Raw genomic sequence first — 125,404 nt, 5'->3', positions numbered from 1 at the left:
GAAAGTGCAAAAGCAGGATTACAGCTGAACATCAAGAAGACAAATGTAATGATTACTGAGGAATTACACAACTTTAAGGGTAATGATGAAGAAACTGAAATTGTTAATAGTTTCCAATTTCTTGGCTAAATCGCTAACCAAAAGGAGGCTGCAACCAGGAAATTAGGAGGAGAATAGATACCAGGAAGCGCAGCCATAGAAAAGGACTAGAAAAAATCCATTCTCTGTTACTATATATGGGTGTAAAAACTGAAGAAAGTTGACAGGATGAAAATCAATTCATTTGAAATGTGGTGTTGAAGGAGGGTTTCACAGTAGGGCTGCCAATCCCCAGGTGGGGGCAGGGGATCCTCCAGTTTGGAGGCCCTCCCCCCACTTCCCGGTCATCAGAAAGTGGGGAGAGGAAGGGAAATGTCTGCTTGGCACTCCATTATTTCCTATGGAAACCAATTCCCATAGAGTATAATGCAGAATTGATCTGTGGGTATCTGGGGTTTTGGAGGGGCTGATTTCTGAGGCAGAGGCACCAAATTTGCAGAATAGCATCCAGTGCCTCTCCTCAAAACACCCTCCAATGTGATGGCCAGAACTCCATTTGGAGTTCAATTATGCTTGTCACAACCAGGGCTTGAATTCAGCAGTTCACAGGAACACAACTCCTGAACCTCCAGCCAGGGTCTGCATGCAGTGGAAAGTTCTCTCTCTGCTGCACACAGATCCTGGGACATATGCAAATGAGATATACTACTGAGCTCCTGCACCTTTTTTTCCATACAAAATGACCCCTGGTCACAATCTTGCTCCTGCCCCCACCCAATGTCTCCTGGTCCCACCCCAAGTCTCTTGGCTTCACTCCCAAAGTCCCCAGATATTTCTTGAATTGGACTTCGCAACCCTATTTTACAGATACCATTGACCATCAAAAAGACAAAAAAGTGGGTTCCAGATCCAATCAAGCCTGAACTCCCCTAACAACTACAATGACTAAACTGAGGCTATCATACTTCGGTCCCATTATGAGAAGAATGGAAAAGACAATCATGCTAGGAAAAGTTCAAAGTAATAGGAAAAGAGGAAGACCCAACATGACATGGATTGACTCAGTAAAGGAAGCCTCAGTTCACAAGACAGTTGATAGGATGTTTGGAAGTCATTAATTCATAGGGTCGCCATCAGTCCGAAGTGATTTGACCAGCACTTAACACACACAACAAAACATTCTGAGCCATTCACCTAACAAAGGAATGGTCAATTACCACCAGCAGAAGTATTATACTGCTATACAGAGGAAGACTGTTGGTCCCTTCAGTCCAGAAATTCTCACCACCAGCAGGTCTCAGATCTGTTATGCAAGGTCTACATTTGCTTCTAGTTGCCCCCCACTGCTCACACCTTGGCAAGTGATAGTTCCTCTTTCCCTGCTATGAAAGGTTTCTAGGGCTGATTTCCACAAATGTAACTGCTGTTAAAAGGAAAAGGAACAGGCCAGGCCTATTTTTTCCTGACCACCTGTCAATCCTTCCTAACATCCCAGGACTTGATCTCTATTATGACTACCAGCTGATCCAAGCCATAATTCATATTCATGAAAAAGAAGTCAGCTCAACTAAGGTACAAGCAGGAATTCTGAATTTTCTTCTAGGCAAGAAGGGATGGGGTGCGAAGGGAGACAAGTGGAAACAATGATATTAATATCAATCTGAATTTTTACCACATAAAGCTAAGTATTAAACTAGTGTGTGTTTTTAGGGAATGCAAATAAATCCTTATACAACAAACATTTTTGCATGGAATTTTCTATTTGGAATGCCAGTTGTGTAAACAAGCAATTGAAAATAACAGATTTCATCATCTTCATCATTATAACACAGGTCAGCTTGGTTAACGGCAAATGCCTGTTTCCAAAATACACACAATTCAAATCAGCTCTCTCCATAGCATACCTCCTTCCCTACTGCTTTCACCACTTTGTTCCTTCTCATTTATTCCTGGAATCGTTTGTTGTCATTCTTTACCAGGCTAGATTAATGCTTACAATCAGCTGGTTCACAACTGATGTCACTGAAATCTAAAGTTGACCCATTACAAAAGAATCTTCAGACTCTCAGCACAGCTTGGAACTGTTCTTGTAGACACTGGCAACCTTTGTATAATAGGTCTCAACTTTTAATAACTGCACAGAAGAGAAAACTTCAGCATGCCCGCTTTGTCATTTCATAAGGCTACAAGTGTTTGATGTTCTCTTATCTGTGCAAGTAGCACCATGCGTTCTATATATACAAGTAAGGCATCCTTGCCTGAAGTGAGATTTGCCAATTTCCGCTTTATATTGGGAAAGTTCTGGTGACCACAGGTTGTGGCCCTGAGACTCAAGTGTCAGACTTCTGGTCCTTAGATCCAAGTTTCAGGGCTCATTCTCAGTACTATCAGCCAGGCCACACACACATGAAGCATTCTTTCTCCGCATGTACATTTGAGTCAACATGTACATCTGACTTGAAAATGGGAGGTAATCATCTGGCACAAACTACATTTTGCATTTATTTATTTATGGGTTTCCTCCCCCCCACACACCCGGGGCCATGGTATTCTCATGTCTCCTTTTTCTTGACCTGGCTTTAGCTGAGCCTCAGATAGTGAGAAGAGGGGGTGCCTTCTCTCTCCTTCAGCCAGCTTCCTCTGCCCACACCTTGCAGAATCAGTCTGGCTCTGCCTTGGTTGACCTATTAAAGGGCTGTCTGGGGGTGGGCTGACCCCAGTGCCCTTTCTTCAGGGACAGGCCCATAGTGAATGAAGGGAATCTGGGTCAACGGCTGCTCTCGCTGGGCCCTCCTTTCACCTGCCCCACCCTCTTCAGAGACTGCTCTGCTGGCCTGCTGAGGCCTCAGGAGGCCCAAACCACTGCTGGTCTCCTTCTCCTGCTTGATTATTGAAGGCACGTGTGAAACTGACTTCATAACTGTGAATATGCAGAGGGAGGATAGAAATGCAGAAAAACTTGTCCCAAACCAATTCCAACACTTGTGGATCAACTGCCAAGAAAATTAGGAGTAAGTCAAGCTTGTGAAAAAGCCCTCTCTGTCCAACTGTCTCTCCAACAGCGTTTCCTCCAAGGATCTCCAAATAGTTTACATAATTCTTCTGACCTCCATTTTTCCCTCACAACAACCCTGTAGGTGGCTTAGTCTGAGACAGTGTGTATGAATAACCAAAAGCCAGCCAGTGAGTTTGAGTAGGGATTTTAAACAGATCCCCAGGTACTAACTAGACTGAAACTGTAATGTATAAACAGCATATTACACTGGGTCTCCTCCAGTGACATCTTGCCTGATGACTCTCAAGGCCTCCAAAATTTTCTTCTTCAAGTCCCTCCCTCACACAGCATCCCAGTTATAGGCACCCTAACATTTAGAAGTTAGTCAGCCCCAAGTTCTTATAACAGGAAGGGCTACCTCAGTTCAGTGATGGAGGCTATCTTTCATGTGTATGAAACAAAGACAATTTTTTAATTTTAAAGACATATTTAACAATGAAATAAAAAGTTCTCCCCCAAGTTCTTTATGTTCCATTTGCACTTCAGTACCCAAACTGAGACAGCAAAATGTGTGTGTAAGACATCATCACATACATAATATAACTAAATTATGTATTTTAACCTAACTAACTGGTTTTTATATGTTTAATTTTAATTGTTAAATTCAATGTTTTATCATCTATGTTAATGTATGAATTGTTGTGAGCCGCCCTGAGCCGCCCAGGCGGGGAGGGTGGGATAGAAATAAAATCTATTATTATTATTATTATCAAGGGTCCTGGGGGTTTTTGCCACTGTGTGACACATAGTGTTGGACTGGATGGGGCATTGGCCTGATCCAACATGGCTTCTCTCATGTTCTTATGTCCTGTTTTCCTAGTTGCTGCATTCCACAGGCAGGAAAGTATAGCTGGTTAATAATGCAAAATATGCCATTCACAGTTGGCACAGAGCATGTGTTTTGCCTCTGGAAAGTCAAAATACCAATTCAGCCCAAGTCTTAAAAGCGAAGTACAAACCACCCCTAGAATGGAGAAAGAGAATCCTTTCGCTAAACCACAAAAAAAGCCTTTGTAACTTCCACTTGGCAGGAGATAGATCAAGATGGGTAGCCCTGTAAGTTTGCCTGTAGTAGTAAGTGCTACTGGACTTTTACTCTATTCTACTTCACCAGTTGGAGGTATAGAGTGACATCTAAGGGTTAGCACAGATATTACACATTACTTTCGGAGAGTTCATCTTGCTCATCTCTTAAACGTCAGCACATTTGATGCTTCTGTGCAATTCACCTCTGTTGGTTCTTTTCAACTTTCATTTCTCTTCCATGAATTCAGTTTGGCCCCTTCCCAGTCAAGCTGTAAGGAAAAAGTACAGAATTACCATTCTGGCATTACCATTTACAGCTAGCCATTTATAGCATAAAAAGGGCTTTTTTTGTAGGAGGAACTCCTTTGCAGATTAGGCCACACACCCTTGATGTAACCAATCCTCCAAGAGTTTACAGGGCTCTTAGTTTAGGGCCTACTGTAAGCTCCAGGAGAATTGGCTATGCCAGGGCTGTGTGGCCTAATATGTAAAGGAGTTCCTCTACAAAAAAAGCTCTGGCATAATAGTTCCTGCATATTCAATGGGATATTTATACCCCACTTTTCTCCCCAATGATTACAATAGCCTCCATTTTCTCCTAGCAGCCACCTTGTGAGGCAGGTTAGGCGGGCAGGAGACTATGTCCATGTCACAAAAATATTTACCTGAAAGTATCTACACTTCAAACTCCTGAAAATAGTGGCTCTGGCCCATGTACATTTTCCACAGTGAACACAGATGCAAAGAAGTCATTCAGTTTCTCTGCCATCCCCCCAATCATTCTTTAGTCATCCTTTATATAGAGAGAAAAAGAGAGAGAGCCATCTAATGACCCAACTGCCTGCCTAGCCAGTTTCCCTGCTTATAATATATTTAAAGAAATTCTTACTGTTCGTCTTGATGTTTTTAGCAATCCATTCCTCAAATTCTCTTCTTACTTATCCACTTGTTAATCTATACTTCTTTTGTATGCAGGAAAAGAAACCCACTTCCCTAAAGCATTGAACCTGGAGCCTACAGCCCGTTTCATCGGATGCATGAAGTGTTATCTTCAGTTGACAGCCGGCTGAGGGGGAGGGGGGACTGAGCAATGGGGCCAAAAGGACATGAAATACAAGATGACTTCTCTATAGAACACTTAGACTTGTGCACCATAAGCCCAGTGCCCTCGGAGGGCTCCAATCACCCCCCCCCCATCCCCAGCAACTGGCTCGTCTGCTTCTTTCTTTCTCTCTCTCTCTCTCTCTCTTTTGCTTCCTTCTGCATCTCAGCTAACTTTGCAAGGCCTGCTCAATCGCACAGGAGCTACAGAGCAAAACCTTCATTTTCTCCATTGGTTGAGGCTCCTCCCCCTCCTGGTCCCCTGGGAAGGGAGGGAAAGAGCCAGAGCTTACTTGGCCCAGTTTCCTGAATCCCATGGGAAAAATACAAAGAAAGCACCTTTAAGACCAATAAGTGCTAATGTTTTAAGCATGTTTTATTTTGAGGGTTTTTTTAAAAAAAAAAATCTTTAGTCATATTTGTCTTCATCCTTTAAAAAGCTTTTATCTCTGTTCTACCGGATCTTAAATAGGTACACACATGGCCCGGCCCGACAAGGTCTCATTTACGTCAGATCCGTCCCTCATAACAAATGAGTTCAACACCTTTGATTTAGGGGAATCCTTTGGGCTGCAATGAAATGGGAGAGGCCCAAAAGCTCCATTCTGCTAAGGGAAATCCCTTCCATGATCCAACCCAGTTTGATGATTGAGACCTAGAAAAACTCAAACTTTCAGGGGGTGGGGGTGAGAATTACTTCAGCCACTTCATGCTGGTAGTTCTAGAACTGTATATTATGTAGCTTGTGTGTCCCAGTAAATCTGTTGGCCTTTCAGGTGCCCCCAAGAACCTGTATGGATTTCTGTAATGAATTAACAGTGCAATCCTTTGCACTTGCATTCTAAGCACAGTGGCCCCACTATAAGCCCACCTGCACAGAACTGCACTGTAAAATAGCTGGTGGAAAGAGATGTCAAGTCACAACTGATTTATGGCCACCCTGTAGGGTTTTCAAGGCAAGGGAAGCCCAGAGGCAGATTGCCACACTGCCTGTCTCTACAAAACAACCCAGGATTTGGTGGTCTCCAACCCAAATACTATCCAGAGTCAACTTCATTTAGCTTTTAAGACCAGACAAGATTGGGCTAGCCTGAGCCATCCAGATTAGGGCAACTAAACAACTACCGCTCATGAACTGTTTCCACCTGGGACAAAATTAACAAGTATTCACTTCCTCCTGCCCCATAAAGTGGATTCTTGCACAATCCAATCAAGAACTTCCCTTTCAGACCCCTCTGGACAGGTCACAATAGTTCCCAGTTCTACTAATCGGACCTTGGAACTGGACCTAGTAGGCAACCATTAACAAAAATAATTACTAAAAACCCTCCAAAGCCCATTAAAGTGCTCAGACAAGTCTCTCCATCTTGCATAACCTCTCACCAGCGATAAAAAAAGTGCCGCTGCTCCGCTCAGCCCCAGCATTCCGGTCACTCACAGAGAGCAGCCAAAAGCTACATTTTAATAGCTTCACAATAATATTAATAATTAGAAATAAATGCCTTCAAAGCACTCTGTAAGCAAAACTTAATCCCTCTGCCAGTCTCTGCAGTATTTTTACAGATGAAGATCTCAGGCGAGTCGCCAACACCTGTTGTTTCCCATCTGCAGCAAAAGTGGTGGAAGGACTCATTTAAGCTCCTGCTTCACAGCTTTCTATTCAAATCATTTTACCAAACCTTCCCTCAAGACTCCCTCAAGGCCTCCTTCCGGCCTCTTTTCCAGTCACGTTGTTTGTCCAAGGATCTTATCAACTTACAGAAAGAGTGCACAAAGGGCTCACCAGGCATCTGCAGGGTGTATGATCTCTCTACATGTTCTCTCAGCGCCCCATGTTCCACCCGGCACGTAAACACAGTCTTTCCCACCCCCTGCATAGGTGTAACTCTCAGAAGACTCCACATGGAATACAATCCCTTGGTGCCAACAACAGAAACTGAGTGATAGATTTCTGTGTGTAGCGGTTCTCCATCTTGGAACCAGTTCACTCTAATCACATTTGGGGAGAAGTTATTGATTCTGCAGCTCAGTCTCAGCTCCTCCCCTGCTACAGGTACTGAGGGATCTGCAGTGATCCAGAGAACTTCTGGAGGGGTTCCTGGTTGGATGAAAAAAGTAATACGATTGGTTATATGAACTATTCATGAAAGAGGCTTGTTGAATACAATGCATCCTGCTTTACAAAGGTCACTTGCAAAGGGGCCATAATGTGTAGAAGCAGCCCTGAAAGCCCAGACTAGTTAAGCAAGGCCCAGATGGTCCAGGCTAGCCTGATCTCATCAGATGTCAGAAGCTAAGTGGGGTCAACCCTGGTTAGAATTTGGGTGGGAGCCCACCAAAGAATTCCAGGGTTGCTATGCAGAGGAAAGCAATGGCAAAGCACTTCTGGTAGTCTCTTGCCTTGAAAACCCTATGGGGGTCACCATAAATTGGCTGTAATTTGACAGCATTTTACACACACACACACACACACACACACACACACAAAGCAAGGTCAGTACTTGGATGATAGACCATTAATGAAGACTGTGGCTGCTATGCAGAGAAAGGCAATGGCAAACCATCTCAGCTTATTTTTTTCCCTTAAAGCCCCATCAGCTGGGACTTCGTGGGATCATCATCAAAGCTTTTTTTGAGCAAGAACGTACAGGAATGCAATTCTGGCTCGCTTGCTATCAAGGGGTGTGGCCTAGTATGTAAATGAGTTCCAGCTGGGCTTTTTTCTACAGAAAAGCCCTGTGTGAAACAATGGTAATATCAGGGGGTGTGGCCTAATATGCAAATTAGTTCCTGCTGGGCTTTTTCTGCCAAAAAAGCTCTGACCATAATGATACTTCACTTACTTACTATAAGGTGTTGCATTTGGGGGGGGGGGGGCAGTCTAGTATTTTCTAGTGCACATTTCTGTAGAGGAAATCTTGTGGTAAGTGGATAGGAACTCTGCCTACCATAAGCATGCATTCAGACTTCAAAAGGCCAGTGAATGAGACAACAAATCAGCAAGCAGATGAACTCCATAGCTTCACAATAGTAATATCCTACCTTGCAAATTGATTTCATAGGAGAGCTCTTCAATATTTCCAAAACTGCTGTGTTTGAGCTGGCAGGTATAAATGGCTCCCTCCTCATCAGTAGTCAAGATAAACTCAATTTGGCTCCACACACTGTAAAAATCACTTTCGCATGGGAAAGGTCCAAATTGTACCACACTTTGCACCGGCTGCCCATTTCGAAACCAATCCAAAGCAATGTCCTTTGGGTAAAATTTCTCCACCACACAGATCAGAATGAGCTTCTCTCCTGGCACAGGCGCTTGAGGCCAGATGAAGATGTAATGACTGGCTGGGCGAGCTGCCAAATGGAGAGCAGAAGTGGATTTTTAGACAGGTCTCTCAGGCACTATATTGAATCTACAGCAATAGCAAAGTAACCCCTTTATTTCCTAGAGATGCAGAGAGAGAGAGAAAAGTCAACATTCAGATACTTGTGCCATTTTTAAAAACCAAGATTATATTATTTAATATCAAATAAGATGTATTAAGAAATCAATTTGATACATGTGCGTGTGCTAAATGCCATCAAGTTGCTTCCAACTTGTAGTGACCCTACGGATTAATATCCTATTGTTAAAGGCCTTGCTCAGGTCTTGCAGTCTGTGACCGCCTTGGTCAAGTAAAACCATTTCAGGCTGGGTCTTCCTCTTTTCCTGCTGCCTCCAACTTTTCCTATCATTATTGTTTTTTCCAGTGACTCTTTTCTTCTCATATGGTGATCAAAGTACACAAGCCTCAGTCATTTTAGCTTCTAGGGAGAGTTCAGGCTTGATTTGATCTAGACACCATTGATTTGTCTTTTTGACAAGCCATGGTATCCAAAAAAACTCTCCTCCAACACCACATTTCAAATGAATAAATTTGATATAGGGTCCTCATCTTTAAAAAGCAAAGGAAATGAGTCTCTTCTTCCCTGTACAATAGAGATGAAATTCTCAGGGACTGTATCCCTCCCCTAAGAGTTCCTCATTACTGCATTTCAAGCAGATAAGAGAAACCATCCCTGTTTTAGAGGCAATTCAGATTCTCACTTGCAGAGCACAGAGAAGCGGTGTATAGGACAGCTTTGCTTCCCTTCTTGGGAGGGTCTTAAGGAGGGTAGTGGCTTTTTCCTTCCTCTCAGACTAGCTGCCTTCCCGTATCAGATCATGACTGAGATAGAATACATATGGCAGGATTGCCAGTCTCTAGATCAAGGGCGGCCAAACTGCAGCTCGGGAGTCACATGTGGCTCTTTCACACATATTGTGTGGCTCTCAAAGCCCCCATTTCCTATTGGCTGGCCTGGAGAAGGCATTTACTCTTTGAATCACTTCTCTAAGCCAAAACCAGCCAGCGGCTTGGAGAATGAATTTAAAGTTAAAGCTGCTTTATTTCCACGTCTTCCTCCCTCTCCCTCTCTCATCTACAGGAAGGGCAGGATATAAATCTAATAAAATAAATAAATATTTGCCTTCCTTTCCTCCTTCCCTCCCTCTTTCATGTCTTGTGGTTCTCAAACATCTGACATTTATTCTATGTGGCTCTTACATTAAGCAAGTTTGGCCAACTCTGATCCATGTGGTTGAAGATCTCTGGGAATTATATCTGATCTCCCAGATACAGAGATCAGTTCCTCTGGCAAAAATTACTGCTTTGGAGACTGAACTTTATGGCATTATGCCCAGGTAAGATCCCTCCCTTGGCTCTGCCGGCCAGATCTCCTGGAATTTCCTAATCTTGAGCTGACAACCTTAGAGTATAGCAAGGCAAGGGGTGGGAAACATGATCTGCTCCCCTTACCCTAGTGTTCCCAACCTCCAGGTGGGGCTACTTCCAACATATGGCATCACCCTTACCAGTAACATGAATAACTGCGCTCTTCCTTTTAGGGGTCTTCAAGGTTCTGTGCTGGATACTGCATTCAAATTCTGCCCCATCATCCTTTATAGTGGGTGTGTAGGTCAGACAAGAGGAAAGGCTATATAATCTGCCACTGGCTTCTAAGGACTGTGTTGTCATATGGGTGACATCTTCTCTGGTCTCAGAAAGGGCCACATCATCCCTGGTAGAGTCTCCTGATGATACCATTGCCTGTGGGTTTCTCAGGTACCATTTCACCTTAATTGTTTTGGGTCGGAATCTATTTACGTTGCATATCAATCTGAATTTTTCATTAGTTGTAATCAGATCAGGCTTGATTATTGCAGAGACATGTGGTTCCACTGAAAAGAAATTAGTAATTGATCATGCTCAAATATGCCCTTGTCTTATCCAGTAATGTCTCTATTTAATAGCTGAGAAGCACTGAAGAAATAACAGAAGAAGACAACAAAGACATTGGATTTATATTCTGCCCTCCACTCAAGAGTCTCAGAGCGGCTCACAATCTCCTTTATCTCCCTCCCCCACAACAGACACCCTGTGAGGTGGATGGGACTGGAGAGGGCTCTCACAGCAGCTGCCCTTTCAAGGACAACCTCTGCCAGAGCTATGGCCATGCCAGCAGGTGCAAGTGGAAGAACGGGGAATCAAACCTGGTTCTCCCAGATAAGAGTCTGCACACTTAACCACTACACCAAACTGGCTCAAAACTGACCTTTTAACATTGTATTGAGGTGTTTCCTCAACCATGATAGCCCTCTGCAAATGTTATGCTGGTGTCCCATTCATGTAGTTTGGGAGCCCACCAGGTGCCCATACAGGGAGTGTAAATTTAAAAATACACTGGGAGGGGGCATCGTGGCATACATAAGCATCACACTGAGGAACACTGCTTTTGAGTTTTTAATGGCATGAGGATAGTAGGAAGATAACACAGTTATCTATATTGGATGCTTGCTATATAACACTGCCATGAGAGGTCTGAGGTCACTCCTGTCCAGATCAGCTATATATTATTACAAGCAAGGCTTTTTTTTGTAGCAGGAACTCCTTTGCATATTAGGCCACACGCTCCTGATGATGTAGCCAATCCTCCAAGAGCTTACAGGGCTCTTAGTACAGAGCCTACTGCAAGCTCCAGGAGGATTGGCTACAGCAGGGGTGTAATATGCAAAGGAATTCCTGCTACAGAAAAAGCCCTGATTACAAGCACAAATGAAATTAATGGATCTTAAGATAGTATATAAAGTCTGAGAAGTAGCTCCTAGACTGGAACCTCAGGGCAGACTGAAACTGCAGAACAGTGCCATATAGCTGGCCGCTTCAAGGGGGCCCCATCTGTTGTCATTCTTCAGGGTTTCCCCAGCAGCCAAAGAGATGCAATCATATTTCCTTAGAGTGATTCTTCTGTAGATGTGATTTTCTTCTGCAGAGTACTTCAGCCATTTAATAAAATCTATTTCCCGTCAACATTTCTGTTTGTTGCCTCCATGTCCCCTGCAGAAAAAGAACTACTGCCCTTTGACAATACCACCATCTTTTTAAAAGTCTATATTACCCTCTTGTGTTGAAGCACACTTGAACTTCATCCCCAATACCCCAAGAAAGAAATGGCTAGTTCTTCGCTAACTTCTTACACACTGACATCCCTGACTCCTATTTACAGAAAATGGTCATGTCTAAAATCAGTGGCCTCTTTGATGCAGCATTTTAGGGTTTTAAAATTTTTACCTTTTGCAAGCCACTGTTGATAACATATGGTAAAGTATATGCTGCATAAGCCTGTCACCACGACGCAAGCGACAGCCACCCCAGTGATAAAGCCTGTGTCCTGATGATAGTGTTTTCCTGCAAGGGGAAAATGTATGTATTAGAGTCTGTTCTCTTTGACATCCACTTCACCACCTCTTTGACTACATCCTCCAAGGCTGATTGTTTGCTTTCTGATTTGAAATTAATTTTATTCAATCTATCCTGTTATTAACTCTACCAAGCAGACATCAAAACCATTTATTTGAACAAAGGGAAGTCAATTTGGCTGTCCTATAAGATTTGGTCTTGATATATGAATCAACAAACAGCCCACTGACTCTGTCTCCAGAAATAGTACTTTAAACATCCTTGGGGCACAGTAGTTAAAAGTGTTGTCTAGTCTCTGGACCCCACCGGGTGTCCTTGGGCCAGTCACACACTCTCAACCTAACCTACCTCAGGGTTTGTTGTGAGGATAAAATGGAAGAGAGGAGAATAATGTAAGCCACTTTGGATCCCCACTGGAGAGAAAAATAGGGGTATTAATAAATAATAATTCCATCTATGTTATCAGCTGCCTTCAGTTCTGCAAGGGAGAGAAGCGTCTAACATATTTAAAATAAATAGTTTATTTGTAAGGCCCCACAGGACTCCTGTGGGATTTTGCAAGTACTTCCGTTGCAGCAGGCACATTTCCATTTCATAGGACAGCAGTCTGAATCCATGCAGCCAATGACACACACAGATTGTAGTACTTGTTCTGTCAGTCAAACAAAACTCAGTGGTGTTGGACTCACCAATGTACAACGTTTCCTGATCCTGCCCTTCCACTGAGATTTAGAATAATAGATTCAACCATCCAGGTACAATTAAGCAGAATGCGTTGGCTTTTGCTCACAGAGAGTAGTTTTGTTAATGGATTTTTCACAGTTTGAAAAAGAATTTAAGGCCTTCCCTCTCAGCCTTTGCCCTCTCCTCAGTGTGAGGCACTGGGTGACAGAATGAGATGGCCAAGACATCTAGAGGAAAGTGTGCTGGTTGTGGGAAGGGGGTGGGAATGCTGTGGCTAGCTTGCTCATTTCCTGGGTGGCCAATGTGGTGAAACTCTCAGGATTTTTTGGGTGGGACTTAAGCTGGTATAAAACCAATATAAGATGTAGGGTACATACACCCTAAGAAGCGGGCACATGGTGCTGTCCAAGCATGATTTACAGTTACGCCATTTGTTCTCATCAAAGAGCAGGACAGAAGTTACAAAAAGCCATATAATTCCATTCCCCTAGCTAGTGGAACTCTTAAACCTATTTAGTCTTCTCTTTGAAGATTAGGCATTCACATACTTTCCAGTTTATCTTTCCAGCCATGAAGGATACAAATTTGATTTTTTAAAAGGATGAGTCATGGAGATCCTCACAACATTAAATGCTGTCCCAACACAATAGTGTGACTTGGATGGATCCCACAAACAAGTTCCATGTATGCTAGATAGTCTCTGTCAGGGAGCACGCTTCCTCTTGGGCTAGTGCTTCCATGGGGCTTATTGAAAACCACTGATCTTGTGCAAACAAAAGTGTCAGTGAAAAAGGAAGTATGCTCCATGGCAGAAGGTATCTGGAGTGCGTGAAACTTAGCTGTACTTCTGTTCCTCATCTTCAGGTAATAACAGTGAGGTATCTCAACCACACCATGTCCTAGAGTTAGATTCAAACTCACATCTCCCATTTCCCTCAAAGGCCAAAATCACTTCAAAGCAACAGATAATATGAGGCTCCTTACTTGTGACCAACAACACTGTATTTCTCTGCAAAGGTTGTGACAGGGACTCATGTTGGACTTGACAGATGTACAAGGAACCATTGTTGGTCTCATTCATCACTTGGGTTATCCGACTCAGCACAGAGAACAAACCATTTTGGCTGCTACGGGATGGGACCCCAGTGCATATATCAGAAGATAATGGAGTCTCATACACACTGCCAGGCTTTCTGACCAGCCAGGAGATATTAATTGCTTGAGGGTAGAAGTTGTGAGCATGACAAGACAAGGTCTTCTCTCCTTCCGCTACAACCTGTAGCCTTTGGGGTGACAGCAACGCTGTAGGTTTAGCTGGGGTGGGAATACAGAAGATTAATTATTATTAGAGAGAAGGAAGAACCCACTGCCCATTATTGACTTCTTTGAAAGCCAGGCTTCCTTCAGCCATTTCAGCAAACACGTTGGACTTTTTTTTTTCCCTCTCCTCCTGTCAACTCCATATCCTCTTTCCTTTACCGGCCTCATTCTTTCCTTCTCAGCCTTTCACTAACCTATATTTTATCTGCCTCCCATCCTCAGCTATGTTTATCATGTATTTACTTTATTTATTCCTCCATCTTTTTCCAGAGGGGGACAAAAGCAACATACATTATTCTGTTCTCCTCTTTATCCTCAGATCAACTTTGTACGCTACATCACATCACTATCCTCACATCAACTTTGTGAGGTGGGTCAAGCTAAAAGTATGTGACTATCCCAAATCACCCAGTGAGCTTCCACGGCAAGATGGGGCTCTGACCTGGGCATCTCAGACTCTATTCTGAAACTCTAACCACTACACCACACTGGTTTTCATACGGTGACTGCTGCTGGAACAGTAGCAAGCAGCCATGTCTAGTTCAGCCATACAAGTTGGATGGTATCAAGTTACCCAGAGGTTGTTGCTGGGCGTAAGGTTGCAAACGTCCAGGAAGAACCTTGAAATCTTCCAGAATTACAACTGAATTCCAGGTGGCAGGGATATGTCCTCCTCGATAAAATGACTGGTTCGGAAGAAAGACCCTGTGGCATGTTATCTGGTTGAGGCTTCTCCCCTCCTCAAACCCTGCCCTCCTCTGACTCTACCACAAAATCTCCAGGAATTTCCCAACCTGGAGCAGGTAACCTTAGTCAGGCCTGGCTCTAGTGAGTTGTCCCTTAAAGGCCAAAAGAGGTCTGGAAAGGCCCCTGCCTCCTCCCCCTGCCTTTTACTGACAGAACCCAGCCTGGAATATAGTGCTTGCCTAGCAACAGCCCCTGACGAAATCTGTTGCATAAGCAGGAGCTCCTTTTCTCATTTTTGGAATTTTTTTTACAAGCTCCCCATGTATTTTTAGATTTCATATTTTTCTGCAAACCTGGGGCCTTTTTCAGATTTGTCTTGTCCCTTCACAGCTCCAGTCACTGGATTCAAGTATCCAAAGACTGGCTGACTTTGCTATTAGAACAGAAGATGTTATGCTGTTTACTATGTCCAATAGCTTGTTATTCAGTTGTTTAAATTGTAAACTAGCTTCAGCACTCTGAAAAGGTGGTGAAGAAATACTTTGAATAAATAATAAATAAATAAATAAATACATGATACCTCTGACTTTGAGCTGGATCTTTCCATGTCCATATTGTGGAGGTACTAAAATAGTACATGTATAAGTCCCTTCATCTCTCAACGTCACATTAGAAAGTGTGAGTGATGCAATGCCAAAAGGGAGCAACTCTGTCTTTACAAGGGACCCACGTCGATGATCTTTGATGAGATTCCCATCAAACTCATAAACTGGGTTCTCTTCTCCAGACACAGTCTTCATGGTCCATTTCACTGCCACATCTTCCTTCTTAACACTCTGCCAGAGTGTAAAGTTACAGTGAAGCACAGCATGAGTCTCAACTAGCCCTAATACCGGAGAAATGTTTGTCTTTACCTCCAAGGCCACTAGAAATAAAACAGAAACAAGTAATGGAATATCTGGTGGCTTTTATGAAGATGTTACACACTGTTGATGATGGATTTCTTTCAGTTGTAGGGTGCTTTAACATGGAGATTTTCCCTGCATGGAAAAGAGGAAGCCCTCGATAAAAGGGGAATGCCCACATTATGCCATGCTCATTCCAAACATGATTCATAGTATTTCTGGGCATTCCCCTCTCATCCAGACAACCCCCACCCCCCAAAAAACCTGCTTTTTCTCATTTAAAGGGACTTTTCAGAGCAGTTGTACAAGGGAAGGTCTGTGTGGACACCTCTTTTCTTCCCACTATGAAGCAGGAGCATAGACCTAACTTCAGCTTTCAAAATGGCACAGAGCACCTTGATGCTTCAATGAAGTTCAAGGAAGTCTGTAACCATTGGGAAGTATACAATGACTTGAGCATTCTAGTAAGGTATAATCAGGGCGCTTTTTTTTTTTTTTTTTAGCAGGAACGCACAGGAACGCAGTTCTGGCTGGCTTGGTGTCAGGGGGTGTGGCCTAATATGCAAATGAGTTCCTATTGGGCTTTTTCTACAAAAAAGCCCTGTGTGGAACAATGGTGATGTCAGGGGGTGTGGTCTAGTATGCAAATGAGTTGTTGCTGGATATAATTCTTGTTCACTGAAAAGTTTCAACTTGGGATAGGGCAATTCAGTAAAATGAATGAATGAATGAATGAATGAATGAATGAATGAATGAATGAATGAATGAATGAATGAATGAATGGTTCTAGTGAAACGAGGTATGGTATACCAGTTTGCACGTTAGCTGAGGCTGAACCCAAGTTAAACTAAAGCCATGTTAAATATTCCAGAACTGAAGGTATCTATCTTAAAGAGAGCTGATTCATAAAAACTTACCTATGTGGAGACTTTTCAGTTCTCTGTTCTGGTCTATGTAATTGTGATTTGTTTCCCTATTTGCACAATTTTTGTATATGGAATGTGTATTGTGGACATAATTTTTGAATACTTTGGAATCATTTGTATAATATAGTATGTAATTTTGTTTACTTTGCGATTGAGGTTTTGTTGACATGGTAGCTGTTTGCTTTTCCATGTTTTCTCACTTGGTTGCTTACCACCTGGAGGTTGCCAACTGTACCCTTGTGGCTGTTTCAGCACTTGAAAAGGTATGAGGAAAAACAAAAGTGCCACAGTCTGCCATGCTGTGCCTTGCAGTGGTGTCCACACGTCAGGCCCACAGATGCCAAGATGTCTACTTTGGCTCTAAGAGACGCTTTCCAAACTTTCATACTTAAGATACAACTTTAACACAAACATTCATCATGAAACCCTCCGACCCTTTTTGCTGTTTTTTTTCCTTTTCTTTGTATTTTTTAATTTCCTTGTACATATGGTCACCTTACACTGGCTTAGTAGTACAAAACCCAGTAACAACTTAAGCAAGAGGATGAAAGATCTCTCCATACCAGCCTATAGTTCCTTTGCTCTCCTCTAGAAAATAACAGTCTAGCATACATTTTATTTCTTCAACAGTTACAAAGTGCCCAGACCTGGATAGCCCAAGCTAGCCAGATTTCATCAGATCTTGGAAAGTAAGCAAAGTAGATCACCAAGGGTAGAACACCAAGAAAGTCCAAGGTGGCGATGCAGGGGCAGGCAATGGCAAACCATCCCTGAACATCTACCTACAGGGCCGCCATAAATCAACTGCTACTTGACAGCAACAAAAGGTACAAAGAAAAATATCGGAGGAAACACCCTTTTTTGCACTTATTCTTAATTACACTCACTAAACCTGTTTAAATGGCACTGCTTAAAACCATATTAAAAAACCAGCATGTGTCATTTATGCTATATGTGACTCTAGTTATGCTTAATTTTGAACTTTAGATTCTAAGGCTGTTGTGTTTGCATACAATAGTGCTATGCTTATCTGATTTTTTTTTTTTAAAGATCATTGCAGTTTATGGATACTTCCAAGCAAACATGTTTAAACCCAGGGTATAAATCTGTTACGGTAAGCATGAGGGCTGGGGTGGTGGTAGAATAAACTCAATTGAAATTGGGGGATATATTTTCAGAGAAACAGAACAATGCACCCTCTGAGGAAACTGTCACCCTGAGTCTCTTTATGAGTCCATGTTCTGGGCTTGCTTCCTTCCATGACAAAAAAACAAACAAAACACACACACACCAGAACTCCAGTGGCACATTAGAGATTAACAACATATACTCCAACATGAGCTCACTTCAGTATGAGCTTTCTGCATCAACTGCATAGTGTGCCCACCCAAACCACCAAAGTTTATGCTTAGAGCTAAAAGCAAAATATGAGTAGGTGTGGGCTACAAGGAGCCACAGGCCTTCTGTTTCATTTTGCCACAACAAATTATTTCCATTGTCCAAAGCGGCACAAGCAAGGAATAGGCTTCTTTGAGGTGTGATAATCCCTACCCATATTCAAGAAGCAAACCTTTCCAAACACACTTCCAGTTTTTTCACTCTGGAATTTTGGGAGAAAATGTCACTAGCAGGCAGGCACTTCTTACCTTGCCCAACGTGCGAAATATACAGCAATGCAAAGCCAAAGGTACCTACCTGCAGCCATCAGGTGTAAGAGAGGGAGCAGCCACAACTCTATGGAACAAGCCATTGGGAAAAGGAAAGGCAGCAGGTGGACTTTGGGCTGCACCTACCCTAGCAGCCAGAATGAAGGCGATAAGCCTCACCCAGAAAGCAGCAGGGAGCCACACCGAAAAGTCGCATTCGTATTGAGCTGTGACATAAAGCTGGAATTAGGAATTGGCGCTTGTTTCTTGGGGAGATAACTCCTAGTGAACTCAGCCCAGGGGGCTAGTTTAGCTTTGCCAGTTTCCAGGTGGAGGCTGGAGATCTCCTGGGATTACAACTGATCTCTGAACAACAGAAATAAACTCCCGTGAAGGAAATGGCTGCTTTGGAAACTGGATTCTATGCCATTATTCCCCCTTTGAAGTCTCTCCCCTCTCCAAACCCCACCGTATCCAGACTTCCCTCCGCCCCCCAAAATATCCAGGTATTTTCAAAGCAGCAGTTGGCAACCATAGGCTAGCTGTGTTAGAGCAGAACTGGCTCTGAATAGAATAAAGGCCCTGGGCAGAGTAAGTGCTTTGTGACAGCACATGAGAAGGAGGTGGGCTTGCAACCTCTGGGGCAGGAGGTGATGAAGACTGAAGAGTAAAACTAGGGAAGGCACACAATAGGGGTGCCAACTCCAGACTGTGAAATTCCTGGAGAATGGGGGAGGTCAGTGGGGTATAAATGCCATAGGGCCCACCCTCCAAAGCAGCCATTTTTCTCCTGGGAAACTGATCTCCGTCCCCTGGAGATTAGTGGTAATTCCAGGAGATCTCCAGGTCTCACCTGAAGGCTGGCAATTTTACATGGCGATTGTACTGAGCTAAAATTATGCCCTGGCCGGTGGAACCCTGGATCCACATGGGAAACGAGCACTTGGCCTGGGAACCGTTTTTTCTAGCAAGTAAGTGAATACGCCTCCGACACAGGCAGCCGCGGGCGCTAGGACGCTTGCATCACGATACATGGCAAACTGCAGTCTCGAACTCCCCCCAACGCGTTTTAACGTTGATACTCGTAAAGTGCTGCGCACTACCGCTAGGCTATTTTGGAAGCAGCTCAAACTGCTCTTCAGGAGAGCGGAAATTCAACAGTATTTTTTGTTTCCCGCAAGGGGCGCAAGGAAGTAACTGCGTGGTTGTCTCTGTTCGTATCGATCGTTTTCTTCTCCGCAGCTCTGTCGCTTGCGAGAGCAAGTAGTTGGGTTGCTTTTCGGATACACTCCACCTGAAGAAGCTGCGCCCGTGACGTGTTCTCATAGAGTTTCATTTCAATGAAGTGTGCGTAGAAGTAACCCTGCGAGAATTTACTCAAAAGTTAATCACATTGGCGCTTGCTTTCGGTAAGGACTGCGTCTGCTGCTACTTCGGGTGCAATCCGCCTCACATTTATGCAGGGCCGTAGCCGGAATTTGGAAGGGGGTGGGATTTACATTTTTCGGGGGGAGGGGCACTGATGCCCTGCCCAGTGCCCCAAACGACCTTCCCTCTAGTGGCTCCCTTCCTGCCTGCCCCTCTCTCTTGCCACCGCCTTCCCTTCCCCCCCCCCCCCAACCAAATTGCTTTCGGGCTGGGGGCAAAATCATAGAGTTGGAAGGGACCTCCAGGGTCATCTAGTCCAACCCCCTGCACAATGCAGGAAACTCACAAACACCTCCCCCTAAGTTCACAGGACCAGCGTTGCTGTCAGATGGCCATCTAGCCTCTGTTTAAAAACCGCCAAGGAAGGAGAGCCCACCACAGCCTGTTCCACTGAGGAATCGCTCTATTGGTCAGGAAGTTCTTCCTTATGTTGAGCCGGAAGGTCTTTTGATTTAATTTCAACCCATTGGTTCTGGTCCTACCTTCTGGGGCATCAGAAAACAATTCCACACCATCCTCTATAAGACAGCCCTTTAAGTACTTGAAGGTGGTGATCATATCACCTCTCAGCCGCCTCCTCTCCAGGCTAAACATCCCCAGCTCCTTCAACCTTTCCTCATAAGACTTGGTCTCCAGACCCCTCACCATCTTCGTTGCCATCCTCTGGACCCGTTCCAGCTTGTCTATACCCTTCTTAAAATGTGGGGCCCAAAAATGAACACAATACTCCAGGTGAGGTCTTACCAGAGCATAGTAAAGCGATACCATCACTTCCCTGGGCGAGTTAAAGGGCCCCAGGGATCAGCTTTATCTTGGGCGGGGGCTGGGGACTGCTTCCAGTGGCTCTAGGGTGAATTGGCCCTAGGCAGGCGACACCCCCCCCCACCCGCCAGCTGCCGCACTCTGCTTGCCCCTACCCCCCACCAAGCTCTGCTCACTCGCACCCTGCCACCGCACTCCGCTTGCTCGCCCCTCACCACTCCTCCTCACCACGACTGCTGCTGGCTCACATGCTGTTTTTGTGGCAGGGAAGGGTGGGCTATGGCGAGCTCACCACTACCCTCGCTTCCCCACCAGTAAAATAACACGCAGGCTGGCAGCAGAAGCAGGCCCCCACGTGAGTTAAGGGCCTGCGAAACAGCTGATCCATGGGCCCTTTAAGTAGCAGGAGGACTGGGGGCTGCTTCTGCTGCCAGGAGCGGCTCTAGGGCGAATAGGCCCTAGGCAGACACCCCCTGGTGCCCCCCAGCAACGCTCCACCCGCCCCAACCCATGGCCGCCGTGAGCACTCGCTCACCCACCGCCGCAGCACTTTCCTGCTCACTGCCCCTCCTCCCCCCACTCGCAACGACTGCCGGCCTGTGCACTATTTTAGTGGCAGGGAAGGGAGGGCTGTGGAAAGTTCACCGCTGCCCTCTCTTCCCCACCAGTAAAATAACATGCAGGCCGGCAGCAGAAGCAGCCCCCACGCCAGTTAAAGGGTCCGCAGATCAGCTGTTTCGTGGGCCCTTAACTCGCGTGGGGCTGGAGCCTGCTTCTGCCGCCAGCCCGTGCATTATTGGTGGGGAAGAGAGGGCGGCAGTGAGCTTGCCACAGCCCTCCCTTCCCTGCCACTAAAACAGCGCGTGCAGCCGGCAGCAGAAGGGGCCCCCAGTCCCCCCTCAAGTTAAAAGACCTGTGAAATAGCTGATCAGTGGGCTCTTTAACTCAGGCCGGAGACTGGGACTGCTTATGTCCCCCGCCCCAGAAGCAACCTCTCTACTGCCCTGGAGCCATAGCAGAGGCCCTAGGGGCTGGTGATCCCCCCAGGGGTCCCCCTTCCTCTTCCAGAAGTCGGGGGGGCTGTGCCCCCACAGGCCCCCTTGTAGCTACAGGCCTGCATTTATGGTGGTGTAAACCCTGCTGGATTAATTGGGACTCATTTCCAAAGAAATGATTTATCTGGACACCATTAACCCCGACACTAGGTTTTGCATAAAATCCTTGTACAGAATCCAGAATGAAAGTCCCCTCTTGAATTTAAAGCTGAAAATATTGAGTAAGGGTAGGGTTACCGTATGCTGAAAAGCAAAAAAAGAGTATGTATTTCCTGACTTTTCGGAATGACAAATCTCATTTTAAATATTACTATTTAAACTGTGATAACTGCTACTAACTAGGAATATTCCTAACCTTTGAACCCAATAAAGTGGATATTTTCATAAGTTTTTTTAAAGAGTCCAAAAGCGGACAGACACCAATAAAAGACATCTGGTAACCCTAGGTAAGAGGGGAAATTGTTTCTTGACCTAGTGTGACACAGTGATCAGTACCTCTCGCACACAAAGTTCACTAACCCTTTACCAGTCCTAGGGCTGCAAACTGCCTAGGGGGGAAATGCCCTATCCTTTTGATTGAGGCTGAATGGGATGTTATTTATCTCCATGCCACAAAAAACTGAAGCTGCTTATCATACATGATGAAGCCTCTTCTTAAAGGGCAGAGCATTTTTCTCCAATTGTGTGGGCCACTCAAGCCAGTCTTGCTTTCATCCTAACCTGCCTCATAAAGATGCTGTAAGGCTAAAATATACAAGCAAAAAAATCCTTGCGAAAATGTTAGGATAAAAATGTAATTTAAATGATTAAATTAATATATTCTCAGAGTAAACCTGGATTTATGAATAAACCTGGATTAGAATGGAAGAGTTTTAAAATAAATTAACACTTAATCCACCATTTGATTGACAATCCCCAATTTCTTCTTGTTTTGTAAAACTAAATCTTTTGAAAATGTCTCTATAGAGGGGCCATAGCTCAGTGGTGATAAATCTGCAGAAATAAATAAATAGATGCAGTTCCCAGCATCCCCACATCTCCATTTGAAAAGACAGGTAGCAGTTGATGTGAAAGACCTCTTCCTAAAACCCTGGAGAGCCACTGCCAGTCTGAATAATAACTCTGATGAATCGATGGTTTGATTCAGAATACAGCAGATTCATGCTGTATTGTTATTGTGTGATGCCTAAACCAGCAGTTTGATTGGCCCACACTGCATTGTTATTGTGTGATGTCTAAACCAGCAGTTTGATTGGCCAGCACTGAATAGGGGAAGATTTTCACATACTGGGATAAACGTGTTGAATCTGTGCCTGTCAAGGAACTGTTAAAAGCAGAGGAAATCTGTCAGTCCACCAATATGGAAACATTAAAGTTGCTAACAGTTTTTGTAGCACATATACTATGCAGATGAAAGACAATGAGGCCACTGTGATATAGGGGCTGAGAGCGGCATACTCTAATCTGAGTTTGATTCCCTGCTTCTCCACCTGTCATATTTCTCTCAGAACTCTCAGCCCCACCTACCTCACAAGGTGCTTGTTGTGGGGAGAGAAAGGGAAGGCAACTGTAAGCTACTTCGAAACTCCTTAGGATAGAGTAAAGCAGAGTATAATAAAACCAGCTCTTCTTACTCCCCCCAAAATGTGCATGTCATCTCAGCTTTAATCCCATTACACACAAATGGATTTTGTTTCTGGCTTTAATGCAGTCAAATTCCCCCCTGTTGGAACTAGTGCATATTGCCACAAAGGTGCTTTCAGCCACTGCTAACACTGGTGGCAAACTAAATGGGTCTTGAACTAAAAGTAATTTTATCAATTGAACCACATAACCCACTGCACAAGCTTCAGGCATTTCAGAAATTTTGAGCAACGGCAGTATACTACTGATCAATTCTATTTTGCACATGAGACAACGGATTTATTTCAAAGCTGTGGTTATTTATCGAAAAGCAAGAGTGATCAGTTACATATTGCCTAGGTTTCCATCCATACTCAAATACTACAGATTTTGGTAAGGAGCTAAGGCTGAGTGGTGGAATGACTGTATATAAGGTCCATGGCATCTCCAGATAGGATTAGGTAGCAGCGGATATGAAAGACTACTATATGAGACTCAAGAGACCAATTGCCAGCCATATTTGAAAATACTGTCTAGATAGACCCAAGTCTGGATAGACTAAGCATAAGGGCACTTTATAACATGAATAAAACTTGATTACCAGTTTTGAGAGAAAGGACGAAGACTAGATTTGTGCTATGAAATAGTTCATCACAAAATATGAGGCCACATGAGCAGCTACTCCCAGCTAAAAAAGGCATTACATCATAGAATTGGTGGGAGTGAAATTGCTAGGGGGGAAATCAAACTCTGTGAGTCATCTCCTCTCAGACCTATAAATGTTTTCTTAAGTCACATTAAACTCACAGTGACTTACTAAAGCATGACAGCCATCCCTGTTATGTTTGACTCTGAGTGGGGCTCATTCCCATGAAAGTAAGCACAGCTTTGTTTTACCAAGACTTGCCTAAATCCAGGTGGGCAGCCGTATTGGTCTGAAGCGATAGAACAAAGTAGGAGTCCATTTAAAACATTTTCACTATTTTGCATACTAAATCACTGCCCACTCCCTATATGTAGGACTGCTAATTCCATCCCATACTCTTGTCTGAAGTGTGTTTTTAGCACACAAAAGCTCACATTTTGAATAAAAGTTTGTTGGTCTTAAAGGTGCCACTGGACAGGCCCCAACTTTGTTCTATCGCCTAAACCCGGTGAGGAACTTCTGTCCTCTGCCTACAATCCAGCTCTTGAGGACATCTCTTTCAAGACCACAATCTTCTCCGCAGCACAAAACACTAAAACCAGCTTAGCCATTTTACTGGTCCCATTGGATTGTGGTGCATCAGAAATCATGTCAAGCATGTTTTAGATTCTTATGAAATGCTTATGTTTTGAATTCCTGGTATAAAGCACTGTTTGATTTAGCGGAGGAAGGAAATGAAGAACTCAAAGCCACAGCTGGAATTATTTGTGCTTCTGTCTTCAAATACTTCAGCTGTGTTTAGGATATGATGACTACCTAGCCACAGAATCACACGCAGTTATGTTGGACAAAGGACAATGAAACCAAACAACTTTATTATAATAGAAAACCTTGCAGACATTCAAGTGTGTACAAGTAAAATCCTTGTTGCTGCTGTGTTCTTCTATCCAACCATGGATCTCTTTCTTCCTCTTAGACGTACTTCATCCAGCTTTTTAATCACAGGGGCTGACCTTTTAGATGCAGCCGAGTACTTCTTCAAGAGTGCTTCAAACAGAGCCTCTGTGTTTGGATGGGTACTCAGAAAAGCTTTCTCCAAGACATACAAATCAACTCCCTTATCCTCAGGAAGGGCAGAAATAAAACTTAGTCCAAAATCTATCAGTACCAGCTCCAATTTTTCTGCTGGTGGTCGCAAAAGCATATTGGAAGTTGTAAGGTCTCCATGTATAAGATCTTCATCATGCATTCGTGCCAAAACCTCACCTATCTTCTCTACTGCCATTATAAGGCTGTTGGAATCCTTTCCGGATTTCTGTATGGAGATGATATGGTCCCGGACAGTAACTGATCCCACAATATCTTCAAGATATATACAGTTGGAAACATAATCCACAAAGTATACCACAGGTGCAGAAATTCCTAAAAAAGAGAGTGTGTAGTATTATTTTGGTCTTAAATAAGTATTACATAGAATCATAGAGTTGGAAGGGAAGCCATCTAATCTAACCCCTTGCTCAATGCAGGATCAGCCTACAGCAGGGGTGGCCAGCGGTAGCTCTCCAGATGTTTTTTGCCTACAACTCCCATCAGCCCCAGCCAGCATGGCCAATGGCTGGGGCTGATGGGAGTTATAGGCAAAAAACATCTGGAGAGCAACCCTGGCCTAGAGCATCCCAGACAAGTGTTTGTCCAGCCGCTGCTTAAAGACTGCCAGTGAGTGGGAGCTCATCACCTCCCTTGATAGCTGATTCCACTGTTGAGCAATTCTTAACTACAAACGTTTTTCCTAATATTCAGTACCTTCTTGCCCTTAATTTAAACCCATTATTGCAAGTCCTGTCCTTTGCTGCCAACAGGAACAGCTCCTTGCCCTCCTCTAAGTGAGAACCCTTCAAATACTTAAAGAGAGCAATCATGTCAGCCCCCTCAGCCCTCAGCCCCCTCTTCTCCAGACTGAACATTCCCAAGTCTCTCAGCCTTTTCTCTTAGGACTTGATCTCCAGGCCCCTGATAATGACCTTTGCTTTAGAGTTTTGCTATGACTCAATACAACTATCCACATCTTTTATTATTAATCATTAGCTTTACACTGTGTGCATGTTGTAAGCTGAACATCTAAAGTATAATTAGTTTTATCAGAAAGACTGCTCCAGATAAGGTTTTTGTGCAGTGAGTACAAATAGTAGTTTGAGTTCATAATGCTCATTTTGGCACCTTCAACTAGCAAAGCTTTAGGGGACTAATGCAAGTCCTTATTTTCCCTTCTAACTAAAATCTCCACTAATTCTTTAATGCCAAGTGCAAAACGCATGGTGGCTCAAACTGAGATCAACAGAAGGATTATCATCATAACTATTAGCTAACCCCCAAAGTCAGCCTGTCACTTCTTCTGACACCTTCCTCTGTAGGGAGGAGTCTGAAACTTTAAAGTCATGGGCCAGAAAAGATGATACAGGAACAACCATATCTTACGTTACATCTGGTATGTAATTTGTGAGCTGTTCCAAGGCTGTCCTTATCAAAGCTGAAAAGTGAGGTACAAATAAAAAGAACAAAACATCAGAATGGAGGCCTGTGTTAAACAGGCCCGCATTAGGGACACTGTGGGTGGGCTCTTCTTTTCTTCAGGGATTCACACTCAGAGCTGAAAGGCAGCCATCCCTAAAGCTGTGCAGTCAAAACCACAATCACCCATCCCGGCTTCATTGGAAAGAGAAGATGGGGACTAGCAGGGGAAAGTAGTCAGGTGAGCTGTAGCACTCTTTAGTGGGAAGCTCATAGGCATAAAACAGCCCTGTGGCATTTTCTAAGGTCAATATTGTTTACCAGCGTTAGCAGAGCAGGCATGTTCAGACTCAGAGCTTTTTGACTCCAGGCAAGTTTAGCAAGAGACTTTAAAGCAGTGGAATGCAGTATGTATTCCTGCAGTACCTGGACTACTCTCAAATATTTGATAATAGAACCAAGAACCTGGCAACCTAGAAATCAGCATCGAACACTGCAAACAAACAGCACGTTGCAATGTAAAGATTCATACAACTGATAACGCGCAGTGCAATCCTCAACAAAATTCCACTCTTCCACTGCAAGCACACCACAGGCGCCCTAAATACAGGCCCCACAGTGCAGAGGTCAGATCGGGAGTGGGGGTATTCGTATGCCTAAGGAAATATTATTTTTGCAATTCCCGGACAGAGGAGAATGGAAATGTACCCTGTGTTCCGCCCCAGGACCCCTGGGAATTTCCATCCTTCGCTTCCTCCCGGGAAAGGGATATTCACGCGACTCTTATTCATTAGACTGAAGAAGGGAGGAGGAAAGCACGTGACACACCCCGCCCCTGCCCCTCCTCTCGTCCAATCCAAGCACAAGCCCCGCCCCCACCTGCCCGTCGGCAACGGAGCAGCGAGCGGGCCTCTTGAGCTGTCCGTTTGCGGCTCAACCGTTCTTCCAGGACTGGATGCCGGTAGCGCTTGGGGAAGCGGAGCTTCATCACTGTCGGCCGGCCCAAGAACAAGCCGCGATAAAGCCTGGCTTCGGCCCCCTGCTGGACCAACTGTAGCCCCGGCATAGGCGCAGGGGCTGCCTCCGGCTCGGCTTCGGCCGCGCTCCCTTCCCCGCCTGGTCCCGCCATGATGGCAAAAAGGCCAAGGTTTTCATTGCGCGTGCGCAAAGTTCATAAGTACGTACGCGCCGTACCGTACGAGAAGGCAGGCGGCGCAGTCCATTTTGGCAATCTTTACGGTTTCCGGAGGGGCGGGGGGTTCGAATCTAGAATATGAGCGGGGGCGGATTCCAGGCATTCTCCCCACCCGCCTGTGGTCTCTTCCGGTGGCGTTTACTTCAAAATAAGCGTGCATTACATTGCAGTCGTGGGAATAACTTAAGCCTCGAATTTACACCCGAGTAATAAATAAGTCTTGTCGTCAGACTCGGCAGGGTTTGGTTTTGGATCCCCTTAGTTAGGATTGCGCTGCTAGTCCTGTGCATTCTTGGGATCAAGCTGGAGTGCGTTCGGTAGCAGGTGCTGTACAGCACGAACAGTCTTGTAGTAGTGACAACAAAGGACATGACTAGCTAGAGGAGATTTTAGTCAAATCTCAACATAGCCTACTTCTACTTTCCCTTGGAGGAGCTATCACTTTTCCATTTTAAATTGTGAGACTACGCACCACTCATTTAAAATGTATAGGAACATGCAGTCCTTCAGATGCCTCCTGAGCCCAGGCAATTTTGTGCTTTAGGTCAAAACCAGGATTTCAGATTCTTCCTAGAAGTGTTGCTAAAGTAGGTTCCCTGTTTTTGAAATTATCAAGTTTTACAGCTCTGTAAGAATACTCTGTTTCCAATCTGCACTTTCAGTCTATAGCACCATCCTATAATGTCCTGAAAATTTACAGCCTTCTTTCTTTCCTTTAGCTATACTTTACAGTTCCCCACTAATTGAACCTATCAGTGGACCCTGATGCTCTTTTGGGGTGTTTTGTTTGGTCATTCACACAGAGTGTAACATGTTCAAAATATTGAAGTCATCTCAAAAGTTAAGGCACTTGAAAACATCTGCAGTAGTTAATGGCCTTTGAATTGAAATGCATGGTCTTAGAATCACAGATGTCCATGTGTAAAACTTACTCTGTGTGCCAAAAACATGGTTGGCACAGTTAGTTTTGACAACACAGGAGTGGATTCAAAACTCTCACCCCTTCCAGATGTTTTCTTGGAAACATCTGACTACCTCAGATATGTTGTTTGGTATGTGTGTAGGCATGTATACCAAATTCTGACAGAATACTCCAGCTAAAGCCACCCAGGAGGTGCTGTAAGTTTGACCATATCCCAGCACCCTTTTAAATGTGCTGCTCCTCCCACTTGCTGGCTTGCAAATAAGGATTTAAGGCATAGCTGCTCTGTGGTTAGCAGCCCAGTGTAAACAAGACTGTGACATCCTGTGTTGGGAGTGTGTTTGTTTTATCACTGTCACATTTCAGTCAAGTCCAGTGGTTGCAGCCAATTTATGGCAACCCCATAGGGTTTTCAAGGCAAGAGATGAGCAGAGATAGTTTCCCATTGCCTGCTTCTGCATAGCAACCCTGGACCTCCTGGGTAGTCTTCCATCCAAGAGCTCATTAGCACAACTCATTTGCATATGCCACAAACCATGACCTCTCTGGTCAACTCAGCATCTGTCTTAAAATGTTTCTTGAATTATAACTCATCATAAAACCTCACTCCCATTTTTAAATTACGTCTCGTATGTGGCCAATGTGGCGTGACGAAGATTTCCATCTGTTTTCTTTGTATGTTTTGATTATTTTCCCATTTTTTGTGGGGAAGAATATTAGAAAGATTGTCAGATCTTAGAATTCAGCAAAATTCTCACAGGGGGGTTGAATAATGGAGCCCAGAAGAAATTCTTTTTTTGTGGGGGAGAGAAAAAAGCACAATAAAATGTAGGGGTTCCGGAGCTCCACTCCTGTGAGCTCCTGCCCAAAAGTGAGGCCTGCTCCCATCCAAGTACTAACCAGGGCAGACCCTGCTTAACTTCTAAGATCTGACAAGATTAAGCTAACTTAATGCCCCTTAATGACTTAATCAGGTCTCAGTCAAACCTACCCTCCAGGGCTTTTTTGGTAGCAGGAACTCCTTTGCATATTAGGCCAAACACCCCTGATGTAGTCAGCCCTCCAAATGTTTACAGGGCTGTTAGTACAGGGCTTACTGTAAGCTCCAGAAAGATTGGTTTCATCAGGAGTCTGTGGCCTAATCTGCAAAGGAGTTCCTGCTACAAAAAAAGCCCTGCTTACCCTCACAAAAATTACTCTCAAAGTCCATCACATGCCTTTATTAATAGTTTTGTAAAAAAAAAAAAGAAAAAAGTAAAAGGTAGTCCCCTGTGCAAGCACCAGTGGTTTTCAACTCTGGGGTGACGTTGCTTTCACAACGTTTTCACGGCAGACTTTTTACGAGATGGTTTGCCATTGCCTTCCCCAGTCATCTACACTTTCCCCCCAGCAAGCTGGGTACTCATTTTACCAACCTCAGAAGGATGGAAAGCGAAGTCAACCTAGAGCCAGCTATCTAAACCAGCTTCCGCTGGGTTCGAACTCAGGTCATCAGCTGAGGGCTGTGACTGCAGTACCACTCTGCGCCCACGGGGCTTTTGTTGCTTACAGTAAAAAGCTGGTAAATTGAAGTCTTGTTACTGTTCTTGCCTGAAACCATGGAAAGACCTTTGCCTGAAACCAGGTAACCAGCTCTACTGTAACAGCTGTTTAGGACTCAGTGCCATGTTATAATAGCACTCTGTCTAACTCCTGGTTTTCCAGTGGCATAAGAACATAAGAGAAGCCATGTTGGATCAGGCCAATGGCCCATCCAGTCCAACACTCTGTGTCACACAGTGGCAAAAAATATATATATACACACACACACACACACTGTGGCTAATAGCCACTGATGGACCTCTGCTCCATATTTTTATCTAGCCCCCTCTTGAAGCTGGCTATGCTTGTAGGTGCCACCGCCTCCTGTGGCAGTGAATTCCACATGTTAATCACCCTTTGGGTGAAGAAGTACTTCCTTTTATCCGTTTTAACCTGACTGCTCAACAATTTCATCGAATGCCCACGAGTTCTTGTATTGTGAGAAAGGGAGAAAAGTACTTCTTTCTCTACTTTCTCCATCCCATGCATTATCTTGTAAACCTCTATCATGTCACTCCGCAGTCGACGTTTCTCCAAGCTAAAGAGCCACAAGTGTTTTAACCTTTCTTCATAGGGAAAGTGTTCCAAACCTTTAATCATTCTAGTTGCCCTTTTCTGGACTTTTTCCAATGCTATAATATCCTTTTTGAGGTGCGGTGACCAGAATTGCAGACAGTATTCCAAATGAGACCGCACCATCGATTTATACAGGGGCATTATAATACTGGCTGATTTGTTTTCAGTTCCCTTCCTAATAATTCCCAGCATGGCGTTGGCCTTTTTTATTGCAATTGCACACTGTCTTGACATTTTCAGTGAGTTATCTACCACGACCCCAAGATCTCTCTCTTGGTCAGTCTCTGCCAGTTCACACCCCATCAACTTGTATTTGTAGCTGGGATTCTTGGCCCCAATGTGCATTACTTTGCACTTGGCCACATTGAACCTCATCTGCCACATTGACGCCCACTCACCCAGCCTCAACAGATCCCTTTGGAGTGCCTCACAATCCTCTCTGGTTCTCACCACCCTGAACAATTTAGTGTCATCTGCAAACTTGGCCACTTCACTGCTCACTCCCAACTCCAAATCATTTATGAACAAGTTAAAGAGCATGGGACCCAATACTGAGCCCTGCAGCACCCCACTGCTTACCATCCTCCACTGCGAAGACTGCCCATTTATACTCACTCTTTGCTTCCTATTAATTAGGCAGGTTTTGATCCACAAGAGGACCTGTCCTTTTACTCCATGACTCTCGAGCTTACTAAGGAGCCTTTGATGAGGAACTTTATCAAAAGCTTTCTGGAAGTCAAGGTAAACAACATCTATCGGGTCTCTTTTGTCCACCTGTTTGTTCACCCCCTCAAAGAACTGTAACAGGTTAGTGAGGCAAGATCTTCCCTTACAGAACCCATGCTGAGTCTTCCTCAATAACCCGTGTTCCTCAATGTGCCTACTCATTCTGTCCTTGATAATGGTTTCTATCAACTTTCCCAGTATAAACATGTCTTGCTCTGTGCTTGATTATAACAAATGTATTTATTTATTTGTGTTTGTGGGCTTTGTGCAGAGAAAGGCGAGAGAAAATTCACCATGAAAATCCATTGTCTTCCCCTCAAATATGAGTAATTATTCCTGTGGGAAATTTAATTATGCCTATTCCCCTATTAAATGTTTTCCTTCAAGAAAATTGTCTTGCCCCAGTTTGTAAACAAACACCACTGCTCTGAGTAGATGCAAGGGTTTGGAGCCCTCTGCTGGTCAGTTTTAAATTTTGAGTCAGCTGAATGTTTCTGCTCTAAATTTTGGGAGGAAGCTTGTCTTAGTTGCTTACAGGTATTGGGCTAATAAAGCTATGAAAAATCTAACGAGGGCTACAAAAAAAAAGTCTTCTGCATGCAGGAGCCCATGATGCATATCTAAAAATAAATGCATTGGCCATGTTTGCTTTCTTTATAATCTTCCAACTACTTTTTATCATGAAGTAATAGTAGCGGTTGAAATCACAAGTCAATCACCAAGTGCTTTTCTAGACTTGGCAAGAGGATAACAATGGGCTTAGCTAATTTCATGCAAAAGACAATTACAGTAAGGAGAAACAACTAAGCAAACTGGCAGATACATTGTGAAAACATGGCAATCTCAATTGCATTATAAAACACTTTGCCAGTTTCTATAATTTAAGGCAGTTTGAATAAAATATATGCATATCTTTTTTACATGTAACCATGGCAGCTATATGTAAAACATAGCTTTCATTTTGAGAAGGGCTGTGGCTCAGTGGCAGAGTGTCTGTTTTCTATGCAGAAGTGCCAAGATTCTGCCTCTGGTTAAAAGCAGCGGGTAATCGGTGATGTGAAAGACCTTTGCCTGAAACCATGGAGAGCCATTGCCAGTCAAAGTGGACAGCACTGGCCATGATACTCCAATGGTCTGACCCAATATAAGGCAGCATCATATGCTCTTAACATGCCCTAGAATACTTAGAAAATTCTTTGGCAAACTTTCAGTTGTTACTTAGCATGCAAGTTGATGTTGAACAAGTTCCTGGAAACAAAGCTGGAAAACTTCTGCATTACTGAATAATACCTAAAGCTGCCAAATCTTGCCACACTCAAATTCCAGCTGTGATGGCTGTTGCTCTGCAACCATTCATCTGGAATAATAACAGGAAGGCTTCGGTTTATCAAAAACAAGTGTGGGATAGGGCTGTATTTTATATCTGAGTCTGAAAAGAGATTCTATGAGACAGCGCTATAGGACTGGGGTGGCCAAACTTGCTTAATGTAAGAGCCACATTGAATAAATGTCAAGATGTTTGAGAGCTACAAGACATGAACGTGAGGGGGAGAAAGCGACAGACAGTACATATGCATACATAAGAAATCATAATTGCTAGTTAATTGCCTTTCTAATAGCCAAGACCCTTCCAAGATGATTGTTGAGATGATTCTGTGATGCTAGATCAGGGGTCCCCAACCATCAGTCTGCTGTCCAGTACTGGTCCGTGGCCTGCTAGCAACCGGGCCGCGGAGTGCGCAGAGATGCCACACCACTCCTGCTTGCCCAGAACCTGGGTGGACGAAAGAGACAGTGCAGCCTTGCTCCAAGGCAGGGAGGCAGCCCCAGCAAGGCAGAGCAGCCCCACTGCCCCTTCCACCTGCCTGAGACCCAATCAGCTGACTGGGAGGAGGAGGCAGACTGGCCTTCTGCTACCTGGCCACCTAGTGGGGAGATAGCAGAAACAGTTCCAGTCTCCCCCCCCCTCCCATTTAAAGACACCCCCATGGGGGCAGGAATGGGGTGTGGGCAAAGGGCAGCTTGGGGCAGCAAAAGCCCTAGTGCCGCTCCCCCCCCCAAAAAAAAAAAACAATTTGTGGAAAAATTGTCTTCCACAAAACTGGTCCCTTGTGCCAAAAAAGTTGGGAGCCACTGTGCTAAGATCATATTTCTCAATAATGCAAAATACACAAGGCATGTTCATGTGCATCAAGTTGATGTGGTCTTCAAAAAATGTTGACTTTCCTTTCCCCTTTGAACACTTTAGTCCTGATAGCACAGTTTGTGGTGAAGCTGGAGAGGGGGAGAGGTGCTCACAGAAAAATTCAACACTCCCTTGCATTCACTAATCAAGTGGAATGGTTTCTTACATTCTGGCCAGTAATAACAATCCCTGGTGCTCAAACCAATAGATCTTCCACGATTTGTTCATGCCAAGTTCCTGTCCTGGGCTTTTCTGTGGTTGTATGACAGGCAAAAATTCATTGGATGCCGTTCAGCCTGCTCCTGCATCTCCCGTGGGCAGGTGTGTGTGTGTGTCCCTGTTGAATTTCTGCTTGTTGTGCAACTAGACACAGCAAGACGACAGCTGTTCATCTTTACTGGGAATGCAACTTACTTAAGGTATTGACTTTCTGTATATACCAGCTTTCTTGCAGACACTCAAAGCACATTACAAAAATTAAAAATGAATACAACGAAAATACATAGAATAACAACTGTCTAGAAAACTTACACAGGCATTAAAACTTCTTGGTCATAAAAATGCCTCCCTAAACAGTTCCATTCCGCTCATATTACAGAGTGATAGCAGCACGGGAACCTTCCTGTTCTCTTTGGGAAGGCCATGCCATCCAGTGGGGGCCAAAACAAAAAGTGCTCAGCTATGGGCAACTGTTGATCGTCTCTGTTTGCTGGATGCCACCTTCAAAAGGTCTCACTAATCTCAGACTTAAAATTCTGTTTGCACTGATAGTTATCTAGGCTGACCAGATTCAAAAGAGGAACTGGCTTTTCTATCTGTGTTAGTTTGAAGAATTTTGGAAAGTGTTACACATGTGACTAGACTCCTTTGACACAAAAACAAACAGGACAGGAGTCCTGTCCTCTTTTGTAAAGTCACTCTTTTCATCTTCGTAGCATGGGATATCAAACCTCTACACTGGGCCCAGGGATGGGTTGAATATTCCTGTATCTGAAAATGGTATATGGCGCTCTTGTACACTCAAAAAGACCCATGGGTTTTATCACACACTCAACATTGTGAATGTTTTGTTCTTGTACTGCTTTCCCCCAAGCTTTTTCTGTATCCTTCCTCACCTGTGGTTCACCACCTCCTCCAGATGTGGGAAGAGCTTGCAAAAGAAGTGATTTCTTTGAACGTCCTTTATTATGTTGGACTGTGGGACAGAAGCTGTGAGGCTTCTGTCTCTGGTATTCCAGTGATCACAATTTTGCCTCATTCTGAAAGTTAAAGGTGTTTAGGTTCATCAATTTTCAGGTGGGTCTGTAACAGTCAAACATAATTTGAGCATTATTCAATAGTACCTTAAATATCAACACATGTTTCCAGGATACAAGCTTTTGTGAGTTAAAGCTTTCTTTGTCAGATATTTATTTAATTCATTTGTAACTCACCTCTCTCCCCAATGGGGATCCAAAGTAGCTTACACTGTTCTCCTTTCCTCCATTTTATTCTCACAACAGCCCTGTGAGGTAGGTTAGGCAGAGAGAGTGTGACTGACCCAAAGTCACCCAGCAAGCTTCCATGGCAAAGTAGGGGTTCAAACCTGGCTCTCCCAGATATTCTTAACTACCACATCACACCGGCTAAGTGTGATTTGATTCACAAAAGCTTACACTCGGGTGGGGGGGGATGTTGTTCTTTAAGGTGCTCCTGGACTCAAACTATGTTAATTGAGTGTTCTAAATTGGGTCAAAATACTGGAAGTGTTCTTGTGTTGCTCCTTGGGAACTATAGCTCAAGCCAGGAAGTTGTGAACACACACCAGCATGGCAAGTGCCACCAACACATGCCATCTAGCATTCAGCACATACAAGACATTGTCTGCCTTGCCCTCACCCATGGCGACTCATAAAGCAACCATAATCTAAGCAAACCAGCAAATAATGGCCATGCACCAACAGTGTGTATGCAGACCTTCCACAATGCTGAATGCTACCAACTGAGGGGGTCATAACCACTTGAAGTTCTGTTTGTATTAAATAAGTTGTTTATGTGATTGCATAGACTGCTTGACTGGAGAGAAAATGGGCTTTGCCAGCAAGGCAACTTTGTGCTCTTAATGTGAACAATCAAATCATCACTAACTCAGTACATTAATCCCAATGTCTGCTCTTGTATATACTAATCAGTCTGTGTCTACATGCAGCTGGAAGACAGAATCCTAGCTGTCTTAAGCGGAAGTCCTAGGAACACACTCTTGGGAGTAAACCCCATTGAATAAAATGATACTTACATCTGAGTAGACTTGCTTGAGATTGTTTTTGCTACAATAGACCAAGGATGCAAACAGGAGTATCGTGCAACATCTTCAAGATTAAGATATATCACAACATAAAAAATCTGTTGTTTTTTAAAATGTCACACAAGACGCTTTTTAAATTTGCTGTAACAGATGAAGGAATGATTTATAAATGCATGGAAATAAAATGATAGAAAGGACTGTGCGATGCCAGACTATAAGGGGAGGATCGCACTTTGAAAGGGTCCGTATGCTGAAAACTTCTTGTAAATAAGGAACTCGTATTGTAAATAAAGTGGGGGTTAGAAGTTTTCTTTGCTGAACTTGCTTTCTATTTGCATGTTTTGTTTTTACATGAAAAAACATAAATTCATTCCATTCTACGGACTCAGCATTCTGCCATCTCCTTTTCCTACATGTGTGTAAGCCAGGCCGAGGACAGTGACCATTCTGGACTTTGTTACCATGGAGGGCACCATATTCAGTGATATGAAGTAGAAACATATATATACTTTACTTATTTTGGAGCAACTAATCTATGCCTAGGAATGCATGGCTCTGGTTTTTTATTAGCTAGGGATGGTGGAGCACCTCTGAGTTTTTACTCTATAAAGCCATGGTAAATGCAAAAAAGGATCAATTTTCTGTTCTTCAGCAATTAAAGTCACTTGCCCCACCCCTTCCTGGAATTTATGGTCACTCCTCAGAGTGCAAATCCAGTTTAAGGTGGCCTTCCCTTCTGAGATTAGACAGGTGGCAACCTGGGATAGGGTCTTCTGAGTCATGGCACCAAAAGTCTGGAACGAACTCTCTAGGGAGATTTATCTGTCCCTTTCTGTTACTGTCTTCTGCCAGGATGAGCACATTTTTGTTCCGTTAGGAACTCCTCCATCCTAAGAACTGTTTTAATTGCTATTTTTATGTCTTGTATGTATTTAACTCTGTTTTTAAAGGTTTTAGTCGCATGTGTTGGCAGGTTAGTTTTTAAAATGTGATTTTATCATGCATATTTTAAATTGTTAAGCCACCTTGGTGGCTCTTGTGTGGGCAGAAAGTCAAGACAGAAGCTTGCAAATAACTCCTGATTAGCACAATGAATGCCACTGCACAAACAGTTGCTATAGTTACCAAGCTCTTCAAATCTCCTCCCATTAACCTTTTGAAAAGCCACTCCCTTGAAGATTACTTAGGGTTGCCAGGTCTGTGTTGGAAAATACCTGGAGACTTTGGGGGCAGATCCAGGAGAGGGCAGGGTTTGAGGAGGGGAAGGGTCTCAGCATGGTACAATGCCATAGAGTCCACCTTTCAAAGCAGCCATTTTCTCCAGGGGAGCTGATCTCCGCCACCTGGAGACCAGTTGTAAAAGCAGGAGATCTCCAGGCCCCAGCTGGAGACTGGCAACTCTAAAATTACTTGTTTTCTATTGGTAATCTGTGTCTAAAAATCATAATGCCACTATAGGGCTGCAATCCTACGAGCACTTTTCTGAGAGTAAACCCCACTGAATAAATTGGAAGTTAGTTCTGAGTAGACCTGCTTAGAGTTACTCTTTAAATCTGTATGCCTTTGTAAACTTATTCAGGATGAGAAATGTGGCGCCATGCTTAATTTGAAATTAAAATGAGAACAGGTGAAGGCCATTTCTTTTTATACTGAAAAACATCTGGCAAGCTTTTAACATATTTAAATACAGTCAGATGATTCTAAAAGAAAACAAAAGGAAGCCTCTGTGGTATAGATTTCAGATCAGAACAGATGGTCTTCAAGCTTCAGTCACCTTTCCAAACGTGCTCCAAGGATATATAATTCTTTTTACTGTCACAACTCAAGGTGTTTAAACGTTCTGAGTTAAGCCCCCTAATAAAAAGCTTTTATAATTAGATTTTTAAAAGTTGGCATTAACAAAAAAAACAACCCACGTCTTCATTTAAGAAGAAAACCATATGAGCAATACCCCCTCTAAGCTAAGTTAGCATGAGCTAGCTCAGTTTTTTAGCCTCCAGCTCATGCATTTTTGCCTTAGCTCAGGAAAAATGGCCTCAGAGCAAACTAATTTATGCAATAGCACACAAAGTAAAAAATTTTCTCACGTAACTCCACAGCTTAGAGGGAGCATTGCTATGAGTTCCTTCTTTACATAGAGGAATCCTATGCATTTAAATACATGAACAGATATCGATAATGTCAGTCAGGGCATTTTTTGTAGAAAAAGTCCATCAGGGACTCATTTGCATATTAGGCCACACCTCCTGACATCACCATTGTTTTGCGCAGGGCTGTTTTGTAGAAAATCCCAACAGGAACTCATTTGCATATTAAGCCACACTCCCTGATGCCCAGCCAGCTGGAACTACATTCCTGTGTGTTCCTGCTCGAAAAAAGCCCTGTTGTCAGTAGACTCTTCACACACTTGAAAAGCAGGTCAAGAAAGCACAGAGGAGAATGGAAATAATTTTGTTCCTCATTCTCACACATCGCCAGTTCTGAACAGGATTGTCAACTGACCAGAGAAACCAGCTTGGCTTGCTCCTGTGCCTTCTGCAATCAGCTTGATGTACAGAAGTCAGGACCTGGACAGAAGTATATCAGTTAAAGTCTGCAGAACAAGCTGTTGTTAAAGGTATAGATGTAGGAGCCCCGTTTTCAATATAAGCTGCTGCTTTTTTATATTGCACAAACACATAAACAGCTTTAAGTTCTTTATCTTTTAAAAGGGTGTTCAAGATTCCTTTTAAGCTGTACAAAAATTTCAGAAAGAAGAGCTACACCAGGCCCAGTAAAAACTGGTGACCAGCCTGATCCTATGAATATATATTTAACAGTCAGTGACCTGGAGTCTATTGGGATTTAGGGACTACTTAAGGTGACTAGGATTCCAGCACAAGGAACAAACTTCCAGGTAACAGATTTTTATGCACACTGTCTTGGGAGTAGAGTCCAGTGGAATTTGTTTATGGAAGGGGCTAATCCATACACTATGTTTCCCAAATACACAAGCATTCTGTCCTGCACTTGTGTGGATGAATATACCATACGAACCATCATGTCATAGGGTCTTCAACCCTCACGATAGTCACAGATCCTGAAATACTGAATTGTGAGCCCCTAAGAACTGTGTTCTCCCCTCCCCTTTTGGCTGCCTTCTGAAACAACCTTATCCTAGTGTGCACACACAGACAGCAAGGGCAGTATGCATCCTGCCACTCTGCCTGCACACTGAGAGAAACAGCAGGATGGTAGGTGTGGCGGAACCGGCCCGATTCTGCCTTCAGGCCCGGTCCCGTCAGCTCCCTACGGAGTCGCCAACTCCCGGAGGGAGCTATTTCTCCTCCTGCCCCTTGGGCTCGCTGCCACCACCTGCTCAGTCCCGGGGTTCAGATTGAGAGGAACAGGACTCCCAATCCCCCTTTCCAGCTGTGAGGCTAGGCCTCCAGGTCCTCTGCCACCCTGCACTTGGGTTTCACAGAGACCTCAGCACTTCTTTGGGGCACCCCTGGAGGATTGGCACCTTATCCAACTGCATGCCTTCCCCCTTCCCCGGGGCCCCCTTCTCAACACAGCGTGGTCTAAAGCGGTCTGGGGATCTATGTGGTACAGAGTTTGACTGCCAGCATTTTAAACAGAAAAAACATTTATTTAAAAGGGAAAAGGATAGGGGAAGAAAAACAAACCAAAAACAGTTGCCTTTAAAAAGTTAGCACCGCACAGCAAAGCACAGCAAACAGCATAACAAAATAAAGGTGGTTTTTAAACGCATCGTATTGTCCCTGGTCTATACTTGATCTGCCTAAGAAAATGACTTACTTTGTCTGCCTGCCTGGGGGCCCCCAGGCAGGAGCCTCCATTGCTCACCACATGCTTGCTCGAGCGCTGGCTCAAATCTGGCCTCTCTTCCTGCCTAACACATGGCAAGAACAACAGCCCTTCCTGCCTCTCTAGGAGACTTTCCCCCTAGCGTTGTTGATTTGGCTCTGGAAGGGAGGGGGGGAGTGAGGGGAAGGCTACAAAGCCGGCTGAATGGATTTACTGATCCCTGCCTTTTTGGATGAAGCACCAACACTCTCAGATGGCGTTTCTCCACAGTAGGATTAGGTCTTTCAGTGATGCACACACACCCCGACCCACTGCCCTATGCAAACACCTAGGTCCAAGGCTTTTTTGGGGTAGAAAAAGCCAGCAGGAACTCATTAGCATATTAGGCCACACCATCTGGGATAATCAAGTGTAAATGGAACTGGTGATAGCTGGGTAATAAAGGAAAATAAAGAAGGGAAGAAAGAAGAATAAAGGGAAATGGAAACAAAGGGAGATAATGGGAAGAAGAAATAAATGAGGGGAAGAAGGGGAAATAAAGGGGGATTAAGAGAAACAAAGAAATGGGGAGAAGAAATAGGGGAATAAAGAAATGAGGGGGAAACTTACCTGAACTGTGACAATGACTTTTCTAGGCCCCACAGCGATCCTGGCCACTTAGCCAGGCCCCAGGGAGGCCACTGCACAATATAGCTGCACCTCATGATCCTCACTGGCCAGCTGGGCCCCAGGGAGGCCACCATGTGGCTTGGCTCAGCCAGCAATCCCTGAGGGCCAGACCAAGTGGTCTCGAGGGCCATAAACGGCCCTCAGAATGGACGTTCCCCACCCCTTGTAGGGTTTTCAAGGCAAGAGACATTCAGAGGTCGGTTTGCCAATGCCTATCTCTGTGTGGAGACTGTGGTATTCCTTCGGTGGTCTCCCATCGATTTACTAATCGGGGCCAATCCTGCTTAGCTTTCAAGATCAGGCTAGCCTGTACTATCCAGGTCAGGGCACTGTCATAGAACACAAAAAGCAATGTCAGACAACTGCATATTTTTCCAAGCATTGACTCAATAGGAAACCTACTGATTAGTAAATGTTTCTCCATGTGAGTTTGCTCCCAGTGATATGCAGGAATGTTAATGTGTAGATGGAAAAAATGCTATATAAGCTGACCTCAAGACTGATCAAAGCCAATGTGGTACAGTAAAGTGTCAGTCTAGACGCTGGGAGACCCGAATTCAAATCCTTGGTTGGTCATGGAAGCTTGCTGGGTGACAGTGGACCAGTCACTCATGGCCTAACTTACTTCACAGGGTTGTTTTGTGGATAAAAGGGAGGCAGGGAGCACAATGCTGAAATCTGCTTTGGGTCCTCATTTGCCTGTATCAGTTTCATCCATATGCCTTGGCATGTTTGCAGCCAAAAATACTTTATGAATCATTCTCAGTGAATACCCTAGATTCAGGTGAGTAGCCGTGCTGGTCTGAAGCAGTAAAATAATGTGGCTACCCTGGAATTACAGAACTTTTTCTTCTAGGAGTTTCAACAAAAAACAAACCATGAGTATTTTCCAGGTTTTATGGGGATCAGCAGGGCTTTTTTTTTAGCAGTTCTGGCTGGCTTCAGGTCAGAGGTGTGGCCTGATATGCAAATGAGTTCCTGCTGGGCTTTTTCTGTTTAAAAAAGCCCTGGGGATCAATGGTTAATTCTTGGCACTGGGATTCAGAGCTGCTTGAAAGTTCTAGCTCTTAATTCTGGATCTATTTGCTAATCTGAAGTTGTGAGAACTAGGCAATACTATCTATGCTTATAGAAGCATTCTCTTCATATTCATTATGTTAGGTATTTCATGAATGGGTACTACAGAAAAAGGTTCTGGGGCTTAGCCTTGGACAGCCTTAGCACAAAGTACGTAAGCCTTGTGGGTTTTGTTTCTAGTTTTTCAATTACTGTGACTGGTCCCATGCTTTCTTCACAATGCTTTCTGGATGTGCAATCAAGCCCATACTAATTCATATGATGACACCCATGCAGAAGGTTCATTGTTTTGTGGCATGTGTAGGAAAGGAGCGGCTAATTTGAACTCCACGTGTATTGAGTAAAAATCTTGCATATTATACAGCTGCCCCATGCTAATGAGTATAAGAGTGCCATATTAATTTCGGTGTAGAAGTATGTTTTGCATGGGTGTTCCATAACATGTAAAACATCTTGACCTGTATGGCCCGGACTAACTTGATCTCATCAGCTCTCCAAAGTTAAGCAGGGTTGGCCTTGGTTAGTAGTTGGATGGGAGATTGCCAAGGAAGTGCAGGCTACAAAGAGACAGGCAATGGCAAACTACTTCTAAACATACCTTGCCTTGAAAACCCCATGAAGGGTCACCGTAAATCAACTGCAACTTGACAGCACTTTCTACCTCCACCAACATGCAAAGCAGCCCTCAAACTCTCTGAATAACTGATAACATTTAGTATCAATGTTGCAAGTACCCACCAGATATGCTCTGTTTCAAACTGTTTGCAGGGATTATACTATACAAACCATTTGTGCTGGATTTAGAGAGGCCAGCCTTCAGGTGGGCCCTGGAATTAAAGTTCATCTCCAGACCACAGAGACCAGTTCCCCCGAAGAAAATGGATGCTTTGGAGAGTGGACACTGTACCCAACTGAGGTCCCTGTCCTACCCAAGCTCCATCCCCAAATGTCTCAAACCTGGATCTGGCAACTCTACTACCCCCCTCATCCCCCCTTGGTGGTCAAGCAGGACTAAAGGGTTCCCCCTCATTTTGCAGATATATTTAAATGAGGGATGACTTCTCAGCTGTACCTTTAATAGTGGTTGGACTGGTGGCAATTAGCACCTGACTGTGTTTACCTGCAGGCATCAAATCATTTCCCCAACAACTTTTTTTTTTTTTTGGGGGGGGGGGGTCAAGGCAAAAGAGTCTTTCAGCTCGGTTTATTCCTTGTAAGCAGTCAAAGTTTACCTTTGTACGTGGCATCAAGTCTCTGCTGCCACATTTCTCGAGGGCTGCACTTGTAGGCTACGTTTGTAAACACGAATTCAACACTCACATCTTTGGACACGCTTTTTAAAAAAAATCTAATGAATAAAACGTCCCTAAATAGATGAGGTTTGCACTATTCGAGTGAGAACCTGAAGGAGGAGTGATTTTCTTCCGTGCAGAAAAATGAAGGAGGGCGCCCCTCGATCTCCGGGCTCCCCTAGCAGTTCTGCCGCTCGCTGAGCAAACCCCTGGTGGCGTTCGAGGTCTTCTGCTCCCCTCCCCATCCCGGCAGTAGGCCGGCCGGAGCAACGTGGCGCTGTTCAGCCCCGTTTGCCGGCGAAGAGGGAGAACTTTTTTTTAGAGATTCCGGGGAAAACTCCAACCCCTCGGCCCTTAACCTCCGCGGGGGACCCGGGTCTTGCGTCTCCCCCCTGGGTTGCATTGCAAGGATGCAATATGGGCGGCTGCCTGTCGAGTGGCTACAAAGGGAATCCGGGATGCTAGCTGAGCTCCCGATCCGGTGTCTGGAAGCCGAGCAGCCTCTCTCCCCGGGCGGGTGTGTGTGATCCCAGCCCCCGGCGGTGGAATGCAAAGCGTGCCTCCCTTCCAGGCGCCGGCCGAGGGCTAGAAAGCGGCGACCCGCTTGCTTTTGGGCTTGGTTCCCGGAAGCCCTCCGGGATTTCACTTTTCCCTGCGCTGTGGGAATGGGAAGCAAACTTTAGGGGAGTTGAACTCTTGATGACTCTTCTGTCGCCATGGGTAAGTGGAGGATCCGGGGGGGGGGAGGGGGGAGAGATGGGAGCTTCTCTCTAGTCGCCGGATGGAGGAGGGAAAAGCCACCGTTAACTTTCCCAGCTGCATCTTGTTTTTTTTTATTAAAAAAAGCCCTTTGTAGATCGTTCCTCGCTCGCTCATCCTCTTTCCATAGCGGATTTCTATGCAGGGCAGGGTGCGTCTCGCTTTGCAAGAATTGCTTTTAAAACGGATTTGGGGGGAGAGGGGTGGAGTTTGATAGGTTCCTTTCTAGTTTCAGAGTTCGGAGTCAAATTGGCGAAGAAGCAACCGCCGGGATTTGTTCTGCTAAAAGCCTATGCAACCCTTTGCGCTGCTCGATGTGCGGTTGCAATCCTGTGTGTACTTACAAGGCCCGCTGAGAAATTTTGGAGTAGCCGTGCAGAGGTTTCGACTGTAAACCTGACACCCTAAACGTATCTGCTGGCAAGTAAACCCCTCCACCATTGAAGACAGAGAGGCTTTCATTGCGAGTAAACAGGACCCGCAGATGGGGGGCGGAGTTTGTGTGTTAGGGGCGGGTGGAGTTGGGGCTGGCTCAGTCCTTTGCAGAAAAAGAGTTCACACTTGGCCGAGCATAGCGAGGCCTTTGGTTGGGCTTCTTGGCATCCGGTTTGCCATGTAGTGACTTCATTGAGCACTTAACTGTCAGGGTGACATTGGACACACAGTGTTCGAATCCCACTTCGATCCCCTTCGAGTCTCCCCCCCACCCCCCGGCACCGCCTTGAAAAGGAAAGAAGAGGCACGGAAAATGCAAAGGATAATGCAGTGGCTCACTGGGAGAGGATGCGTTTTGCCCCAGCTTAAAAGGATCAGGTAACAGCAGGTGATATGAAAGGCCTCTGCCTGAGACCCTCCCTCCAATACTGCCCTTGGTTTGATTCAGTAAGGACATGTTAAGAACAGCAAACAGGCCTCTCACCGGAACTAGGGTTACTATATTTTGAAAAGCAAAAGGGGAGGGGGCATATTTCCCAATAGGCTACTGCAAATAACAGGTATGACAAATCTTGTTTTAAATACCCCTACTGTTTAAGCTGAAATTTGCCTCCATTGGGGGACTATAGGGCAAAACAGGCTCAGCCTCCCAAGCCAAAATGTGGACTTTTTCATCCATTTTCCAAAATAAACCCAAAAGAGGACAGACACCAAGTAAAGAGGACATGTCCTCTAAAAAGAGGACATCTCCAGTAAACCTAAGCTGGAGGTGGGCATTCATATGTATCATGCTGAATGGGAGCATCTTTCTGTAAAGGTCTGTTTGGTCCTTGGAGCTTAAGGTTAGGTTGAGAAAGGACTGACAGATTTCAGCAAACTGGTTTACTGTTCTGCTCATCTGAGTATGTTCTTTCCCCTGAAGCCTTTAGGATGAGGCTAGATATAAATAAAGACCGGCCTGGTATAATCTGCGTTATTTAGTGCATTTTTATCAGATAAGTGTAATATCATAGGATGCCCCCCTTCCCCATTTACACAATAACCACCCACTGAAGTAGGTGAGGCCCAAGGGGAGTGGCTGGCCCCTCCACCCAGTAAGCTTCATGGCAGGGTGGGGCTCTGAGTCTAGTTCACGTTTGCATCCCAATCTGAGCACTGCATTGGTTCTCTGCAGAAATTCAAGCTTGTTGTATTTTATTTATTTTATTTTTATTTACTTTAAATTTGTATGCCGCCCACTCCACATACGAACTCTGGGCAGCTATGTAAGCTAACCATTGGCATTCACTGTGAACCACAAAATGTGAGACCACCACCTTACCTAGCAGTGCATCCTGCCCTCCACCATTCTTATTTCTAGAGTTACATGACAGGATTTTCTTTCTGTACGTTGTCACTTGTATTTCCCATTTAAACAGGTGTAGAAAGGCTTGCTGTATTCCAGGAAGACCCAAGAATTAAAATATCTCACAAACATCCCCTTTTATATGACTTTAGCTTCTTCTCTTTCTTTGGGAAACTCTTGATTGCAATGGGGGCTAAATTTTGCCAGATAGCACAATCTGCTTTAGTCCTGACCTGGATAGCTCAGGCTAGGCTGATCTCATCTGGTCTTGGAAGCTAAGCAGGGTCAGTCTTGGCTAGTATTGGGATGGGAGACCACCAAGGAATACCACAGTCATCAGGTAGTGGCAAAACCACCTCTTGCCTTGAAAAGCCCTATGGAGTTTTATGGGGTCACCATAAGTCAGCTACAACTTGTTAACACTTTCCAGCACTAGCTCCACAACCTGCTCCATCAGTACTTAATTCAGTTTTTGTTTGTTTGTTTTTGTCTGGTCAAAACACCACTCTATAACTACAGGCCTTCTAAACTCTTCACCCGCAACTCCTAGGCTGGATTCCATTAACAATGACAGATTGCTTCAATACTGGCCTTAACTGTTAAAATCAGGGATAGAATTACTTTCTGCCCCACACCCTGGCAGAAGGCACAGCTAAAAAATTACTGTGTAGAAAGTGACTGATGCTGAAGGATAACTGAGGGCAGGCACAGATTTTCTCAAAATCACAGGAGTGAATAATAATTAGTTGTATGCCAATTTTTTTAGTAAATGTGTACATGGGAGGACTCACAAGGACTTGCAGGAGGTATCTCATTTACCCCTGTATCTCCTCCTCCACTATTTCTTCTTTCCTTTCCCTGGCAGCCCCATCACCTCCCCCTTTTCCTGGTTTCCTCTTTCCTTCCCACTCATCAGTCAGCCTACTTTTATCAACCTCCATGTCTTCAGATATTCCTCCTTCCCTGACCATGGCAGTCTGGCTGGGCTGTGTGGTGGGTGGACCCAGTTGTGTAGTGGCTGTCTGAGCCAAGCTAGGCTGGGCTGAGTTGTGTGGGTAGTGAGTTTCCAGTAGCTGGGAGATGTGACTTACGGAGGGAGGAAGCAGTATCTTTCCAGAGCTCTCCCAGGCCCCCTTGGTCCCCCCCCCCCGCACACACACACACACACAGACACACACAGCTTTGATCCCGGTTGGCAGCCATGTTGGTTTGAAGCAACAGAACAAAGTTGGACTCCAGACTGTGATACCTTTAAGACCAACTAAGTTGTATTCAAGGTATGAGCTTTCATGTGCATACATACTTCCTCAGATACATGGAAATGGAAGATAGCCATTCAAACTTATAGACAGAGGCTGGACAGCAATCTGAGGAAGTGTGCATGCACACAAAAGCTCATACCTTAAATAAAACGTTGTTGGTCTTAGAAGTGCCACTGGACTCACACACAGCTTTTGTTGTGGAAACCAAGGCTTGGAAGGTTTGGCAATATTGTTGCAACCGGCCAACAACTCCCCAAAACCATCTGAGAGTTTCTGCCTTCAGATTTGTACAGAAATCTATTTGATCTGTCCCAAGCTCCATTTTGGAGAATTATCAATCATATCTTCTATAACATGGTTTGGAAATAGATATATTGAGGCCCTGCTTTTCCACTCAGATTAGTGCCTATGGTAGCAATACAGAGTTTCATGCTAAGCTTTTGTGGCTGTGGATTTCAATTTCTGCTAGTATGTATTAATACATTTCAATAGTAGGGATGGAATAGAAGTTCAAGTTTAACAAGGAATAAATGTAAGTATGTGGGGTGGTATTGTACTTAATTTTTAGGCCTCATGCTTATTTTATTATATTTCTATCCTGCCCTCCCTAGCAAGCGAGCTCAGCGCAGCTCACAACTGAAGATCAAACTAGCTGCAAATACAAGTATATTATTTATTGTTAAACAACAACAATGCAGTAAGATCCATTCAGGATGGGACTGTGAGAAGATGGGTGGATTGTCCAGGGCTTTTTTTGAGCAGAAACGCACAGGAACGCAGTTCTAGCTGGCTTGGCATCAGGGGGCATGGCCTAATATGCAAATGAGTTCCTGCTGGGCTTTTTCTATAACAAAAACCCTGGGATTATCTGTTCCCCCACACAAGCACCCCTATGCCTGGAAGAGCAGTTCTGGGGAAGGAGCATATGAGGTGGGGGAAATGGTACGTGTTGGGGAGGGAGTTGAATCTTCTCCCACAGCCCCAATTATAATCCCTGACTGTTGTTTAGAAGAATACACATGTATACATACATTTATGCTGGATATCCATTTGTAGATTTTCTTGTGTCTCGCTAGCTCAATCCTGAACAAAGCAGGAGTCAAGTATCACCTTTAAGACCAACCAAGTTTTATTGAGGAAGTTCTCAATAAAACTTGGTTGGTCTTAAAGGTGATACTTGACTCCTGCTTTGTTCATCTGCTTCAGACCAACACAGCTGCCCTCTTGGATCTAGCTCAATCCTGAAATATTAAACCAATGCCTAGATTGGGCTGCTTCAAGTTGCAATAGTTGAGTGCTGCTGGTGTATTGTATTATATAATTGTTTTTAAAAGGAAATCAAAGCAGCCATGCTGGTAGACCATCACAGAAGTACTACGAGAAGATGTGTTGCCCCCTCCCTGTCATTTTCCTAATTTAAGCCCTCACTGTTCTCAAAGCTGCTATTTTATTCCAGGTATTCTGTCTGTATGGCAGACTGTGAGGCACTGGACTTGAACTTTGTTCTGTGAGGCAATTCAGTTTGGGAAAGTGGGGGTGCAGTCACATGCACTAAATAATGCACTTTCAGTGCACTTTCCAGCTGGATTTCACCAGTTCACACAGTAAAATCCAGTTGGAAAGTGCACTGAAAGTAGATGGGAAGTGCATTATTTAGTGTATGCGATCGCAGTCACAAGTAGGATGCACAGTTAAAACCTTCCCTTGACCTGTTTCTCTGTGGTTGCTTTGTACTTCTCAAAAAGCATGCAGGGTTGGGTAGGGATAGTGTTTGAGCCTTAATTTTAGTATGGGATGTAATTTCTTTTTATTAACACTTCATTGGACTCAGAGGTTAAGTCCATGCTAGATTACCCTCAGTGGCATTATACCAGAATCATGTGGTGAGCAGCAGTCCTGGACATATGATAAGCCAATAAGATTTTACTGGTTCTCTAACCAACTAGGTCAGTTGCTCAAAAGGAAAGAACTGGGCTCAAGTCTTTTCTTGGTGTATAATTTTTGGATCAGTCACTCACTTACAGCCTAAGATTATGCATGGGATAGAGAAGGTAGAGAAAGAAGTACTTTTCTCCCTTTCTCACAATACAAGAACTCGTGGACATTCAGTGAAATTGCTGAGCAGTCGGGTTAGAATGGATAAAAGGAAGTACTTTTTCATCCAAAGGGTGATTAACACATGGAATTCACTGCCACAGGAGGTGGCGGTGGCTACAAGCATAGACAGCTTCAAGAGGGGATTGGATAAGCATATGGAGCAGAGGTCCATCAGTAGCTATTAGCCACAGCATATTGTTGGAACTCTCTATCTGGGGCAGTGATGCTCTGTTTTCTGGGGTTGGGGGGGGCACAGTGGGAGGGCTTCTGGTGTCCTGGCCCCACTGGTGGACCTCCTAATGGCACTTGGGAGTTTTTGGCCAGTGTTTGACTGGATGGGCCATTGGCCTAATCCAACATGGCTTCTCTTATGTTCTAACATTCCTAACAGGATTATTAGGAGAAGAAGAAGAGTAGGACCCCTTACAGACACGCTTCGTAATCCATTTTGGTAACACATTTTTGTGTCATTTCAGACACAATCATTTTAGCAACTGGCTGCTAATGGATTTTATTTATCTTTTCATACAAAGCTGCTTGTGTACAATTAGCAAAGTGTGGTTGAGTTGTTTTCAAGGTGAACTGCTTTCTTCCATTGCACTTCCCCCCACACCTTTTTTCACTGTGCAGACTTCCTCAAACCTTCTTCAAACATCCGAAATTGAATGCTAAAGTGCTAGACCATTACAGCACTTCAGTGCTACAGCAGCACCATTGAGCTGTATTGAGGTGCTATACTGGTCTAGTGCTATTGCACTCAACTTAGAATGTTAAAACAGTTTGAGGAAGATTTCGTGGTGGAAAGGTGGGGGGGAGCATGGCACTGTTTGAAGTGGCCAGATCTCTTCAGAGATGGCTCATTAACAGAATGAAATCCCCATCCCTGTATTGCTTTACTTGGAATCAAGCCAACAATAGATAACATCCAGTTTGGAGTGGTAATATGAAAGGGGCCTAGATTTTTAAACCACACTGTTCTCTACCTTAAGGAGTCTTAGAATGGCTTGCAATCACATCCCTTTCTCTCCCCACAACAGGCACATTGTGAGATAGGTGGGGCTGAGAGAGTTCTGAGATAGAGAACTATGACTAGCCCAAGGTCACCTAGCAGGCTTTACGTGAAGGAGTGGGGAATCAAACCCGGTTCTCCAGATTATTTAAATTGCCCTGTGTTCTGTGTAGAGAAGGGCAGGATGACAGATGATTATGTTAATTTGGTGACATAGGGTGCCACAGATTTTCTAATGTAATGATGTTCCATGGAAGCAGACTTTAACTGCTGAGGAAAATAATCTTCTCCTTCTTTCTCTTAGTACACTATTTGAGTAGCAAGCTGCATTTTAATCAAAGCTCATAAACCATTAGCACCGTAAAGGTGACGAGAATTGCAGGAAAATCTTAATTGCATCAGTCACAGTTTTCAGCACCACGCCATATGTGCCTAATAGAGTTTGAAGATGGAAACTAATGAGGCTTCCCAGTTATCTGCAAAGCTATTTTATTCTTCCTGAATAAATATTGCTGCTAATTGTCTGTCTAACCTATGCACAAGAATCATTTACACCACACAGAGATAGCTGTGTAGACGGCAAGATTTTGTAGAGTATGTTGTGAGTGGAATAACACGTAGAAGCCAGAGGGTAAAAGCTGGTTTAATACGTGCAAATATCAATACAGCTCTTAACAAAGGAAAAGTATGAGACAACAGGTTTTGCTTAATGCAAAAAAAGACATACTATATTAAGATCTGACTGTAAGAAAGGTTTTGCAAAAGGCCCAGCAGGGAAAAGCTTGCCTATTTTAGCTGGCCTTTCTGTAATTTTTAGCCTTTGAAGCAGTTTCAAAGAAAAGCCTCTTTAGTTAAAAAGGTGTTTTCACAAAATAAAAATGGCCTCTTGTTACAGAATTGATTTATACTGTTCTGGAAGACCTGGAGCTCCCCTAGCCACTGACAGAGTGAAATCCTGATAAATGATTGTAGTATTACATTGTCATTATGGTTCCCTTCATGTGCATCAGTGCAGAAAATGGAAATGTGGCTTGAACACACGAGTCAGACCACTGGTTCATCAAGGAAGGTCATTGCTGTCAAATAGCAGTGGTTCTCCAAGGTTGCAATTAGAGGCCTTTCTAGGGTCACCAGGTCTTTTGGAAAATACCTGGAGACTTTGGAGGTAGATCTGGGAGAGGCCGAGGTTTGGGGAAGGGCAGGGTCTCAGCATGGTACAATGATATAGAGTCCACCTTTCTAATCAGCCATTTCCTCCAGGGGAGCTGATCTCTACCAACTGGAGATCAATTGTAAAAGTGGGAGTTCTCCAGGCCCCACCTGGAGGCTGGCAGCCCTAAATGTTTCACATCACCTCCTTTTTTTTTAAGATGCTGGGGATTGAACTGGAGAGGCAGTTTGGTGTCGTGGTTATGTGCATGGATCTGATCTAGGAGAAATGGGTTTGATTCCTCATTCCTCCACTTGCAGCTGCTGGAATGGTCTTGGATCAGCCATAGCTCTCGTAGGAGTTGTCCTTGAAAGGGCAGCTTCTGTAAGAACTCTCTCAGCCCCACCTACCTCACAGGGTGTCTGTTGTGGGAGGGGGAGGTAAAGGAGATTGTGACTGCTCTGAGATTCTGAGAGAGTATAGGGAGCGTTATAAATCCCATATCATCATCATGATCATCATGATCTTCTTTTTCATATGACTGTCACATGACTTTCGGTCACATAGTTGCAGCTCAGTGAACCAGTGCTGTCACCTGGGCATTAAAGGTAGATCCCAGGACTGGAAAGGTTGACGACTGTTAGATTAGATTAACAGAATTAGTCTTTGAACTCTTCCTGGAATTTTTAAAATCTCAATGCAGAGAGCTGATTCAAATGTTTACTTGTCTGAGTCTTGGCCATCAGTTTCAGCTCTTTTTGTGTCATGAAGTCAAAACCAGTGACAGAAGATTAGTTGTCAAGGCTGGTAGACTGTTAGCCACACAAACACGCTCATTTCTTTTTGTGGTTTGTTTCTCCCCACTGCAATATTTAAATGGAGTCTCTCCATTGCATTGTGATTCTCCCCAACTCTGTCAGCAGCTCCCAGGAATGTGGTACATGGGCTCAAAGCATGATGCAGTTCCATATTGGGTGGGTGGCCCAAGATGCCATTTTGAGGATCACCCCTGTGGCAAATGTCTCGTGCTCCAGCCTTCTCCCTGTGATTGAACCAGTCCTGCAGGCGACCATTCTGGGCAGCTAGGCAATCATCTGGTGCGACTGCAACACTTGGATCACTGAAAAATCTTCTGATGATAAAATAGGTGCTCCTATATATAGGCAGAGAGGAGCCCCATGACGCAGAGTGGTAAGCTGCAGTACTGCAGTCCAAGCTCTGCTCATTACCTGAGTTCAATCCTAGCTGAAGCTGGGTTCAGGTAGCTGGTTTAAGGTTGACTCAGCCTTCCATCCTTCCGAGGTCCGTAAAATGAGTACCCAGCTTGCTGGGGAGAAAGTGTAGATGACTGGGGAAGGCAATGGCAAACCACCCCATAAAAAGTCTGCCAAGAAAACGGCATGATATGATGTCACCCCATGGATTGGTAACAACTTGATGCTTGCACAGGAGACTTCCTTTACCTTTTTATATATGGGCAAGATTAGGTGTGGTGCTGGAACTGAGTATGGCATTATGGTAGAGAAGGCAAAGGAGAGTAAACATGGCAGAATGCCCAGAGGCCCTTTTTCAGTAATAGCACTGAGCACTTGTTTACCTGCCAAATTCCTAGCTAGTAAGGGGACGGAGCACAGATGTTGCTCTTCTGGGTCATGGGGGCTGAAACAGTAATGCAAACAAAGACATATGTAGAGATGTTCAGGCTGGCAGGCTGTTGACAGTTTAAAGTCCAGCTGGAACATCAAAAAGGGCATTTGAATGGCTGGTCTGCGGTTCATCACTGCCACTTAGAAGACTTGTGTTCAGAAAGAAGTATACGTTGGCCTCAGAACCTTGTAAGGCTGAAACTAGAATGCCAGAAGAGGAGAGCTTTCACAGCAGAGGGAGACATTTCAAGTGAGATAAGACCAAGGTATGTGAAACCTGTGCCACACAGAGACTGAAATTAGGGTTGTTCGGTCTGTGTACCTGGAGGCTTTGGGGGTGAATCCATGAGAGGGCAGGGTTTGGGGAGGGGAGGGGCCTCAGCATAGTGCAGTGCCATACCTTTCAAAGCAGTCATTTTATCCAGCCAGCTGGAGATCAGTTGGGGGGCCAGTCTCCATAGGGTATAATGGACTGCCCAGCTGACATTCAACCCCACTCCTTGCTTTCTGCTAACCCTGAAGTGATGATGATGATGATTATATTGGATTTATACCCCGCCCTATACTCTGAATCTCAGAGCGGCTTATAATCTCCTTTACCTTCCCCCCCACCCCCAACAAACACCCTGAAGCTGCCCGTTCAAGGACAGCTCTGCGATGGCTATGGCTGACCCAAGGCCATATCAGCAGCTGCAAGTGAAGGAGTGGGGAATCAAACCTGGTCCTCCCAGATAAGAGTCCATGCACTTAACCACTGGCTTTCAGTGGGGGGAGGGCCCAGGATTCCCTGCCCCTACTTGGGGATTGGTAACCCTACTAGGAATTCTGCCCTATTGTACCTATGAAAGTACGTAGTGTTTAAAGATGCTTAGCCAATGGCCTGTGAGGGGGTAAGGAATGTTAAGCACTTTGGATCTTGGTGGGGAGGAGAGAGCAACCAGAGGCAGTGGTCGGGGAGGAGAGCCTTAGAGCCAGTGTGGTGCACTGGTTAAGAGCAGCAGACTCTAATCTGGAGAACTGGGTTTGATTTCGCACTCCTCCACATAAGGCCAGCTGGGTGATCTTGGCCCAGTCACAGTTCTCTCAGAACTCTCTCAGCTCCAGCTACCTCACAAGGGTACCTGTTGTGGGGAGAGAGAGGGAAGGTGATTACAAGCCGCTTTGAGACTCCTTAGGGTAGCGAAACGCAGGCTATAAAAACCAATTCTTCTTCAGCCTCAGATTGTTGAGCCATCCCTGGAGACATTTCCAAATGACTGCACCCTGTAGCCATACATGCAGTTCTTCCTGCATTAGGCATTTCCTGCAAGGAAGAGGTGGAGGAAAGCTGGGATCAGCTTTTTGTTGTGAGGAAGAGATGTTTGGTTTCAGTTTCCAAAGGAAGGGGGTGCTCTCAGTGTGGCTATTGAGAGATGTTTCCAAAACCAGAGACATAAGAACATCTGTGACTATGACCAAGCTCACGCTGCTTGCTTGTGAGCATTGTAGCTGCCCAGGATGGGCTCAGAGCTGTTAGCCAGTCAGTTGTTCTTAGGGAACAATCAGAAACTCCCTGTTTATTTCTGTTCCTTTCGAGACCTTTTGGGAGTCCATCCCCAAAACTGAAGAAGCAAGCAGGATCCAGGAAACACATCAAGCTGTTTCCCTCAGTGCTACATTGGGATCACTCCTCTAACAGGACTTTTCATTACATGCACTAGGAGTTCAAGCAAAGGGCTCCCCATATATGATACCTATATTTTCAAAACAGGTTAGGAGTACCAACCTTGAGGGGGCACCTGGAGGTCTTCCACTATTACAGTTGATCTCCAGATAACCAAGATCAGCTCCCCTGGAGAAAATGGATGCTTTGGAGGGAAGAATCTATGACATTATACCCTGTTGAGGTCCCTCCCCTCCCCAAACCTCATCCACCCCCAGAACCTCCTGTAGGAATGAAGACTCTCGACATGTATATTGAGGAAGTGAGGAAAGCTTGCTTGCTCTCTGCAAGTCCTCGTTTTATTTATACATCTCTAGCTGATGCTAATCAGGCAGTTAATGAAACAGGAAGCTATTTGTTCAAAAGCATGAGGTTATGTCTTCATAGCCTCCAAGATTCGATACAGCCAGCAATTTATCAAGAATACATGTGTCAGCAAAAGGAAGCAAGAATATGAGTGTAAGATGTGGGCGGCTCAGGCTGTTATGCCAAATGCGTGATCCACCCACATTTCTGTCTTCAGGCTTTGTGGGGTCTGGGGGCTCAAGCGCATGAGCCCCACATCTCCAGGTATTTATCAACCCAGAGCTGGCAGCCCTAAAGCAGGTGCATATAGATGGTAGGTTGTCTTGCAGGTAAGTTGGGCCTGAGCAATACAGGGCTCTGAAGGTAAAAACCAGCACTCTGTTTGGAACATGAAAACAAATGAAACCAAGTAAAATTGAAACAGCATAAGGGTTATCTGCCTTTTGCAGGGAATCTTTGTTAAAATAACAGCAAAAATATTCACATGAACACATGAAGCTGCCTTACACTGAATCAGAGTCTTGGTCCATAAAAGTCAGTATTGAGAGCCAGTTTGGTGTAGTGATCAAGTGCGCGGAATCTTATCTGGGAGAACTGGGTTTGATTCCCTACTCCTTCACTTGCACCTGCTGGAATGGTCTTGGGTCAGCCATAGCTCTCACCCAGGTTGTCCTTGAAAGGGCAGCTGCTGTAAGAGCTCTCTCAGCCCCACCCACCTCACAGGGTGTCTGTTGTGGGGGAAGAAGATAAAGGAGATTGTAAGCCACTCTGAGTTAGAGAGAAGGGCAGGGTATAAATCTACTATTGTCTACTCAGGCTTGCAAAAGCTCTCCAAGGTCTCAGACAGAGGTCTTTCACATCACCTACTGCCAGACCCTTTACCTGTAGATGCTGGGGATTGAACCTGGAACTTTCTGCAGGCCAAGCAGATACTCTACCCCTCTCCAGAATATGTGTAGCTTCAGAGAGCTCAGAGCATTTCATATACAACTTCTCCATAATCTTTACCGCAGCCATGTAAAGAAATCATCACATAGGTAGGGGCTGAGGTTGAAAGAGAACAGCTTGGCTAAGACTAGTCTGCAGCAGAGATGACAACTGAACCTAGACTTTGAGGTTCATAGCCAAAGTTCTCACTAGTTTTCGTAGGTGCTGGGTTTTTACTTAAGCCTGGAGTTTTCTCTTTGGGCAGAGATGGGTGCTGTATTATTTGCATAGTAATCATCATTTCATAAGTATTTGAAAAGTAATATAGCAAATACTTGAAGTTCAGTGTTGTAAACTTTATTTGACAGAGTGTTCTACCAGTCTGCAGGAAAGGCTGTCATTAATTTTGTTTGGTCAGTCTTATGCTAAGGTGCAAACCCAGTTTAAATTAGCTGTGATTTATAGTATATCCCTGAGTTACGCCCTTCTTAACTCCATTGACTTCAGTGGATTTTGTTGAAAGGTATAATTCTGCTTACCATACTCTCAAGTCTCTTTGAAAGCTCTGGGAGTTGTGTCAATCACTGTTAACTTTAGTCAATTGGTTTTGGCAGGACTTAGTGCCAACAAATATATCTGGACTGTAGTATATCAATTGCTTGGTCACTTTGTGTAAAATTATTGCATCAGTTTTCCCTTTCAAACATTGATTTGGCTGTGCTGCTGTCCATACCCTATTAATCTTTCTGCCAATTTGAAATTTCTTTCATGTGTAATCCTCCAGGAGGTTAAAAAAATATGAATAGAATGGTCAGTGCTGTCTAAGAATGACCTTGGCTAATTACTGAAGATAGCATCTTGTTTGCAATAGGAATAGGGTGTTTCTTATTGAGGAAACCTGATTCTTTTTGGCCAAAATTTGATTTCATGTGTGTGCTATCAAGGCTGAGATGCCTGTCTCCCTGGATTAACACTGCTCCTTTAAATCTCCATCATTCTTACATGTGCTGACAAAAATAAGACCCCCAAATCTAACCATTGTTTTAGAAATTCATTGGTTCTCCTTTCCTATAAGATTTATGTTAAAGATGCACGAACAGCAGGCTGAGATCTCATCATGCTTTTCCCCCCTTGATTTGTAGGGCATGCCTTGATGGTCCTCCTGTTGTCTTCAACCGTCTCTCTCCTTGGAGGGCTGATGTTTGGGTATGAATTTGGAATTATCTCCGGGGCTTTGTTGCAGCTGCAGCTGGACTTCCATCTTGGCTGTTTTGAACAAGAAGTCCTAGTGAGTTCCTTGCTCATTGGAGCTCTCCTGGCTTCTTTAGCGGGCGGGATCTTCATTGACCGACAAGGAAGACGGAGAGCAATACTAGTCAGCAATGTGATTTTGCTTTGTGGAAGCCTACTCCTAACACTAGCCAAGTCCTTTATTTGCCTGGTATGTGGGCGCATGACTGTAGGATTTGCAATTTCTTTGTCATCCATGGCATGTTGCATCTACGTCTCTGAAATGGTGGCTGCGCATCAACGAGGGGTGCTGGTTTCCCTTTATGAAGCCGGCATCACATTGGGCATCTTACTTTCGTATGCTCTGAATTACATCTTCTCGGATACGACAGAGGGCTGGCGATACATGTTTGGATTGGCTGTGGGTCCAGCTGCTGTTCAGTTTTTCTGTACCTGGTTCCTCCCAAAGAACTCCATTAAGTTGAATGTATGTGGCAGCGAGACTCGTAAAAGCCTCATTCAGCTACAGAAGAATGAAGAGGGTGAAGACATAATGCTGCAGTGCCCAAAGGAGAAGCATTACTCTCTTGTGGACCTTCTGAGGTCAAGGGACAACATGAGAAGCAGAACTCTGGTGGGCCTCGGACTAGTGCTCTTTCAGCAGTTCACAGGGCAGCCCAATATTCTTGGTTATGCATCCAAAATCTTCCGCTCCATAGGTTTTCAAAGTGACTCCTCTGCGGTCCTGGCTTCTGTTGGCTTAGGAGTGGTGAAGGTGGCAGCTACTTTAATTGCAATGGTTTTTGCGGATAAGGCTGGCCGGAGGGTGCTGTTGATGGCTGGGTGCACAGTGATGGCTTGTTCAGTCACAGCCATTGGCTTGACCAGTTGTTCCATTCCATTCGACATGGCCAAAGACTGTGAAATGCCAGTAGGGTCCAACAGTACTTTGTTTGGTTCAGATCCCTTCCCTATGAAGTCAGTATCTCCCCTGCCAAATATGTCATACTTCCCATGGACATCAGGCACTGGCAGAATTCAAGCAGATCCATCTTTTGCTATCACGAGGCCAGGAGGATTTATCAAAACAGTTGACAGCAATAAACAGAGAGACAAAATGGCAAATGCTTCCTCACACACTGAAAAAGCAGGCCTGCTAGATCCATCCATTGAAGGAAAGGTGCGACGCTCTGGCTCATCTGACACTGAGTCCCTTTCTAAGAAACAGGTGATTCTCAACTGGATTACGCTGCTAAGCTTGATGGCTTTTGTGAGCGCATTCTCTATTGGATTTGGGCCAAGTAAGTGTACATCTGCTTTCACATTTCCAGCCTATCGAGAATCATCCATGCATGTGGCTCTGATTGGAGATTCTGAACTTCTGCTTTTCCCAGACAGCTATGTTGAGTCATAATAGAATAAGTACAGTAGGACCTCTGAAACAAGAAATAGATGCACACAAATGCAGCTAAAGTGTCCAGGGGAGAAAGGCTAAGGGGTTTTTTGCTCCTAGAAACAAGAAGGATCACCTGGCACTCCGAGCCAGTTCTTGCATGATTTTTTTCCATGGATAATTACAGGAACTGTGTTTGTTTTTTGCTTCTTTTAAATCTCTGTTGCTGTCTTAATGCTCAGTCACATCATTGCTCTATGTAGCCTGTATTGCTTACTCTGGCTGTTGTATTCCAGGATTTTAGGCAGAATCCTTTCGGTGCTCTACTGTCTGAGATCCTTGAATGGGAGATGTTAGGCTTGATTGTGGGATATTATGGGGCACATGATTTGCATGTACAACAACAGAACAGTGGGTCCATTCTCATTCTCTTCAATGCAGATTTGTAGGCAAACCTTTGTCCAGTTGGGAGTGCTCAGAAGTATATCTTACATAATATGACCCAAATGCATATCATATGAGTGCCCCATGCATATTCCACAAGGTAGTCCAATCAGGAGAACCAATGTTGGGCAGAAGCCTTGGAAGTGGGGAGGTGGTTCTTAATGAGAGAATGCCTCCCTTTGTCATTCCACCAAGGAAAGCTTTTTTTTTCCTCAAGAAAACTTGGGAGGGGAAAGAGATATCATTTTATAGATGTTCAGACTGACTTTCTTGAGTTGGATCAAGGAAATTTCATAAGTCCATATATCTCCACATATCTCTGCTCACATTTTTTCATATGCCAGGAGAGTATTTCACCAACCATATGAAGTCCAGCTGTGATTATGGTCTAGGCTATGTAAGGCTGGAGGTGGACAAATGTTTTAAAAGCACTGTTTGAGTAGAGTTGCCAAGTCCAATTAAAGAAAAATCTGGGGACTTTGGGGGCGGAGCCAGGAGACTTTGGGGGTGGAGCCAGGAGACATTGGCTGTGGAGCCAGGAACAAGGATGTGACAAGCATAATTGAACTCCAAGGGAGTTCTGGCCATCACATATAAAGGAACAGCATGCCTTTTTAAATGCCTTTCTTCCATAGGAAATAATTAAGGATAGGGGCACCAACTTTTGGAGCACATAGAATTGGACCCTCTGGTCCAATCGTTTTGAAACTTGGGGGGGTATTTTGGGGAGAGGCACTAGATGCTATACTAAAAATCTGGTGCCTCTACCTCAAAAAATAGCCCCCCCAGAGCCCCCAATACCCACGGATTAATTCCCTATTATTCCCTATGGGAATCGTTCTCCATAGGGAATAATAGAGTGCCTAGTAGACATTTCCCTCCCCCCATGCTTTCTAAAGGGGGGGAGGGCCTCCATACCAGGGAATCCCCCCTCCCTGCCCCCTCCCTCTCTCACACACACACACAAACACTTACCGTACTTGGTCTTCTTCCAGCAGAATGTGCTTGCTGGGAAAACGAAAGCAAGGCTCCACAGGAAAAGAAAAGGAGGGGCCGTTCTCCATGGAAACTGTTACTTTCCCATGAAGCCCTTCCTGTTTCCTGCGCAGCCTTAAAGGGACACACTTTAAAATGGATCAGAAGCTGTACAACATGATGTCTAAAGGTATGTTCTCTCCCACCCCCCGCCCCCAGATTTTTTGAGAGCGGGGGAGGAGGATGCAATTTCGGGGGTCCCCCGCCAGGGCAGGGGGGTTGGGAAGCCTATGTTTGAGAGAGACATCATTTCTTAGTGGAGCATTCTCTTTTCTTGGCTGTCCCCATTGGAATCCTTGCGTGTTTTGGGAACGGTACAAGGACCTGCAGATCTGTTCTACAGAGGTAGTGAAATGAATGGAGGCAGCATTTCAAGCAGTGGCCCCTGTCTTCCAAGCTACCTTCAGTTCTCTGGAATAAACTCTTATCTTGGTGTTCTCAACCACCCAGACCAGTGGAACTCTGATGTTCCCATTGTCACAGCTTTTTCACATCAGGTCCATGTCAATTGTTGCACCAAAGATCTTGGTCAGTGTGTTCTGTTTCCTTCCCCCTCCTCACTCTGTTCCCTTCCTTTCCCTGCCACAGTGACATGGCTTGTCCTCAGTGAGATCTATCCTGCAGGAATACGAGGAAGAGCCTTTGCCTTCTGCAACAGTTTCAACTGGGCTGCTAATCTGCTGATCAGTCTCACATTCCTTAACCTCGTTGGTATGTATGTATGGGCAGTGTTGATATATTCTGTACCTGTTTGCTTTACAGGCAGCCTTCTCAGGCCGGATGCTGAGGGGTGTGAATAGGGATGTTTCTTACACACTTGTTTTTCTTTTTTTCAAGCAGTAGAAGGTTTGTCAAGGTGATGGCATGGATGGTGATAACTTGGTTTTTCCAGAAAAATGAGAATTTTTTTTACCATGTCCTAATTCTGATTTAGAACACAGATAAGGAACCACCTTTTTAATGCAAAATAACTGTGTTCTGTAAGACGCTACATTTAGGTTATATAAATAATTATATTCAGAAGATATTCCACAATATACAATCAATTATGAATGATACACAGTGCTAGACAGACTCCCCCGTAGGTGTTGTTAGGATAAATGTAAGTGTCCAAACAGTCAGATTCTTAAAACAGTAGCACACAATTCTCCTTGTAGATCAACTCTCCATCTTCAGTTGTTGTAGACATGCTGTAGAATATGCATAATACAACACAATTTCCAGATATGTACACGTTTCAAGGACAAAGCCCTTCATCAGGTAATTAACTTCATCAAAGGGCAACTCTCCCAATGAATAATTCCTGTACTCCAAAGAGTTTTTCACTCAAAAAGAAGACTCTTATTAAGGGGATAAGGACATAAGAACATAAGAGAAGCCATGTTGGATCAGGCCAATGGCCCATCCAGTCCAACACTCTGTGTCACACAGTGGCCAAAAAATTTATATATATATACACACACACTGTGGCTAATAGCCACTGATGGACCTCTGCTCCATATTTCCATCTAACCCTCTCTTGAAGCTGGCTATGCTTGTAGCCGCTGCCACCGCCTGTGGCAGTGAATTCCACATGTTAATCACCCTTTGGGTGAAGAAGTACCTCCTTTTATCCGTTCTAACCCGACTGCTCTGCAATTTCATCGAATGCCCACGAGTTCTTGTATTGTGAGAAAGGGAGAAAAATACTTTTTTCTCTACTTTCTCCATCCCATGCATAATCTTATAAACCTCTATCATGTCACCCCGCAGTCGACGTTTCTCCAAGCTAAAGAGCCCCAAGCGTTTTAACCTTTCTTCATAGGGAAAGTGTTCCAAACCTTTAATCATTCTAGTTGCCCTTTTCTGCACTTTTTCCAATGCTATAATATCCTTTTTGAGGTGCAGTGACCGGAATTGCACACAGTATTCCAAATGAGACCGCACCATCGATTTATACAGGGGCATTATGATACTGGCTGATTTGTTTTCAATTCCCTTCCTAATAATTCCCAGCATGGCGTTGGCCTTTTTTATTGCAATCGCACACTGTCTTGACATTTTCAGTGAGTTATCAAGGTGATATCAAGGGATCTCGATTAAAAATTTCCTGCTGCATAAATCATATCTCAATCTCGAGTATTATCTCAAACCTGAGACTGAGAATATATGACTTATGCAGCAGGAAATTTTTAATTGAGATCCCATAAGAACATAAGAGAAGCCATGCTGGATCAGGCCAATGGCCCTTCCAGTCCAACACTCTGTGTCACACAGTGGCCAGAAAAACCAAGTGCCACCAAGACGTCCCCTTAATAAGATTCTTCTTTTTGAGTGAAAAACTCTTTGGATTGGTCTTTCACTCCTTCTGGGATTCTGTACTAGGGGCTGCATCTTGTTAAGAAGCTCTGTATGTGCTTTGGGGGGTGCAGTTCAGCTCTCCAGTTCTTCCTGTTTTCACCATGTGGCTCCTGGAGATCCCTTAGGAGTAGCATTTCAGAGACGGCTTTGGGAGGGCAGAGGCAGGGCAGTTATTCCTCCATGCATGAAATTTAGACAGGAGCCAACTTACCAGATTTTGTTGTGACTTTCCTTTTTTTGAAAATCTCTCAAGAGGAAGCTGTGCAATCATTTGTTCCTCATATGTTAGCAAAGAAACAGCAAAGCCTGATGGGCAGGGCTTGAATTCAGTAGGAGCTCACAGGAGCACAGCTCCTGAACCTCCAACCATACTCTGCATGCAGTGGGGAGTTCTCTCCCCGCTGCACACAGATCCCGGGGCATATGCAAATGAGATATGTTACTGAGCTCCTGCACCTTTTTCCCCTGATGACGGGTATCATTCATGCACACACAGAAAAGAGGGAGAAATGCCTTATTAGTGCTTCTTTCTCACACACCTTTGTCACTGAGAGCTTGTGTAACTCAAACCCAAAGAGCCAGGGCTAAACCATGCTTAATCCAGTTAATTTAAGATAGCAGTTTCCACACATCTGCCACACTGACATTTTATGTGCAAACATGGGAGAATTTTGGCCCATACACATACACATTTAGCCATACATACACATTTAGCCATATTATTTCTAGGAACACATACACACAATGTTGACACCAAAAATGGGAGAGGGGGAGCCTTGCATTTGATTTTCATGTTAGCCTGTACATGTTATAGGGTGGCAATGGCACACTCCTACATGAGTGACTCTACAGTATCATGCAGCATTTGTCTTGCCACATGTACATTAACTGACTCGGTACATGGCAAGTCCATCTTGCTAATACTCCCTGCTAAAAGTTACCCCATTTAAACATTGGTTTGTAGGCAGGAAACAAATCATAGTTTGGGGCTCCAGATACAACAACCAACAGCGATTTATTATGAACCAGGAAGCTTTCTGTTCTTGAGTCACATGCAAAAAAGAGTGCAGGAGCCTGACAGCTTCCAAGACTCATTCTCCTAATTGTTAGTATATCTGAGTGTTGTGATTTGCATTTGTCCTTTGAACCAGGACTCCAAGCTCTGTTTTCATTTTGGTTTTAGAACCCTGGCTAGATGGAAGGAATCAGTTTTCAATTTAGAATGAATAGCAAACTGATGGATCAAGCTAAGTGTAGGAAAGGGAAAGAGTGTTTGAACCCAGGGAACCGTAATTGCAAACCATGGTTCATTGCTGGATCAGAAGGCTTCTGTCATGGGTGCTGGGGACCCTTCAGAGGAAGTTGAGTCTGATGAGGAAACTGTGCCCCTGCCACCTGCACCAGTGCCCCTGCCTCCTGCTGGAGAAGATCCCAGCCCCCCTGCCTCGCCCTCTCGGGTGGCTCGTGTGCGTGACCGCCTCCGGCAGGACCTCAGGGATCGGAGGAGGGCGGCACGCTCACAAGCAAGACGCTCCCTGAGCCCTGAGTTCTGAGAGGATTCTGGCCCTTCTAAGAGCAAGGATGCTTGAGTGGTAACAGGATCCTGGCTGCCTCCCTGAGCCAGCAATTAGCCCAAACGGGCAACAGCCAGCAGAGGGCTATATAGCTGTGGGCTTTGGGAGGAAGCTTTGTGGAAGCAACTAGTCATCTCCCTGACATTCTAGCATCCACTCCGGCTTGACTTTGGTTCCTGACTCCCTGACTTTGGCTTTGGACTTCTGGACTCCCTGACCTCGGCTTCTGGACCTCAGACCTGCGATACTTCTACAGTGATTCGGATTTGGCGCCTCGGACCCTCCTGCTTACTGGCTATAGACCTCGGACTGCCTCTGGACTTTGCCTGACCCGGCCCCAGCCGTGACAGATTGCTTCCACCGACAAACACCCACTCCACAGGATGGATGCTGAAGCAAGTGAAACCACAGAACTACTGGCTGCGCTCCAAGCCCAGGTACAGCAGCTAACACAGGCAGTAGTGCACTTGCAGCAACAACCTGCGGCCAGTGCTCCAGCCAAGTGCCCAGTTCCCCCACCTGACAGATTTGGGGGTGCCGTGGAAGAATTTCCTGCCTTCCTAGCACAGTGTCGGCTGTACTTTGAACTGAGAGCACGGGACTTCCTCAATGACAAAACCAAGGTGTGTTTCGTCATCAGTCTGTTAAAGGGGCAGGCGGCCAAATGGGCCACACCCTTACTGGTCGCGTCCTCTCCCCTACTGACTGATTACCAGGGGTTTGAGGCCCACCTGTCTGCTGCTTTCTCAAACCCAGTCCAAGCAGCCACAGCCAACCGGAAGATCAGGGCACTGAAACAAGGCAACTCCTCGGTGGCTCAATATGCCACTGAATTCAAGCTCCTGACCCAGGACTTGGCGTGGAATGAGGCTGCCCAGATGGACCAGTTTACTGAGGGGTTGGCAGAGGAGGTCCTGGATGAACTGGCCAGGGTGGAGCAGCCACCCACACTCCAAGAACTTATCACCCTCTGCCTCCGCATCGATGGCCGCCTGGAAAGTCGCCGCCAAGCCAAGACCAGAGGGCGCCAGCTCCCTGCGCCGTGCTACCTGGCTCCTCGCCCGTCCCCAGCTAGTACCAGCACCAAGGATGAGCCTATGCAGCTTGGAGCTGCTCGACCCCGCCTGACCCCAGAGGAAAAGACCAGACGCCGCACGCAGAATCTGTGCCTCTACTGCGGCACGGCAGGCCACTATGCCTCTGGCTGCCCTGCTAAGCATCGGATACCTGGACCTTCGCTGCCACCGCCGCCAAAAGGGCAGCCCCAGGCGTAAGTGGACCCCCCAGCCTGGGGCGACTAGCTGGGTCCTCCGAACAGCGGGCTGATACCCCAGGGCCATTCCTGCTACCAGTCAAACTTCGTCTGCCTGACGAACGCTGGCTGTTCGTGTATGCCATGCTGGACTCGGGAGCGGCCCACTGTTTTATAGATGCCGCCTTTGTGAAGCAGCACCAGATCCCTGTGCAGACAAAAGGGATTCCGTCGCTGGTGGAGGCTATTGACGGGCGCCTCCTCCGTTCTGGCCCCGTCACCCAGGAGACCTGTCCCATCACCTTCCACGTCCAGCAGCACCAAGAACAGCTGCGGTTTGATGTCGCCCGCATGCCTCGCTTCCCGCTGATTCTAGGCCTTTCCTGGCTGAAGCTGCACAACCCCATCGTGGACTGGGCCCAGCAGGAACTACGCTTCCGAGACCCATGCCCCCATCTGACTCCTCCCACCACTCTAGCAGCTGGCATCCCGAGTGGTGGTCCTCAGCTCCCTCAGAAGTATGTGGACTTTGCTGATGTCTTCGAAGAGACAGGAGCTGATCAGCTTCCCCCTCACCGGCCCTACGACTGTGCCATTGATTTGGTACCTGGGGCACCACTCCCGGTGGGGCGTCTGTACCCAATGTCGGAGCCGGAGTTGGCAGCTCTGCGAGACTTCCTGGACAAGAACCTGAAACGCGGATTCATCCGACCCTCAACCTCTCCCCTATCTGCTCCAGTGCTCTTCGTGAAGAAGAAAAGTGGGGAGCTCCGGCTGTGCAATGACTACCGGGCCCTGAACAAGATCACCATCCGCGACCGGTACCCTCTACCACTGATCCCTGAACTCTTGGATCGCCTAAAGGGGGCCCAAATCTACACCAAGCTGGACCTCCGTGGAGCGTACAATTTGGTGCGCATACGGCCCGGAGACGAATGGAAGACCGCGTTTGGGACCCGATACGGGCAGTACGAGCACCTGGTAATGCCCTTCGGACTGACCAATGCCCCCGCTGTCTTCCAGAGGTTCATGAATGACATATTCCGGGACCTGCTCGACCGCTTCGCGATCATATACCTGGATGACATCCTAATTTACTCCCGCAATCCTGCCCAGCACGCCGAGCACGTCCGCCAGGTCCTGCAGCGCCTACGAGCCCATGGTCTCTACGCCAAGCTGGAGAAGTGCGACTTCGACCTGCGCTCCGTCGAGTTCCTTGGGCACATCGTGTCACCGCAGGGGATCCTCATGGACCCGAAAAAAGTAGAAGCGGTCCTGACCTGGCAGGCTCCTCAGAATCGCAAAGACCTGCAGCGGTTCCTCGGTTTTGCCAACTACTATCGGCAATTCATCCCGGCCTACGCATCCCTGACCACACCCCTGACTCAACTACTCCGCCCCAAAGAACCCTTCCACTGGTCCCCAGAGGCCGATAACGCCTTCTCCACCCTGAAGACTCGCTTTGCCACCGGGCCACTCCTGAGATACCCCGACCCCCAGCTTCCCTTTACGGTGGAAGCTGATGCCTCCAACGTGGCCCTGGGAGCAGTGCTGTCCCAGCGCGAGGAGCCGTCCCAGCCACTACAGCCCTGCGCCTATTACTCGCGGCAGCTCACTGCTGCAGAGAGGAACTATACCATCTGGGAGAGGGAGTTGCTCGCGATCAAGGCGGCGTTTGAGGTTTGGCGACATTACCTCGAAGGGGCTCGCCACCCTGTTCAAGTGCTCACCGATCACCGGAACTTGGAACACCTCCAGACCACCCGCCGTCTCAACCAGCGCCAGATCCGGTGGTCCCTATTCTTCTCTCGCTTCGACTTCCGGATCTCCTACATCCCCCATACCCAGAACCGGAAAGCAGACGCGCTCTCCCGGAAACCGGAATACGCCCCTGCCTCAACTGAGACCGCGCCCGCTGCTCCAATCCTGCCGCCCTCAGTATTTGCAGCCACCTCCACTTCACCAGCACTCGTGGAGGACATTCGGGCTAGCCAGGCCAATGATCCCTGGGTCCAGCAACACCTCCAGGCTCTCCAAGATGACCCAACAGGGGAGTTCACGACTCGAGGCGGCCTCTTGCTACACCGCGAACGCCTCTATGTGCCACCCGGGCCCTTGCGGGCAGAAGTGCTACGCCTGACCCACGACTCGTTACCCGCCGGGCACTTTGGACAGCATAAGACCACCCACTTGCTGACAAGGGAATTCTGGTGGCCACGAGTTCGCACTGATGTTGCCCGCTATGTCAGCTCCTGTGACGTCTGCCGACGGGCCAAAGACATCCCAGCCAAACCCTCAGGGTTGCTGCAGCCCTTGCCCACATCTTCAGGACCCTGGGATACCATCTCGATGGACTTCATCACGGAACTTCCACGCTCCAAGGGTCAGACTTGTATCTGGGTGGTCGTCGACCTATTTACCAAGATGGCCCACTTTGTTCCGTGCCCGAAACTCCCCACAGCTCAGGAGACGGCCCAGCTTTACCTGCAACACATCTTTCGTCTGCATGGACTCCCAGCCCATCTGATCTCCGATCGGGGCCCTCAGTTCTCCTCTCGGTTCTGGCAAGCCCTCCATTCCAGCCTGGGTACTCGAGTGCACCTGTCCTCGGCCTACCACCCACAGACAGATGGCCAGACAGAGCGCACCAATGCCACGCTAGAGCAATATCTCCGCTGTTACACCTGTTACCAGCAGGATGACTGGACCACTCTATTGCCCCTAGCGGAGTTTGCATACAACAACGCGGTCCATTCATCCACCCAAATGACCCCGTTTGCTGCAACCTACGGGTACCACCCTCGGTTCTTCCCAGCGATCCTACCACCCACGAATGTCCCCGCCGTCGATGCCTACCTGCAAGAACTCCGTGCCAGCCAAGACTTGCTCCGAGAGCAGCTACAGCAAGCCAAGGAGGCATATAAACGGGCTGCGGACCGAAAGAGGCAAGAAGGCCCTCCAGTGCAGCCGGGGGATCAGGTGTGGCTCTCAACTCGCTACCTGCGCCGGCCTGGTCGGTCTCACAAGCTGGATGCACGGTTCATTGGACCCTACCCCGTCGTTGAACAAATAAACCCCGTCGCCTTCAGGCTCCAGTTGCCACCCCACCTCCGCATTCACCCCGTGTTTCATCGCTCCCTCCTTGTTCCGGCTGCACCCCCTGACCCAGCTCGGACTCCTTCCCCACCGCCGCCACCACCAGTGTTGGTGGATGACGAGGAAGAATATGAGGTGCGCCAGATCCTGGACTCCCGGTACCATCGTGGAGGCCTCCAGTACCTGGTGGACTGGGAGGGATACGGCCCAGAAGACCGGTCTTGGGAGCCCGAGGACAATCTTCATGCCCCGGACTTGGTGCACCAGTTCCACAACGACCACCCCGACCTTCCAGGTCCCTCGACGGAGGGGGGCCCTGGGGGGGGGGATAGTGTCATGGGTGCTGGGGACCCTTCAGAGGAAGTTGAGTCTGATGAGGAAACTGTGCCCCTGCCACCTGCACCAGTGCCCCTGCCTCCTGCTGGAGAAGATCCCAGCCCCCCTGCCTCGCCCTCTCGGGTGGCTCGTGTGCGTGACCGCCTCCGGCAGGACCTCAGGGATCGGAGGAGGGCGGCACGCTCACAAGCAAGACGCTCCCTGAGCCCTGAGTTCTGAGAGGATTCTGGCCCTTCTAAGAGCAAGGATGCTTGAGTGGTAACAGGATCCTGGCTGCCTCCCTGAGCCAGCAATTAGCCCAAACGGGCAACAGCCAGCAGAGGGCTATATAGCTGTGGGCTTTGGGAGGAAGCTTTGTGGAAGCAACTAGTCATCTCCCTGACATTCTAGCATCCACTCCGGCTTGACTTTGGTTCCTGACTCCCTGACTTTGGCTTTGGACTTCTGGACTCCCTGACCTCGGCTTCTGGACCTCAGACCTGCGATACTTCTACAGTGATTCGGATTTGGCGCCTCGGACCCTCCTGCTTACTGGCTACAGACCTCGGACTGCCTCTGGACTTTGCCTGACCCGGCCCCAGCCGTGACAGCTTCCATGTGTAGTTAGTGACCATTAATTAGCTCTGGGCTCTAGATGCTGGGACCTCTCCAACTACAGAGCTGAATTCCAGCCAGGACCAGATCTACATGTTGTTGGGGGGGGGGGGGGGTTGGGGGGGATGATTTAAAAATGATGCCCCCATGTGGGCCCATTCTATCTTATGGGCCCATGAAATAGAATGAACTTTATACCCAATTTGGCAACCCTATCCAGCGGCACCCAGGGCAAGCGCCCCCTCTGCCCCTCCCAAGATCTGGCTCTGATGACAGCCTGTGCTTTGTAGTTTTATTTATGAAAGTATATTTTGTTGGCCTTGTTTAATGTACCCCCCTCCATGTTAATAAGGCTACTCAGATTTGATAAATATACCAACCTCCATCAAGTAAAAACAAAAGCCTTGTCAGACTTGGTTCTGCTTTTCTTCTGCCTGCAGAGGCCATTGGCTTATCGTGGATGTTCCTTCTCTATGGACTAGTGGGAGCAGTGGCTGTTATATTTATTTATCTTTTTGTACCTGAAACCAAAGGCCAGTCTTTAGAAGAAATAGACCAGCAGTTCTCAAAGAAACGGTAAGTCTCAATGCAGCTGCTGTGGGGTAATTTAGTTGGCAGTATCAACACTGGGCATTATAACATTGATAGATTGATTGACTTTAGACCACTTATATGCCACCTCTCCAGAGACCTGCTTGTCCTGGACAATATTCCTCAAATCCAAGTAGCATGAAACAATTTTGGGAACTTGCATGATGCAACCATACAGATTCTTCTTGTCTTACATCCTGTTCAAGCGATAGACTCCAAGGATAGGTAGGACTGAATAGAATTTCTGCTGTTTTTTGAAGGACAAGGACCAATGCTTTGAAGATATCTTGTGCACCATATAAAGACAGAAAAGGTGATATTTCTGGAGACAGCTTGAGCAGCATCCTTCATTTCAGCTTTCCAACTTGTGCATTCCACAATATGATTTTGAGGTCATGTATCCACACATCAAAGACCTGCAACTCTGCTGGGTTTGGATAACTAGAAACAAAAGACACACCCCTTTCGTGTTTTAACAAGACACACCCCTTTCTATTCCTTATCACTTGAGTGAGAATTGTCCAAGAAGGTGAGAAGATGGAGATTGAATGAAGATTTGCTACAGAATAAAGAAACAGTGACATACCTAGAAAATGAAACTAAAGCTTTTTTCCAAGTGAATGACAAAGAGGATATTGACTTTCAGACGGTCTGGGATGCCTATAAAGCAGTAATGAGAGGAATGTTGATTACTTTGAATAATAAAGATAAGACAGTAAAAGAAAAACAGTTGTTGGACATTCAAAATGAAATAAAGAAAAAAGAAGGGGAGTTGAGAAAAAGGCCAGGGAAAAAGAAAATTTTAAGGGAAATTACAATATTACAAACTCAATTGAGACGTTTGTTAAATAAAGAAGTGGAATGGAGTTTGAAAAGACTTCAGCAGAATCCTTTGAGGGAGCAAATAAACCGGGAAAGTATTTGGCTTGGCAGTTGAAGAAAAAGAGAGAAAATAGAATTATTAACAGAATTGTGGTAGATGGAAGAGAAGTGGTTACTCAAGAGGGAATAAAAAGAGAATTTTTTAAATACTATGCCAAATTGTTTAAAGGTGTTAAAATAAAGAAAGAGAAGATGGATGAGTATTTACAAAAGATAAAAATAGAGCCCTTAACTGAAAATATGTGAAAAGTTTTGAATAATCCAATTGAAAAATAGAAATTGAAGCAGCAATTAACGCAATGAAGAATGGAAAAGCACCTGGGCCAGATGGATATACAGCTAAATATTTTAAAACTTTTAAAGATGAGTTAATACCAAAATTGCAGAAGTTGATGAATACAATAAGAATAAAAGGGAAAGTACCAAACACATGGAAAGAAGCTGTTATTTTGTTGATACTTAAGGAAGATAGAGATGTCACGAATGTAAAAAATTATAGTCCAATTTCGCTATTAAATAATGACTATAAAATATTTACAAGAATCTTGGCAGAACGGCTTAAACAACATTTGATAAACTTTATAAAGGAAGATCAAGCAGGATTTCTTCCCAAAAGTCAAATAAGAGACAATATTAGAACTGTTGTAAATATTGTAGAATATTATGAAAGACATCCAGAAAAAGAAGTAGCATTATTCTTTGCAGATGCAGAGAAAGCATTTGATAATTTAAATTGGGACTTTATTTGCAGTAATGGAAAAAATTGAGCTGGGAGAAAACTTTATAAGAATTATAAAATCAATATATTCTGAACAAATTGCAAGGTTGTGTATAAACACAGATCTTACAGAAGATATGAAAATTAGCAAAGGTACTAGACAAGGCTGTCCGCTTTCACCATTGAGGTTTATAATGACTCTTGAAATATTACTGATGCAGATCCAAGAAGAAAAAGAAATAGAAGGATTAAGAATAAAAGGATTTACTTACAAATACAGAGCTTTTGCTGATGATATAATGTTTATAAATGAAAACCCCATACAAGTTATATCTTTGATGCTAGCTAAAATTCAAGAGTATGGGGAGTTGGTGGGACTTTGTATTAATAGAGAAAAACCAAAAATTCTGTGTAAAAATATGCAGAGGAACAAGCAACAAGAATTACAGAGACTAACTGGTTGTGAAGTCACCTCTAAAGTAAAATACCTAGGGGTGGAGATAACAATGAAGAATATTGATCTGTTTAAAAATAATTATGAGAAGTTATGGCGTAAAACGGATGAAGATATGTTAAAATGGAATAAGCTTAACTTGTCATTGTTGGGTAGAATAGCTGCAATTAAAATGAATATCTTATCAAGAATAATGTATTGTTTCAAACTATTCCTATTGTGAAGGATGGCAAACAATTTGATAAATGGTGAAAGAAAAATTTCAGAATTTGTGTGGGCTGGGAAGAAACCAAGAATTAAAATGAAAATTTTGACAGATGCAAGAGAGAGAGGTGGGTTTCAACTACCAAATTTAAAATTATATCAGGAAGCAGTTTGTTTAGTGTTGATGAAAGAATAGATAACGTTGTTAAACAAAAAACTTTTAGTGTTGGAAGGTCATGGAAATAAATTTGGCTAGCACGTGTATTTGTATTATGGAAAAAAGAAGATGGACGTTTTTTTCTCTCACTATTCTATAAGAAATAATTTGCTAAATTCATGGATTAAATACAAGAAATATGGAGATGAGAGAAGACCATTATGGATAGTGCCAGCTGAAGTAATAAAAATAACAGCTGAGATAGGCAAAGAAAAGTGGTTGTCATGTAATCAATTATTAAAAATACAAAGTGGCAAAATAGAACTGAAAACTGCTGAAGAGTTGAATCATAAATATGATTGGTTCCAAATGCAACAAATAAAGAGCTTGGTGGAGAATGATATTAAAACTGAAGGAATAAGGAAAGAGCAAACAGAATTGGAAAAAGTTCTGCTTGGAGACAATGATAAATTAATTTTAAAAGTATATAAATTACTTCTACAATGGTCTACAGAAGATTTAGTAGTGAAATCGCAAATGATTAAATGGGCAATTAATGTAAATAAAGAAATACAGATGGAAACTTGGGAATATTTGTGGAAGAACTCTATGAAACTTTCAACATGTCAAAGTGTTAAAGAAAACTGTTTTAAGATGATGTATAGATGGTATATGACTCCTAAAAAATTGGCAAAGATGAATAACAAGATGCCAGACAGATGTTGGAAATGCAAAAAGCATGAAGGTTCTTTCTACCATATGTGAAAGAGCTAAAAAGTTTTGGCAGATGATTCAGCAAGAGATTTCTAAGATCTTGGGATATGAGTTTAACAAAGTTGCAGAGACTTTTCTGTTGGGATTACAAATGGAAAAATTTCCAAAAGAAGATAGAACTTTAATCTGGTACTTGCTCTCAGCCGCTAGGACATTGTATGCGCAGTTGTGGAAGCAAGAAAAAATACCAGAGAAATGGGATTTGATTATAAAAGTTATGACATGGAGTGAAATGGACAAATTAACAAGAATATTAAGAGACTATGATTTAGAAGTTTTTAAGACGGATTGGAAAAAGTTTAGAAGATATGTAGAAAGAGAGTGGAAAATAAAAGGACATTGGACAATCATTGATAATGATTAAGTTTTAAAAAGAAGAAGAATATAAATTTTTGTTTTAATAATTAAGGGTACCTTTAAATATTTGCATTTTAAGTAAATAACACCGGTGGGGGTCAAGTAACGGGGGGAGGGGTGGGTAGAAAGTAATATATGGGGTAGATAAAAGAAGGGTTTTTTTAAAGATATAAGATATAGATTTATTACCATATGTTACCAATAAAACTGTTTTAAAACCAGAAGGGTCACAAGAACTAAGCACTGCTGCTACCCTTCCTGCCCTCCTTCTCATGACCTCTCTAAGTTCACAGAATCAGCATGCTGTCAGATGGCTATCTAGCTTCTGTTTAAAAACCTCCAAAGAAGGAGAGCCCACCACTTCCCGAGGAAGTGCATTGAACAGAGCACTGGCTTGTTCCATTTCCCCCTCTTCCTATGTCCTGATCTAGGTGATAAAAAATAAAAGTAATTCTTTATTCTTTCATACCAAACAAATTTGTTCTTTAGCTCCTATGCTCCCTGATAAGTCTTTGGGTTAGCTCTACAGTACTGCAGTTCAACACAGGCACAGTTCTGTTGTCTAAGATCAGTGCTACAGTGCTAGGATGCAGCACCCTCAGCTGTGGATCAGGCAACATTTGCAGTGGCAGCTCAAAAGAATCTGAACACATCACAAGATACCCTAGTTTGCTGTTGCCCAGCTATATTTTTAGAGCTGCTTCAAGTGGATTTAATTGTTGATAAGCATAACATATATCATCCCTAGGAAAGTGTAGGTCCAGGTTTGCAAGGTTTACCGTTGTATGTACTCCGTCAAACAGGAAGATGTTTATATTGTTCCAAAAATTAGAAGAATGTGGACTATGCTGATGTGGAAGACCACATAGAAATATGCAATATGCATTGCTAAAATGGGATTGTACAGTTGCAGGAGTAGCCCTAAAGGTCTGTTGGCAGAACTGGAAGAGCAGAGGAATGTCTATAAACCTTCAGAAGCTCACTATATAAATAGGAGAGAATCTTGTGGTAGCTTAAAGACTAACAAATGTATTGCGGTATAAGCTTTCATGAACCTGAAGTCTTCTTGCATCAGACAAAGTATGCTCTGACTCACAAAAACTTGTGCTTCAATAAATTCAAATAGTCTTTAAGGTTCTAGAAGCCCCTCAGGATAACTAGCAAATTACTACCATTTCAGAATGTAAATACATTGTTCTGTTGGCTGTAGAAACTAGGTCCCAGTCTCCAGATAAGATCCATCTTACATATCTTAATAGGCTTCTTGTCAGTAGCTGTATTGGTCTGAAACAACAGAACAAAGTTTGAGTCCAGTGGCACCTTTAAGACCTACAAAGCCCCTTAGGGACCTTAAAGACTGGGTATCAACATTTGTGTGCTTATTCTTCAGAAGAAGTGTGCATCCATACAAAAGCTTATACCCAGAATTAAATGTTGTTGGTCTTAAAGATGCCACTGAATTCAAATTTTAATAGGCTCCTGTTAAGAGGAATGAGAACCAATATCCTCCAAAGATTTACAAAGCAGGTTTCTCAAAAGCATTTTGATAAGTTAAAAACATAAATTCTGACAATTAGGACTCTGTCTACATATTTCTCATTGTAAAATTTTGTAATGGCATGTGACCTGACATGACACAATTGATACTGAAATACTGTTTTGTATAAAATAGATACTGGTCTCTCAGGAAGATCCATTTTGAATTGTTCAAAACCTTTTGTGTATAGGATGTACAAATGTTACTTTCTGAATTCTGTGAAGTTAGAATGACATCTTCAGAAAGAACGTGTGACAGGAGGGACCTGGAGCACCAAATAAGACTGCAGCTGTTCCTTATTTGCTACATTATTGTTTTTGCAGGTTGTTGCAAGTAAATGCATTCTGTCCAAAAATATGGAATAGAAGAGAGATCCACGCACTTGCTCATTACCAAAGAGTAGACCATTCCAGTACTTCATGAGAGAGGATCGGTGAACATCGCCACATGTGGACAGGCAACATTAGTGACCAAGTGTTTACTACTTCAGTGTCGGAAGTGACATGAGGAGTTGCACAAAGGAGGAATCTGGACTGTTCTGCTCAGGCCCTGTTTATTGGGGTCACACCACCCTTTACCTCATTTAAATATGTCACTCTGTTATGTATAGCATCTAGGTTCTGGTTTCTTGCATGCCTTGAAAGGTTTTTGGTAAGAGGAACCGTAGCCAGTGTCCTCCAATGGTCTGCAAAGCAGATTTCTTTCTTTTCTTTTCTTTTTACAGTATTTGATAAAATACAACGTAAGTTATGACAGCTATTCAGATTTTGTGTTTATGTATTTCTCAGCATGAAAAAATTTAATGGTCTCTGGCCTTATATACAACCCAACTCTCCTGAATGGCAAGAATTTGCATTGGTGGTGGTGAAAAGTGGGCAGCCAGCCAGACATCAGGAGTTTTGCCATGCCCCCAGCAGCCCTCATTAACCCTTGGAGAAACCCACAACACCCTTTCACCACTTCTTATGTGATTTTGGTTGGCGGGTGGCTCAGAAGTGGGGGAATTTAAGGAGACTATCACCAGACAGAGAGAGGCTTAAATGCCCATTCCTCCCACCCACAAGTTCTGTTATGCAAATCCCCTCTTCCCCACACAGCAAACATAGGTTTGGGAACACATTTTCCAAGGTAGCATTTCTGCTTTAAATGGAGGGACATGTCTTCCTTCATTTGGCTCTCACCTGCCAATTTTGTAACACTGAAAACTTTGTTCTTCTGAGTTTTTTTCTCTTGGGACAGAGGGTCTTTTGTTGCATGTCTTTCTATTTTTCTTCTAATGTTTATCTGTTCTTGGCTAATACAGCTGGCCCCCCCCCCCCACACACAGGGCCTTTTTTTTAAAGCAGGAATGCACAGGAACTCAGTTCTGGCTGGCTTAGTTTTGGGGGTGTGCAAATGAGTACCTGCTGGGCTTTTATATGCAATGTGTACCTGCTGGGCTTTTTCTACAAAAACCCTGTGCAAAACAATGGTGGCATCAGGGTGTGTGGCCTAATATGCAAATAAGTTCCTGCTGGGATTTTTTTTCTACCAAAAAAATCCTACACACATAAAGCACAAAAAAAAATCATTTTTCAGTGGTCCCAGATATCTCCATTCAGACTTCTGTTGTGAGGAAGATACATATGCCTCTCTGAATCTGCAGGTACACAAACTGGAGCCTTTCAAACTGGATGGAAGAAAAGACAAAGGAGGAACAAAGGGAGATAGGTAAAGGACATAGGAGAAGGAAGGAAGGAAATTGGCAGAAAGTTTCTCCTCTGTTTCTTTTTCAACCCAGTATGCACAAATTCACAAAAATGTAGTTCCAACTGACAGATTGCCCCCCCCCCCACAACTATACAAAATTTGTCCAGCTGCATGTTAGAGTAAATCCCAGCATGTTAGAATAAACCCTGAGTCCCTGGAAGTTCGACTCCGTACACAATTCTGAACATGCCTGCACCACATTGGTATAACGGCAGTATTCCTTTCCCTTAGCACTACTATGGTGAACAAATGTTTTTCAGTGAATTTTCCTTGGGACTGAAACCACAGAGGGGCCCTACAAGGGCAGTGCCCCACCCAAAACATGCCCTGACCCATCAATCAGTGATCCTTCTGCTGTAGGAAGCAGGCTAGACTGTCCAACACCACTTCAGCCTTAAAGCTTACTGTGTTTCCTACCCAATCTGTGGAGTGTTGTAATTTCCAGGTGTCCCTGGGAATTTATTTTTAAAATACTGAACATTCAAGGCTTCCTCAGACTTTGCAGCATCCTCCTCCTGGGTTATGGCCATTCTGCAGTCTGATAAGGAAATTCAACAGTCTGAGCAGGGCCAGTGGTAGCTAGACCATGGAAATAGAGTCCTGGAGGAGGAGAAGGAGCTATTATCTTCCTCAGCCAGTTCCACTGACTAGCAGATAGGACCTTAAATCCACCAACCTACTAGTCTTCCAGTGCAGGATCTTTAGGAATCCAATGTGCTTGGTACTGTCTATTAACCCCACATCATAAGGTGCACCCATGCCTGCATCAGGCCCATCCTTTGTGCCCATGGCTGCATCAGACGACCTGACAACACCGATGCAAGCCAATGGAAGAGCTACTATGTTCATTGTGGTTCTAAGCAGTACTTTTTAGGTTGGATTTCAGCAGATGTACAAAGTTTAAACATTTCACGTTGAGTTTGCAACCCACAAAATAGCACTTCCTATAATGGCAGTGTAATCGAAGACAAGCAACGGGAAGCCAGTCATCACTGTTGAGAAGCAGCTGTTAACGGGCTTTTTTGCAGCCAGGGATTCTCGCGTTATGCCTTGTGATTTAAGGGTGTGCATGAGAGAGGGACGATGAAGTCACCATCCTTGTCCACATGGTAACAAGAGACCCCATTTGTTGCAAACTGACTGAATAAATATTGATGGGTATAGATGTACCCAAGTGGGACTTCTGAAGAAAAAGTAGCAACCATCTACATGTGGCATCTGCATGAAAGACAAGCCTCCAGAGACTCTTGGTTGTCAAGGATCAAGCTCAGAACTACATTTTCCAGACTCTGTGAATACAGCTTGTCAGATAATGGTTACAGTTCCTTCCTGCTGTTTCTTTTCCTGCACGTACAATTGACTGAGAGCCCCAGTTACCACTTTCTTTCCACCATGATACATAGTACTGCTCTAGGTTTTCCTACATCTGTAAGCAGGGATTGAGTGGGAGACACCCCTTTTATATATTGAAGTGTCAGCTTGCGTGGGCTGAGTTCAAGATCAGACCATGTCAATGGGACAATGACCCCGATTTATATCTTCTCTCCCACCTCACCTAGTCATGGTACTTCAGCTACTGAATCTGTTTTTAATACAGTCCTGAGGATACTCTCTCACTTAAGAACGTAAGAGCCTTCTGAATAGGGCTGACAATATAGCGAGGCCACATTTTGACAGGCAGCAGCATTCTGCCCTGGTCATCATTAGCCAGCTCAATGATTTACCTGTTCCCTGATTAGCCACCACAGAAGTCAGTGGTGATAATCCTCCTTTACTTCCTCACCTACGTATGTTGGTGCTGTCAAGTCATGACTGACTTATGATGTGACCCAGCGAGGGGACTTTCAATGCAAGTGAGAAGCAGAGGTGGTTGGCCAGTGCCTCCCTCCGCAGAAATTTCCTTGGTGGTCTCCTCTCCAAGTACCAACCCTGCTTAGCTTCCACGATCTGACAAGATGGGGATATATCATGCCACCTTTTGCCCCATTACTCCCCTAAGACCTCTTTAAATGTCACATGACAAACTATGCTCTTGTAAGATTTTTTTTTTCTACTTGAAATGACTTGGTCACCATGTATGGTTTCCTGTTGCTAAGGCAATCAAGATGTTGATCAAGCTTTTGTAATCTCATGAAAGTTCAGGAAACCCAATAGGGCACACATGACTTACCACACTATTTTTAAAGAGCTCAGGGTCACAGAAGAGGTAAGGAGAGTTATCGTCTCCAGCTGTTGTGCAGGAGCAGGAGTAAGGGGCAGGTATAGGACAGTAGCAGCTATTGTCACCCAAGGAAGGAGAACACTTGAACTGCTACTGTTTCTGGATTAGGCCAAGGTCCACCTTGTCTAGTCTAGCATTCTTTAGCAGAGTCTCAGCACAAGCTAAGTGATCTACATCTCCCTTCTCTCCACAAGACTATCTGCGGCAAAATTTCAATCAGAAAATTGTTATGTTCCCTTTAAGATCTGGGAAGCCTTTGAGGGAGGAGCATTGGAGCTCCATTTCAAACATCCATATAAAGCAAGATTCTAGAGGCCTCAAAAATCAAACAATCCAAAGAAGTATTGGATAGCTTACTCCAAGTCTCTTCTTCCAGGAAACACTCAAGATAGTAACCCATGCTCAGCTGCACACCAGTAACCCCAGAATTTAGGACTCTTACAAGAAGAGCCCTGCTGGATCAGATCAGTGGTCCATCAAGTCCAGCATCCTATATTACAGAGTGGCCAACAAGTTTCTCTGGAGAGCCAACAATAGGGCATAGAGGGCAAGGCCTTCCCTTGATGTTACCTCCTGATGCTGGTATTCAGAGGTTGACTGCCAATGAATGAAGTCACTGATTTTACTGTGCATTCTATGTGATTGACTAGCCAAGACAGGGTTCATTGTTTCAGTAAATAATGTAGTCTGAGCTTGAATTTAATTATCCAGTTTCAGACCAAGAGAGCTACAGCTCCAAAAACTAGGTCTCAGTGTTTTGGAAGAGGCCAGAGATGCAGGAATGCTCGGACCTCTTCCCACCTATGTCCCATCCCTCAATATGTCAGTTGTGGGACTAGGACAATTTACCTGGCTCTGATACTGATGTTGATTAATGCCAGGTCTATCAACAACAAGACCTATACTTTACGAGACTACTTCGTGGAGCAACGGATATGTGACTGAGACCTGAGTGCGGGAGGGTGAGACTGTCACCCTGAATCAACTTGCCCCACCTGGGTTCTTGGTCCTTCATCAGTCTCGGATGACCAGGCATGGGGCAGGGGGGGGGTTGCAATGTTAATTCGTGAATCTTTCTCTTTCAGGGCATTCCCTGCCCCAAACATAGCCGGCATTGAATGTGTCGGTCTGGTGTGGGAGGCTGAGGAGAGTTTGGCTATCTGGGTGGTGTACTGCCCGCCTAGTGCATCCCCGGAGAGCCTGCCTGCCCTGCTGGATGCTGTGTTGACCTGGGCGCTGGACTTCCCCAGGCTATTGGTCCTGGGGGATTTCAGTGTCCATGTTGATGACACAGCGTCTTTGCAGATGCAGGACCTAGTGTCCTCCATGGAGACACTGGGACTCAGCCAGATTATATCGACCTCTACTCACCAGGCTGGTCACACACTGGACTTGATCTTTGGGGCTGGGATAACACCTGATCTGATAGCTGTTGACACAGTTCCATGGTCAGATCATTATGCCCTGAAAGTCTGACTGGACTTGCAGCCCTCCTCCTGTCTGGACGGCGAGCAGATTTATGCTCACCCACGGAGCCAATTGGACCCAGAGCAGCTTCGAGAGGCTCTGCGGGATCCAATTCCCCCTGGTGGGTCGTTAGATGAGCTAGCAGAGGACTGGTATTCCCGGTTCTCTGCAACCATTGACAACATTGCCCCTGGCGCCCTCTTCGTCGCCGTACTAAATCAGCTCCATGGTATACCCTGGAGCTGAAAAGGATGGAGCGGCAACTTAGACGGCTGGAGCGAGTGTGGCGGAGGTCCCATGACAAAGAGTCTAGAACTTCTTATAGAGTGTTTATGAAGACCTATGAGAAAGTAGTGAAGTCCGCTAAGAAGGAATTCTTTGTGGCCTCCATTGCGTCAGTGAATTCGTGCCCAACCCAATTATCTAGGATAATTCGTTCATTAACTACAGTGCCGACATGCAATCTAAAAGCTAGGGAATTGAATATAGGCTGTGAGGCTTTTGCGACCTACTTTGCTGACAAGATCTTGACTCTTTGCCAGGCTCTTCCAGCCACAGTTGATACAGTACGGAAACTAGAAGCCCGTTGTCCATCCTCTGGACCCATGTTGGACCACTTCAGCCGTCCTTCTCAGGAAGATGTGGACAGGATCTTGGCTGCAGTGAAGCGGACCACTTGCCCATTGGACCTCTGTCCATCCTGGTTTCTTAAAGCAGGTGTCGAGGGTATCCAAGGTCCTTTAGCTGACATTGTTAACTTGTCTCTGGAAACAGGGACTTTTCTAGCTAAACTTAAAAAGGCAGTGGTTCGTCCGCTTTTTAAAAAGCCATCTTTGGACCCGATGGTCCTGGCCAATTACCCCCCAGTGTCAAATCTACCGTTCCTGGGTAAGGTAATTGAGAAATTGGTGGCAGAGCAGTTCCAAGCTTTCCTGGAGGATACCTCTACCCTTGATCCCTTCCAGTCCAGCTTTCGTCCTGGCCGTGGGATGGAGACTGCTTTGGTTGCCCTCACTGATGACCTTAGAAGGCATCTGGATCAAGGCGGGTCAGTGCTGATATTACTGTTAGACCTTTCGGCAGCGTTTGACACAGTCGATTACAATCTATTGACCCACCGCCTTGCTGATATAGGAGTTCGGGAGGAAGCATTACAGTGGTTCTCCTCTTTTCTCCGTAATCGGGGACAAAGGGTGGCAATTGGTGAGCAGATCTCCCTGCGGCACTCACTCGAATGTGATGTGTCACAGGGAGCTATTCTCTCGCCAATGATGTTTAACATCTATATGCACCCCCTTGCCCAGATTGCCCGAGGTTTTGGGCTGGGTTGTCACCAGTATGCAGATGACACCCAGCTCTATCTGCTGATGGACGGCCATGCAGACACTGCCCCGGAACATCTGACCAGAGTGCTAGAAGCTGTCGCTGGATGGTTGCAGTTAAGCCGACTGAACCTTAATCCAGCTAAGACGGAGGTCCTGTACCTGAGCGGAGGGGGGTTAAGATCAGACATCTGTCTCTCCACCCTGGATGGTGTTCCTCTTGTGCCATTCCAGAAAGTGAGGAGTCTGGGCGTGACACTGGATGTCTCCCTTTCCATGGAGGCCCAGGTCACAGCAGTTGCGTGATCTGCATTTCATCATCTTCAGCAGGTCAAACAGCTAGCATCCTATCTGACCCCCCCCCCCCATGACTTAGGTACAGTGATCCATGCAATGGTCACTTCCAGATTGGACTACTGTAACTCGCTTTACACAGGCTTGCCCCTGAGGATAATTCGGAAACTCCAACTAGTGCAAAATGCAGCTGCGTGGCTAGTAACTGGACTGTCTTTACAAGCAGGCAGTCGGCCGATGCTGTGCACATTGCACTGGTTACCAACTGAGTACCGAATCCGCTTCAAGGTTTTGGTATTGACCTTTAAAGCCTTACGCAGCCTGGGACCAACATACTTGCGGGACCGCCTCTCTCCATACGAGCCCCGAAGACTGTTGCGATCAGCCAACCAATACCTTCTAGCCATCCCTGGCCCAAAGGACGTCCAGCTTGCCTCGACCAGGGCTTTTTCGGCCCTGGCGCGGCCTGGTGGAATCAGCTCCCTGTGGAGATCTGGGCCCTACCAGATTTACTTCCATTTTGTAGGGCCTGCAAGACGGAACTGTTTTGCCAGGCCTTCGGTTGAGGCAGACGGACGTCCCTTCATTCTACTGCTTATACCATCTGTTACCCTCCCCCACAATGGGCTATAAAATTACAATGAGCCGGAATATCTGTTTTATCTGAAATATGTGCCTACCCATCTATGTATATTTTTGTAGTTGTATTTTATTGGTATATTATTGAGATTACTGTGTTTTAATTGTTTTATTACGACTGTTATCCGCCCTGAGCCTGTATGGGAAAGGGCGGGATATAAATCCACCAAATAAAATAAATAAATAAATAAATAAGTGAGGCTCTTGTGTTGCTTATGGTTTGATTCACGTATTTGTTACAGTTACAGACTCAGAAGCAAAATCATACCTATTCCAATAATGAAATGCTGAATCAACCACTCTGCACTGAAGATGAAACTATACATAGCCAAAATTGCAACTGTGGACTTAATTTCCTTTCCTCCATAATGACTAAGATAGCTTGCCCCTTGTCTTACCATAACTGTGGTGTGTGGGGTAATGCACAGCATTGTGGAATGAGAATAGTGGTAAATTGTCCTATTTCAAACAATTTTTTGTCCTATTTCAAACATTAAGAAAAAAGCATGGACCATGGTAGTAGAAGCTACTGAGAAAACCCAGGTGGAAAGTTACAATTCATGCCACAAGAAAATTTTAAAAAAATTCCAAGACTTTATGGTTAGAGACCCAATGGATGATGCATTGAAATTTCAAGTCTGCAGCTTCTGAAAAAGAGCTGGTAACAGCATTTTTCAGAACATCTGTCAAGTTGATACTGTTTGCAGTCACTTATCCTTTTATTGATCTGGCCATCTTCTACATTCATTTGTTGGACAGTTTTATGCGATTGTGATTAATGCTTAATTCCTCTATGATTTTTCCAGCATGGTTATGATTTGTGTATTTCATCGATGTAGTTATGTCGTTTATTGTTATATGTGCAATAATGAGATATTGACACCATTAGTTATACACATTTATTGAAATTTCTGAATAAAAATATTTTTGCATAGAAAATTTTTGACACAGTGATTTTCTGTTTCAAACATTTGCATACAGAAGGATATTGGGAAAGCAGTTATTCCTGATCAGACTAACAGAGGGCAAGAATTCTTTGTTTACTTGCCACTGGTAGCAGCAGTGTTGTCCTTAATGTAACCTTGCAGTCTCAGCTAGAGATCAAAAGCACTCCATTGGACAGCTCTCCAAGACAAAATTCAAATTCTGCCACTAGATGGCACTTGGTGATTGAAATAAACAACAGTTGTTTTGTAAGATGAATATTCTGGTTTGCTTTGTCTCTATGACCGTTTTCGCACACAGCTCACCTCGCAGTCACAATCCTGTTCCCTCCGCAGCGGCTGGCTGGATTTCCCACCATATGTGCCGAAGTTACAGGAAGTCCCGCAGCTTTTGCGTAGCAAACGTAAACCGCTAAAACCCAGTTTACGTTTGCTACGCAAAAGCCACGGCACTTCCTGTAACTCGGGCGCAGATGGTGGGAAATCCGACAGACGCTGCGGAGGGAACAGGATTGTAACTGCGAGGTAAGCTGTGTGTGAAATCCATGACTGCATCTTCCCATGTGGAGAAATCCATGACTGCATCTTCCCAGATGGAGTTTGCTTTTGTTTTTGGAAAAGTAAATAAAAACTACAAGGCCCTGGCTTGGACCAGCACTGCAGTATAAGGAGAGCTGGGGAACAACCCTTTTATGAGTTTGGTAATCAAACCCATGAGTTACCTTCCTGTGCCATTTGTAGCCTTGGAAAGGGGGGGGGGATCATTGCTGTTGCTGTTTAACAAATGAGAGTAGCAAAAGGAATTTTTGACACATTATTTATCAATTTATTTCTGCACAGAATTGTGCAGAGGTGCTGAGCTCTGCAAACACCCTCCCCCACCCTGCTGTGCAACACCTTGGGTTCAATTAAGTGCTGATCTGCACCAAGCGAGCAACCCATGCCCCTGGCTATGCAGCCAATATGTAGCTGGCTCATATTGTATGCAGCCAATATGTAGCTGGCTCATATTGGCTGGCCAATGCAGCCAATTGCATTCCCTTCATCAATAGACAGAGATGGGCATGAACCGGCTCAGAAATGAAAGTTTGTCATGAATTTTGGATGGCTTGTGAAGCAATGTTTATGAACTGAAAAGCCACCGTGAACTTCCATGAATTTTGATGCAGTTTATGAAGAGCTGAAAGCAGGGGTTTAAATGGCTCCAAAAGTGCTAGGGTGCAGAAAGTGGGGAGTGAAATGTCTCAGTCTCAAAAAGCAGCAGTGAGCAGAAAGCAGTTTAAATGGCTCAATAAATGCCTCAAGATCTTTGCCAAGTTTTCCTAACTATCTCATTTTCTTAAAAAAAAAAAATCTATTTGTTTTGGAATACCACTGGAAAGATCCAGTTATGAAATTCCCAGGTCTCAGTCAGTCAATGCTGAAAAGCAGCACATCCTTGTCTGTAGCCATGGAATGAGTTTAGTGCCTTAGGGTTTTTAGTCACTCCCCTGACAGTGGTTCCTGCATCTGAGAGTCAGTGTGGTATAGTGGTTAGAGGGCTGGACTAAGATTTGGGGGACCTGGGGTCGAATCCTCACTCTACCGTTGAAGCTTGCTGGGTAACCTTGGACAATTCATACTCTCTCAGCCTAACCTATCGTGCAAAGTTGTTGTGAGGATAAAATGGAGGAAAGGGGAATGATGTAAACTGCTTTTGGTCCCCACTGGGGAGAAAGGCGGGGTATTAGTGGATTAAATAAAATAAATCTTGTAATAGCAATAAGAACAAGATGAAATTCAGCAGATTCTGAATCTTCTGTCACGATGCTGACAATATCTTTTCCGAGTGCAACAAAGGAAGGCAAGATAGGGAGTGTGTGTTGGGGTGGGGAGAAATTACTCTGAGGCTTCTGTAAATCTGTTTTGGCATACATTTCAAGAGAAAGCGTGGAGAATTTTAGCATTCATTGCGACTATTTCACTTTAAAAAAATACCTTGCTGTAGCTTGTAGCAGCAGTGTCTGTCATCAATGCTGAAAAGCCACCCTCTCTTTCTTCCTTTTCGCTTTTAAACTAAGAGGTTTGTGCCTTTGTTGTACATTACATAATATATTAAATCAGTTAGCTGGCTGGTGCTCCTGAGCAATAATCACAGGTCATTTGAAATCTGAGGGCAAGGGGGAAGTTCCAGGCCCTCCCCCTGCATGGTCTTGTTGCAATAGGGCAAAGTCACGCATGCTAGCCAATTCTGACACTGCAAGGGACTTAGTGGGGTTTTCCCTCATGAATTTGGGTGCAAACTGCTTTTATGTTCGGTCCCTTTGTTGTCAGTCAGCCTGCTATTGAGAAAACTCTCTGTGGGGATTCGTAGCTGTAAATAAGCAATAGCCAGGGCCTAAAAATCTACTTCAGGCATGCCTTAGGTCAAACTTGACCCCCTGCTGGAACTTTTGGCCTTTTAAAAGCAAACATGGGGCCAGATTGCAAACTGTTTTTGTGAGACATTTCAAAAACTCTTTACTATGCCCAAGGGTGCCGAGAGGGGCCGTGGTTTGTGAAAAACAAGACCAAAGTTCCCTTGGGTGCCCAGAGTTGGCTGCATGACTTCCTGGACCTCAGCCAATTATTTCATAACAGGCAGCAGTAAGCAAAAGTGGTAACTTAATAATAGGTAAGGGTAAGTAATAATTCTAGTTCAATTTTCCTCCCGTTTCCTCTTCAAAAGTGGTTTTCAAAATGGGGTCCAGAGAGGCTCTTCGAAGCAGGAAAACCATAAACAATTATGGGAGAAAGATAAATTCTCACCACACATCTGTTTGCCTCAGTAAGAACAAGCAAGTCCTCTGTGCTTATGGGTCTGATACCTGAACTGGTTGGTTAATGGAGAGCTACAGGTGCAAATCCCTTTGGCTTCTAAAGCGCTGACGTAAACCCCATAGTTCACAATATTGTTACAGTGCTGATCATTACTATGGCCCCATTCCTTACAACATGGCAGCTGCTGTGATGTAGCTGCTTTCGCAGTAGTCCGACAATAATGAAAGGAAGTAATATTTGAAGGATTTTGTCAGTGGGGGGTGACTTCCTGTGGTGACTTCCTGTGACATCACTGCCAGCCCTCCATAACAGCCTGCATTCTGCCACTCTTAACACAGGAATTGGCCCTCAACTTACTTCAAACATGAAGAGATGCTCAGTGGCTACTGCAGAAGCATGCTGTTAGAGCTAAACTTTTGAATAAGAAGTGTTGAAATCTAATATTGTGTCCATTTTGAACACAAGTTAACCTCAAAATTCAGATTCTAGCCCTTTAGAATTGTTGGTATCTTTTGATTGATTTGAATTTGAGAGGCTTCAGATAGGAAATAACTGGACAACTGTTGTGCTAATGTGAGCAAATAAGATGATGTTCTTTGCCACACAGGCTAAGCCTCCTGTGCAAGGGGCTTACCCATGTGCAAACACAGAACAGATGGTCAATGCTGCCCTATTCTGATTTGCATTTTCACAGATGACCAAAGTATCGGTCCACCTTTCAAATGGGAGCAACACATGGCAGGGCCTTTTTTGTGGTGGCACCAAAACTGTGGAGTGCCATCTTTAGGAAATTCATTGTTGCACCCAATTTGCCAGCTTTAAAGAAAGGTAGTTAAAACATTCTGTCCAAACCTGTGCCTGTTTTTAAACTGTTCTTATGCTCTCATCTGACTTTTAACTTTTGCCTGCTGTCATACATGTTTTGTGTGTGTGTGTGTGTGTTATGATACTAACATCTGAAAGCTTGCTCCTTTCATAGCTTTTTACTAGTTGATCCTAATGAAGATACTGGGCTTCCTTCTACAGACTGAGGAGTGAAGGTGCTTGTAGTAGCACAAATTTTTATTGCCTTTCCCATCTCCTATCAACTGCTTAAGATCCCCAAGAAAGTCAACTGGGGGTTTCAGAAGACCTGTGAACAAAATATTATGAGATATAAGGGGGTGCTACAGTGAAGGGGGGAACAAAATTGCCCCCACCATGTTTCTAGGCCAGCTGAAAGCTTGGTTCCCCTGTGTCTCTCATAGCACTTTGTCAAAGGTGGCATCAGCTTTGGCGGAAGGGGAAGGTGGTCTTAATTCTGGGACCCCGAGCAAAAGTCCAGAATAGGGCCCCCAGAATCACTGCCACCTACCCCTGTCAATCCAAGTAAGGGGTGGTCCAAGGCCTCAGCAAGGTAGGAGAGAGCCATCTCCAGAAGTCAGCTATCTGAACCTCAGATGATACAGGCTGAGCCTGTTCTACTTCTCCCCCTCCCCTCCTTAGGGGGGTAGAGGTGTGTGACTGGTTCAGGTCCCTCCCAGTGTGAGGCCCAGAGCAATTGCCCCTGTTGCCCATTGGGGTCCCCAACCTTTTTGAGCCTGCGATCACCTTTAGAATTCTGACACAGTGTGGTGTGGCAGTGAGATTACCACAAAATGGCAGCTGCAGAGGTAGAACCATCTACAAAATGGCAACCACAGCTTTCCTTCAGTCTTGTGCTGTGGTGGCAACTGCTGCCAAAGCAACATTTTTCAAAGTCTGCACAGCCAATCAGGAGAAAAACCCCACCTTGCCCCATCCACTTTCTAAAAATACTTGGTGGCACCAAGAAAGGTTTTTGAAGTAGGGTTGCCAGCCTCCAAGTGGGACCTAGAAATCTCCTGCTTTTTCAACTGATCTCCAGGTGGCAGAGATCAGCTCCCTTGGAGAAAATGGATGCTCTGAAGGATGGACTCTATGGCATTGTACCCTGCTCCCTAAGCCTCACCCTCTCCTGGATTCTCCCCCAAAAACTCCAGATATTTTCCAGCACAGACCTAGCAGCCCGAGTTCTCAGCTCACCATGTTGCGGACCCCTGGGCTAAGACCTCCCCTGAATTTTGGGCAAGACCCACTTTAGTGAATGTGTTACGCTCACCATTTTTAAGATCCAACTTTATTCTGCTTCTGCTTTTGATTTTTTCCTAGTGGGCCAACAGAATCATCAGCGATTTTTGACAAAGAAAAGAGGAGAGCTGCTGTAAACATCTCCTAAACAAGATTCTTACACGATCTTCTAACTAGACAGATTCCCTGGCTCCAGTTTCTAAATTTGCTACCTATCAGCATAAACACAGGCTGCTTCCCTTCTTTTTGCTGAGGCAAAGACCACATTACAGTGGGAGTGGGAAGTTAGGGGGTGGGCTGCATAAGTGTTTGGAGGTACCGATAAATCTTCTTTAGTGGGCTTTTTTATTTCCTTTCCTTCGACAATATTTTCTTTAGTTTCCGAGCCAAATATTTCCTAAGGAAGGATTCTGGACTTCCTTTGAGCAGCAATGCAACATCTGTCCATATCAGGGGGCTGCAGTAATGGGGGTTTGATGTCAAGTCCAAATCCTCACTAGGGAACAATCTATGAAGCCCTACCCGTCCATCCACCCACGACTTCAAACAGACACTCCCCCTCCCTCTCTTCCCCCACCGCCTCCAGCTATGCTATTTTGCACATTATAGAGACAGGATATAACACACATAGGCCCAAGAAGATTTAGACTTGGATAGCTCTATTATGTGCATTACAATGAGGCATGAGTTGTGCTCGTACAGTCCAAAAACTGCTGGAATTATCTTGATGCACATCCAGATGAGCGGGTGAGACTGCTTCCCCACCCCGAGAAAACTGCTGTTTAGGACTGTGTAGGTGGACACTGCTAGAAAGTGAGAACGCATTCCAGTAAATATGCTTTGTTATAGATATGTGTGTGCGTGTGTATGTGCACACACACACACACACATATAAATGGTATTTACAAATTAATTACAAAGTTCTTTTACATTTCCTTCTGCATCTGGAAAAAAAAATACATCTTTACTGAGATTTTTGCCAGATTGTACCTTTTTGATTTGGGGGAGGTAAGGGTTAGCAAATTTGGGGAGAGAAGAATATCCTCTAAAACACCTTGATTGTGAGAAAACTTGCTTTATTCTGCAATATGCTTGGTGTCATTATTATCCCCCATCTGCTTCTACTTTATTTATTTACAAAATGTATACCCCATCTTTCCACCCACATCAGGGCAATCATGCCTACTTGATTACTGTTTCTTCCTGGATCAACTAAATCTCAGCCATATCCAGCATTCTGTAGTGTATGGAGTGACATCACAGTGTATGCAGTCAGTGAGATTTGGCTATACAATGATGTGCTCTAAAGGCAAAGGCAATTAAAAGTAAGGACAGTGCCTCCAGATAAGGTACATGGAGGATCTCTGTAAATTGGGGATGTTTAGCTAACATAATTATCACCGTGTCATTATAATTTAGAGCCAATACATTTTGCTTTATTTATATATTTATAACCAAGTCAGCCAAATCTTTGGACTGGAGCTGTGAATGGGAAAAACAGATCTTTCCATAAACCTGAAAAGGGCTCCAGGATTGTGGGAAAATGTGGATTCTTTAAAACACACACACACACAAACATTGGGAAGCTTTAAAAACCAAATCATGATAAAAGGAGCATCTATGGCTGTAAATGATTCCCCCAGTGGCGGTTGCTAGGCAACCACAGTATTTCACATTGGGTTTATGTGAGTAGAAGGAGAGGGGCAGGGCCCTTTCATGGTTGGGAGAGACTGGTTGTTCCGCAGGGGCTGGAGAGTGATGGGAGCCCTGTGGTTCCACTGCCCCCAACATGATGACAGGGCCATCTTAACAGCATTATGGGCCCGGGGCAAAGCAGTGTACTGGGCCCCTATGACAACTGCTCACAGAAATAAAAATGTAAATGGTTATTAGTACTGCATCATACACAGATTAGTATGGGGCCCCTATGCTCGTGGGGCCCATGGACAAGTGCCCATCAGGCCCATGGGTTAAGACAGCCCTGCATGATGACATCACTTCCAGGTGACATTAGCATGTTAGGGACGTCCAGGCCAATTCCTGGAATGCCCCCCAAATCCCCCTGCCAGGAAGATGAAGGGACCTAGCAACCCTATGAACACCACACAACAGGCACATTCTCTCAGCCTAACCTACCTCACAGAGTTGTGTTTTGAGGATAAAATGGAGAATGACATCTTAAGCTGCTTTCAGACTCTACTGTGAAGAAAAGCAAGGTATAAATGTACAGGCTAACTAAAATAAGAGTTTTCAGTATAAGTTCACCTAGAAGAGGGGCATGTAGAAGAGCCAGTTTGGTGTAGTGGTTAAGTGTGTGGACTCTTATCTGGGAGAACCAGGTTTGATTCCCCACTCCTCCACTTGCACCTGCTGGAATGGCCTTGGGTTAGCCATAGCCCTGGCAGAGGTTGTCCTTGAAAGGGCAGCTGCTGTAAGAGCTCTCTTAGCCCCACCCACCTCACAGGGTGTCTGTTGTGGGGGAGGAAGGTAAAGGAGATTGTGAGCCGCTCTGAGACTCTTCGGAGTGGAGGGCGGGATATAAATCCAATATCTTCTTCTTCTTCTTCTTCTTCTTCTTCTTCTTCTTCTTCTTCTTCTTCTTCTTCTTCTTCTTCTTCTTTTTAATTTTATTTTTTAATTTTATCATATTTATATCCTGCCCTCTCCAAACGGGCTCACCTGTACATACCTGGAGGCAAAGTTTTAAATAAATATATTTCAGGTTCATGGGATGCCCTATACAAGCCTCAACCAAATACTTTCAAATGTTGAAAAGAAAAAGTGGGGGGTAGGAATTAGGCAGTTTAACTGCTGGCCAACTGGCAGAGTTGAGGGTTGTTGTACTTTGATGGGAGAAGGGTAAAGAGCTCTGCTCATTAGGTAGGGACTTTAGGTATTTTGAAGATAGGTAAGTCAGGTTTGGGTGCTGTTCCTGGTAAAAGCAGTTAAAAGCCTCCCCCCCCCTCCTGCCCATATTATAAATCCAAATTATTCAAACAAGAAACCTGATCTATAATGCTCTCTCAGGCCCCAGCTTACTAGCAACTTTGTTACTGTAATCAGGGCTTTTTTGTAGCATAAGCCCAGCAGGAATTCATTTGCATATTAGGCTACACCCCCTGACACCACGCCAGCCAAAGTTGCATTCCTGTGCATTCTTGCTCAAAAAAAGTCCTGACTGTAGTACTGAAAGGGCTGAACAAAAGGAAAGCAAAGAAACCTTAGCTATACATACCACCCAAACAAACCAGCTTCTTAATTGTTTTCATCAAGCCTACTATGTGATTTCTACAAGCCTGTAATATCTTCATAATAGGCCAAGTGAATGCCAGGTAGCACCCTGAATCCACACACTGCCTTCATCGAGCACTAAAAGACTACGCATTTCCAAGCTTCATTCCAAGTTTGTAGGGTGTGGAATTTAAGTTCCTAGTTTCTAGGCCTGGAGATTAAAACAAAATAACAAAGAAGGGTGCCAGCTAAGATGGGGTGTTGACACAGTTCAGTAGTACATGACAGGCAGAAAGAAAAAGCAACACTAGGATAGGCCATTCAAACCAAATTGAGACCCAACTGTCTCCAGCTCCTGCTAATCCTGTGCAAATAGAATATCTGCAAGACTCCATTTCTGCCATTAGGGGGAGCTCTAGCACTCTTCATTTACTGTGGGAGGGTATCACCTTTTCTTCTGTTTCTGGGCCTTCTCCTGTGAGTTTTGTGATTTTTCTCCAGGGATAGCTCAGAGTTTTGATGTAGTGTTTGCACATTACATTTATGACCGTTTACTGGTATGCTTACGGAACTGTAGCCCTGAATCTTTCCCCAGCCACCTGTTGGCAAGCAAGGGAATGTGGGCTGCTGAGCTGTAATGTTTCTTCTCAAGGTCAGTTGATATAATCCCCAGAATTATTTATTACATTTAGGGGTATGCAAGTTTTTTAATAGGTATTTTTTTTTGTTCGGGTCTATTGTACCCCCCCTTTTTTTTTCTTTTTTTTATATTTCCATAAAATCCCAGATCCCAATACCACTATGATATTTGAATCCGAGATTTTTCAGAAATCCTGAATTTTTTCAGGTCCAATAGACCCAAGAAGAAAAACACCAGTTTAAAAAAGAACCCAGTTTTTTTTTTCTTGGCTTCTCCTTTAGCACGGCTTAAACCACACTGTAGGAGAAGCTGGCCCCAGAATCTGCATGCTGGAAGAAGAAGAAGAAGAAGAAGAAGAAGAAGAAGAAGAAGAAGAAGAAGAAGAAGAAGAAGAAGAAGAAGAAGAAGAAGAAGAAGAAGAAGAAGAAGAAGAAGAAGAAGAAGAAGAAGAAGAAGAAGATGATGATGATGATGATGATGATGATGATGATATTGGATTTATATCCCTCCCTCCCCTCCGAAGAGTCTCAGAGCGGCTCACAATCTCCTTTACCTTCCTCCCCCACAACAAACACCCTGTGAGGTGGGTGGGGCTGGAGAGGGCTCTCACAGCAGCTGCCCTTTCAAGGACAAGCTCTGCCAGAGCTATGGCTGACCCAAGGCCATGCTAGCACGTGCAAGTGGGGGAGTGGGGAATCAAACCCGGTTCTCCCAGATAAGAGTCCGCACACTTAACCACTACACCAAACTGGAAGGGAGTCTCCCTGTGGCACACAGATCCTGGCTGGGAGGGCTTCTCCTGCAGTGCAGAAGCTGGCCCCAGGATATGCTGTGCTGTAGCTAGCAAATTGCTCCCTGTGGCACAGTGGCTTCTCATGCAGCCCACTGAGGCTATGAAAAGGGAGGAAAGGGAAATGGAAGGAAGCTGGCACAAGAGGAAGAAGGGAGAAGTAGAATGCAGGCAGCAGTATTGTGGTTCTTCTCCTATATAATAAAATGTAACCCTGAGGTGGGGAAATGAAGCACATCTTCAGGTGTCTGGACTTGCAAATAGAGCAGCCTGCATCAGGAAAATGCAGCTGGGCTTGTGTTATCAAGACCCCTGGAGTCCATGGGGTCTTGATAACACAAGCCCAGCTGCATGTTTCTGCCCCTTGAGGGCACTAAAAGGTAAAAGTAAAGGTAGTCCCCTGTGCAAGCACCAGTCGTTTCCGACTCAGGTGACATGGCATCACATTTTCACAGCAGACTTTTTATGGGGTGGTTTGCCATTGCCTTCATCTAAACTTTCCCCCCAGCAAGCTGGGTACTCATTTTACCAACCTTGGAAGGATGGAAGGCTGAGTCAACCCTGAGCCAGTTACCTGAACCCAGCTTCCACCGAGATCGAACTCAGGTCATGAGCAGAGAGCTTGGACTGCGGTACTGCAGCTTTACCACTCTGCACCACGGGGCTTCTTGAGGGCACTACACCCCCTTATTTCCCCACTGTTCCATGAAGCAGCACTTGGAACCTGGCATCTAGGTCTGGTGGGTTCCATGCTAATTTGTGGGTGAAGGTGTCAGTGTTTCATCATTCCTCATAAGCGAAATTCCCTGCACTAGTATGAAATCTGTCAGGAGTCTTTCAAGTGTAAATTCTCAATGTAAAGAGAAAAGGAAAGAGTTGAGGTAGAAAGGCATAAATCTTGTTGTAAAGCTTCCAATCTGAATTTTTAATGTAAGCAAATGGAATAGAATTAGGGACAAGGTTTCTGTTTTTATTTTCTCTTATTCATTTCTCCCTGGGTCTGTTAGTCTTACTACAGATTCTAACCACTATGCCACATTGCCTCTCAGGGTCAAAACCTGGTTTTTGTGGACCCTTTGAGAATAAAATGGAGTTATTTCTACAACATTTTTAACAGTAGCCAACAGTGCAACACTAAGGCCAGTATTCTGGCAGTAAGCCTTCTTTCAATAACAAGGGACTTGCTTCTCAGTAGACCTGCTTAGGATGTCACTGTATGTGTTCTGTGGGTGACTGAATAGAAAACAGTAGCATATATTTTAGGCCTGGAGCAGAAACAAGTATTCAAAAATTCATTTTGAATGTTACACTTGGATGTTTGAAATGCAAATTTTGAAGGAAACTTCAAAATTTGAGATTTGAATCCTTGAAACTCATTGCCATCTCTTGATTGCTTTGATATCAATTAACACTGAATGGCTTAATTATTTGTCTCTAATCCACCCTGAGCTTGTTTGCGTGGAGGGTAGAATATAAATGTAATAAATAAATAAATAAAATCTGGCAAGTACCAAATAAGTGTTCATATAAACTATTTCTAATAAAAGCTGCCAAATATTAAACAGACCATTGAATGTGATCTATCAAATATTGTTAAAGATTATAGCATTACATTTCAACTATCAAATACTGTCAAAATCACTTGTAAAAAATAAATTATCAAAATTAAGTACACAAGAATGTCAAATAAATAAATGCAATGGGTGGGGATGTTCTGCCTTCTGGAGTTCATTTCCAGGAGTTCCTCACCCTCCAATTCTCAGAACCAGAGAGAGAGCAGATAACTCTCTTTCTCACTTTCAAGCCTTCTGAAGAAGACAAGGAGATGGGCCCTTAATCAGGGTGGGGCTAAAGTGGGCATTGCCACATCAAGTATTTGTTGTGCCCCTCCAATCAGCACTAGTATGAAATCTGTCAGGAGTCTTTCAAGTGTAAATTCTCAATGTAAAGAAAAAAGGAAGGCGCTGAGGTAGAAAGGTATTAATCCTTTTGTAAATCTTCCAATCTGAATTTTTAACGTAAGCGAACAGAACAGATTTTAAAAGTCTTGCAGGAGTGGGGACTCTACGTTTATTGCCCTGTGACAGTGGACTCTCACCATCAGTCTCCCATTCTGACATGTTTATTGCTTTTGCTGTTTTCCCGCACAACTGATGCTATCCAAACCAAACTTGCTATTGTCTCAATTTGTTAATTTCACTATTTTGCCGTTGAATTCTAACTTTATACTATTTTGCATGCTATATGCAGCACTGTTCATTGAACCCCCACTTCATCGTCTTAAGTGAAGTATGCAAGCACATAAAAGCTTACATTCTGAATAAAACTTTGTTGGTCTTAAAGGTGCTACTGGACTCCTACTTTGATCTATTGCTTCAGACCAACATGGCTGCCCACCTGGATCTATCCTTTTTGTGAGTTACCCTCTGGAAATGTTTCTGTGTAAATAAAGTGGCATTTAGAAATAAACAGAAAACTTTATCCCTTTTATCAAAGATTTCAGGTTTTCACGGCTGGTAACATCATTAGGGTTTGTAGAATCTTTCGGGATCAAGTGCCGTGTTCTACTGGAGAAAGTTTTCTCAGCAAACCAGCAAATTCCACAGAACAATCAGCACAGTCAACAACCATCTTCCTTATCTTCAAACCCCTTCCAACCCTCCCAGCAATTAACACGGAACAATGGTCACATTCAACAGCCAGTTTCCTTATCACTACCCTTCCAGGAAGCCCCACCAAACAATGGGCACATCCACAAACCAATTGCCCTTTCATCACACCCCCTCCAGCCTAGAAATAGCAGCTCTCCAGCAGCCCTGGCCCCACTCAATGCACAGCAGCCAAGAAGGTCTGAGCGCCTGCTCCGGCTGCAACGCCACTGAGGATGTTCTCCGCAGCTGAGAACGAAACGTCTGGAAGGAAAACTTTCTCCAGTAGAACACGGCACTTGATCCCGAAAGATTCTACAAACCCTAATTTATCCCTTTTGTTTGTAAACAGTTAGGACAAGTCAAAGGGCTTTTTCATGATCTCATTTTCTTCACTTGTAAATTCATGTCTCTTTGGGTGGGATTAGGGGTGTCCTCTTTCTTATGTTGATTGCTCCCAGTACTGGTCGATCAGATATTACATCAGTTTATGTCTGGCATATCTCCCTGCAGACTTAAATTGAAGCATTTTATGCTATACATAACTGATGTAATATTGAATTGACCAGCAGAGGGAGTGAAAAACATGTGGAGGGTGGGGGGGGATTTTTGAATCAACAGGAATTTACAAGCAAGGAAAATTAGAATGTGGGAAAGTCCATATGTTACTTTAAGGAACGCGTTCACATGCTACATTTATCTTTCTACTATATTTTTTATCCTACCCTTCTGTTATGGGCCAGCCAAGCTCAGCAGAGCAAAGAGATGCAAAGGACTCCTCTGAGAAAGAGAGAGTCAGTATACTTGACCCAAACCTGCCAGTGGCAGAAATACTGCAGGAAAAGGCAGCCTTTGAGGGGCCAGATATAACTGCTCAGCCAGGAACCATTACACTGGCCCCTCAGCTTCCCAACCCAGCACTGCTAACAGAGAGCCAGTTGCCAGTCAGTTCACCTCTCTTATCACCAGAGTTTTCTCGGGAATGCCCTCAGAAGATTAGGAGAGACTTTCAAACCAGAAGACGCAATGCCAGTCTAGCAGCACCACAGTTTCAACAATGACGATGAGGACATGCAGCAGCAGGCCTGAGTAAGCCGGCAGGTACATGATGCAACACAGGTGGTTAGCAGCATGGCACTTGAAAGTAACAGAGAAGGAAGTAGATTTGTAGAAGCAACTTGTCTGTTAGCTTGTTACCTTGCTGCCTGAATTCTGGTTTGATCACCTTGTTTCTGATCTTGGCCTGTACTGTAGAAACTTTGCTCTTATTCTCCTTTGGACCTGAAGCCATGAGTGCTGCCTCACTGGTGCCTGAACCTCAGGGCTGTATTTTGACCAACCCTGGCATCAAGCAACTAACTCCATGTGCCTGCTGTGCATCAGCAGTTAGGACACCTTCCTTTCAGAGAGCACAGGGAAGCATATATGGGTCTTCCTTCTCCATTTTAGCCTCACAATAACTTTGTGAAGGGTGTTATGCTGAGACAAAATGATTGGCCTACAGTCAGCTAGTATGTTCTATGGTAAAGTGCATGTTTTTGAATGCTGGTTTATCAGATCCTAGTCTGACATTCTAACCACTAAATCAGACATTGACTGGTGGCCATCTTCTTTCTCTTTTGGTCTCTGAACCAAGCAGTCTACTCACAAAAGTATTACAGTGTCATGGGTGCTGGGGACCCTGTAGAGGAAGTTGAGCCTGCAGCAGAAACTGTGTCCCTGCCACCTGCACCAGTGCCCCTGCCTCCTGCTGGAGAAGATCCCAGCCCCCCTGCCTCGCCCTCTCGGGTGGCGCGTGTGCGTGACCGCCTCCGTCAGGACCTCAGGGATCGGAGGAGGGCGGCACGCTCACAAGCAAGACGCTCCCTGAGCCCTGAGTTTTGAGAGGATTCTGGCCCTTCTAAGAGCAAGGATGCTTGAGTTGCAACAGGATCCTGGCTGCCTCTCTGAGCCAGCAATTAGCCCAAATGGGCAACAGCCAGCAGAGGGCTATATAGCTGTAGGCTTTGGGAGGAGGCTTTGTGGAAGCAACTAGTCATCTACCTGACGTCCTAGCATCCACTTCGGCTTTTGGCTTTGGACCTCCTGACCTTGGCTTGACTTCTGGACCCCCCGACTACGGCTTCTGAACCTCTGACCTACGATACCTGGACAACGATTTGGCTTTGGCACCTTGGACACTCTTGCTCACCGGTTACAGACCTTGGACTGCCCCTGGACTTCGCCTGGCCTGGCCCCAGCTCCTGACATACAGTACATTTCAATGGTGGCAGCTTCTCTGATCTATCAGAACCCTTGTATGAGCTTCAACCTCTTTTTTTTTTAATCTTCTTATTTATTACAAAGACCTGTAGAGGGCAGCACAGAAAAAATATTACTATCCTTTCATATCAAGTTAAGGGGGGGGGGAGAGGAATAACTGTACCCAAACACATATATGTTAAACATAAATGGCTCATTGTGCTTAATGAAGCACAAAACATTATATGTTTTCCCACTCCCATAGCCACTTACAGAAATTTTCCAAACAGCCAATTTAAGTAACGTAATTTAAATACACATGATAAACAGGGGTGTATGTGTGTGTGATATCCTGGATGAGTCTTCATTCTAGGCTGGCTGTCAGAGGCTCCAGGGTGCAAGCTATGACCTAAGAGCTGAGGACTGACAGTAGCTCACCAAGCCTCTCATTGCAGCTTGGAACTGTGATGGGAGGAGGGAAATAGAGTTTCTGATGATTCCTAGAGCTACTCTTTGTCACCTGTGCATACCTGGAAGTGACATAGTGACATCAATGACATTGCCAACATCATCCTCCCATGTCATCCTCCAACCCTCCTTCCAGTTGTCAAGCTTGGCCAGGCAACCCTAACCAAGAGCTTTCTGGTTTTTGCCTTTCAGCTCATGCTTTTGACCATGCCTCAGTTTAAGCATCTGCAGAAGGTGAAGGGAGGCAAAGTCAGCCTAGATGGTATGCAGCTGTTGCTAGCAAGCTAGCAGGTTGTTCCCAGCTTCCTCCACTGCCTGAACAAAAACTGAAAGGAAGGAACATATGGTGGCACATTTGATTTTGGAACGTAATGGTTTGTATTTGGCATTCTGTCATTTTAGTACTCCTCTGCACATAAGGTTGCCAATCACCAGGTGGGGGCAGGGGATCCCCCGGTTTGGAGACCCTCCCCCCATTTCAGAGTCGTCAGAAAGCGGGGGGAGGGGAGGGATATAGGGAACTATTATTCCCTATAGAGATTTATTCCCATAGAAAATAATGGAGAATGGATCCGCAGGTATCTGGGGCTCTGGGGGGGCTCTTTTTTGAGGTAGAGGCACCAAATTTTCAGTACAGCATATAGTGCCTCTCCCCAAAATATCCCCCAAGTTTCAAAACGATTGGACCAGGGGGTGCAATTCTATGAGCCCCCCAAAAAGGTGCCCCTATCCATTATTTCCTATGGAAGGAAGGCATTGAAAAGGTGTGCCGTCCCTTTAAATGTGATGGCTAGAACTCCCTTTGGAGTTCAATTATGCTTGTCACAGCCTTGATCTTGGCTCCACCCCCAAAGTCCCCAGATATTTCTTAAATTGGACTTGGCAACCCTATCTGCACACCCTGTTGTCATGAAAGCTATTTCCAAAATAAACCATTTCAATTAGAAACAGAAGACCAGATTTTATTTTATTTACTTGTATCCCACCTTTCTTCCCAAATGAGACCCAAAGCAGCTTAGATCATTCTCTCCTCCTCCATTATCCTCACAACAGCCCTGTGAAGTAGGTTAGGCTGAGAGATTATGACTAGCCCAAGATCACACAACAAGCTTCCATGGCACAAGTGGCTGTTGGAATCTAGGTCTCCCAGATTCCTAGTCCAACACTCTTAACCACTGTACCACACTGGCTGGGAGACCTGTGAATGGAGGTACATAGTGGCGGGGGTTGTTTCTGTTTTAACAGGGAACAGCAGCTGAGCTAGACCACAGTTCAAATTGGGACTGAAGTGTGAGGGAGAAAGAGATTAATCCTCTCCCTGATCAAAACTGCCCTCCCTCTACAGTGGTATGAGCACTTGAAGGGAAAAAGACGGGCACACTTATTGCCTTTCTTCTTTCTCTTCCAAAACTAATAAGCAGTGTTTGTGGGGGAGTGTGACTATGACACTGTAAGATGAGGAATAAACCCCTTCTTCCCCACAATGTGGCCCTGCTCCAAATCATGAATCCACACAGCTGTTATTCCCTTTTTAAAAATATTCGCAATCTCCCTACATATTATGTACTTAGACAGTACTTTTTTTCCAGAGAGTTGTGCATGATAGCAGCTCCCACACAGATGTCCCTGATAAACAGATTCTGCAAAAATGTTATAAAGCTTCAAAACTCTGGAAAATGTATTTAATTAAATACAACAATGGGACCAAGAAAAGTGAGGATGAGCACAAATATTTCTTCATCCTTCTCTTAAAAACTCTGTCACCAGTCTTAGACCCTATGGTGCCATAACATTTCTTGCCTTACTGATGCTATAGCTTAAAACAAAAACTCTTCCGCAGGATGTGGGCTATATTATTTCTCAGTGCATTTATGAGAAAGACAGAGACAGCTTGCCAAGCCAAGCACCATATATAAAAGAAAACGAAAGTGGAAAGATGAGGTAATTCTTCCATATATCCTACTAAAATAGAGTTTTCATGCATTCTTCTTTTCTCCATTTGGACTTCTGGAATATTTATATCTAACCTTACCCTCCCCAATTTTTCTGATATGGTTCCTTCAAATGGAATCTTGATAGGAAAGGAATATCAAGGCTATTCCATGACAGCTTCTATTCTATCTCATCAAGGAGGTTTTTAAAATACTGATAAAAGAACTAAAAATGCTGATAACAGCACAATTGCCTATCAAAATACACAGAATACTACATATTAAGAAATATAACATTTAATACACTAAGAACAGAAATATACCAATTTTTTTCAGCATCAGTAAAAGGAGCCTGGGGGATATCATATGACAATATCCCACACTGACAATATCCCGTTATTTTGTTTGTATGCAGCGCTGAATTTTATTTTATTTTAATTTTTTTGCACTGGGGACACTGCCATGTGCCTCCTCTCTGATCCCCCTTTCAAGTCAATACCACTAAGGAACTAAACCTCACACAACTCCTTTAAAACTTACTTCCTCTGCTGTTTTAAATTTTTTTTATTCAGAGATCCGAGACTAAACTCATACTGCTTGTAAAAAAAAACACATTTGAAAACAAGGGGGGCGGGGACTGGAGCTTGTACGCTGATGAAGGAGGGAGGGTGGTGAAAGGTGCAGAGTGGGTGGAATGATCTCCATATGGGCCCTTCAAGGGGCAGCAAAAGGGTGGGGGAAAATCCAAGGGAATCTGTGTGCTTTTGAACTTGGAAGCAAAACAAGGAGGAAATTGTCACAAAAGCACTTTCAGAAAACCCAAAGAAACAGTGACCAAAGGTGAACTGAGCACTGAAGGGAGGAAAATCAACACAGAACAACAAAGAAAACCTGACTGACATGCAAGGTGAAAGCAAGGAAACACACCTGTGCATAATGGGCCTAGCCACACACAATATCTAGCAAATGAAAGACACTTCCAGTAGTGCCCAATTAGCCACAACTTAGTAAGCCCCCCAGCTCTGACCCAAAACTGAAGGAGAAAATGACCTTGAAGAGTGCATTTGATTGTCTTTCACTTCATCTCATAAATCTGGGAGTAATTTAGGGATGCTGAAAATGTGAGGAACACTTGGCACAAGGGAAGTAACTGTGAAGAACAGAGGCTGTCGGAAGACAAATATCAAAGATACAATTATCCCCTTACTTCAGTTACAGAGCAATCCTGAGGAGGTCTATTCAGCATCTGACTCAGGTCTATTCAGTTTTGCTTACTCCCAGGAAAGTGTTCTTAGGGCTGCACTGCCAGTTTAAATGGCTTCAAATTCTAAGTGCTCTCTTGGATGTATGCCATCTGGACCTGGTGACTTATTAGTTTTTAATTCGTCAATCAGTTGTAGGACCTCCTCTCTCGTCACCTCAATTTGACTCAGGTCTTTCAACACCCCTTCCAAAATTAGCGGTCATCTTCCACAGTGAAGACTGAGGCAAAAAATGCATTCAGCTTCTCAGCCATTTCCCTATCCTCCTTCAGTAACCCTTTTACCCCTTGGTCATCCATGGGCCCTACTGCCTCCCTGACTGGTTTCCTGCTTCTAATATATTTGAAGAAATTTTTATTGCTGGTCTTTATGTTTTTTGCAATATGCTCCTCATAGTCCCTTTTTGCCTGCCTGATCACAGTCTTGCATTTGATTTGCCACAGCCTGCGTTCCCTTTTATTAATCTCACTTGGACTAGCTTTCCACCACTTAAAGGAGTCCTTCTTACCTTTTACAGCTTCCATTACTTTGTTTGTCAACCATGCAGGCCTTTTCTTATACCTGTTTGTGCCTTTCCTAACTTGTGGTATATATTTTATCTGAGCTTCTAGGATTGTAGTTTTAAACAGCCTCCAAGCTTCCCCAAGGGTTTTGACTGTATTTACCTTTCCTTTCACTTTCTTCTTCACATGCCTCCTCATGTCAGAGAATTTACCCCTTTTAAAGTTAAACGTGGTTGTTCTGGTCTTTTGGGGAAACTCCCTATTTATATAAATGGTGAAATCAATAACATTATGGTCACTGCTCAAAAACGGTACAATCACTTTTACATCTCTCACCAAATCTTGGGCATTACTTAGGACCAAATCCAGGTTTGCCCCACCCCTGGTAGGTTCTGTGACCATCTGCTCCATAGCACAGTCATTGAGAGCATCTAGAAACTCAATCTCTTTCTCTCGACCTGAACACATATTGACCCAATCAATCTGCGGGTAGTTAAAATCACCTATCACGACACAGTTTTTGCATTTAGCCGCTATCTTTAATCCTTCCATCATATTATAATCGTCCTCTATCTTTTGATTTGGTGGGCAATAACAAACTCCCATAGTTACATTTCTTTTGGGGCCCTCTATTTCAACCCAAAGCATTTCTAAAAGTGAATCTAATTCTCTGACCTCAGTCTCACTGGACCGTATACCTTCTCTGACATATTGAGCCACCCCACCTCCAACCCTTCCCTTCCTATCCTTCCGATATAACTTTTATCCAGGAATCACCATGTGCCACTGATTCTCCTCATTCCACCAAGTTTCTGAAATTCCCACAATGTCTATGTTTTTCCCCAACACTAAACATTCCAACTCACCAATTTTACTTCGAACATTTCTAGCATTTGTATACAAACATCTATAATTTCCCAGGCAAGTTAGGCCTGCAACCTTCCTCCTGCTGCCTCAAGACTTTGGCAGACACTCCATACTGTTTGTCACCATCTCAGTGGACAACTCTGATCCATTACCCAGTAAAAAAGTAACAGCTAACCCTTCATCTCTTTGAGATGAGTCCTCCCGAACCAGAGACATTTCATCTCCTGTCGGCTTTTCCCCAAGATTTACTTTAAAAACTGCTTTGCCACCTTTTTGATTTTAAGCACCAGCAACTTGGTTCCATCTGGGGACAAGTGGAGACCGTCTCTTTTGTACAGCTCCCGCTTGTTCCAGAAAGCATCCCAGTGCCTAACAAACTTAAACCCTTCCTCTCTACACCATCGTCTCATCTACACATTGAGACTTCTAATTTGTACCTGTCTCTCCAGCCCTGCACTTGGAACAGGTAGCACTTCTGAAAAGGCTACCTTGGAGGTCCTGGCCTTAAGTCTCCTGCCTAGCAGCCTTAATTTTTCCTCCAGGACCTCACGACTGCATTTCCCCACATCGTTGGTGCCAACATGCACCACGAGCATTGGCTCCTCCCCAGCACTTATCTACAACACGCGTAATGTCTGCTACCTTCGCAGGCAAGTCACCATACAGTAGTACGCAGTTTTGCCACCCAGCTGTCTACTTGCCTAAGGATTGAATCACCAACTACCAAGACCCCCCCCCCTCTCCCTGCCCAGGGATGGTTCCTTGGCATGAAAGGATACCCGCTCACCAACTGAAGAAGAGGTCCCTTCTGAGGGCTCATTCCCCTTATCCTCAGCACGGTGCCCTGTTCCCTATCGACCCTCATGCTCCCTGGCAGCAACGGGGCTGCCACGTTCAGAGTGGGGCTCATCTAATACGACCCCAAGAGTCTTCTCTGAGTGCCTAACTGACTGTCTCTGCTTCTCCAGGTCAGTCACCTCAGCCTCAAGGGTACGAACTTGTTCCCTGAGTACCAGGAGCTCCTTGCATCGAGCACACACCCAAGACTTCTGTCCTGTGGGCAGATAGTCATACATGTGACACTCAGTGCAAAACAATGGAAAGCCCCTACCCCCCTGCTGGCATTCTACCTTCATGATAGCTTTTTTAAAATATACAGTCCCCTTTTAAATCATGTTTGTTTATGTGGCTCTCCTTCTGGAAGGTCTACTTACCCTATTGAGAACACAAGGAAAATAGGGATCTGGGTTCCTGGTCCTTACACAGCCCCCAGGCGAAGAGCCACAGGCCAAGCGCCCTTTAGCTCTCATGCTTCGGCTCGCGCCTCTGGCAAAGCACAGCTTAGAATTGCAAAGAGGGTGGGGCCTCAGTCTGCCCCAGGAACACAGCCACTCCTAATCAGTCAGCAACAATCATCTTCAGCCCACTCAAACCAAACAAACAGCAGTTCCCCAGCAACCACAAACTCAGAATTTTCAGCAATCACAGTCACACAAACTCAGAAATTCTCAGCAACTCCCCCAGCTGTTTAGAAAGCCAAATCTCGACCTTATAGCACTTCTTATCTGCTCTCTCTCAGAGCTCTCTGAAATGTGCCAACACAACACAACACAAGTTACCTGACAAATATTTGTGTCCTTCACTGGCATGTGGTAAGAAACAAATGAGACAAAGATCACACAGTTCTCTATTTATATACAATGCATATTACAGGTTTATGCAACTTCAATTGGGGATAAGTGGGGAAAAGTAGAGTTTAACCATTCCATCTCTACTCAGTATTCAAAATGGAGCTCCCTGTTTGGTTTTTAGCATTTTAAAGCAGGGCGAGGGAGAGCATTTTCTCTTTTAAAATCTTAATAGTAAAATAAGAGCCTAACTTTGAATAGAAAAACTTAGTGGAGGTTGGATTTGGTGGATGGACCAAGATATGTATTTGAGCATTCAGCAATGAGAGAAATTGGATTAGATGGTAACTGAGACCTTGAGTTGTGGAATGCCAGTCTGAAGACACTGTTTGGAAACAGTGGCTATATTCAGCAAAACTTAGGCTTAGTCTATCTGTTTGTTTATTAGTTAAACTTTTACCCTACCCTTCCCTGCATGCAGGGCTCAGGGAGACTTACAGCAATTTTAACACAAATAAAAAAGCAAAGCCAAGATGGCCCATAAACATAGGCACAAAAGTGCTCTTGCAGATCTGTGCAAATGTACCCAAGATTGAACAATGGCGGGGAGGAAGAGAAATCACCCCCAATAGGCCCTGAACATATCAGGTCAGGGGGGTAGGGCAGGTGAGGCCAGTTTAAAATAAGACTCCCGTCGAGTCTAGATGATGCAGGCATCACAGAAAACATTTCTGTTTTCAAATGATATATTTGTTTGTTTATAATACTTACCGCAAGCATTGAGTGTGTTGAACTGGTATCCTGTGATCCTTTAGGCCCATGGAATTCTGAATGTTTGCCTTATATTCCAGGAGAAGACTTTCACTATCAGCCAGCTACAGAGTTCTGATGCCTAACCAATCCAAAGAATGCAGACTGCACGGGCATCTGTGCCCGTGGTGCTCCTCTCATCACAGCGCTGCCCTCATCCCACCTCTCCCTACAATCCAGTTGCCCCACCCTGCTTCCCTGCATGCCATGGAGGGCAAAGAGTCCATTACCAACACATAGAGGAGAGGAGAGCAAGTGAAAGGTCTGTGAGACCTGTGAAGCAGGACAACTGCACCTTGTATGTTTACACAATATTTCTGCTCTTCAGAAACCAGGGCTTTTTTTTTTAAGCAGGAACGCGCAGGAATGCAGTTCCGGATGGTTTGGTGCCGGGGGTGTGGCCTAATATGCAAATTAGTTTCTGCTGGGCTTTTTCTACAAAAAAAAAAGCCCTGTAAGAAACTAACATGGAAGGGAAATTATCAGTTTCAATCACGTCAAGCTTACATGCTATTTTGTGAAAGGAGGAACAATCTCGTTCAGAGTCCACTTAGCTGCTTTTGTGGTCTCCTACAAGAACACAATCCATTTTCCCCCCTTTCTAGAGAGGCCTCTGAACTGGGGCAATGTCATGTTACAGCTGAAAATTATTTTTACTAGTGTTATTAACTTTCCTTCACACGATATCACCATTTTCTCCCATGCATGGTATTTATGACCTACATTAATGCAAAGTGCCCTGCCTCAAATCCCCAGATGTAACATATTTGATCCATGCAGTTACAAAACTCCTGAGTCTTTTGAAAGAGGAATTCAAATACCCCAGTAAAGAACATGGTGCTCTCCCTTAATCCCAGAGAACTCCAGACTTGGCTGTTTTGAGTTAGGCAGGAAAAACGGGCAAGTTAGGCCATATGTTCTTACAGCAACATGGTGTTTTCAAACTAAGCAGGCTGGCCCAGTAATGACTAGTAATCAGAACATCATTTCCCCCCTTGAGCATTAATAAGCAATAAAATGCCCCACCGACAGAAGAGCCCCTGAGTAATACAGAGTAATAAGGAGTCCCCAAATGCTCATGACTCTCTCAGGTCAAATTCTTGTCTTCAGACAGCTCCCATCACCGTCTCACATGCAGGGCCTCAGAGGAGCGATTAGAGCATACTGTGAAAGGCTAAAGCATGTGTCAAAAAGACTTTTAATACTCAATTAAAAGTGCTCTAAAAACACCATGTAGTTACATGATAAACAGCAAGGTCTTTCTGGAGGATAAATGTTTTGCTTTCAAAAGTTTCTCAGTTCTCCCATACTTTTACAAGAGCTTCTTGGATGGCTATGTAGTGCGATTACGGGAAGTGTCCTCCAATACGCTGTTAAGGGTCTGGCAGGCTGTTTGTTGTGGGTTTCTCCCACATCCCCCTTAATTATATCAACAGTAAATACTGGATATAAAACAACTGGAATTTCTGTTTCTCACTGTGCATTTCACAAATCCTCACTGTAGTCCTCCAAGGTATGTAATTTTATGCAGAGCTTTTTTTGTAGAAAAAGCCTAGCAGGAACTTGTTTGCATATTAGGCCACACCCCCTGACATCACCATTGTTTCACGCAGGGCTTTTTTGTAGAAAAAGCCCAGCAGGAAGTCATTTGGATATTAGGCCACACCCCCTGACACCAAGCCAGTTGGAACTCTGTTCCTGTGCATTCCTGCTGGAAAAAAGCCTTGATTTTATATCCTGGAATTGTAGGCATGAAGATTAAGGTGCAGTCAAACTAAGCAAGTTTACTATTGCAGCATTTTAGACTTGCCAGCATTTGATTTCCAAATACTGATTCACTGGCCAGGTGCTAGTGAAGGCTGAGTCAGAAATGAGTGCAGCAGGGTTAAGGTGGGTTCCGTGACTTGGATAGCCCAAGCTAGCTTGATCTTGTCAAGATCTCGGAAGCCAAGTAGGGTTAACCCTGGCTAGAATTTGGATGGGAGACCTCCAAGGAATACCAGAGTTGTGATTAGGATGCAGACAGTGGCTAATTACCACAGAACATCTCTCACCTTGAGAACTCTATGGAGTCACCATAAGTCAGCTGTGACTTGATGACACTTTCCAGCACAAAGGTGGGAAGTACCACCGCAGAATTTGGTGTGTCAGTGTGGCATCTAAGGGTTTATTATGGGATGGGTTCTGGCACAGTCTGGAGTTTGCTGACTTCCAGAACACATTGTACATCCTCTTTGACTGGTTTGGGACATGACAGTAGTTTGCAAAGAACGAACTCATTCAATTACAGCGATTGCCTGTATTGAGCCATGACTCAGTGGCTCAATACCGGCAATCATTCATTAAATGGTTATTTTCCAGAATGTGCATATAACAACTTGGAAAACCAGTTATTAGTAACATCTTGCTGAATGGTGTGGAGAATTTTATTTCATATCCATTCCCAGACAGAAAATCAGGGAAGTGATGGAGTGGTAATGTTCTCCTTACCACTTGGCAGGGTGATACTGGTAGCCAAAGGGGTTAAGTTACTCTGAGGTGAGCACTAATCCTGGGTTCGCTTGTTTCCAAAGGCAAGGAGTTTCTCACACATCAGAATATATGTGGTAGAATCTGTGTAAAATTGGATCAAACAATACTGTCATCAGTTACTACTTAGGAAATGATTGCTTATATTCTCCTAAGGTAAGGGGAGACGATTCATTTTGATTATTCTGAGTCATCTGTGTCTGTATTATTTGTTTATGTAGAAAATGTGTAAGCCACCTCTCCAGAAAACCTGCTCAAGGTGGTTTTCTACAACACAAAAGCATAATTAAATCCCAAAATTCCATAAACATCGCGAACATTTTTTTAAAAAAGTATGAAAAATCTGTAACAGTTCAAAAGAGAATAAAAATAACATAGCATTGAACAGCTTAAAATGAATCTCAGAACAGTCTAGGCTAAAAACAGACTATAAAAACAATGGTTCCTTAGGAAGATGAAATGTTTTGCTCTGGGGCCTAAAAGAGAGTAGGATAGGAGCCAGCTGATATTCAAGGTAAAAGGTGAAGTGCCATCACTGAAAAAGTCCTGTCTCTGGATGTCACTCTCCTCACCTCTGATGAGGACAGAGAGTATGGGGCTTGTGACAAAGCTCTTAGCTGATGGGTTAAACATTATGGCCTCCGGGCAGTGGCCCAACAAACAGGGATGCCAACCTGGGGATCCCCTGGAATTGCAGCTCATCTCCAGACTACAGAGAGGAGTCCCCCTGAAGAAAATGGATGTTTGGGATGGTAAAGTCCATGCCATTGTACCCCATTGGGTTCCCTGTCCTCCCTGGGCTCCATCCCCAAATCCGTTGCCTGTGGCCACGACCAGGGAGAACCTGGCAACCCTACAGCATGTACAATATCAAGGAAATTTTCTGCCAGTATTCTTTACATACTGTTCTTGTCCACTCATCCATCCATCATCAACAGATGAAGAATTCAGTGATCACTTGCTTCGAGTAGCCTTCAAACCTTCCTTTTTTAAAAGCAGAAGATTGCATGGGACCTGTAAAGTGGGACAGTACCTCAGCATTCTTTTGCTTTAACTTCAGAAGGAGTCAGAAAAACCTGTGCAAAGTTAGATCCGAATACTGGCTTTGAGGAATGTGGTGTTAAAACAACAAAACCTTCAAGCTTTCACACTGCGGGACCTACTGGCTTCTTTAACCATTTTTTGACACTGGGCCAATTCTCTCCAACTGCACTTTAAAAAAAAAAAAAAACCATGACAGCTCATTTGTTTAACTTGGGTCAGCTTTAAAGTTCTGATGCAGCTTAATCTTCTGACCTGTGTTTATTTTGGCTTTGGATGTCTTTAGCGCAGGGACTTCCTATCCTTCCTAATCTTCTCAGCAGGAAAAAAGTTGGGGGTGGGGAGCTGGGACCAAGCAAAAGGGAAGTCATCTAACTATGAAGTGAGAAAGAAATGCCACGTATGTGTTTGTCAAGTGGGTGAAGAAGAAAGACCTTATTTTCCCAGGAGCCACTAAAGGGGAGACTTGGCAATTCAAGTGACACTAGTAGGGATGCACAAATTTGGCCGTGATGTCTTTTGAGTTTTTCTGTATCTGGAAATACGTCCATTCAGAATTATGCCTACTTCAAAGAACTAGGTGATAATATAAGCCGGGGTCCTTAACCTGGTGACTGTGGCACTCACCAACATCTTTCTTGGCATCCATCAAGTGTTTTTAGAAAGTGGGCAGGGCCAGATGAAGCTACTGCTCAGTAGGGCTTCTGGTTGGCCACTGGAAATCTGATTGGCTGTGCAGGTTAAAATAATATCATTTTGGTGGCAGCTGCCACAACAGTGTTGGTTCTGTTCTTCCTCTCATTCCTCTTTTCCAGTGTATTTTTTTAAAAAAATTGCTCCTCTTGTCCCCTGCGCTTGGGTCTCCTCTATGTGTATATGTGTGTGGCTCCACCTCCCATGGTGACGGTGGACATTTTGTGGTTGTGCCCACTACTCTGTTTCAGAATTCCAAAAGCACCCGAAAGCTCAGAAAGGTTGGAGATTCCTGATACAAGCTGTAAAACTACCAGAACAGCTATTGTTCTCCCAGTAAATACTGATAACAATCTAGGAGATGGCTTTTTAATACTCACTGGGAAATTTATCTCCCAGAGGTGATTTAAAAGTGATTTTAAAATGAAGTTAGCCTGGTTGTGCTAGAACACAACCGGAAAGATGGCAAGGCAGAGATGGTCTCTGAAGCTGGCTACAAGTCATCAGCCCTGGGGAGGGCCTCCCATTTCTTCACCACAACCCTGTATGGTAGGTTGGGGAGAGAAAGAATGATTAGCATAGTCACCATTGGTAGTTTAGATGAGAATCTGAACATGGTTCACCCTGGGTTAAATACTTCAAGAGAAGAAATGAAGTCTAGGTACCTCACTCTGTCATCTGGAGGGGAGTGGGAAGAAGACCCATAGGTGAAGACTTTTAGATGGTGCATTTCTGCAAACAGGAATGGCAAACCACTTCTGAATGTCTCTTGCCTTGGAAACCCTATGGGGTTACTGTAAGTCAGCAGTGACTTGATAGCAGGCCTTGAATTCAGCAGGTGCTCACAGGAGCACAGCTCTGGAACCTTTCTGAGGGTTCCCCCTCCTCCTCCCCACCAACCTACCTTGTCCATTGAATAGTAGGTGCAGCTGCATAACAGTCCCTGAATGAGCTCCACCATCTATTTTTCTACAAAATGACCCCTGCTTGACAGCAAATACACACACCCACGTGCACACACATACTATTTTCATGGTGTGGTTTTTTTTTTGTAAAATATACTAAAATGGGAACAAACTGGAATTTGATTGTGCTTCAAATACATAGGATCTTGCCAAAGGCTCCATTTAAAAAGCCCCCTACATTTGCATTTTTTGACATATTATTAAGCTGTTCTAGAGAAAATACTGGGGCTTCTTCTTTGGAATACTTGGCTTCACCAACAGTTTTCTTTAAAAATCCTAAATAGCCAAAGGACTAAAAACACTTTCAGTGCAATCGGAGGTGGGGGGAGAAGCACTCAGGGATCTGACATACAGTCATATCAGCTAATCTCTGAGATTCACCAGTTTAACCTGGACATATGCCAGCACCACACCCCGGTGGCTCTGTGCCAGTGCTGAGTACCAGTGTGGCACTGCTGCAGCCCCAACAGAGTCGCACTGGTGCAAACCCCTGCTTTGGCAGGGGAGGGTTTGGGCCCAGGAACGGGATGGAAATTAGTCAGTTCCCTAGGGTACATCACTGCCCCACAGTCCCCTTTGACAGGTTCACCTCCCACATCCAGTCCCCCTCTTGGAGGCTCCTGATACAAGCTGTAAAACTCAGCAAGGGGCTGTGGCTGCACCTGGGTAGCTGTGGCAGATAGCCACTGGGCAGATAGTGGCAAAGCACGTGGCCAGAGGGGGACTGCCACCAACACTGCTGTAAGCCAAAATGCCCTCAAAATGAGGATGGGGAATTGTCAGGTGGGCACCTGGCTTAATCAGGATCTTTTATCTATGTATACAGGACCCACATCCAGAAATTAATGCTTAAATTTATCAAGGACTCTAATTAAGTAAAACAATTAAAATGTATTCCAGAAAAATATATGCATACATACAAGGCAATGTGCTCATGAAACATACATACAGTCCTAAGAAAAATAGAGAGAGATATAGAGACAACACATGGATAGACAAACGGTGATAATTACCAATCGTAGTCTTCAAGGAAGGCTCCACTGGCGACGAAAGAGGACGGGGGAAATGGGACTCTCAACTGTGGCTGGAATCGGGGATGGACCTAGACAGCGGAACTGGGGTACTGCTAGATGCACACCTGTGGGGAGCTGGGTCACAGGTTATAATGACTCACTTGAGCCCTTAGGGGATGGGAGGTACAGGGGTGGATGACAGTGGTCAGTTGGTACATGACCTCAGAAAAAGGGGAGGCTCTGCAGTGACCATAAGGGCTGGGATTCTGTAGTAGCCAATAGCAAGTTAATTGGTGACACCTAACTGGGTGCCCATAACTGACCAATGAACAAGCTTGGTTACCTGATTGGACTTCCAGGTAGCAATGGGCCAGGATGGGAGGCTCCAGGATGACCGTTAAGGGAAAGAATGGGGGAAATTACTGGGTGGAGGTGTGCTTGAGTTTACCAAACTTATCTAAAAAGGTGACAATAGATGGCTAAATTGCAACCTAAGGTAACACCCGGTTTATACAAAGGAACTTGGCTCGCTGAAGATGGTCTTCTTCTTCTTCAGTCTTCTATTGGCACCAGTCCACTTCTTAGAGCAGATGTGTGAGAGTCAAAACTCCAGGCACCCTGGCAACCATACTGGTGATCACGATGTCCATGTGTATGAAAAGTGGGCGCTTTTTCTTACACTGCCCCCCTCAAGGCACCACCCGGAGACTCACCCACTGCTGAAGCCAACCCCAACACAGCCTGGCCCAGAGCATGATATACTCACTGAGGAAATTACTGTGCCTCTTCCGCAGGTTGAGCTGCCCCCAAAAGGAGAACCACCCCCAAAATGGCACAGACAACCTACCACTTGGGAGACCTACACTCAGGCAAGTGATACATCCATGAGCCTGCATCCTTCTGAACCTGGGGATGGGTGAGGCCTGGGGAAGAATGGGCAAGGATGCCTGGGTACCCCTCTCCATTGTATATACCCGGACTACCACAGTACCCTTTGTTCGTGGTGTCCCCTACAAGCTGCAGTAGGTGGATAGCCTCCAGGCCCTTAGGCCAGCCTGTCTGTCATAATACCCCTGTGACCCATCTTGTGGGCATGATGATGGTGTTGCTGGGGGTGCCAGCCCAGTTGCAGCCTCTGCTGCTGGTGCATTTGCCCTGTCCTTTTTTAGGAAATGGACCAGTGGTGTAGATGTTGCATCAGTGACTGGCTGCCTCTGCCTTAGGATTGCAATGCTTGTGAAGAGTGCTTCAAGAATGCCTGGGACTATTCTTCAGCTTGGACAGATAGTAAGTGAAATAATATCTGCACACAGCCTTCTTTTTCATCTCTTGACATAAGAATGGTTTTTTAAAATTATTTAAGATTTCATTTTAAACAGTGAAACCCATCCCTTGTATACTTCCTGGGTAATTTTGCAAAATATTTACATTCGGTATTCAAATGCAATTTTGGAAGTCACCTCTTTGATCAAGGCTTAAAGTCAAAGAATCTTTCAGATCTCATCACTGGAAGAAAACTGGGGTTGGAGCTGAACTAATGTTTCCACAGGTGCAACGATTTCCTTCCATGGAGCACAATTTCCTCACCGCTGTCCTTCTGCAGCAGCCCAAAATGCCCTCCCAAGGCCTGTTTCTTGGGATCCCCTCTCCTCCAAGAACAGGGCAGAGGGCATTTCTGGCTGCCGCAGGAGAGGGGAGGTGGGAAAAACCGCACTATGTGGATGGAAATCCTTATGCCCCAGGAAACATTTGGTCTGAATTCAAGCCCAGGTTTCTCCCAGTCAATTAGGCGAAATTCGGTTCAAATTACTGATCAGCTCGTCTCTCCACTATATGAAAATATTCTCAATTATCTGTTCTTTGGTCTCTGCTTATTCCCAAAGTTTAGCGCTTTCCTGTCTCCCCCTTTATGAGTCTGATGTAGCTTGAAAATCTGCAGACTCAAATAATGAAGAAAATTGGTGCAATACTATACATACCCAGAGGAAATACCACAGTATGTTTTAGTGCCATATATTTTGCTACCATAGCAATGATTATTAAGGTCCATAATCTAAATAATTCTGTGCCCCAGGTATTATCCTTGTGATGGAGCAGCTCCCTCCACTGAAGAAAATGGGAAAATTCTTTGAAAGCAGGGAGCTTAATTTGTCCATCAGAGGCTCTGAGCTTAAGGCATGTTTCCAGTACTTCATTCAATGAATGGTAGAATCATAGAATCACAGAATTGGAAAGTACCTCTAGGATCATCTAGTCCAACCCCCTGCACCATGCAGGAAACTCACAAATACCTCCCCCTAATTTCACAAGAACCTCTTTGCTGTCAGGTGGCCATCTAGCCTCTGTTTAAAAACCTCCAAGGTAAATAATCTATAACAGGGTGGCCAAACTTGCTTAATGTAAGAGCCACATAGAATAAATGTCAAATGTTTAAGAGCTGCAAGACATGAATGTCAGATATTTGAGGGAGGGAGGGAGGGAGGGAGGGAGGGAGGAAGGAAGGAAGGAAGGAAGGAAGGAAGGAAGGAAGGAAGGAAGGAAGGAAGGAAGGAAGGAAGGAAGGAAGGAAGGAAGGAAGGAAGGAAGGAAGGACAATAAAGACCATAAAGACCAACAATAAAAATTTCTTCAAATATATTAGAAGTAGGAAACCAGCCAGGGAGGCAGTGGGGCCCTTGGATGACCAAGGGGTAAAAGGATTACTGAAGGAGGATAGGGAAATGGCTGAGAAGCGGAATGCATTTTTTGCCTCCGTCTTCACTGTGGAAGATGAGAAGTGTTTGCCCACTCCAGAACCGCTAATTTTGGAAGGGGTGTTGAAAGACCTGAGTCAGATTGAGGTGACAAGAGAGGAGGTCCTACAAGTGATTGACGAATTAAAAGCTAATAAGTCACCAGGTCCGGATGGCATACATCCAAGAGTTCTGAAAGAACTCAAAGTTGAACTTGTGGATCTCCTGACAAAAATATGTAATCTTTTGTTGACATATGTCTCAGTTCCAGGAAGGTAGCAAATGTCACCCCATCTTTAAAAAGGGTTCCAGAGGAGATCCGGGAAATTACAGGCCAGTCAGTCTGACTTCAATACTGAGAAAATTGGTAGAAACCATTATCAAGGACAGAATGAGTAGGCACATTGATGAACACAAGTTATTGAGAAAGACTCAGCATGGGTTCTGTAAGGAAAGATCTTGCCTCACAAACCTGTTACAGTTCTTTGAGGGGGTGAACAAACATGTGGACAAAGGGGACCCAATAGATGTTGTTTACCTTGACTTCCAAAAAGCTTTTGATAAAGTTCCTCATCAAAGACTCCTTAGTAAGCTCGAAAGTCGTGGAGTAAAAGGACAGGTCCTCTTGTGCATCAAAAACTGGCTAATTAATAGGAAGCAGAGAGTGAGTATAGATGGGCAGTCTTCACAGTGGAGGATGGTAAACAGTGGGGTGCCGCAGGGTTCAGTACTGGGTCCCATGCTCTTTAACTTGTTCGTTAATGATCTGGAGTTGGGAGTAAGCAGTGAAGTGGCCAAGTTTGCAGATGACACTAAATTGTTCAGAGTGGTGAGAACCAGAGAGGATTGTGAGGAACTCCAAAGGGATCTGTTGAGGCTGGGTGAGTGGGCGTCAACGTGGCAGATGCGGTTCAATGTGGCCAAGTGCAAAGTAATGCACATTGGGGCCAAGAACCCCAGCTACAAATACAAGTTGATGGGGTGTGAACTGGCAGAGACTGACCAAGAGAGAGATCTTGGGGTCGTGGTAGATAACTCACTGAAAATGTCAAGACAGTGGCCGTTTTCCCACTCACGTTTTACTGGCGCCACGACCATCCTGACGCCGGCGAATCTGCCTGGATTTCGCATCAGAAGCTCCGGCGCTCCCAGAAGCGCCGGCTACTTCCGTCGCTAAGCCAGCGCAAACGGAAATCGCAAAGATGCAGGAAAACGTTTGCGCTGGCTTAGCGACGGAAAGCGCCGGCGCTTCTGGGAGCGCCGGCGCTTCTGTTGCGAAATCCAGGCAGATTCGCCGGCGTCAGGATGGTCGTGGCGCCAGTAAAACGTGAGTGGGAAAACGGCCAGTGTGTGATTGCAATAAGAAAGGCCAACGCCATGCTGGGAATTATTAGGAAGGGAATTGAAAACAAATCAGCCAGCACCATTTTCCTGTGCTGAAAAGGCCTTGGGGGGGGGGGGCTGTTTGCTTCTCTATGGAGTGCCACGTGCTGCAATCAGTACATGCAACAGGACAAGCTGCCCCCCAAGGCCATTTCAGCAGGGGAAAACAGCCAAGGAGGGACAGCTGAAGCCCACCCTCACCCTGTGCAGTGTGTTCATGAGCTAATTCAGGCTCTCTTGTACTTGGAAATGTTAATTCCCTGACAGCACATACATACCGCTAAGTGACACCTGTCAATGTAATGTCACGTTTAGCCCAGTATCGGGCATAAAACAAATTTGCACTTAGGCTATTGTCCAAGCAGTATGCACAAGGCATACCCATTCTTTTCACTGTGAAACGTCTGCAAGAGGAGCAGATCACGTCCCTGCATATACCAAAGTCTCCCTTTTTATTAAAGAGGTTAGGATGCTCTGGCACATGCAGGACTCCTGGAACATACTGAAGCTGCCTTATGCTGAGTCAGATCATCTAGTGAAGCCCTGCCAGCTCTTGCAGCAACTCTCTAGCAGAGGTCTTTTCCCATCCCTGCCGCCTGAGATCCTTGTAACTAGAGATGCCTCCAATGAAACCCAGGACTTTCTCCATGCAGGGCATGTGCTCTGCCATTGAGTTATCCTTTGGACAGTAGCCAAAGTCTATAAACAATGTAGATATTTATCTCCTCTTCTCACATCTTATATAAAATCAATTACCTCTTTTAATCTGCCCAAACAGTTTGTGATATGTGAATCAGCAGGAATAAAGTGATCTTTTAAAGCACTCAAAAGGGGAGGAAAAGAGGGGCTTTTTCATATCTAGTGGTTCACACTTTGCTTTGTAAAGTGATACAGTCCTCTCTGAGTTTTAAATGGTGCTACAGAAAGTCTGGGTTGTGCTTTATTCCCCCGCCCCCGTGTTCCCCTCTGCCTGGGCCCATGTCTGCATGATATAGATACTGTAAAAGAGGGCACAGTGCAGCGAATCAATTGCAAACTGCCATGCTATGGGTGTTAGTGAACAAGCATACTGTGACCTTCTGGAACCCCCTCTGCATGCTTGCCTCTGGAAAACACCAGGAGAGTTTATCCTGCTTGTTTTAAGGACCAAACTCCAGTAGCTCTATGTCAGAAAGCAATCCTCAAATGAACGGCATAATATTTCATGATACGGAGTCCTTCAGCTGAATATAAATACCTTTCTGTAAACTTTCATGTTTCTTCAGACAAAAACTTTTGTGCAATCACTCCATCTGGTTTTTTAAAAAATTGGGAGGGGAAAGCAACTGTGTGGCATGTCCATCCATTAAGTTTTGTGATTAAACTAACAAAAAAAAAAATCTGAGCTGGGGGAAGCCACCCGAAAGCTATGCTATAATGACAGGAGCAGCAAGCCAGGTTAGGAAGAAACAAATTAAGCAGGAGCTAGGTAAACAGAACAAATGCCCTGCAGACCATTCCAGATATCTGTCAGTAAGCTGCCTCCGGCCTTCCTGTTTGTGTTGATGAAGACACCTCCCTCAGTCTCCGCCTTAGCTGGGTTGTGCTCTTGCCAACTTGCAGGGTTTGGTGACAGACGGCTCCTGATAAAATGCCCTGTGTCAGCCAGTAGGGCAATACGATAGGTAGAGCCTGATCTTCTGCAAAGGCAGACAAAATACAAAGAGCTTCACTTTTAACAGAGCCTGTGTTTCAGGAAGCTTTTACGGTGGGCATGTTCTATTCAGGTGTGATTAAATCAGGAACTATAGCACAAAGAGCCATGCTGCATTCAGACATCATGACAAAACTGTGGCTTATAAGGCAAAGTTTGACCAAACCCAAAGGAATATGGCCTCAGACTGAGCTTATTGTTTGGCACTAAACTTCAGTTTCAAAATTCAAGTTTGTAGTAGGTTAGCCAAATACAGTGAGTACTAATTGTGGATTCTTATGTTTGAATTGACAAGTCATCTTTTGTTGAAGAATGGTGTCCCTTACACTGCCTGGCCACAGTGATTTCCTTACTTTTATTTAGATATGTATACCCTGCTTTTCTCCCCAATAACATTTCCACTCGTTCCTTTTTTGAGCAGGAACGCACAAGAACGTAGTTCCAGCTGGCTTGGTGTCAAAGTGTGTGGCCTAATATGCAAATGAGTGTAAGGACTTCTGCTCACTTGCTAACCACCCTGCAGCAACCCCAAATGCCACAAAATCCCATTCTTGGGGGGGGGGGGTCCCCTGTGAGTTAGGTGAGTAAGGAAGAGCAACTGCTCAGAAGCAATAAGGGCTGAGGAAAAAAATCAAGGCTGGGCCCTCTACGCCTGCTGAACCTGGGCCATGGAGGTAGGAAATCACTGGGCACTAAGACAGGAATTAAAACTTGCAGGACATAACAAGGCCTCAAACCTCTTCACAAGGCTTTTTTCTTCCTCTCCATTTTGGAATGCAAAGCACTTCAACCATCACATACTTTAGACACCTGTGAGTCCTTTGCTGCTGAGCAGGCAGCTGTTGCAAGGGCCACTGGTAAGGAGGAGGAGCATGTGATGCATTGTTGTACATCTCTGCTGCCTTCTTCCTTCACACCTGCAGTGTAATTCACCAGCTGGCCAGACAGCAAGGGTGGCTGGCTGCTCAGGCATGGGCCTCCTCAGACAGCAATAAGAGACAGAGATGGAAAAGGGGCATGGTGTAGTGCCTCCCTGCTTGCCTGCCAGTCAGACCCCGGACAAATTACCTTGTTCAGCCGCCTCATCAGAGCTAGATGGCTCAGCAGGTAGGCAAGTGAACAGCCCAGCACTTCTTCTTTCTCTGCCATTTGCCTTGGGTTAGGAACAGGGGCAGGATCAGAGCTTTTTTTTAGCAGGAACACACAAGAACGCAGTTCTGGCTGGCTTGTCATCAGAGGGTGTGGCCTAATATAGGGGAGGGACGGTGGCTCAGTGGTAGAGCATCTGCTTGGGAAGCAGAAGGTCCCAGGCTCAGTCCCTGGCATCTCCAACTAAAAGGGTCCAGGCAAATAGGTGTGAAAAACCTTAGCTTGAGACCCTGGAGAGCCACTGCCAGTCTGAGTAGACAATACTGACTTTGATGGACCGAGGGTCTGATTCAGTATAAGGCAGCTTCATATGTCCATATGTTCAATATGCAAATAAGTTCCTGCTGGGCTTTTTGTACAAAAAAAGCCCTGGGCAGGTCAGCTGCATGGGACAGGACAGCTGTTCCTCGCCTCCTGAGTTGCTACTGCAAGTGTGATGGTGGTAGATAGGACAAGTGGGGGGCAGCTCCCTAGCATGGGACTTGGAACAATTGCCTCAGGGCCCAAAAGCTAAGTGTGACTGGTGCAAGGTCACCCAGCAAGCTTACATGGCAGAGTAGGGATTCTAACCTGGGTCTCTCAGATCCTAGTCCAACACTCTGATCCCTACACCACAACTGAGGATCTGTGGCAGTAGATAGTTTATTCAAAACAATGGAATCCCTTGCCAGAGCTGAAGAGGGACATAGATTCTTATCTCACTACAGATGCTAATGTTCTGTCTCCATGCATTTCCTTTCTGCTGTAATCAAATTAATTGCTATGTTTACTATGCTTATTTTACCTGATTTCCTTCTTTGCAACATTTCTGCCTTCTGACTGGGATAGAAAGGCTCAGAGGTCCCCATTCCTTTCCATATCTGAGGAAGGGAACTTTGACTCTCAAAACTTTGAAACTCTGAAACTCTTCCTGGTCTCAAGGGTGCTACAAAACTTGTATACATGCTGTGTATATCATGCATTATCTCTGTGTGATATGTATTATCCTGCTTCTCATTGTATTGTTTCTAAACGGTCTTCACAAATCTGAAAATTACTTAACATTTCATGTATTCAAAACACTTTGCATACATAATCTCATTAATATCCATTATTCCACTAAGCTAGTTTTGACAGAGGTTGGGGCTTGTGTCTAGCAGGGCATGGGGGGCAACACTCTCGCAGTGATGTACCATGACCCCTCTGAATTCCCACTTTGGAGGGGGGAAATAGTTCCCTAGCCCTGCTTTTAATGGAGATATACAAGAAAATGTGCATATCATTTTTGTCCAAATAGTTTTGGAAATAATAGGAGTAGAGAAACTGTACACACAAAAGACTCAAAAGCCGTTAACCTTTATTGACCATAGATCCAGGTGGGCAGCCGTGTTGGTCTGAAACAGTAGAACAAAGTAGGAGTCATAGCACCTTTAAGACCAACAAAGTTTTATTCAAAATGTAAGCTTCCGTATGCATGCATGGGGATGTACCCCATCCCCTCGTCTGAAGAAGTAAGCATGCATACGAAAGCTTACATTCTGAATAAAACTTTGTCTTAAAGGTACTACTTGACTCCTGCTTTGCTGTATTGACCATGTTTTTGGGGAGGGACGGTGGCTCAGTGGTACAGCATCTGCTTGGTAAGCAGTAGGTCCCAGGTTCAATCCCTGGCATCTCCAAAAAAGGGTCCAGGCAAATAAGTGTGAAAACCTCAGCTTGAGACCCTGGAGAGCCGCTGCCAGTCTGAGTAGACTATGCTGACTTTGATGGACCAAGGGTCTGATTCAGTATAAGGCAGCTTCATATGTCCATATATGTTTCGTTATCTACCCAAGAAGCTTTGTTGGCTTTGATACTTTTCTGACTTTTCTATAGACCTCCTAACATTGCAAGAAGTATTGGAAATGGTCAGAGTCGTAAGTTATTGATCCAGGATCCAAAGGTTTTGTTTTTATGGTTTACGATTACTGAGCTTTTCTCTCCCTTGGATAAAATCCTGAAGTCCTGCTGCACTGCATTTGGCTCTGGTACCTGGTAGAGAAAACCTCAGGACTCCATTCTGTAGCCAGCCCCAATGCAGGAATATCACTAATTTAATGGAGGTATGGTTTCAGCCCTTGACAACAGAGCAGTCTGACAACTTCTACATTTAAAGATGAATAATTATCAGGAATGGGCCAAACCATCACGCAACTGCTCACACACAAACTTCTACTCACTCAGCTTTGGGAGGCCCAATTCCCCTATGCTGCATTAACAGCTAATAAAACAACAGAGTTATAAGTAATGGACACGCAAGGAAGCCATGATAGAGGGATAAATTGTACAGTTCCCTATTTATCATCCCAACTCATGAAAGGAAGGCGGGCCAGAGCTGGATGCTGCCTTAGGCAATTGCAGATCCAAGCTAACAACAGCACCTTTGGCACTCTGGACATCACTACTTCCAACCAATTCTGCATTGTAGATTACTAGGCCACATGCATATAGCCTAGTTCCACTTCCTACCCTTGGGGTTTCATACATGTGTTCTGGGAGACAAAGACTGCATTTTAACATTTACACCAAATCCACCAAATGGCTCCCTATCTGTCTCACAAGGACCTTGCCACAGTAATTTATGCATCAGTCACTGTAAGTAGTCTAGATAGGGTTGCCTGGTTCAATTCAAGAAATATCTGGGAGCTTTGGGGGTGGAGTCAGGAGACATTAAGAGTGGAGCCAGGAAACACTGGAGGTGGAGACAGGAGCAGTGCTGGCTATCACATTGAAAGGGACCACACACCTTTTAAATAATGAAGGATGGGGCATCTTCTTTGGGGGCTCATAGAATTGGACCCCCTGGCCCAATCCTTTTGGAACTTGGAGGGTGTTTTGAGGAGAGTCACTGGACACTATGCTGAAAATCTGGTGCCTCTACCTCAAAAAACAGGGTCCTCCAGAGCTCCAAATACCTGCAGATCAATTCTCCATTATATCCTATAGGAATCAGTCTCCATAAGGAATAATGGAGTGCCCAGCAGACATTTCCTTTCTGATGACCCTGAAGTGAGGGGAGGGCCTCCAAACGGGGGGATCCCCTGCCCCCACCTGGGGATTGGCAGCCCTAGGCCTAGAACACAGCAGCCAGATTGCTGACAGGAGATCAAGACTGATCAAGAGAGAGATCTTGGGGTCATGATAGATAACTCACTGAAAGTGTCAAGACAGTGTGCGTTTGCAATAAAAAAGGCCAATGCCATGCTGGGAATTATTAGGAAGGGAATTGAAAACAAATCAGCCAGTATCATAATGCCCCTGTATAAATCGATGGTGCGGTCTCATTTGGAGTACTGTGTGCAGTTCTGGTCGCCGCACCTCAAAAAGGATATTATAGCTTTAGAGAAGGTGCAGAGAAGGGCAACTAGAATGATTAAAGGGCTGGAGCACTTTCCCTATGAAGAAAGGTTGAAACGCTTGGGACTCTTTAGCTTGGAGAAACGTCGACTGCGGGGTGACATGATAGAGGTTTACAAGATAATTCATGGAATGGAGAAAGTAGAGAAAGAAGTACTTTTCTCCCTTTCTCACAATACAAGAACTCGTGGGCATTCGATGAAATTGCTGAGCAGACAGGTTAAGACGGATAAAAAGAAGTACTTCTTCACCCAAAGGGTGATTAACATGTGGAATTCACTGCCACAGGAGGTGGTGGCGGCCACAAGTATAGCCACCTTCAAGATGGGTTTAGATAAAAATATGGAGCACAGGTCCATCAGTGGCTATTAGCCACAGTGTATGTGTGTATATAACATTTTTTGCCACTGTGTGACACAGAGTGTTGGACTTGATGGGCCGCTGGCCTGATCCAACATGGCTTCTCTTATGTTCTTATGTTCTTATGTCTTGGTCAGCTCCTAGAACATCTATCCTACAGCAGCTGCACTGGCTCCCAATTAGTTTCCAGTGCCAATTCAAAGTGTTGGTGCTTCCCTTTAAAGTCCTAAATGGTTGGGACCCTTCAGACTGCCTTCCCCAGCATGATCTTCCCCATCTTCTCTGATCTTCATCTCAGTATTTATTGAAGTTCCCTGTTCCATGAACCTTGTGTCAACACAAGGCTTTCTCAGTAGAGGCCCCCATCCTGTGGAACCAGCTGCCTGAAGAGGTGCATGCCTTGTGGGACCTCCTGTGGTTCCGCAGGACACACAAGGCTGCTCTTTTTGGGGTGGCCTTTGGGTGATTGTGATCCACCAGGCAGCTGGTATATTTTAGCTGTGTCTTCACTATCCGCACATTCTGCCTTGCTGGATAGTATATTTTTTTAAAGTTTATTTGTTGTGTTTTTGTGCTGCTTTAATTGGGTGTATTTTATATGTTATTAGCCACCCTGAGTCCTGTTTGGGGGAAAGGGAGCAGGATATAAAGTTGAAAAAATAAAATACTATGTACAGCTCCAGTCAAATCATTCTCAGTGGTGCCATCATTCTTGGGGGGGGGGGGGGGGGGGAGGGGAGGAGTGTAAATCATCCAGTAATTTCCTTGGTCCTCCTCCCCAGCCCTTCCAACAGGTTTCCAGCAAGGCTGCCACCATTTGACTGGGCTTGAATTAGGGTTGCCAGGTCTGTGCTGGAAAATACCTGGAGACTTTGGGGGTGGATCTGGGAGATGACGGGGTTTGGAGGGGGTACACCATAGAGTCCACCCTTCAGAGCAGCCATTTCCTTCAGGGGAGTTGATCTCTGCCAACTGGAGATCAGTTGTAAAAGCAGATCTCTAGGCCCCACCTGTAGGCTGGCAACCCTATGACTTGAATGTGCCTGTTTGCACTTGTGGCTCCTCATGCAATGAAGGTTATCCACGTGTAGATAGGAACAGGAAAGTAGAAGCAATGCATACACAGCATGCCATTTTTATAGGGAAGATATTGCAGTAGTGCAGTGGGGGACCAGTGTGAGGAGTGGCAGGCCAGCGAGAAGTCAGGCTGTGGTCCTTGTTGTTAGAGCCCAGGTGGTTGTTAGAGCCCGGGGGTGGGGGGATATAATGACAGTCATTTATTGTGTTTGCACTATATGAGTGTCCAAATCTTTTGCATCATTTCAGAACAAAAAGTAGTAGATTAGGGTTGCCAACCACTACATGGGGGATGGAGTTCTCCTGGAAGAAATAGCAGCTCTGGAAGGTGGGTTTATGGGATCAAATCTCCACTGAGGTTTCTTCCTTTCCCAGACTCCACCTTCTTCAGGCAGTACCCTCAAATCTCCAGGAATTCCCAAAGCTGTAGTTGGCAACCCTGTTCTCAGTGTATGCAGCAATCCTATTCCAGTGTGAAAATATGGTCTTTCGTGCTCCTTCTCTGCATCAAGGGCAAGGATGTGTGTATTTCATAGATTACTCTCTAGTTCTTTCCAGGCAACCAAGTCACAAATAACAGCCAGCTGGGTGACCAGTCTAAAACATGCCCGCCTTGGAGCAGTTTCCATTTCCTTGTGGCTGCAGCTCAACAGCCATTTACATTTCACCACTTCCCTAATAGATCCTGTATGGCAGGCAATTGAAACCTAGCACCGAGAAGTGGGAGGCGCTGAGCAATGGATCCCCCAAGAATCATAGACCCAGCCTTGATTAGGGTGATGATGACATATAAATGACTCCAGCTGCACCTTGCCAAGGCAGGGAGACAAAAGAAGGTAATCGTGGATTGTGGATGCCTTTCCTTGCCATTGAGGAAATCCATTATAAGTTTATAGATGCAGGCCCCAGGTCTTTGATTTGTAGGAAACTTTGCATATCCCTATGTAGATGGACAGTCATATTTGGGAAGTTTCTCTGTCTTGCATGCTTTGATTGCAGTGGGTGCAGCTGGGATTGGTATGGACTTCTCTCTAGCTTGTGCTTCCATCCTACTGATGGCAGAACTAACCTGACAGTGACAATATGATGGTAAGTATTATTTGGGAGGGGGACTTTCTGATTCACTATTTCCATGTATACTCAGAGGACCCTAATGTACACATGGCTCTCTCCTTTTGTACAAAGCTCCATAAGTGCATTAGAGAAACCCATACATTTGCATTGTGCCCAAGCTGCCGTCCCCACAGAATAAACAATAATGAAATCCAAGCCTATATCTTAATTCCTTCATAAAGATGTGTGTCCACCTCAAGAGGGCGAGGCAGTTGGCTCCCTTCTTGGAACGCAGCGACCTAGCAACTGTGATCTACGCAACGGTCACCTCGAGACTAGACTACTGCAATGCCCTCTACATGGGGCTGCCCTTATGCCGAACACGGAAACTTCAGGTAGTGCAGAACGCGGCAGCCAGGCTGCTGCTGGGACTACCTCGGTGGGAACACGTGCAGCCTGGGCTGCGGGACCTGCACTGGCTGCCGGTTGTGTACCGTGTTCGCTATAAGGTGCTGGTTATCACCTTTAAAGCCCTATATGGCCGAGGACCTGCCTACCTTAGGGACCGCCTCTCCCCATATGTTCCCCAGAGAGCACTGAGATCTAGCTCCCAAAACCTCTTAAAAATCCCTGGGCCAAGAGAGGCTAGACTGAAGACAACTAGGGAGCAAGCCTTTTCAGCAATGGCCCCTCGATGGTGGAATCAACTTCCAGAGATGGTGCGAGCCCTGCGGGACCTGAACCAGTTCCGCAGGGCTTGCAAAACCTCTCTGTTTCAGCTTGCCTTTGGGACAGAACCTGGTTAAACGGATCTGTAGCCATCCAGCCATCTTGTGCATGATTGTGATCTACAGCACTTTATAGCACCGTTTTATCCATCTAATTAACTATGTAATTGAATTGTAACTGAATTGTATTTTAAAATTGTTTGTTTTATATTGTATTTTACTTATATCACGGTGTTCCGTGTCTGTGAGCCGCCCTGAGCCCGCCATTGGCGGGGGAGGGCGGGATATAAAAATAAACTTATCTTATCTTATCTTATGTGTAAATACTGTCAAGTCATTTCTGACTTATGGCGTCTTGATGAATTAATGTCCTCCAAAATGTTCTGTTGTTAACAGCCTTGCTCAGGTCTTGCAAACTGAGGGACACAGTGACTTCCTTGATTGAGTCCACCCAGGGCGTCTTTTGTAGAAAAAGCCCAGCAGGAACTAATTTGCATATTAGGCCACACCTCCTGATGCCAAGCCAGCTGGAACAGCATTCCTGTGTGTTCCTGCTCAAAAAAGCCGAGTCCATCCATCTTTTCCTGCTGCCTTCAACTTTTCCTAGCATTATGGTCTTTTCCTGTGAGTCTTGTCTTCTCATAAAGTGGTCAAAGTAAATAGCCTCAATTTAGTCATTTTAGCTTCTAGGGAGAGTTCAAGTTTGATTTGATCTAGAACCCACTTATTTGTCTTTTTGGCTGCTCACAGTACCTGCAAAACTCTGCTACAACACCACATTTCAAATGAATCAACGTCCTTCTTGTCAGCTTTCACACTCATAAATAGTAATGGGGAATACTATGGCATGAATTAACTTAATCTTGGTCACCAGTGGCACATGCTTGCACCTAATTCATAAAGACAGAGATTATAAAAACACAGTGTAGGCAGAAAAATAACAGACTGAGAATTTATCTCT

General features: G+C 44.8%; 2 protein-coding genes and 1 gene segment (V, D, J or C); 1 reads left to right on the top strand and 2 right to left on the bottom strand.

Annotated features, from left to right (window-relative positions):
- Positions 1-4,328: 4,328 nt before the first annotated feature.
- On the bottom strand, positions 4,329-18,338 carry LOC132567289 (Ig heavy chain C region-like). The segment is given in 8 exon segments: positions 4,329-4,389; positions 7,005-7,319; positions 8,264-8,572; positions 10,113-10,478; positions 11,869-11,985; positions 13,666-13,995; positions 15,269-15,613; positions 18,215-18,338. Coding segments are annotated over 8 exon segments (1,842 nt in total).
- A 6,194-nt stretch (positions 18,339-24,532) lies between these two features.
- Positions 24,533-27,356, bottom strand: TP53RK (TP53 regulating kinase). Its single transcript, XM_060230854.1, has 2 exons — positions 27,067-27,356; positions 24,533-25,101 (listed from the first exon to the last, which is right to left on the bottom strand). Exons 1-2 carry the CDS (start codon positions 27,314-27,316, stop codon positions 24,623-24,625), a joined length of 729 nt encoding a protein of 242 aa, XP_060086837.1. The 5' UTR covers positions 27,317-27,356; the 3' UTR covers positions 24,533-24,622.
- Positions 27,357-42,740: 15,384 nt separating this feature from the next.
- On the top strand, positions 42,741-74,869 carry SLC2A10 (solute carrier family 2 member 10). Its single transcript, XM_060230853.1, has 5 exons — positions 42,741-43,224; positions 56,285-57,673; positions 59,833-59,955; positions 68,877-69,012; positions 74,434-74,869. Exons 1-5 carry the CDS (start codon positions 43,221-43,223, stop codon positions 74,531-74,533), a joined length of 1,752 nt encoding a protein of 583 aa, XP_060086836.1. The 5' UTR covers positions 42,741-43,220; the 3' UTR covers positions 74,534-74,869.
- Positions 74,870-125,404: the final 50,535 nt, after the last annotated feature.

This window comes from Heteronotia binoei, chromosome 2 (genome assembly GCF_032191835.1).
Source record: "Heteronotia binoei isolate CCM8104 ecotype False Entrance Well chromosome 2, APGP_CSIRO_Hbin_v1, whole genome shotgun sequence".
Classification (NCBI taxonomy): domain Eukaryota; kingdom Metazoa; phylum Chordata; class Lepidosauria; order Squamata; family Gekkonidae; genus Heteronotia; species Heteronotia binoei.
The sequence above is the reverse complement of the archived record's forward strand: the minus strand, read 5'-3'. Positions and strand labels throughout refer to the sequence as shown.

Coding starts and splice junctions, on each gene's coding strand:
- SLC2A10 (XM_060230853.1), top strand. Junction 57,674..59,832: donor CTCTATTGGATTTGGGCCAA/GTAAGTGTACAT, acceptor TCCCTGCCACAG/TGACATGGCTTGTCCTCAGT. Junction 59,956..68,876: donor CACATTCCTTAACCTCGTTG/GTATGTATGTAT, acceptor TTCTGCCTGCAG/AGGCCATTGGCTTATCGTGG.
- TP53RK (XM_060230854.1), bottom strand. CDS start 27,316: ATGGCGGGACCAGGCGGGGAAGGGAGCGCGGCCGAAGCCGAGCCGGAG. Junction 25,102..27,066: donor GCTCCGTTGCCGACGGGCAG/GTGGGGGCGGGG, acceptor TCTCTTTTTTAG/GAATTTCTGCACCTGTGGTA.